The 121,896-nt window shown below is 43.1% G+C and overlaps 2 protein-coding genes across 4 annotated transcripts; one reads left to right on the forward strand and one right to left on the reverse strand.

Annotated features, from left to right (window-relative positions):
- Window positions 1-34,682: 34,682 nt before the first annotated feature.
- Window positions 34,683-39,648, forward strand: RPL10A (ribosomal protein L10a). The gene is made up of 6 exons (XM_075264355.1): window positions 34,683-34,730; window positions 35,287-35,361; window positions 36,659-36,739; window positions 37,321-37,469; window positions 38,654-38,826; window positions 39,438-39,648. Exons 1-6 carry the CDS (start codon window positions 34,726-34,728, stop codon window positions 39,606-39,608), a joined length of 654 nt encoding a protein of 217 aa, XP_075120456.1. The 5' UTR covers window positions 34,683-34,725; the 3' UTR covers window positions 39,609-39,648.
- A 16,977-nt stretch (window positions 39,649-56,625) lies between these two features.
- On the reverse strand, window positions 56,626-120,767 carry TULP1 (TUB like protein 1). 3 transcript variants are annotated; one of them, XM_075264306.1, is made up of 13 exons: window positions 120,656-120,767; window positions 107,383-107,488; window positions 103,295-103,435; window positions 100,187-100,285; window positions 94,136-94,246; window positions 87,035-87,157; window positions 70,424-70,509; window positions 69,094-69,264; window positions 66,086-66,198; window positions 65,853-65,961; window positions 63,596-63,694; window positions 57,755-57,926; window positions 56,626-56,821 (listed from the first exon to the last, which is right to left on the reverse strand). In XM_075264306.1, the coding sequence occupies exons 1-13, from the start codon at window positions 120,668-120,670 to the stop codon at window positions 56,688-56,690; spliced, it is 1,479 nt and encodes a 492-aa protein (XP_075120407.1). In that variant the 5' UTR covers window positions 120,671-120,767; the 3' UTR covers window positions 56,626-56,687. The 3 variants fall into 3 exon arrangements, with proteins under 3 accessions (XP_075120407.1, XP_075120406.1, XP_075120408.1); XM_075264305.1 differs by having other exon boundaries at window positions 87,035-87,160; XM_075264307.1 differs by lacking the exon at window positions 100,187-100,285 and having other exon boundaries at window positions 87,035-87,160.
- Window positions 120,768-121,896: the final 1,129 nt, after the last annotated feature.

Below are 121,896 nucleotides of genomic sequence, written 5' to 3' on the forward strand. Positions count from 1 at the left end.
TCAGAGCTATACACTGTAGGGACATCAGTCCAGCTTTCCCCAGACAGTGGAAAACAGGGATATACAACAGATACAACTTCATATATAGCGGAGAAACCGCTTTTATTTTTGGCTGTCCGCACACAGAATAGCCGGAATCCACAGCTGTGACTAGTTCATATAGAGCTGAAAAGAGCCTTGAGTTTTGGTGGGGCCTGAAAAATAGCCGGAATCCACAGCAGTGACTAGTTCATATAAAGCTGAAAAGAGCCTTGAGTTTTGGTGGGGCCTGAAAAATAGCAGCAATCCACTGCATTTACAAGTTCATATAGAGCTGAAAAAAAGCCTTTCAATTTGGGGTTTCTTGAAAAATAGCAACAATCCACTGCATTTACAAGTTCATTAAGCTGAAAAAAACCTTGAATTTTGGGGTGTCCTGAAAAATAGCAGCAATCCACTGCATTTACAAGTTCATATAGCTGAAAAAAAAACCTTGAATTTTGGGGTGTCCTGAAAAATAGCAGCAATCCACTGCATTTACAAGTTCATATAACTGAAAAAAAAATTGAATTTTGGGGTGTCCTGAAAAACCTCCCTACACCACTTTGGGGACTTCTCCCTAATCCTCCCCTTTTCCTGCCTCAGCTCCTTCTCCTGCCTTACCTCCTTCTCCTGTATCATCATGCGTCTCCTCAAAACAACCCACCATCTCCCAGACTTTTGAGCGCAGGCAAAAATACAGTGCTACCCACCCCCATGCACAAGCCTTAAACGTGCACATCTTCAAACTGCTGGCCCAGGAGATGTAGCCGTTCCGGCTTGTTGAAACTCAGGCCTTCCGTGACCTGATGGCAAGTGCGGCACCGTGCTAAACGTCCCTAGCTGTCACTACTTCTCCCAGTGTGCCATCCCCACCTTGCACCAGCACGTGTCACGCAACATCTGGTGGGCCCTAAGTTCCACGATTTGCACAAAGGTCCACTTGACCACCGATGCGTGGAAAAGTGCATGCGGACAGGGATGCTACATTTCACAGACGGCACACTGGGTGAATGTAGTTGAGGCTGGGAGCGGGTCACAATCTGGGGCAGTCTACCTCATTTCCCCGCCCAACATTCCTAGCAGGGGCTCAGAACCACCACCCTCCTCCTCCTTCTCCTCCACCTCCTTCGCCATCACATTGACCGCAGCTACCAGCTGGAAACGCTGCAGCACTGGCGTGGGGAGACGTCAGCAGGCCGTGCTGAAGCCCATAAACTTGGGGGACAGACAGCACACTGCCTCAGAGGTGAGGGATGCCCTCCTTGATGAGATGGCAACATGATTTTCGCCGCTGCACCTGGGCCCAGGCATGGTCGTATGTGATAACGGCCGCAACGTGGTAGTGGCTCTGGAGCTTGCCAACCTTCGACACATTCCATGCCTGGCCCATGTGTTCAATTTAGTGGTGCAAAGGTTTATGAAAACATACCTCAATGTAGCCGAGCTACTGGTGAAAGTGCGGCGCTTCTGCGCCCACTTTCGCAAATCCACAGTAGCCGCTGCTAGCCTCCGAAGCCAGAACACCGGCTGATGTGCGACGTCCTCACACGCTGGAACTTGACGTACCACATGTTGAGTAGAGTGTGTGAGCAGCAAAGACCCTTGATGCAGTACCATCTCCAAAACCCAAGGGTTCCTCAGAGTCAGCTCCGCAGTTTCTGCACCATGAGTGTCCATGGATGGCAGACTTATGCGAGATCTTGCGTGTCTTTGAGGAGTCAACCATGAGGGTCAGTAGTGACGACGCAATCGTGAGTGTCACAATCCCGCTCATGTGTGTGATGTGAGAATCCCTCATCGCCATCAGGGATAACGTATTGGACGCTGAGGAGTCGGGCATAGGAGCAGAAACATCCCAGCAGGATAGTCATGGCACACTCCTGTCCGCTTCACAGCGTATATTGAGGGAGGAGGAGGAGGACGAAGTGGCAGATCTCATTGTCACACAGGAGGCTAGAGGGAAGGTCATTGCGTCCCATTGCTACAGCGTGGTTGGGGAAAAATGGAGGAGGAAGAGGAGGAAATGGAGAGTGACCATTACGGTGGGGGAAGCCAAGTGACGCCAAGTAACACTCTCGAAGAAAACAGGGGATAAAGTGAGTATCCAAAAAATATAGGGTAGCAAATTAAAACTCAAAAGCTTTTATTAATACCTGCTAAAACATTTAATATAAAATTGCTCCCCCACAAGTGAACCACCTTCACCTATCAGAATGTAGGATAGCTAGACTACAGATAGTCGCATAGGGGGTATAGTAGCCAAAACAGGTATTCAAGCTTCTAGGATGTCAAGGGGAAAAAATAAATAAACATGGATCCTCCCCCTCCTTTCCTCAGATCCCTTCAACACCCCATATCAGATCCAATGTATAAGTTGCTTTTGGGAGATACACAGGACACTCTTATATACTATTGTTATCTCACTCCTGTGTCAGTATAAATAGCAACTAAACTAGCTGTTAACAATGTTTCTAACTATTTAAAACAGCAATGTAAAGATAGCAGAGTGCTTCCTCATATTCCACTTGCTACACTCAGTTTGTCTTTAGCTGCCTGGACTCTCACACTAATAGCTCCAGGCACTGATAACTGCCTAAATTCACAGCACTATTAGCCTTGAGTTCCTGGCCCTCATAGCCCTTGGCAATGCTAACTGCTTATGTTTTCACCAGTCTTAGCTTCACTGGTAAAAGCCTGACATGTTTCCTTACTGCTCACTGCAAGTAATTCATCAGAGGCTTCTCTAAGATAGCTTGCCACTTCCTAAAATAAGTGATTGTTTCAAAGCAAAGAGAGCCTAATCACTGCCCCGCACCCCCCTTGGCATTTTTTGCAGCCATGAGTGAGAGAGGAGACATCAGATCTTTTAAAGGAGAGGCTCTGCCCTCTCACTGGGGCTCTGGCCAATCAACATCCTGCCTCCAGAACCTATTACTCCTTCAGATCAGGCCGTGCATGCACACTAAGTTTAACCCTTGCATGCCGCCAAGGAGATTGGCTCATTTTATAAGCCAAACCTCCACCATGTAAACTATATATATCCAGGACATATATACAGGGCTAGTAAGCAGTCACTAAACGGTAGGTATACTGATGTTCCAATGCAGACAGAATACACTAGTGAGGGCAAACCTATTCCCTTACACCTTGATAACCAAGCACCCCCTATGATTTGGAGGTTTTCATAAATAAATAACACTGACCGCAGGGGTACAACAAAAGAGAATTAAACTCACTCATCCTATAAAGTTTGTGGGTTTGTGAGTTTGTGTGTTTGGATGTTTGTTCCTCAATCACGCAAAACCCGCTCGACCGATTTGGCTGAAAGTTTCCACAAACATAGTTAATACACCCGATTGCGCAATAGGCTACTTTTCGTCACAATAGCGCATATACGTTTGTGCCAGGACCCCCACAAAACCCAAACTCACACCACCATCTCTGCAATCTCACACACTTTGGACCATAGCAAGCCACAAAATTCATATTGCCCTCTACAGCCTAGCCCCTAACCCCACACAATCACATATACATACACTTTACCACTTTGCCCCTCACCTTAACGATACTCCAGGAGGCTCTCTTTAACACTCCGGAGCAGCCATGTTTGCCGACCCCCACCGCTCTGACAATCCGCGACACCGCCCACCCATGTCAATACCCCTAGGCGGTCTAATAAATGCAAAAAAAAAGTAAAAAAAATATAAAAAAAATAAAAAGGATTAAAAATTCAAATCACCCCCCTTTCCCTAGAACACATATAAAAGTAGTTAAAAACTGTGAAACGCATACATGTTAGGTATCCCCGCGTCCGAAATGGCCCGCTCTACAAAGCTATACAAATATTTTTCCTGTTCGGTAAACGCCGTAGCGGGAAAAATGGTCAAAAGTGCCAAACCGCCGTTTTTTCAATGTTTTGATTCTGATAAAAATTTTAATAAAAAGTGATCAGAGCAATAACATTTCCCGAAAATGGTAGAACTACAAAGTACACCCGGTCCCGCAAAAAAAGACGCCCTATACATCCCCGTACACGCACGTATAAAAAAAAGTTACGGCTGTCGGAATATGGCGACTTTTCAAAAAAAAAAAAAATTTTCACACAGTTTTGGATTTTTTTTAAGGGGTCAAAATGTAAATAAAACCATATAAATTTGGTATCCCTGGAGTCGTAACGAAACACAGAATACAAGGGACATGTCATTTTGGTTGCACAGTGAACGCAGTAAAACCAAAGCCTGTAAGAAAGTCGTAGAAATGCATTTTTTCTTCAAATCCACCCCATTCAGAATTTTTTCCCTGCTTCCCAGTACATTATATAGAATAAATAATGGTGGCATCATGAAGAAAAATTTGTCCCAGGAAAAATGAAGACCTCATATGGCTCTGGGAGCGGAGAAATAAAAAAGTTCTGGGGTTTAGAAGGAGGGGAGTCAAAAACGAAAAACGAAAATCAAAAAATGCCATTGGCGGGAAAGGGTTAACTTGTAATACCTCTGTCCCAAAGTAACTATGCGAAGTTTCTCACAACACCATATAGCAGCTCAAATACAAATTAACTTCAACACAAAAGTCTCACGTATTCCTTGAATTACAGCAAAAACAAGATACAAAGTTACATTTCATATCCCATACCTTATACACACTACGAAAACCTTACCCACGCGTGTATATACCCATTTCTACAATCACCGCAGACGAAGTCGTGGGTACCAGCTAGTAAGTATATATGGAGATGTTGCTTCCATGTTCCAAGTCTGACTACATAAGGGGCTAGATGGTATATAATCTCTTCCATATTCAAAGTACCACTATATAAGGGGCTAGATGGTATATAAGTAACAAGTAACACTCTGGCACACATGGCTGAATACATGTTGGAGTGCTTTGCAACTGACAAACGCATTGCCAAAATCCTGGAGAGCAACGACTACTGGATTTTTGTAATCCTCGACCCCCGGTATAAAAATTATGTTTGTTTGTAATTTTATTCCGGTAGAGGGGAGGGCCAGTCGTATGAGTGATTGCCACAAGCAACTGGTGCAGAATATGATGGAGATGTTTGCATAAACTGTCGTTGGCGGCACACAGGAGAGTTCCTCCAAAAGGCGACAAACTGTCATCCGGTCCACACCTGGCAGGGGCGCACTCTCTAAGGTCTGGGACACGTTAATGGCATCCACTTGCCAAAGTACCGCCACTGAGGGGCCTAGTGTCACCAGGAGGGATAATTATAGGCACATGTTGCGGGAGTACCTGGCCGACACCAGCCCTGTCCTCTCCGATCCCTCTGCGGCCTATACTTATTGGGTCTCCAAGTTGAATTTGTGGTTGGAACTTGCGCTGTACTCATTGGAGGTCCTCTCCTGCCCTGCCGCCAGTATGCTTTTGGAAAGGGTCTTCAGCGCTGCCAGTGGCATAATTATGGATAAGCGCAGCCGGCTCTCAGCTGACAGGGCTGACGCTCATAAAAATGAATAGCCACTGGATAGACCCATCATTTTCATGTCCACCGGTGTCAAACACCACGACATGAAGTTGCATGTGTGTGCTCATCCTCTACAATTCCTCCTCCTCCTCCACCATCAGCGCTGCACAATTCTGATCCTACTAGGATCAATCCACCCTGACTCCACCAAACTCTGCTGGTTAGAGTGTCAATCCACCCTGATTCCCCCCAACTCTGCTGGTTAGAGTCTCTACTCACTCCAAGGGCCAAAAACACTGCTTTTTAAAGGCTCTATTCACACCAAGGGACAAAAACACTGCTGGTGCAAGGCTCTACTCACTCCAAGGGCCAAGAACACTACTTTTTAAAGGCTCTACTCACTCCAAGGGCAAAAAGCACTGTATTGTAAAGGCTCTACTCACTCCAAGGACCAAAAACACTGTATTTTAAAGGCTTTACTCACGCCAAGGGCCCAAAACACTGCTTTTTAAAGGCTCTACTCACACCAAGGGCCAAAAGCACTGTATTTTAAAGGCTCTACTCACACCTAGGGACAAAAACACTGCTTTTTAAAGGCTCTACTCACTCCAAGGGCAAAAAGTACTGTATTTTAAAAGCTCTACTCATGCCAAGGGCCAAAAACACTGCTTTTTAAAGGCTCTACTCACTCCAAGGCCCAAAAACACTGCTGTTTAAAGGTTCTACTCACTCTAAGGGCCAAAAACTAAAGCTCTGTGTTTAAAGGCTCAACTCACCCAAGACCAACAAATCTCTGCTGGTTCAAGGCTTAACTAAGTTAAAGGGCCTAAAACTCTGCAGGTAAAAGGCTGAAGTCACCTAAAGGGTCTCAATCTCTGCTGGTAGCTCAGCTTAAGGGCCTGTAACTTAATTTGGAAGGGCTCACGTTAAGGGCCATAAAAGTGAATTTTGGAAGGTCTTACCACATCACACACACATCCACAATGACAGTTCAGGGTGGGTACTGATGGATTTCCCATTGCCTATTCCATCTGTGGCTGCCCACACGTAACCTCAGATTCTCCGAAGACGACCTATTCCACTCTGCTCTCTTCCGCTCCTCACACAACTGTCTCCAAGATTTCTCTCGGGCATCCCCATCCTCTGGAACTCCTTTCCAAGACACATAAGACTGACTCCCACAATCACAGGCTGTTCTGCCCTCATAGGGAAATTTATATTGTATGGTAACAGCACCATCTACTGGTCATTCACTGTAACCTCCTTTCAGTTCTAGCCCTATGCATTATGGATAGTGCCGGGTTTTTTCTACTTCCTTCCTCTCCATAGTCTGATGCATTACATAGTTCTGTTCATAGCCTGTAGAGATGAGCAAACAGTAAAATATTTGATATTCGTTTCGAATAGCTGCTCAATATTCGACTATTGGAACGAATATCGAACCCCACTATAGTCTAGGGGGAAAAATGCTTCACTACAGGGGATTCCACCATTCGACTCAGGAGAGTCACCAAGTCCACTATGACACCCCAGGAAATTATGCCAACACCTCTGCAATGCAACTGGGACAGCAGGGGAAGCATACCTGGGGGCATCAAGTACCTTTATTATGTCGGGATCCCTGTCAGCTTGCGATATGCCGGAGCTGACTTTTTCCCATAGGAATGCATTGACCAGCGTTGATTGGCCGAATGCCATACAGAGGTAGCATTCGGCCAATCAACGCTGGTCCATGCATTCCTATGCCGAGATGAAGCAGAGTAGGCAGGGCTTAGTGTGGCTGGAGAGTGTGGGCGGGGAGACGTGAGTGCATCATTCATGTCTCCCCTCCCAGTACCCGCCCACACTCTCCTAAGCCCCGCCTTCTCCATAATACTAGTCTCGGGAGGCGGGGGCAGGGCATTCTGAAGACCTGTGAATAGAGGACCGGACCAAATACAGGAGCTGGGAGCTGCAGGTAAGTGGACAACGGTGGGGGGGTTAATCACTACACAGCGTGGGGTCCAACAGTTTTTGGACTACATGCTGTGTAGTGAATAGAATCGTTTTTAAGATCGGAAATGATCGGAAATTGGGTTTTAAAAACGATCCTGAAATGTCAAGATCGGCTCAACCCTAAGTGCTGGCCGATGTAGCAGTGTCCGATGTAGCAGTCCGATGCAGCAGAGCTGGACCTGCTACACACTCAGCTCTGCTGCATCGGACTGCTACATCGGACACTGCTACATCAGCCAGCACTACTACATTGGGCCGTGCGCTCAGCTCGACTACTCCGGAGATGCAGCCAAGCAGGTTGGCTGCATCTCCGGAGTAGTTGAGCTGAGCGCACGGCCCGATGTAGCAGTGCTGGCCGATGTAGCAGTGTCCGATGTAGCAGTCCGATGCAGCAGAGCTGGACCTGCTACACACTCAGCTCTGCTGCATCGGATTGCTACATCGGACACTGCTACATCGGTAGAGCTGAGTGTGTAGCAGGTTCAGCTCTGCTTCATCTCGGCATAGGAATGCATTGACCAGCGTCAATTTTTTTCTGCGTTTGCCTTGTGGTGTTCGATTGTAATCGAATACCTCAAACAGCCTGATGTTATACCATACTTGAGATTATCTGTATATATATATGCACTGCACAGATTGTATTCCAAGTGCCATTATTTCTTCCTATAGTTTCACCTTTCCTGTCTTTCCTGTCAACTTCCAATAAAGAGGTTTACCATGTCACAAGCCTTTTTCTTAAGAAGACACCTCAGTCACATGTATGAGGACAGTATAGTGAAATGACTGGTAATGACAAGCTCACGGGATCAGTGAAACGACTGCTGATTACAAGCTGAGGAGATCCGACCAGACGGAGCCCGCCATTATCCACGCAGAGTCAGCATACGGATAGCACAGCTACCTCCTAATGGTCTCATCATGTCTCAAAGCCGAGCATCTTCAGTTAAGACAAGGTCCCTGACAAATGGCTCTAACTGGACATCTATCAGAGAAGCTGCCACCATTGCCCATGCAGAAGCGGAAGCAGCAAAAGTGAAAGCTAGCTTCACAGAACGAAAGAGATACAGTTAAGGATGGAGAATGCACGCCTCGATGCCAAGAAAGCACACGTCGATGCTGAGAAAGAGACAGCAGCCGCCTTAGCAAAGGCAGAATTCTTAGAAGCTGCAGAACTTTCAGAATCCGAGATTTGTCGCGACACTCTCCAGCCAGGACTTGAACTCCAAGATCCAGAACAACGTATTTCACAATATGTCTATCAATTTTCCAAGTCAGATGATGACTTAGATGCAGAGCGGGATACAAAGCTCTTCATTAACAGACCAAGTGAACCTGATTATACAGATCGGCAGGAAGACTACTACCACTCTGCTTACTACAAACCAGATAACGTACATCAATGCAAGACTGGCTACAACAATTCCCCCCCAGAACGGAAGATCCAAAATACTTCCCAACTTAGAGAGACACCCTTCGCTTCTGAAAGGTACTACACAGATTGGACTAAACCAGAGACATCCACCAGGTATGACTACACACCACGCAGGTACTTTGACAACATACCACCAGCTGGTTCTACTGCTGTTCCAGCCACCATGGACTTTGCCAGGTTCCTTGCTCGACGTGAGTTGGTCACCAAGGGACTTGTAAAGTTCACTGATCCTGCTGAAAACTACAGAGCCTGGCGAGCCTCTTTCCAAAATGCCACCAGAGACATAGGTGTATCATGTAGTGAGCAACTGGATCTCCTGGTAAAGTGGTTGGAAAACGAGTCTGCAGAACATGCAAAGAGAATAAGAGACAGCAATATAAATTGCCCAGATGTTGGTCTCAAAATGGTCTGGGATAGACTCAATGAGTGCTATGGCTCACCTGAGGTCATAGAAAGTGCCTTATTCAAAAGAATCGAGGACTTTCCTAAGATTGCTAACAGAGACTATCCAAAGCTTAGACAGTTAAGTGACTTGTTATCGGAGTTCCGTGTAGCAAAGACAGAAGCAGATTTGGTAGGATTGATATTTCTTGATACTGCCAGAGGTGTTAACCCTATAGTTCAGAAACTCCTGTATAATTTAAAAGAGAAGTGGCTTATACATGGTTCTCACTATAAACAGGTTCACAAAGTGCCATTTCCCCCATTTAATGAATTTGGAGATTTTGTCTCTGAACAAGCAAAAATCAGAAATGATCCAAGTTTTGATTTCATGTTGTCATGTGGTACCACTCATGTTAGTAAACCTCGTAGAGCATTGGTTGAAGTGCACAAAACTAACGTTTTGTCCGCAGGTTCAGTCCGCCAAGAGTCTAGCCCACATCTGGACAAGGACCCAAGCAGACAGTGTCCCTTACACAAGAAGCCACAATCCCTACTTAAGTGTAGAATCTTCAGGAAAAAGTCACTGAAGAACCAGAAAGCCTTCCTTAAAGAGAACAACATCTGCTTCAAATGCTGCTCTTCAACTTCACATTTCGCTAGAGACTGCAAGGTCAATCCAAAGTGTTCCAAATGTGACAGCTCAGAACATAACTCAGCTCTACACCCTGGACCACCACAGCGTACTGTTCCCCAAACCCAAGAGCATAGCGGGGAGTCAAAAGACGTTAATACGGACACTCCAGCAGTCACTTCTAAATGTACAGAGGTATGTGGAGGCCTCAGAGGAGGCATGTCCTGCTCTAAAATCTCTCTAGTGAGAGTCTACCCAGCAAGTGACCGGAACAAGGCCATCAAAGTGTACGCAATTCTGGACGATCAAAGTAATAGGTCGTTAGCTAAGTCTGCCTTCTTTGATAGCTTTAATGTTGAAGGACCCAGTGCACCCTACTCTCTAACAACATGTGCCGGTACGGTACAGACAGCTGGAAGGAGAATAAGAGACTATGTAGTAGAGTCCATAGATAGCAAGATGTGTCTGCCCCTGCCAACTATACTGGAATGTAACCAAATTCCAGACAATAGGCCTGAGATACCCACCCCTGAAGCAGCAGCGCATCAACCTCATCTGAAGCATATTGCACACCTGATTCCGAACCTTGATCCAGAGGCTCAGATAGTCTTGCTCCTTGGTAGAGATATTCTGCAAGTCCACAAGGTTAGACAACAGATCAACGGTCCCCACAACACTCCTTATGCCCAGAGACTGGACCTAGGATGGGTCATTGTAAGGGAGGTCTGTTTGGAAGGTGTTCACAAACCCACAAAGGTCAACAGCATGCTTATCAATACACTCGAGTGTGGACGTCCATCTCTTCTCCAACCATGCGAAAATCACTTCTTCATGAAGGAACTGCCATTGCGATTGCTTCAGTAGCCTATTTGAAAACAATAGACACTAGCGGACAATGCCATGTAGGGTTTGTCATGAGCAGAGCAAAGCTGACGCCGCTCCATGAACACACGATACCACATCTGGAACTTTGTGCCACTGTGTTAGCAGTAGAGTTGGCTGAATTGATCACAGCAGAGATGAATCTGGAGATTAAGGAAGCCGAGTTCTATACTGACAGCAAGATAGTTCTAGGATACATCTATAATGAAGCTAGACGCTTCTACGTGTACGTCAACAACAGAGTGCTACGGATCAGAAGGTCTACTTCTGATCCGAGCAATGGCAGTATGTCCCTACCCATTTCAGCCCAGCAGACCTAGCAACCAGATCTGTTGCTGCCAATCGCCTCAAAGACACGATGTGGTTTACTGGACCTACGTTCTTGTATAGACCAAAGTCCAGCATGACAAGAACCACCATGTTTGAGCTCGTAGACCCCCATGCTGATGTTGAGTTACGCCCTCAGGTATCTGTACTGAACACAGAGACTGTAGACTGCCAGCTAAGATCCCATCGCTTTAGTAAGTTCTCTACTTGGAGATCTCTTGTCTGTGCCATCACCTGCCTGAAGTATGTAGCACAGTCATACAAGACTACATCATTGGCTAAAGAGAAAGTCTGCACAGGCTGGCACCACTGTAAATGTGTTTACACAGCTCGTGATTTGGAGTAGTCTAAGAATGTAATTATCCAAGTCATACAGCATGAAACCTACGCTGAAGAAATCAGCTGTGTAATCAATCAGAGACCTCTGCAAAAAGGTGATGATGATGGACTGTTATGTATAGGAGGACGTCTCAAAGAAGCCAGTATAGATCTTCCAGAGAAACATCCCGTGATAGTTCCCAGACAGCATCATGTGGCCACTCTGCTTGTGCAACATTACCACGATAAAACTAAACACCAAGGTCGCTTGTTCACAGAAGGAGCCTTGCGGGCAGCTGGATTGTGGGTAAATGGCGCTAACATGCCGCAAACTTCGTGGTATGTCACCGACTCCGAAGATGGCTAACCTTCCGTATGATCGACTTAGCATGGATCCACCCTTCAGCAACGTTGGCCTAGATGTGTTCGGTCCTTGGGCTGTGGTTGTTCATAAAACCAGAGGAGGTAGTGCGAATGGAAAACGTTGGGCGGTTATGTTCACTTGTCTATCCATCAGAGCTGTCCACATAGAAGAGGTTGAGTCCATGGATACATCATGATTCATAAATGCTCTTCGACGCTTCATTTCCATCTGGGGACCCGTCAAACACATTCATTCTGACTACTGTGCCACAAACTTTGTTGGTGCAGCAAGAGAGTTACAACTCCTTTCCAACTTGGATGCTAACAACGTAGAGAGATATCTCAGTGGACAGGGATGTATTTGGACCTTTAACCCACCGCACTCCTCACACATGGGAGGTGCTTGGGAGAGGATGATAGGCATTGCAAGAAGGATCCTCGACTCAATCCTCTTACAAAAAGGATCCACAAAGTTAACTCATGAGAGCTTGACCACCTTCATGGCTGACGTGTCTGCTGTCATAAACGCCAGACCGTTGGCTCCAATTTCTAGCGATCCAGATGATCCCACCTGCCACGATGCTCACTCAGAAGACTGACACAATTTATGCTCCACCTGGGAAATTTGATATCAAAGATTGTTACAGGATTCAATGGAGACAAGTACAAAGTCTTTCACATGCCTTCTGGGACAAGTGGAAAAGGGAATACATTCCTACCCTACAACCTAGGAGAAAGTGGCAAACTGGCGAGTCTAACCTCCAGCCTGGTGATGTGGTGTTAATGAAAGATTGTCAGACACACCGTAATGAGTGGCCCCTTGGTCTTATCACCAAGACATGCAAGAGTACAGATGGAATTATACGTAAGGTAGAGGATAAAATTCGGAAACAAGGTGAGACCAAATTGTTCTTGAGACCAGTGGGAGAACTTGTTCCTTTGTTTTCATCTAACAAACCCAGTAGTGACGTCAACCGACGTAAAGCGGGGAGTGTTCTGCCCTCATAGGCAAATTTATATTGTATGGTAACAGCACCATCTACTGGTCATTCACTGTAACCTCCTTTCAGCTCTAGCCCTATGCATTATGGGTAGTGCCAGGTTTTTTCTACTTCCTTCCTCTCCAGCTACCATTTTACATCATCTCTCAGAGTTAGGAGGTCACTCCATTCCACCTGTGCCATGTATTTGCTATCTCAAGCCTGTTTCAAGCATAGTCGGTAAGAGAGTTATATTTATGTTACTATGCCTTGTTTTACTGTTTGTTTGATGCATTACATAGTTCTGTTCATAGCCTGTATTACTACCTCATGTTATACCATACTTGAGATTATCTGTATAGATAGATAGATAGATAGATAGGTAGATAGATATGCACTGTACAGATTGTATTCTAAGTGCCATTATTTCTTCCTATAGTTTCACCTTTCCTGTCAACTTCCAATACAGAGGTTTACCACGTCACAAGCCTTTTTCTTAAGAAGACAGGGGGTTTAGCTACATGTCTATTACACACCTCAGTCACGTGTATGAGGACAGTATACAGGCTTCAAGAAGGCCCTGAAGACTCACCTATTCCAGAAGTCCTACAACCTCCGACCTCACACCTTCTGTCTCTATCCCTCTCCCCTCATAGATTATAAGCAATTGCAGGCAGGGCCCTCTACCCCACTGTGCTAGTCGGTCATTGTTATATTATATTTGTTTGTATCTTTTTTGTACCATATATAAACCTTCAAATGTAAAGCACCATAGAATTAACAGGCTATATAAATAATAATAATAAAAAGGTCATTTGTTCAAATGAAGGATCAACCATGAAGAAGATTTCCCAAAAAAAGAGAAACAGTTTTATATAGCTCATCGATAGTGGTCTCTCGTATAAGAATGAAAAGTGAACAGTAGAAGATTGGAAACAGCTGATTTGGAGCAATGAGATGAAAATCAATAGACTGGGCTATGATGGGTGCAAATCAGTCTGGAAGATCCAAAGGAAAAGGGGACTAACAGATTGAGAAACTGAAGGAAATGGTGGAGGAAGCCTGATCATATGGAAATGTTTAAGAGCCAAAACCTTTGGATGCTTGACTACTATTGATGGTGGTCTAAATACTGAGCTATATGTGAGTATTCTACAAGATGAGTTACTTTGTACACTTGAGTACTATGGGTATGAAAAGAACAACATAGTGTTCCAGCAGGACAAGGACCCAAAAGCATACATCAAGATTGGCAAGAAAATGGTTTAATGACAATGAAGAAGAGGTTCTGGATTGGCTCCCACAGTCCCCAGACCTCAACCCAATTGAACACTTGTAATTTGTGTAATTAACAACACCTGTTATTTACCTGAGTCACCTAACAGGTGGTGGCAATAACTAAATCACACTTGCAGCCAGTTGAAATGGATTAAAGTTGGCTCAACCTTTGTCCTGTGTCCTTGTGTGTACCACATTGAGCATGGAGAAAAGAAAGAAGACCAAAGAACTGTCTGAGGACTTGAGAAGCAAAATTGTGAGGAAGCATGAGCAATCTCAAGGCTACAAGTCCATCTCCAAAGACTTGAATGTTCCTGTGTCTACCGTGCACAGTGTCATCAAGACGTTTAAAGCCCATGGCACTGGCTAACCTCCCTAGATGTGGACGGAAAAGAAAAATTGACAAGAGATTTAAACGCAAGATTGTGCGGATGGTGGATAAAGAACCTCGACTAACATCCAAACAAGTTCAAGCTGCCCTGCAGTCCAAGGGTACAACAGTGTCAACTCGTACTATCCGTCGGCGTCTGAATGAAAAGGGACTGTATGGTAGGATACCCAGGAAGACCCCACTTCTTACCCAGAGACATAAAACAAAGCCAGGCTGGAGTTTGCCAAAACTTACCTGAGAAAGCCAAAAACCTTTTGGAAGAATGTTCTCTGGTCAGATGAGACAAAAGTAGAGCTTTTTGGGAAAAGGCATCAACATAGAGTTTAGAGGGAAAAAAAAGAGGCCTTCAAAGAAAAGAACACAGTCCCTACAGTCAAACATGGCAGAGGTTCCCTGATGTTTTGGGGTTGCTTTGCTGCCTCTGGCACTGGACTGCTTGACCGTGTGCATGGCATTATGAAATCTGAAGACTACCAACAAATTTTGCAGCATAATGTAGGGCCCAGTGTGAGAAAGCTGGGTCTCCCTCAGAGGTCATGGGTCTTTCAGCAGGACAATGACCCAAAACACACTTCAACAAGCACTAGAAAATGGTTTGAGAGAAAGCACTGGAGACTTCTAGCAACCCTAAAAGGCTTTTTGAAACTTTTCACTCCTTACTCACACCCAAGGTGCAGACGCCATTCACAGACCTTAGTGCCGATGACCTGGCCACTTATTTCCATGATAAAATTGATAAGATCCGTCAGGAAATTACTGCCCAAGCCCCAGGTGGCATTGATTCCCACACCTACCATAGCAATGATCCCCTCACCAACCGCACTTCAGACTGTCCATTCTGATCTTTTGAACCTGTTACAGAAGAGGAAGTCTCCCAGCTACTTTCTTCATCTCGCGCTACAACCTGCAGTAGTGACCCCTTCCCCTCACACCTTCTCCAATCTCTGTCGCCTGCTGTCACGACTTAACTTACTAAAATATTTAACCTCTCTTTCTCTTCTGGAATCTTCCCATCCTCCTTCAAGCATGCTGTTATAACTCCGCTATTGAAAAAACCCTCCCGGGACCCATACTGTGCTGCTAACTATCGACCCGTCTCTAACTTCCCCTTCATCTCTAAACTCTTGGAACGCCTGGTCTATTCTCGTTTAATCCGCTATCTCTCTGCTAACTCTCTGCTTGACCCCTTACAATCTGGTTTCCGCACTCTGCACTCTACTGAAACGGCCCTCACAAAAGTCTCCAATGATCTCCTAATGGCTAAATCCAATGGTGACTTCTCTCTTCTTATTCTTCTGGACCTCTCTGCAGCTTTTGACACTGTTGACCATCAACTTCTCCTCACTATGCTCCGCTCAGTCGGCCTCAATGACACTGCACTCTCCTGGTTCTCCTCTTATCTCTCAGACCGCACTTTCAGTGTATCATTTGCAGGCTCTGTTTCCTCCCCTTTCCCTTGCTGTTAGGGTTTCTCAGGGCTCGGTGCTAGGCCCCCTGCTCTTTTCTCTCTACACAGCCCCCACTGGACAAACCATCGCCAGATTTGGCTTCAGGTACCATCTTTATGCTGATGACACCCAATTATACACATCTTCCCGTGACATCACCCCTGTACTCATACAGAACACCAGCGACTGTCTCTCTGCTGTCTCAAATATCAAGTCCTCGCCCTATCTGAAACTAAATCTCTCCAAGACTGAACTACTACTGTTTCCACCATCTAATAGATCTGTCCCTGATATATCCATTATAGTCTCAGGCCTGCTGCCTTGGGGTCATATTTGATGCAGACCTTTCCTTCACCCCTCATATTGAATCACTCGCATGTTCATGTCACCTCCACCTCAAAAACATCTACAGAATACGCCCTTTCCTTACCAGAGATACACTAAAGACACTTATTGTCTCTCTAATTCATTCTCGCCTTGACTACTGTAACTCCTTACTAATCGGTCTTCCCCTCACTAAACTCTACCTTCTACAATCTATTCTGAATGCAGCGGCCAGGCTCATCTATCAGGCGAGACGCTACAGCGATGCCTCTGGTCTGTGCCAGTCGCTACATTGGCTGCCTATTCATTATAGAATAAAATATAAAGTTATCACCCTCATCCACAAGGCTCTCCATAATGCTGCACCTCCCTACATTTCGTCCCTCATCTCTGTCTACCGCCCAACTCGTGTTCTCCGTTCACTCAATGACCTAACACTTACATCCTCTATTATCAGAACTTCCCACACTCGTATACAAGACTTCTCCCAAGCTGCACCACTTCTTTGGAATGCTCCCAAATTTAACCCTCCTCTGTCCCCACTCCCACATTTCCCCACATGATATGATGCCATCTCAGGCTAACTTTATAGGTACAAGCTCCATCCACATGTTAAAGGACACCATTAGTGATGACTCATAAAGTTTTAACCCCTTCCCGACATGCGCCGTAATAGTACGGCGCATGTCGGGTCTGTAACTATGGCGACCGCCCGGGAGCCGGGCGGCCGCCATAGCTGCCGGGTGTCTACTGCTTTAAGCAGTAGACAACCGGCTCTAATGCCGCCGATCGGTCCCCGGACCGATCGGAGGCATTAACCCCTCCGGCGCCGCGGTCAAAGGCGCCGGAGGCGCCATTTTCCCGGCGGTGCATGGGCGCCGCCATTTTGCCCGGGATCACCGGCTCCTGGAGCATGCTCCAGGGCCGACCCCCTGTTGCCATGACAGCCGGGAGCCTGAACAAGGCTCCCAGGCTTGTCTGCAAATCCTCTCTTTTGCAGGCTGGTCTATGTAGCCTGCAAAAGAAAGGATGATTTTTTTGCAATGCATTAGCATTGTTATGCATTGAATTAGTGATCAGACCCCCTTGGGTTCAACACCCCTAGGGGGTCTAATAAATGCAAAAAAAATTTTTTAAAAAAAAGTTAAAAAAAAAAATATAAAAAAATATAAAAAGTATTAAACGTTCAAATCACCCCCCTTTCCCTAGAACACATATAAAAGTAGTTAAAAACTGTGAAACATATACATGTTAGGTATCCCCACGTCCGAAATCGCCCGCTCTACAAATCTATAAAAATATTTTTCCTGTTCGGTAAACGCCGTAGCGGGAAAAATAGTCGAAAGTGCCAAACCGCTGTTTTTTCACTGTTTTGATTCTGATAAAAATTTGAATAAAAAGTGATCAAAGCAATAACATTTCCCGAAAATGGTAGAACTAAAAAGTACACCCGACCCCGCAAAAAAAAAAAACGCCCTATGCATCCCCATACACTTACGTATAAAAAAAGTTACGGCCGTCGGAATATGGCGACTTTTAGAAGAAAATTTTTTTAACACAGTTTTGGAAATTTTTTTAGGGGTCAAAATGTAAATAAAACCATATAAATTTGGTATCCCTGGAACCGTACCAAAACACAGAATATAGGAGACATGTCATTTTGGCTGCACAGTGAACGCCGTAAAACCAAAGCCCGTAAGAAAGTCGCAGAAATGAATTTTTTCTTCGAATCCACCCCATTCTGAATTTTTTTCCTGCTTCCCAGTACATTATATAGAATAATTAATGGTAGCATCATGAAGAAAAATTTGTCCCGCAAAAATTAAGACCTCATATGGCTCTGGGAGCAGAGAAATAAAAAAGTTATGGGGTTTAGAAGGAGGGGAGTCAAAAACGAAAATCAAAAAATGCCATCGGCGGGAAGGGGTTAAAGGGGCTCTATCACTGGGAAAAGCCATTTTTAACTAATCACATCATTGCATAGGCAATTTAGAAATGCTACTTCACACTTACCTTTAGTATGTAGATTGCCTCAGTGGTTTCTGAATAAGTCCGTTTTTATTCATATGCTAATGAGCTTCCAGCCAGCTCAGGAAGTTCCCAGCAGCCTCCTCTCTCCTATTATCTCTTTCTAAAGCCTATGCAAGCATGTGATTAGTTAAAAATGACTTTTCCTAGTGATAGAGCCCCTTTAAGATTGTGTAATGACAGTAACCTCTATTACAAAAGTGTCTGACCTTTGCATAAGCAAAGCCGCCCCTGCTACCTCTTGTGTCACCCCCTCTATCTCATAGATTGTAAGCTCTTGCGAGCAGGGCCCTCAGTTCCATTGTGTGAAATGACTTTCTTTGTAATGCATCTTTCTGTCTGTATTTGAACCCTACAAATTGTACAGCGCTGCAGAATATGTTGGCGATATATAAATAAAATTTATTATTATTACTTCTAAAGTGGCCAGCAATGAGTCCAGACCTGAATCCCATAGAACACCTGTGGAGAGATCTCAAAATGGCAGTTTGGAGAAGGCACCCTTCAAATCTCAGAGACCTGGAGCAGTTTGCCAAAGAAGAATGGTCTAAAATTCCAGCAGAGCATTGTAAGAAACTCATTGATGGTTACTGGAAGCGGTTGTTCGCAGATATTTTGTCTAAAGGTTGTGCTACCAAGTATTATAAAAAAAAAATAGTGTCAATACTTTTGTCCGGCCCATTTTTGGAGTTTTGTGTAAAATGATCAATGATTTGACTTTATTTTTTCATTCTCTTTTGTGTTTTTTCATTGCAAGCAAAATAAATGAAGCTAAGCACATACTTGCACAGCCTTTAGAAAGGCTATATCACACATTCCTTTTGTATGTAAATTGACTAAGGGCTCGTTCACATCTGCGCCCAGTCTCCATTCTGCAGGTTTCCGTTTCCTGTACAAAACAGAGGCAGGATACGGAAACCTGCAGAACTCTTTCTCACCCATTCATTTGAATGGGTTTTAAAGCTGTGCGGCGGTGAGCGTTTTATGCTCTCCGCCGCAAAACCATTTTTTAAAATCCGGACACAGTCTGACATGCAGTACTCTGTGTCCGGATTAAAAAAAACGATTTTGCGGCGGCGAGCATAAAACGCTCACGGCCGGACCCGGTCTGTGGTTTCCGTCTTCTTGAATGCAGAAGACGGAAACCACAGAACGGAGACCCGAACGCAGGTGTGAACCTAATGTCAGTAGTTTTTGAATAAGTCCGTTTTTATCCATATGCTAATTAGCCTTCTCCATACACTCCGGAAGTGTCTCTGTGCACTGTCTGCTCTACGTGTATGAGAGCAGAGAGGCTACTGTGTTGATGACTCACCTCTCTGCTCTCACACACATAGAGCAGACTGTGATCACAGACACAGAGAAGGCTAATTAGCATGTGAATAAAAACGGACTTATTCAAAAACTAGATGAGTCAATTTACATATAAAAGGTAGGTGTGAAATAGCCTTTCTAATGGCTATGCAAGTATGTGCTTACAGGGTCGGACTGGGGTGTCTAGGGCCCACCAGTGGAATTATTTCTAGGGGCCCACCATCAGGATCCCTGCAAACCAGCGATACCAAGACAGGGCGGCTGAAGGTAATAACATATCAGGAGCCATGCTGCTCACCCGCCATACGATGTGCAACAGACACAGGCGGGGACAAACGGGGTGCTGGGGACAAAAGCTCAATGAAAAACACTGTGGAAAAAATATATTGAGATTCACTGCAATTTTTTTCCCACAATATTTTTTTAGTTGCATCATGCTGTTGCGCCTAATCCTTAAAGAAGACCTTTCACCATCTGGGGCACATGAGGTTTAATACACTGCTAGAAAGCCAACAGTGCGCTGAATTCAGTGTACTATTGGCTTTCATGTTCTGTGCTGGTACCGTAGATCTTCATCGTCAGAAGGGCGTTATGACAGTCAGTCAGGAACGCCCTTCGTCACGGTAGTGTCTATAGCGCTGTACTATGAGAGGGGTCGCTGCTTACCAGGCAGCGATGACGCTGAGCGCACGGTACAATGCTATAGGCGCTGTTGTGAGGAAGGGCGTTCCGGACTGACTGTCAGAAACGCCCTTCTGACACTGAATAGCTACGGTACCGGCACCGATAGCTCTTCACCGGGGGCACAGAACGGGAAAGCCGAAAGTGCGCTGAATTCATCGCACTGTCAGCTCTCTAGCAGTGTATTAAATTGCATGTGTCCCAGGAGGTGAAAGGTCCTCTTTAACATCTCAATATACTGTACACCACACTATAAGGACAAGGCCTAACACAGCGTCCCACAGCCAAAAAGCGCTGCAGGAAAACCCCTGGCGCCGACACATCAGTTTTTCCTGCAGCACTTTTTGCAGAAACTCCACAGAGGTTTCCTCTGAGGACTTTCTGCTTCCATTATACCTATAGGGACACTGTAAGTGTTTCTGTAGGTATAAATGACATGCTGCGATTTCCAAAAACTGCACACAACAGTTACCTACACACTCATACATATACATATTAAAGGGGATGTCCAGGCTTAATTATTTTTATGGCGTATCCTCATGGTAGGCCATAAATACCTGATCATTAGGGGGCTGATACGCAGCCCCATCAGCTGTACGGAACCACTTCTGGCACTTGTTTTGTACACAATACAGGACTGGAAGCAGAAAGTTTCATCCACTGTTTAGTTGCCTGGCAGATTCACTGCAGCTCAGCTCCCACTGACTTCAATAAGTGCCGAGATGCAGAGAAGGTGCCGGCTGAATACAGTGGACAGAGCTTTCTGCTTCTGGCCCTGTATTGTGTACAGGACTGGTGCCAGAAGTGGCTCCATACAGCTGATCGGTCTGAGGGCTGGGTGTCGGCTCCTACAGATCAGGCATTTATAGCCTATGCTGACGATAAACCATAGAAAATTATGCCTGGACAACCCCTTTAATTTTCCCCCCGAATGCCCCACGCTTTAACCCCTTCCCGACATGCGCCGTAATAGTACGGCGCGTGTCGGGTCTGTAACTATGGCGACCGCCATTAACCCCTATTAACTATGGCATTAACCCCTCCGGCGCTGCTGTCAAAGGCGCCGGAGGCGCCATTTTCCCGGCGGCGCATGGGCGCCGCCATTTTGGCAGGGATCGCCGGCTCCTGGAGCATGCTCCAGGGCCGACCCCCCGTTGCCATGACAGCCGGGAGCCTTGTTAAAGGCTCCCGGCCGGTCTGCAAATTCTCTCTTTTGCAGGCTGGTGTATACAGCCTGCAAAAGAGATGATGATTTTTTGCAATGCATTAGCATTGTAATGCATTGCATTAGTGATCAGACCCCCTGGGGTTCAACACCCCTAGGGGGTCTAATAAATGCAAAAAAAAAAAATTAAAAAAAAAGTTAAAAAAAATATAAAAAAATATAAAAAGTATTAAAAGTTCAAATCACCCCCCTTTCCCTAGAACAAATATGAAAGTAGTTAAAAACTGTGAAACATATACATGTTAGGTATCCCCGCGTCCAAAATCGCCCGCTCTACAAATCTATAAAAATATTTTTCCTGTTCGGTAAACGCCGTAGCAGGAAAAATAGTCAAAAGTGCCAAACCGCCGTTTTTTCACTGTTTTGATTCTGATAAAAATTTGAATAAAAAGTGATCAAAGCAACAACATTTCCCGAAAATGGTCGAACTAAAAAGTACACCCGGCCCCGCAAAAAAAGACGCCCTATGCATCCCCGTACACCTATGTATAAAAAAGTTACGGCCGTCGGAATATGGCGACTTTTAGAAAAAAAAAATTTTAACACCGTTTTGGAATTTTTTTTAGGGGTCAAAATGTAAATAAAACCATATAAATTTGGTATCCCTGGAACCGTACCGAAACACAGAATACAGGTGCCATGTCATTTTGGCTGCACAGTGAACGCCGTAAAACCAAAGCCCATAAGAAAGTCGCAGAAATGCATTTTTTCTTCAAATCCACCCCATTCTGAATTTTTTTCCTGCTTCCCAGTACATTATATAGAATAATTAATGGTAGCATCATCAAGAAAAATTTGTCCCGCAAAAATTAAGACCTCATATGGCTCTGGGAGCGGAGAAATAAAAAAGTTATGGGGTTTAGAAGGAGGGGAGTCAAAAACGAAAAACGAAAATCAAAAAATGCCATCGGCGGGAAGGGGTTAAAGAGGTTGTCCAGAATAATTTTTTTTTTTTGTTTATAATTATTCCGGGGAGGTGAAAAACAAAGCACACAAAAAAAAACCCACACTCATCTGTTCCCAGTGCTCCGGTCCTGCAGTTCTGCTGGTAGTTACATTCCGGACTGGACCGCACTGGGAGACACTGGGAACAGGAGAGTATGCTTGTGTGCTTAAAAAAACATAGAAAGTGTTTTTAAGGGCTCCTTCACATCTGCGCCCCGGCTCTACACTTTCAGGTTTCCGTTTCCTGCCCGAAACTGGGCAGGAGATGGAACCTGCAGGCGTTTTTCAAACCCGTTCAAATGAAGTGTGCGTCCGTGAGCGCCTGTGAGCGTTTTGTGCTCCCTGCGGCAAAACGTTTTTGGTTTTTTTTAACCGGACACAGAGTCGGACATGCAAGACTTTGTGTCCGGTTTAAAACGGTTTTGCCGCAGAGAACATAAGATGCTCACTGGCGCTCATGGCCAGACTTAGTCCGACAGGTTTCCATCTTCTGCATGCAGAAGACGGAAACCTCAGAACGGAGACCAGACGCTGGTGTGAATCCAGCGTTAGCTGTGTTTTGCTCAGTAGGGCCTAATCCTTGAAGGGTTTGCCCAGGAATTACAGGTTTCTACAAAGAGGCCAGTGAAGGAAAAAAAATAAAACCCACACTCACCTGTCCCTGATTCTCCTACCCCTGTCCGCTCCAGCGGTGCCCCTGAGTTTTTTCAGTCCTCGCCACACGTAACTGATGAAGTCAATCATCTGCCTCAGCAGCCTAAGGAAAGAAACCGCGATATCACTCACATATGTCACCTGTGATGTCACGTGTCCTTTCCTTAGGCCGCTGATTGGCCTCAGCAGTCACGTGTGGCGATGACATCTGCCAGAACAACACTCCGGGAGCCACTGGACCAGACGGACGTGGGAGACACAGGGGACAGGCGAGTATGGGTTTTGCTTTTTTTCTTATTTGTGACCTTTCCCTTGCAGAGAACTGTAATTCCTGGATAACCCCTTTAACATCTCAATATACTGAACATCACACTATAAAATACAATTCTAGTATGCATAATGGGAGATATGTACAGAAGAAAACAGAAAGACACTCATATGCTGAATATACTTAGGCCTGGTTCACATCTGCATTCGGTATTCCTTTTTGGGAAGTCCGCTTGGGGTTCCCCCAAACAGAAACATATACGCATTAAAAAGCGGTGAGCAATGAAACCACACGGACCCCATAGACTATAATGGGGTCCATGTGTTTTCCGTGCAGTGTCCGCATGAATCGTGTGGTGAGAAAAGTGCTGCAAGTACTCCTTTTCTCTCCACGTGATTCATGTGGACACCGCACAGAAAACACAAAGACCCCATTATAGTCTATGGGGTCCGTGTGGTTTCATTGCTCACCGCTTTTTAATGCGTATAGGTTTCTGTTCGGGAGAACCCCAAGTGGACTTCCCAAAAAGGAATACTGAACGCAGGTGTGAACCAGGCCTAATACATATAACATACACTCACCGGCCACTTTATTAGGTACACCATGCTAGTAACGGGTTGGACCCCCTTTTGCCTTCAGAACTGCCTCAATTCTTCGTGGCATAGATTCAACAAGGTGCTGGAAGCATTCCTCAGAGATTTTGGTCCATATTGACATGATGGCATCACACAGTTGCCGCAGATTTGTCGGCTGCACATCCATGATGCGAATCTCCCGTTCCACCACATCCCAAAGATGCTCTATTGGATTGAGATCTGGTGACTGTGGAGGCCATTGGAGTACAGTGAACTCATTGTCATGTTCAAGAAACCAGTCTGAGATGATTCCAGCTTTATGACATCACGCATTATCCTGCTGAAAGTAGCCATCAGATGTTGGCTACATTGTGGTCATAAAGGGATGGACATGGTCAGCAACAATACTCAGGTAGGCTTTGGCGTTGCAACGATGCTCAATTGGTACCAAGGGGCCCAAAGAGTGCCAAGAAAATATTCCCCACACCATGACACCACCACCACCAGCCTGAACCGTTGATACAAGGCAGGATGGATCCATGCTTTCATGTTGTTGACGCCAAATTCTGACCCTACCATCCGAATGTCGCAGCAGAAATCGAGACTCATCAGACCAGGCAACGTTTTTCCAATCTTCAATTGTCCAATTTCGATGAGCTTGTGCAAATTGTAGCCTCAGTTTCCTGTTCTTAGCTGAAAGGAGTGGCACCCGGTGTGGTCTTCTGCTGCTGTAGCCCATCTGCCTCAAAGTTCGACGTACTGTGCGTTCAGAGATGCTCTTCTGGTTACCTTGGTTGTAACGGGTGGCTATTTGAGTCACTGTTGCCTTTCTATCAGCTCGAACCAGTCTGGCCATTCTCCTCTGACCTCTGGCATCAACAACGCATTTCCGCCCACAGAACTGCCGCTCACTGGATGTTTTTTCTTTTTCGGACCATTCTCTGTAAACCCTAGAGATGGTTGTGCGTGAAAATCCCAGTAGATCAGCAGTTTCTGAAATACTCAGACCAGCCCTTCTGGCACCAACAACCATGCCACGTTCAAAGGCACTCAAATCACCTTTCTTCCCCATACTGATGCTCGGTTTGAACTGCAGGAGATTGTCTTGACCATGTCTACATGCCTAAATGCATTGAGTTGCCGCCATATGATTGGCTGATTAGAAATTAAGTGTTAACGAGCAGTTGGACAGGTGTACCTAATAAAGTGGCCGGTGAGTGTATATTTACACACATACATTCATATACAATATACATACATACAGACACACACACCTATCTACAAACATACAGGACTCACACAGTATATCAGACACTTTACACAAATATACACACATTAAATATACATATTTTTACCCAAAAAATGTACTTACATTTGGCCTGGTGCAATGGATATGGAGGAGGCTCCTGTGCAGCTTTGTCCTGTCTGGCCTGTGGTGAAAGCTCTGCTCCATTGCAGTAACCGGCAGACTTCCCCCTGCACTCTCCGATCTGTGTGGGGGAGGGGCAGCACACGTCCTGCTACATGCGGCAGTGCACAGCGCAGGAAGGAGAAGCCCCGCGCCTGCTAATTCTCACACACTCGCAGGGAATGGTACAGGCGCCCATTTTGGGATGGTCAGGAGCCCGATCGGGCCCCTGAAGAACCCAATCGAGTCCCTGAAAGTACATTTGGAAATGAAAACTAATAGTCAGCCTCGGGGGCCCACCGCCTCGGGGGCCCACCGGGGGATTCCCCGGTTTACCGGCGGGCCAGTCCGACCCTGTGTGCTTAGATAAAAATGACTTTTCCCAATAATACTGTAGAGCCCCTTTAACGTAGATCTAATCAGTTGCAACCATTCCTACTTTCTTTTGCTCCAGTTTTAAAGGAATTCTATCATTGGTGTTAGTAGTTGTGAGAAAAAGACATTCCTGGATAGCCTTTAAAAAGGCTATTCTACTACTACCTTCTTTTTTTCAATTGTAATCCTGGTTAATTACGTTATGCAAATGAGCCCACCGAGCACCATGGCGTTCCCCAGGGCCTGCGATCACTCCCCTCCATACCCTGATTCACACCCCTCCATTGCTTGTGCCCCGTCTGACCCTCCTACCCCCTGATGTTCTTCCTGCCAGATCGCGCTGCTGCATTTGAATTCTCAGGCATGCGCAGTTTCCGCTCTGTTCAAAGCGGTATTGCGCATGTCCAAGCGCCAATTTGGTGTAGCTCGCTATAGAACATTATACTGAGCAGTATACTGAGTTCTATAGCGAGCTACACCAAAATGGCTCTTGGGCATGCACAGTACTGAATGGAGCGGAACTGCGCATGCCCGAGAATTCAAATGCAGCAGCGCGATCTGGTAGGAAGAACATCCAGAGAGGAGGAGGGTCAGATGGGGCACAAGCAATGGAGGGGCGTGAATAAAGCATACCTCCCAACTTTTGAAGAACCGAAAGAGGGACAAAACGTGCGGTGTGCTGCACGCGCCACGGCAAATTTGGCTCAACCTACTTTTATGTTGACTTTGCCCATTCTCATTCATTTTTCATGTGCCCCCACACAGTATAATCCTCCTACAGTCACCCATAAATTATGTCCCCCTCCATCTCTCCCCCAGTTTCATATACCACCTTCATCTGCCCCCAGTTTCATGTCCCCCCCCATCTCTGCCCAGTTTCATGCCCCCCATCTTTTCCCCCAGATTCATGTCTCCCATATTCATGTTCCCCCAGATTCAAGTCCCCCCATCTCTGCCCCCAGATTCATGTCCCTCATCTCTGCCCACAGTTTCATGTCCCCCATCTCTGCCCCAGATTCATGTCTCCCATATTCATGTCCCCCCAGATTCATGTCCCCCCATCTATGCTCCCAAATTCATGTCCCCCATCTCTGCCCTGATTCATGCCGTTCTCCCTCCCCCACCCTTCATCTACCGCCAGTTTCATGGGCCCCCTTCATTATGTTCCCCCTAAATGTCTAACACAAAAAAACACTTAGGCTAAGGCCCCACGGGCCGTATCCGCAGCACTTGCTGCGGGAAGAACCGCTGCGTGAACGCATTGCGGTTCTTTCCGCAGCGCTTTTAGGAGAAAGTTCACAGAGATTTCCTCTGCGGACTTTCTCTTAACATTATATCTACGGGAAAGCCGCCAGGGTTTCTGTAGAAATAATTGACATGCTGCGATTTGCAAAGCCGCAACGGCTTTGCAAATTGCAGCGTGTCCGTGCTGCGATCTTTTCCGCAAAGTGGGGATGGGATTCGCATGAATCCCATCCACTTTGCCTGCACTGTACAACGCCACAATTTTTCCCGCAGCGTCTCCGCTGCGGGCAAATCCCGGTGTTTCCTGTCTGTGTGGCCCCGGCCTTATACTCGCCTTCCAACGCCCCCTCCACAGTTTCACTAACAGAGTTGTTGGTGCGATGTGACGTCATCACATCGTGCCTACACATCCACTAGCTGGAGCACAGCGGCTAGTGGTTGCATTCAACTCACTTATGTACTCAACTCAGATCTGTGTCCTCTGGACGCAGATCTGAGGTGAAACTGGGACATACCTCCCACCGACTGGGACCCTATGACGTGGGGGAATGCTCGGTGGGCACATTTACATTAAGTAATTAACCAAGATTACAACTGAACAGCGAGGTGAATCTAAAAAAAGAAGGTAGTAGTAGAATAGCATACCTCCCAACTGTCCCGATTTCTGCAGGACATTCACGACTCCGGTGACTTGTCCCGCGATCCTGGTTAGAGGGAGGTATGTCCCGATTTCAACTCAGATCTGCGTCCAGAGAATGTAGATCTGAGTTGAACACATATGTGGTTAAAGCAAGGAGTTGTCACAGTTCAGCTCCTTGCTTCGCCGCTGCACGCCAGTGTCAGGATTTGAACCTGTGACCTGCTGTCTTGCCCAGTGTCTCCTTGCTTCCTAAGCTATTCAGTCTGTTGAATAATGGCCTGTTGGACTTCTGTGTGGAGCCTACTCCTGAGGCTCATTAGCTGTTTCTCATGATTGGACCCCCCCCTGTATTACCCTGATTGGGTTGCCTATATATAGGTGACTCTGACACTTCCTGTTGTGTTGGTATTGTGTTCTGAACTTCTGAATACAGCCTGGACACCTAGGAGACTCCTTGCTGGAAATCTTCTTTAGTTCCTCGGAACTTTACCTGCTGGCTGCCAGCTCACCGTAGCTCTAACACAGCTCCTGAACTTCGACAGACTTCTACCTGGTATTGGCTCACCTGCTCTTGGACTATTACCTCAGCCCACCTGTAGGCTCCCCACGTGCTGTCTCCAGCCTCCTCTACATTACCCGACAACTGGACTCCTGATTCTGTGCCACTAGTACCGTGACAGGATACCAACACCTACAATGGAGTCCGTTGGGAAAGAAGCTTGGGAGGTCCGCTTCAAAAAGGTAGAAGCCGCCTTGGGCGCAATGTATGCGGAGGTCCAAGATATGAAGCATCAATGGGAATCTTTTGATCAAGTGACCACTGGTAAAATCGCTATGCAAGGACAAGCTCTGCAGGAATTGCAGACATCCATGAATACAGTCACAGCTGGATGCACAAGGCCTGATTCCCACCTCTGCTCCATCCCCAAGATTGCCGCCATTTAGATTCAATGGTGACCGGGATAAATTCAGGGGATTCATGAACCAGTGCAATTTGTATTTTGATGCGCATCCAAACCAGTATCCAACTGAAAGATCAAAGGTGCTGTGTGTCATTATGCTGTTAACACACAAAGCTATTGCCTGGGCAAATGTGCTAATCGAAACCAATGATGTCTGCCTGAATAACTACAAAGACTTCATGGAAGCAATGAAAGGGATGTTTGATGACCCCAACCGAATGGTTACAGCAGAGACCACCATATTAACATTGCGGCAAGGTATACGTTCTGTTGCAGATTATGCCATGGAATTTCGGAGATGGATCGTGGACACTAGCTGGAATGACTCCACAAGACTAGCTCTTTTCAAGAGTGGACTTTCCAGTAGTATTAAAGACGAATTAGCACGAGCAAAAGCTCCTTCAATCTTTTCTGAATTTATTGATCACTGCATTCAGATTGATACTCGTCTGACAGAACATCGACAAGAGAAATGGGGCTATGCAAACTGCACGACTAGTCAATACATTACCACATCACCACTGGGTTATAAAAAGTCATCTGATCAGCAGTCCCGAGAATCCCAACCAGAATCGATGCAGATTGATGCAATTCAGAAACGGGAGAGTGCCGAGCGAAGAGAACATAGGTTTAAAGAAAATCTGTGTTTATATTGCGGAAAGTTGGGACATTTTCTTATAAACTGCCCAAGTCGCTCTGCGAATCGCCCCCGGAGAACAGTGGCCGCTGTAATGGATCCTGATGCATCCAATGAAGAATCTTCAGCTTCAGAGGGAGAACAGTCAGCTGGAGAAAGTGTCCACTATATATCATCAGTGACTTCTCAGGTTAAAAAGGAAAACAAGGATTCACATTACTTTGTCCCTCTTAAATTATTGGTCAATTCTATGTGGATATCTACATCAGCTATGGTGGATTCCGGGGCTAGAGGAAATTTCATGGCCTTTGGTTTCGCTCAGAAACATGGAATATGCTCGACTAAGAGACATTCACCTATTGTGATGGAGACTGTGGATGGGTCTCCCCTGAGTTCGGGACCTGTAGACCAGGAAACTGTACCTTTGGAGATTCACATAGAACCTCAGCATCATGAAACTCTCTCATTTTTACTAATTTCTTCTCCACACTTTCCAGTCATCTTAGGCCTACCTTGGTTACAGACACAGAATTCTTCCATCAATTGGGGAACTAAGATGCTGAGTTTTCCCCCAAAAGACAATGAGGTAAAGGATCAACCCGAACCAACCATTACAGTCTCTACTCAAAACCAAGAACAGCATCAGTTACCAACAGTATATGAGGATTTGAAGGATGTTTGTGATAAACAGGAAGCTGACAAACTACCACCTCACCGTCCTTACGACTGCCCAATAGAATTGCTTCCAGGAGCACCCATACCTTTTGGGACAATATACCCATTATCAGGACCTGAATTAAATGCCCTTAAGGACTTCATTGACGAGAACTTGAAAAAAGGGTTTATTCGGCCATCCTCTTCTCCTGCAGGGGCTCCTATATTCTTTGTTAAGAAATCGGATGGTTCATTACGGCCAGTGGTGGATTACAGAGAACTTAATAAAATTACAGTAAAAAAACGTTACCCATTGCCTCTGATTCCCGAACTGTTGGAGAAAGTTCAACGAGCAAAAGTCTTTACCAAATTGGACCTACGGGGTGCTTACAATTTAATCCGGCTAAGGCCAGGGGATGAATGGAAAACTGCTTTTTGTACTCGATATGGACACTTTGAAAGTCTAGTAATGCCATTCGGGCTCTGCAATGCTCCGGCTACCTTCCAACACCTAGCAAATGATATTTTCAGAGATTTACTAGATCAATTCATGGTGGTTTATCTAGATTATATACTAATTTTCTCTGGATCTCTAGAAGAACATCAGCAGCATGTAAGACGTGTATTGGAACGATTGCGGAAAAATTGACTTTACATCAAATTGGAAAAATGTGAGTTCCATCGGGAAGAGATTCAATTCCTAGGATACATCATCTCTCCTGAGGGATTGTGTATGGATCCCAGAAAGATTCAAGCAGTTATCGATTGGCCGACTCCCAAGACTGTAAAAGAAGTACAAAGATTTATTGGCTTTTCTAACTTTTACAGACGCTTTATTAAAAACTTCTCAGAGATTGTAGGCCCCATCACAGAGCTGACAAAGAAGAAGACCCACTTTTCCTGGACTCCACAAGCAGAGGAAGCTTTCTCTCGTTTGAAAGTTAAATTCACCACGGCTCCAGTAGTATGTCATCCTGATCCAGAACTTGCGTTTGTAGTCAAAGTAGATGCATCAGATTGTGCGGTTGGGGCCATTCTCTCTCAGAGGTCAGGTGAAAAGAAGCTATAGCATCCATGTGCATTCTTCTCTCAGCGGATGTCTTCTGCAGAGAGAAACTATGATGTGGGAAATAAAGAATTGCTTGCCATCGTCACAGCATTTAAAGAGTGGAGACACCATCTACAAGGAGCTTTGCAGCAAATTCTAGTGTTAACTGATCACCGAAACCTAGAGTTCATTAGATCAGCTAAGTGCCTCTCCCCTCGTCAGACCCGATGGAGCCTATTTTTGAATCACTTCAATTTTACAATATCATTCCGACCAGGATCTTGTAATGGAAAGGCAGACGCTCTGTCACGGATGTTTTCTAGTGATATTAATCCCTCAGCTCCACCTACTCCCATTGTCTCCAAGACAAGAATTGTAGGTATTATCCATGAAGGGGATCTGCTGGAGGACCTTAAAGCGGCCTATGACACTGATCCTTTCTTATCACACCCATCAGGGGATGTACATCTATTCTTTAGAAATGAAGTATGGACTGATGGACAGCGTCTATACATACCAGAAGCAATGCGTCTGAGGATTCTACAGTTCATACATGATTCCAGATTGGCTGGACACAAGGGAGTACAGAAGACATATGAGCTGTTATCCCGTTTCTTCTGGTGGCCCGGATGCCTAGAAGACACAAAGAAATACGTCCTTTCTTGCGATACCTGTACCAGGTATAAACCTTCACATTCTTCACCAATGGGGTTGCTGCAACCATTGTCCATTCCAGTACGACCTTGGAGTTCGATCTCAATGGACTTCATAGTGGATCTACCTAACTCCAAAGGAAAAACCTCAATATTGGTAGTGGTAGATCGACTTACAAAAGCAGCTCATTTTATCCCTTGTACCGGTCTGCCTTCAGCCAAAGAAACTGCTGATTTGATAGTCCAAAATATCTTTCGCCTTCATGGTGTGCCGGACGAGGTGGTCTTGGATCGTGGGGTGCAGTTCACGTCTAAATTCTGGAGAAGTTTCTGTACATCACTCGATATCAAGCTTCATTTGTCAACAGCCTATCATCCCCAGACTAACGGTCAGATAGAACGTACAAACCAGACGCTAGAACAATACCTGCGCTGTTACATCTGTCATTTACAGGATGACTGGGTAGACCTATTACCTTTTGCTGAATTCTCATACAACAACTCTCAAAATTCTTCAACAAAGCAAACACCATTTTTTGCAAATCTGGAATACCATCCAAGTATTCTCCCTAAAAATCCAGTGACTCCACTAATTCCAGCAGTTACAGAAAGAATCGCATCAATGCAACAAAATCTGAAAATGTTAAAAGAAACAATGGGAGCTGCTCAGGAGCGATATAAGAAGGCAGCAGATAAACATCGGAGACCAGCACCTGAATTCAAAGTAGGGGATCGAGTATGGCTTTCTACCCGGAACATTAAGCTGAAGGTCCCTGCACCCAAACTAGGACAGAAATTTATTGGACCCTATAAGATCTCTAAAATAATCAGTCCTCTGGCAGTACCTTTACAACTTCCGAAAACAATGAAGATTCATCCTGTTTTCCATGTGTTTCTACTGAAAGTTGCTACGGCCAATCCATTTCCTGAACGATCCTCTCAACCTCCAGATTCAATTGAAGTGGATGGACAAGAAGAGTTTGTCATGGAAAAGATTCTGGACTCCCATATATACAGAAATCGACTACAATACCTTATCAAATGGCAAGGGTATGGTGTGGAAGAAAACTCATGGAAACCAGTATCTAACATCAATGCTCCGCGTTTGATTAGACGTTTTCATCAGCAGTACCCGACAAAACCAGGTCCGGTGGCGCCCAGAGGTCGCCGTTAGGAGGGGAGTGATGTCAGGATTTGAACCTGTGACCTGCTGTCTTGCCCAGTGTCTCCTTGCTTCCTGAGCTATTCAGCCTGTTGAATACTGGCCTGTTGGACTTCTGTGTGGAGCCTACTCCTGAGGCTCATCAGCTGTTTCTCATGATTGGAACCCCCCTGTATTACCCTGATTGGGTTGCCTATATATAGGTGACTCTGACACTTCCTGTTGTGTTGGTATTGTGTTCTGAACTTCTGAATACAGCCTGGACACCTAGGAGACTCCTTGCTGGAAATCTTCTTTAGTTCCTCGGAACTTTACCTGCTGGCTGCCTGCCAGCTCACCGTAGCTTTAACACAGCTCCTGAACTTCGACAGACTTCTACCTGGTATTGGCTCACCTGCTCTTGGACTATTACCTCAGCCCACCTGTGGGCTCCCCACGTGCTGTCCCCAGCCTCCTTTGCATTACCCGACGACTGGACTCCTGATCCTGTGCCACTAGTACCGTGACAGCCAGCTACTGGCTGTGTAGACGCGATGTGATGATGTCACATCGCGTCTACAACTGTGTGCGAGAGAGAGAGGCACGGAGAGAGCGGCGGGGGAGTGAGGAGAAGGTAAGTGTAATGTGTACACTGAGATGGAACATGAAACTGGGGGCAGATGAAGGAGAGGACGGCATGACAATGGGGGCAGAGATGGAGGGGACATGAATCTGGGGGCAGAGATGGAGGGGACATGAATCTGGGGGCAGAGATGGAGGGGACATGAATCTGGGGGCAGAGATGGAGGGGACATATAATTTACAGGTGAATGTAGGAGGGTTATACTGTGTGCGGGCACATGAAAAAGTAATGAGAATGGGCGGAGTCAACACAAAAGTGGGTGGGGCCACATTTGCCACGACGAGAACAGCGCGCCGCACATTTTGTCCCTCTTGATTGTAAGCTGTTGTGAGCAGGGCCCTCAGTCCTATTGTGTGAAATGACGTTCTTTGTTTTGTATCTGTCTGTATCTGAACCCTACAAATTGTACAGCGCTGCGGAATATGTTGGCGCTATATAAATAAAATTTATTATTATTATTTCAGTTCTTCAAAAGTTGGGAGGTATGGAATAGCCTTTTTAAGGGTTATCCAGGAATGTCTTTATCTCAAAACCACAGACACCAGTGATAGAATCTAGAGATGAGCTAACACTGTTCGGAACAGCCGTTCCGAACAACACGCTCACAGCACGCTCCCATAGAAATGAATGGAAGCGGCCGGCACGCGAGGGGTTAAGCGGCTGGCCGCCGGCAAAGTCTGCGTGCCAGGTGCTTCCATTCATTTCTATGGGAGCGTGCTGTTCAGATCTGCTGATCCGATCAGTGTTCGCTCATCTCACATAGAATCCCTTTAATACACAGCTTGCAACATTTCTGATAACAGGTAAATGTTCTGAACACTTGCAGTGTTTCCAGCACACCCATCCAACAGCCGGAGGTGGCTCTGGGGACAGAGCAGTATTAGAGGGAAATCTTTTTTTCAGTTCACACAATGTGCTGCACTACACAAGGTAGATCCTAGAATGAGTAAAATGATGTACTGCCTGGTATGCCCTGAATAAAGTAGGTGACTCTACCTCCTGTGACTATTACTGTGACTATATACCTGCTGCTTCCATGTCATAGCAGGTAGTTTAAGGTTGTATTTGGGAGAAGCATAGTTGGCCTCTACTTCAACAGAGCTACACCAGAAAATGTCGAATCTCGCGGAGTGTTGACGGAAATACTCCCGGAGCCGAGATAGCACCGGCAACTGGATGTAAGACACACCTGGATACAGATCAGGAACTTCCTGGTATACCGTGGAGTAGACAGTAATCTCGGACTCCACAAACATGGTGGCATACAAATATCGTGATCAGGAACTTCCGAGTATGCTGTGGAGTAGACTGTAATCTCAGACTCTACAAACATGGTGGCATACAAATATCGTGAGATTACGTGCTTTTTAAGCGCATGCGCGGAAGTATTTGCCCTTTCTCGTAGCTAAGCCTTGACTGCGTCTACAATGAGGTTGGTAGCTGCTCCGCACAATCCTTTGCCATCGGCGCTCTAGGTTGCCGGCTGGTCCTAGCAAGTAGTGTAGCTTTAATAAGAATAGGGATTACTTATCTGAGGAGCTCCGTGATGCGATCTGTGAAGCAGCGGTCTGCGATTTATAAACTTAAGAGTTGATAGGCCTGTGAGTGGCCGCCATTTCCTGTTAGCAGGTTCCGTTGGCTCATGGGGCAGTAACCGGTGTTTTCGTCTCCTGGCGATATGGAGCGCACCCGCACTTTATTGTATGCATAGAGACTTGTGAGTTTAGTGCTGTAGCTTTGAGTATGCTACACTCGCGGATCTGTGTACACGGCACATGGGGGGGATACGTCGTATTAGCTGTACCTCTAGACAGCTCTGTATCATTGGTTGTATGGCCATCTAATAGGGGCCGAGGTGGGTGCATCTGTCCTCAGACTACCACTAACCTCTTATTGCTAATGTTCTAACCCAAAGGCTTCTTCAGATCAATGTAAAAATTGCCCATTTTGTCCTTTCACTGATTGTAACTTTTTTGTTGTTATTGTAGTAGTAAAGTCTCTCGCGATACACTGTATGAAGCAGTGAGGGAAGTGCTAGGTGGAGCAAAACGGAAGAAGAAAAGGTAAGTCTTATGTGGGCTTCTCATTCTGACTTGCTTTATGCAGACTCGAACAGGCGGCATCTTTTTTGTTAATATGATCTAGATATTGGGGAGAATAAACTAGCATTAGACTCTTAAATGCATCAGCAATATGGAAAACGGCACCAGGTTTTCTATTGTCACATGGGAATAGAAAATTTGATGCATGTAAAGTTGTTGGCCACTTTCAGACCAATATTGAGACAAAAGTAGTTGCTTGTGTAATATAAAGGTAATTTTACAATATAGTTTCTGCATCAATTCCTTATGGTGGTTTTTTTAGATCTTCCTTTGTTCATTAATTTTTTTTGGATGAAATTCTGATTGGTCATGTGATGCCCACAGGTGCACAGCTCATTATCAGGCAGATGTGTCATTACTGCGCTGTGACTATACTGAGCAACACCATTGTCCATCACATGATGGTCAGAATTTCATCCACTAGCGGTAAGCTTGATGAATGACAGTAAGCAGAAATCTAGAAAACCACCAGGCAAGTCGTACATGCAGGACTTTGCAAAAAAGTCCGTCTGCATACGGACACCAGCGGTTACCTTTAAAAACCCATTCAAATGAATGGGTTTTGAAGCTGACCACCAGAAAGCCATCCACTGTCTGGTTTCCCAGGGGTTTAGGAAGGAAAACCCGGCATGGATAGCGGTGGTAGTGTGAATGCTTCCTTAGACAAATTCTCGTGGCTAAGCTTTAATTTATTCCCCAACCCACTGTTTATGTAAGAGCATTCATCTTGGAAGCAGCATCTTACCATAGGAAGGACATGTGACAAGTCACTGACGTCCAAATTCACTGGGTGGGATGGCAGCTAACTACTCCACATGTTAAATGGTTAGCTGCTTTGCAAGTCTGTAAGCTTAGTTGGGTTGGCATATGTAGCTTGGGATTTATATTTGTTCAAATAAGCTTTTCATGTAGGGAAATGTGTTGATCTGCCTTATGCCATTTTCTTTGACCCAAACATGTACCGTGTAGCAGCTGGTTCATTGGCTGGGCAGCTAGAACTCTGGCCTAGTTGCTACAGCATATTCACACGTAATACTTAGAACTACTCTGAAGCCTTTAATATGCCAAAATGCGCAGTGTTCTCAATGTTAGGCTGAGTTCTTTGGTCAGGAATCCGCCTTTTTTTTTAATTTTGAGGCGTATTCCTGACCAAAAATTTGTGTGAACCCAGCCTTACAGGCTTGTCAAAGTATATTTGTCAGTACTACATGCATTGGCTACAGTGCTCATCCTGATCTATTTTCTACATTTACTTTAGGTTTCTGCAAACTGTGGAGCTCCAGATCAGCCTCAAAAACTATGACCCTCAAAAAGACAAGCGTTTCTCTGGAACAGTCAGGTTCGGACACTCCTCTCACCCAGTTTTTGCCTTGCATTTCCCTCTTAGCTAACCTTTCTTTTGGAGGGGAATAATGATGGCAAAAAAAATGGGTAGTTCAGTTATCTTGATCAAAGACTAGCTGAACGGACCCCCACCCTGGGTCTTAAAATAAGAGGGGAGGTGTGGTTTGGTCTTCTGTCCAATACCCACCGAATAATACGTCAGTATTATGCAAGGTTTGTTCCTAGGGTCATGTATTGCATCACATATTTCACTAGTACCGCTGCTTTTTAAGAACTTTTGGTTTCCTATAGTGTGTATGTATAATTGGCCATACTGTCTTCCAACTGTTAAAACATTCGTTGCTAAAATGAGATCTATTGGGTGTCCACTGTTTTTATACTGAAACCAGTGAAGAGAAAATTTGGAGGACTAGAAATACAGAGACCAGCAAATCAAGTAGTATATTGCAGTGCCTTGTTACTACAATCTGTTCAGGCTACACTACAAGGGTCCACACTTCTGACCAATCAAAAGTTCTTAAAAAGAAGGTATACGTTATACATTGTACTTCTCTAAACTTCACTTTATACCTTCAGGCTAAAGTCTACACCAAGACCCAAATTCTCAGTCTGTGTCTTGGGAGATCAGCAGCACTGTGATGAGGCAAAAGCAGTAGAATTGCCCCACATGGACATAGAAGCTCTTAAGAAGTTAAACAAAAACAAGAAGCTGGTGAAAAAGCTGGGTATGTTTGTCTTTTTATGCAGTGTAGCTTCTTTTGTGGCTTAACCTCTTCACCTATGTGGCAGCATAAGTTTATACAAGGTTCACACTAGATTCAGCCATCTGTGCCAGTCCCTAGCTAGTATAGTGGTTACATACCAAGCCCACTAGACCCCAATTGATTATGTCAATGTGTCCATTGTGAAAGTGTCAGATTAAAAAGCTGCGCTTGGCCAATTTCAGGCCAAGTATGGTATACTACATGTTTGTGTCCTAACAAAGATTCCAATGGATCCATTTTTCTTTTTAATTCTGTCTATGTAAATGGATGGCCATCTGTTTGCATGCATTTTGCATCCATTAAACTGATGTTGGGGAGGTGAGATCTGAATAGAGCCCAAGACAAAAATGTAGCCTTATGGCGAAAGTATTGGTAACCAATGCTGTTAAGAGGAATTTAATTGCCGGCAAGTGTTAATGGTGTTAAAGTTGGGTGCTCCTTAAAGGGAGTCTGTCAGCAGTAAAATGGTTAAAAACCTGATTATAGTACCTGTCAGAGGTGAGTTTTACAGTTTCAGGCTAAGGCCCCACAGGATGCCCCTCAGCCAAAAATCACAGTGAACTTTGTTTAAAGCGCTGCGCGAAAAACTGTGGCGGTAACATGTCGCAGTACTTCTAGCAGCGCTTTAAACAAAGTTCAGAGTTTTCCTCCATGGACTTTATTAAAATTATATCTATGGGGAAACGCTGGCGTTTCTGTAGACATAATTGACTTGCTGCGATTTCCAAAACTGTGCCGGTTTTGCAAATCGCGGTGTGTCCGACCTGCAGTTTTTACTGCAAAGTGGACATGGGATTCTAGCGGTTTTGCTGTAAAACGACACAATTTTTTTAAAAAATTTTTCCACTTCCCGCCGTGGAAAAAAATTGCCTTTTTATCCGATGGGGTCCTGGCCTCAAAGTGCCTCTTCTGATTTGGAGCCCCGTTTTCATGTATTACCATTTTATGTATGCAAATAGAAGAAATGGTGCTTTGGGATGTGGTTTAGGGTTCAGGTCTAGATTCCTGGGCTAAACACTTTACCAATTTTCCCTCATTTGCATATGGATAAATGGTAGAAACTCCTCTACTAGGGACTTACATTTATAATTGTTTAATATTTCTACCGCTTGTGCGGGCTTAACTTAAGATTTGTTTTTCATTAGCTAAGAAGTATGATGCGTTTTTGGCCTCTGAATCCCTAATCAAGCAAATTCCTCGTATCTTGGGACCTGGCTTGAACAAGGCTGGAAAATTTCCTTCCTTGCTAACACACAATGAGAACATGGTTTCAAAAGTTGATGAAGTGAAGTCCACAATAAAATTCCAGATGAAAAAGGTGAGTTTGGTTCGCTCGTAGGGCTTGTGGTAGTTTAGGGTTTTAAAGTCCATTGCTCAAGTTTTTGTAGGTATGTGTGTCCTCCAAAGGCTTAGACAATGCTGTTGTCACAAAGGTGTTCGCATGAACATTATAGATTGAGAAACAAAGTGAGAGTGAGCTTTGCAAAAAAAAATGTATTGTCTGACCTCAAATGTGGAAGTGACTTATTACCCTTGATTTTTATAGGGGAATGAAAATTTAGGGGAGAACAGGGAGATGCATCATGGAAATTTTTTTTTTTTTTTTTTAATAGATATATATATCTGTGATACAAGGGTTTTTTTTAAGTTAAGGCTGCACAAGGGGACAGTGAGTATTTAGTATTGCTGTAAATTTATCTACAGATGTTTTTAAGCTGTTTCATCAATGGACAAAATAGTTTCATGGCTGTCCGTGAAGAACAACTTCCAAGTATGCCTTGTTTTGGATTCCAAAATAGGCTCATTAAGGGTTATTCAATAGTTTCCATTGAATGTGCCTACTGAACATGAATTGTTTTTATTTAATTTATGGACTAGCATAGTACCTCTCGAAACTGGGGAAGGCTCTCACTCAGTTGTTTTCTCTAGGTCCTGTGTCTGGCTGTTGCAGTTGGTCATGTGAAGATGACTGAGGAGGAACTTGTCTACAATATCCACCTGGCAATTAACTTCTTGGTATCTCTATTGAAGAAGAATTGGCAGAATGTGAGAGCTTTATATATCAAGAGCACAATGGGAAAACCACAGCGCCTCTACTAATGTTTGATAATAATAAAGTGTTCTCACATTTTGGCTGACAGTTGAAGTCTGTTGTTGGTTTTTTTTTTTTGTTTTGTTTTTTTTTGGGGGGGGGGGGGCGCAAGCAAGTGCTAGTGATGACTTATCTGGTTCTTGAAGGTGTAAGAACTGCAACTGGTATTTCATAGTTTGATGTCTATCTTCCCCTTTAAGGCTATTGCTGAAATGTGATGGGCATCCCTTCCTTTTCTGCTTCATTCTCTGCCACGACCCCTTTACTGGTGTGTATATCTCCTGGTGGAGTACACCCCCTGTAGCAGAATTGCTTGTAGAGGGAGATTAGTGTTTGCTTTGGGGTAGACTGCATCTGGATCAGGTCCAGTATTTCATCATGGCTCACCCACCCCCAAAGGAAACAGTTAATTTGGCATCAGTCTTTGTTAAAGGGGTATACCCACAAACCTAACTTTTAAAATTTGTAGATATAAAAGTTGAACATTTTTGCAAATATAAGTAATTAAACTTTTTGTAGTTTTAAGGATTTTTCTCTAAATATCTAGTGGTGACAATTGTTCTCTTGATCAGTTGCCAGGGGATACGACCGTGAATGCAGGAACTTTGCAAGATCAGAAAATCAGCCATGATTTCCTTATTGTGGCCAGGATATCTTCTCATACATGTAGTGTCCCTGCCTAATGACCCAGCTACAATAAGAAAATCATGGCTGGATTCCTGACTAGTCCCAGACCATAGAAAGTTTCTGCATTTGTGGTCGTATTAACTTTTAATTATCTACAAATATAGATATGATTACAATCAAGGGAATAACCCTTTAAGCAAGGCCAGTTTTTGTTTTTTTGTTTTTTTTTTAGAAAAAGAACAACAAACCTCAGTTGATGCAGCCAGAGCTGCTATAACTTCAGATTATGCTGCAAGGGCATGTGGGTAATGCCCTGAAAGAAAGGGGATCAGTCTTCTAAAAAAAAAATAAAAATCTGTGGTGTGGGACTAGATAAGATTTTGATAGTCCAAACTAGTGCAAATGGTATATGAGCTGGCTCAAACACCGCTAGATAGCATGTGTTGTGTAATGGAAGGGGGTTAGTAGTTTCTATACATTGTAGGTTTCTATACTCTAGGTGTCTAGGCAAAAGGTAGGATTAATTTGACTTATGTTTTTATAGAGCACCGTTAATGCCATGGTGCTGTACATCTGAGGGTTTCAATATGGTATACAAAACAAACAGTACTAAGTGCTCGTTCACATCTGCGCCTGTACTCCATTGTGCAGGTTTCCATTTCCTGCGCAAAACGGGCAGGAGACAGAAACCTGCCGGCATGTTTCAAGCCCATTCATTTGAATGGGCTTAGTCTCCGGCTGTGTGCGCCGGTGAGTGTTTTATGTGCTCGGCGGCAAAACTTTTTTTTTTTTTTAACTGGACACAGAGTTGGACATGCAGTACTGTCCGGTTTAAAAAAAACAAAAATTTTCGTCATGGAGTGCATAAAACGCTCACCGGCACTCACAGCTGGACTCTGCATGCCAGGTTTCAGTCTTCTGCATGCAGAAGATGGAAACCTGAGAACGAAGATCGAACGCTGGTGTGAACCTAGTGTAACTGGCACAGTGAGATAGAGGGTCCTGCCTGCAAGGGCTTAATATCTAAGAGGGATAGAGACAGTAGGTGAGGCTAGAGGCTGTTCAAATGGTAGTGTGGTAGCAGTAGTGTTATTGGGGGTTGTAGACCTTTCTGAGTAGGTAGATCTTCAGGGCCTTCTTGAAGCTTGTGATTGGGGGGGGGGGGGGACAATCTCTTGTGTTGTGGTAGTGAGTTCCAGAGTATAGGGTATGTCAAGTGTGTGCGGGTTTTTTTTTTTTTCTAATCCAAAGATTTTATTTTTAAATGATAAACCAATCAATATGATCACATACCAACAGAGGTGTCAAAAATATATGAAAAACATAAGGTGGTATACAATTCCAAGGAACTGTATTTATGTGCCCACTAGTAAAAATAAAACATGATTTGATTTTATTTTTTGTCAACAGCCATATATGAAAAGACTAGCTGCTACCCGCGACTTCATCTGCGGTGATTGTGGAAGTGTGTAAATCGAGTCGCAGGTGAAATTTTACAATCGGGTTTACGTGGCGTTAACGCGCACTGTAAATAGTGCAGTGCAAACGCTCCCGTAACGTGGCGCTCGGCGTAAAAATCAGCACCAAATGAGCACCGCGTTACGCCGTGTGGATGGACCCTTACACGTGTATCTGTAGATGTGTATTTTCAGCAAATACTTGGGCGTTTAGTGGGTGTGAAGGAGAGCAGGGGGTGTGCTGAATAATGCAATGCCTTGCAATAGTAATGCATTGCCTAATAATGTGTGTATGCAGGCGTAATGTTTAATTCAGTTAGTAGAGTGGGGGATTTCGGAGGCGGGGATAGGGAATGTGTGTTTCACAGTATTGGTTTTTTTTTATTATTTTAATGCTAATGTGGTTTGCAGGCTGCATCCAGCAGCATGCAAAACAATACCGTTGTACACCAGCAGGGGGTGTCCTGAACAATGCAATGCATTGCAATCTAATGTATTGCATAATCTTGCCAGTGCTATTGCAGGCTACGTAGCATAGCCTGCAGCAGCCTGGACACACTGAGCTTTGTGGGAGAGCTAGCGGCTGCTACAGGACCCTTTGTGGCGGCAGCCTAGCCCAGTGTAGGTGGCGGAGATGAGCAGGAGGATGCCTCTGCGCAGTGAGGCACAGACTGGAGCCGCGGGACAGGTAAGAGAAGGCGGCGGAGGATGCAAAGTTGGCAGGAACCGGAGGCATGATGGGGTTAGCACAGTGTATGCACAATTGTGTAAGGGAAGGGCTATGGCGGGCGTACGGCTACCGGCCACCTGGCAGACGGAAAGTGCCAGCACGCGCCGTAGTACAAGGGGGTATGGCGGCCGAGAGCAGAGGCAGTGTGAGCGGTGGTGTGCAAGGAAGTGTCGGCTATGGCGGCCAGTTGCCATAGGAACATCAGTGGCATGGGCCGTAGCAAGGGGGGTGAAGTGAGGTGCAAGTGACTGTGAGGTGTGTTTGCGGAGGAGAAGTGGAAGGATAGGGCACTGAGGGAGAGGGGTAAGGTTATTATGGAGGTAATTATGTAAGGTGTTGGCACAGCGGAGTAGAGAGGGCAGAGGTCCTGGCAGTGTTAGTGGTATGTGAACTTACCAGTGTCGGGCTGGTGGATGGATCGTGCAGAGGAAACAGCAGGGAGGTGATAGCGGCGTCGGGTACCGTTGCGGGCTGGAGGCAGGATTTCGTGTGCTGCGGCCTAAGGTGGAGGTGCAAAATGGTGGCGTGCTAGTAACACGTTTGTGTGAAAAGTGCGCATGCTCCTGTGAAGCTAGTGGAGTAGTGTGATGGGCGGTGCCACGGATCCTCCCAGCGGTGGGGGTCGGCAAACATGGCTGGTCCGGAGAGTGACAGAGGTAGCCTCCTGCAGGATGGTGAGGATGAAAGTGGGAAATTATATGTGAGTGTGTGGGGTTAGGGGCTAGACTGTAGAGGGTAATGTGAAGTTTAGGGGCTTGCTATGGTCCAAAGTGTGTGAGATTGCAGAGATGGTGATGTGAGTTTGTTTTTTGTGGTGTTCGTGTGGAAAACGTATGTGTGCTATTGTGTTCAAAAGTAGCCTATTACACACTCGTGTGTATTAACTATGTTTGGAAAATTTCAGCAAAATTGGTGGAGCGGGTATTGCGTGATTGACCGCCGAACTTCCAAAGTCACAAACTCGCAAACATTTCACATTTATAATATTAAAGAGGACCTTTCACCATTTTGCACACAGGCAGTTCTATATACTGCCGGAATGCTGACAGTGCACTGAATTCAGCGCACTGTCGGCTTTCCCGATCTGTGCCCGGTGTGAAGAGCTTATGGTCCCAGTACCGTAGCTCTTCTATGGTCAGAATGGCATTTCTGACACTCAGCTAGAGACCTTCTTCACAGCACAGCCAATCGCGCTGTGCTGTGAGAGCCGGGAGGAACGCCCCCTCCCTCTGCTCGCAGTACTCGCCCATAGACGAGCATTATCGGGAGGGGGGCTTTCCTCCCGGCTCTCACAGTACAGCGCAATTGGCTGTGCTGTGAAGAAGGACGTTTCTGACCGAGTGTCAAAAATGCCCTTCTGACCATAGAAGAGCTACGGTAGCGGCACAGATCGGGAAAGCCAACAGTGCGCTGAATTCAGCGCACTGTCAGCTTTCCGGCAGTATATAGAACTGCCTGTGTGCAAAATGGTGAAAGGTCCTCTTTAATAGGATACAAACACAAATGTACAAAGGTGCAAGAAATGCATGGTAGGCCATGGAGCAGGGTGTTAAAGTAGTTTAAGCAGGAGATTATGAGGGCATGGACTAGCATCTTTGTAGTTTCAGTAGTGAGGAAGGAGTGAATTTGATGGATAGGTTGGAGTCCAAGATTATCCAAAGGCAGTGGGTCTGGGGTAAGTGGTTTCATTAACTTTTGCTAGATGGATCAAGTAGGGGTCTGTGTGAGGTGGGGCAAAGATGAACTCCATTTTTTTTTTCTTTTCCATGTGGACTTTGAGAAAGTGGGAGGAGAAAAAGGAAGGGGGGGGGGGGATAATCGTCTATGGATGAGCACTGTGAGCAGAGGGAGGGGCGTTCCTCCCCGCTCACACTGTGCAGCGCGATAGGCGCTGCTGGGCAGAAGGACGTTCCTGACAGAGTGTCAGGAACGCCCTTCTGACTGTAAAGCGCTACGGTACTGGGACCGATAGCGCTTTACCCAGGGTACAGATTGGGAAAGCAGCAGTATATAAAACTACCATTATATACTGAAACCCCTGAGATGCTGGTCATGTTTGACCGCCGGCATGTCAGGGGTTAACACCTGCGATTGGGCCCGGTTCCGACCGCGGGTGTTACAGGGCATTGTCAGCCGTAACATATGGCTAACACTCACAGGGCATGGTGCGCACACAGGTTCGGGAAGGGGTTAATAGGAAGAATAAAGTTGTCCGTATAATTCTGGGTGTGCTGTAAGATAAATTCCCAAATATTTGAGTGAGGAGTCGGTCCATGAGAATGGTATAGTGATGCTAATCCATTCTTTTTTTTGGCAAAAGCTAGTGTAATGTTTAAGACTTAAGATTTTGGAAAGTTAACATTATATCTGGACATTTTGCCATAAGTGGTTAAGAAATCGACAGTCGCTGGAAGATTGTCTGCAAGGTTTGTTATTACAAAAATAACATTATCCCCAAAAGTGGAGCAACTATGGCTGTATAAGTCTCCACACACCTGAGAAGGTGGTCTCTCCCTAAGGAAAGATGTTATCTCCACAATCTGGACTTTCAGCCTCTCACTTTAACCAAATCAATTCTCTCTAGGCTGCGCTGATGAAGTCCAAAGAGACAGAAACGGTGCCGTCCGTAGCTGAGAAATTGATTTGGTTATAACCTCGCATCATGCAGTAAAGACTTCTGGGAAGTCGGGCATGTTGTTCAGGGTGCTTGCTATAGAGGGCAGCATAACAGAGGCACTGTCTCCCTGTTTACATCTTGGGAGACAGATTTGCATATTCTTCCCATAAATCTGTTTGGAAAGCCAAATTTCTTCAGGGTGGTTCTCATGAAGACCCAGTCCACCCTATCAAAAGCTTATTCTGCATCTACCCCCAGTAGAACCAGAGAGTTTAGTCTGTCTTGCAATATTATTTTAGTGACCCCTTTAGATGCTCACCTGGAATAGTTGTGTAAAGTCATGATAACAATACATATATTAAAAACTGGCGAGGGGGGGGGGTTGGCGTTCCTCACCACTCTCATACTACAGCGCAATAGGTGCTACTGTGAAGAAGGGTGTTCCTGACTGACTGTCAGAAATGCCCTTCTGACAGTGAAGAGCTACGGTACCAGCACTGATAGCTCTTCAGCACACTGTCGGCTTTCTAGCGGTGTATTAAACCACATGTGCCCCAGATGGTGAAAGGTCCTCTTTAAAGAGGACCTTTCACCATATCCGGGCACAGGCAGTTCTATATACTGCCAGAAAGCTGACAGTGCGCTGAATTCAGCGCACTGTCGGCTTTCCCGATCTGTGCCCGGTGTGAAGAGCTTACGGCCCGGTACCGTAGCTCTTCTATGGTCAGAAGGGCGTTTCTGACCATTAGCCAGAGACGTCCTTCTGCCTCGCGGCGCCAATCGCGCTGTGCTGTGGAGCGGGGAGGAACGCCCCCTCCCTCTGCTCACACAGCTTGTCCGTAGACTAGCATTATCAGGAGAGGGAGGGGGCGTTCCTCCCGGCTCCACAGCACAGCGCGATTGGCGCCGCGAGGCAGAAGGACGTCTCTGGCTAATGGTCAGAAACGCCCTTCTGACTGTAAAGCGCTACGGTACCGGGACCGATAGCGCTTTACACCGGGCACGGATCGGGAAAGCCGACAGTGCACTGAATTCAGCGCACTGTCAGCTTTCTGGCAGTATATAACACTGCCTGTGCCCAGATATGGTGAAAGGTCCTCTTTAAGTGACTGTATTAATAACCTGTAAGTAGCGTGATATAAAGGTTGTTACTGTAGGATGAGAACGTCTTTATCCAATCCAATAGATGATAGGTAAGATGAGTGCATCCAGACAAACACTTGCATATAACCTCTAACAGCGGGTTTGTGCTTCCAAAAAAACAAACAAACCATGAACTGGCATCAACTGAGTGGAGCCATCTGAGCATGCATGACATGTTCTGTAATTGGATTCCTGCTATTACTGGAGTAGTGATGACCGTTGCAATGGTGAGTGTACAGACACAGTGCTGCTCACTATGTCAAGTCAAAAAGGCTTTATTGGTACGATCGAATATACATTTGACGTGGCCAAAGCAGAGAGTGGGTGGACATGGGGTGGGTGGTTTGGAGGTTCAGTAGTCCTTGAGGTCTCCTCGTTCTTGTTTGGGACGTGGGTATGGGTGGGCGGTTTTTGGGTGGGGTGATAAAAGGGTGTAATAGTCCTTGGGGTCTCATCTTCCTCATTTGGTGGCACATTGGGCAGCGATCTCCACAGTAGACTCCTCTTCTCCCAGCATGGCGTAGAGTTTCCTCTTATCGTCTGCAGATGTGAAGTATGGGATGTTGGTAGAGAGTCTGCAAGTAGGTGGCCCTCACAGCTAAGTATTTGGTGCAGTGTAGCATGTGTTGGCACAGTCTGTTTTCCCGTGGCTTGTACGACTGCCTGTGCCGCCCCGCTTTAATCTCTAAGCTGTGGGCGCTCAGTCTGTAACGGCTCATGGTCTGTGGTGTTAGGGGTGGGGTATTTTTTCCAGGTGAGTGGCCATGGTGTAGTTCCTTTGCAGCGACTGGTATACGTTGAGTTTCTTGGAGTTATTTATTTTGTTTCTCCATTCTTCGATGTACTGCTCTTTGCTTTTCTCTATGGCCCCCTTTATTTGGGCCTTTGGTCCGCTATGGAAGAACCACGCTCTCTGGTTTACAGAAGGGGATGATTATTATTATTTTTATTATTATTATTTATTTATATAGCACCATTAATTCCATGGTGCTTTACATTTGGGGGTTACATACAATACACAGAATATACAGGTAGATATAATAGTAACAGTGACCGACTTGCACAGTGGGGTAGAGGGCCCTGCTCGCGAGGGCTTAATCTATGGGGGAAGGGGGTAGAGACAGAAGGAGAGGGGGATGATAGACCAAGATCCGAACTCAAATACAAAAAATCTTTGTTTAGTAAAATTACAAATATGGGGAACTAGAAACAGGCATATAGTTTATAGTAAAAAAGATATATGCAGTAAATTAAAAAGATATAGATAGTAATTAGCGACCAAACTTGTGTCAATCCACATAATAATCGTCCAACTCGTGTAGAGCCCAGTAGAACACCAGGTGTAGTGTGTCAATCGCCTGGTAAATTCAATGGCCTTTGGATGTGAAAATAACAATAGTATAAAGAATTGCAACTCTGATAGAGATTGAGCCTTAGGTATATAACAATGTAAGGCTTAGTTCACTTCCGGGCAGCTGCCATAGTTAATCACCCGGCATATGCCGTACTAGTACAACGGATGTCAGAAAGGGGTTAATATATATAGAAGGGAAACAATGAACATGTAATGGGACAGATGATAATACATAAAATGAAATAATGCAAGTATGGGGTAGAGGAATTAAAATATAGCATGAACATATAATAAATGAATACATTCTCATCCTACAGTAAGAACCATTACAGTGAGTATGTACCACTATTAAGTACCATAAATTAAGGTACTAACAATATATTTTTTCATTCATTCATATGAATTCTTAAATCATAGTATTTTTTACATAATCATACTTATATTCCTTCATAAAGCTGCTACCTATTTATTTATATGAATTTCCAATCATTTTACATCTATTTATAGTGATTCATATTTACATGTTTTATTGAATCTTTTTAGCTAGTTTTTATATATTATGGGAAATTGATGGATGGAATACATAAAAATCGTCTGAAGTTACACTGTTGACCTTTGAATTTACACCCTTTGGTGAGGAGTGCAGAGCCTGGCAGTTTTTCTTGAGCTGGTTATTCAATGAGGTAGAATGAGTTCAGTGACAAGTGGGAAGAATTATCATCCTTGTTATATCTTTATGTGAGAGACTTAAAGGGGTATTCCCACGTCGCATACTCACCAGTCTTCACTGCTGTAAAATCTTCTTTCTTCCCAGTTTCTTGCGTCATTTGGTGGGTGGGATTTCATGCAACCTGCTGTTTAGCTCCGCCCCCAAATTATTGTGTAGCCCCGCCCACCACACAGCGTGATCCTATGGGGCGGCTGAAGGGCATGTGATGTCATAAAAGGTCCTCAAACAACACTATATGCACAATACTGCCTGTCTCTGCCATAATGAACACAATTGAATTAGCTAGCCTGATAAATGGGAGAACAGAAGATGAGTCCAGAAATGCAAGCAGCTCCTCTCCTCTATCTGAGAGCAGGGAGGTAGGTCAGGTGGTGTAGACACAGGAATAGCTAGATACACAGGCTGGCTCCCGTGCACTTAGCCCCTCCTCCCTCCCTCCTGAGAGCAGCAGATACATCACTTGACTTTTGAGCAGATAAGTCAGGGCTGTGTCAACAATGAATTGAATAAAGTAAGATAGTGGACAAACAAAGCAGTTTTGCTGAAGCAGTGCATTTAGGAAAAGTCTTACATCCACATTAACAAGCAGTATAGATAGGATCCTTGTGATGGGACAACCCCTTTAACAAATAACCAGAACACTGATGTCTATCTCACTGAAATGACTCAGGCAGTGGTAGTCAGAGACACTGCAAAGCTCCATCTTACAGCACACCAATGAAGGCGTGGACATCCATAAAGGTAAAACTAGTTCAAATGGGGCAAAAGGATGTAAGTTCATTAAGACAGATACAGACTGTGCAATGGCATAGATGGCATGGGGACCTGACATAAGAACTTATTTGTTGGTTAGTAATTACAGTTAATCTATAGCCAAAGGGCAGCTGGAAATAATAACGATAGATAATAATAGAGATGTGGTCAAGTTGTCTCATAGCCAACTTATGATATTTAGGAGGGGTCTATTGCTCGGGGAGAGTCCAGCATCAGCAATACTGGAGTCATGGCAATGTCTTCTAGGATGGGTATTGAATATGGGACAAGCATCAGAGAGTTATCCAGAACTGTCCACACAGCCTCCAGGTCCTGCGGGGTATGGATATTGATCCTCCTTCCATTCATCAAGAGACCAAACAGAAAGAGGCAAGCAAGATCCTCCAGCATAAGGTACACCTTGTTCAGATGGTCTGTATAGGCATCCAAGTCCCAAACTCGTGAGTTCTGTATAATTTCAACATAGGCTCCTTCCAAAGTTTTAATGCTCCATTCAACATACTGGACCTCTGATTTCAAGTTGGCTAGTTCTGTGAGTACTGGAGCAATAGCCTGTGAGGGCAGGGTCAGACTGTGGTGTCTAGGGCCCACCAGTGGACTTGATTCTAGGGGCCCACTGCCAGTACCCTGCAGATCTGCGGTACCGAAGCACGACGCTAAAGGTAACGGTCGGAAGCCATGCTGCTTACTCATTATACCATGTGCACTACCTAAACCTACTGTTACACCTTGTATGACGAGTGAACAGCGCGGCTCCTAAAAATGTTACCATTATCTGTGTGCTGCTCTGTCCTGGAAAAGCTGATCTGCAGAGGACTTGGCAGTTGTATCATCGCAGGTGTAATATCGAAAGCCTATCCTAAGGACAGGCCATCAATATTAGAAACATGGAAAAATCCTTTCAAGTGGCTGTCCAGGAATTGGAGCAACTCATGTGGTGGACGGGAGGTAAAATAATAAATAAAAAAGAATACTCATCTGTCCCCAGTGCTCCGTTGTCCACAGTCAGTGTCCGTTCAGTCTCGTGCTGGCGCCTCCTTGCTGGCAGTCCTGCACCTTATGTGACCACTGAGACTAATTAGGTACAGGATTTCCAGAAATGAGTCGCCGCCATGAGACTGAATAGACAGACAGGGGACAACAGGGTGCTGGGGACAGGTGAGTGTGTATATATATATATATATATATATATATATATATATATATATATATATATATATATATATTTTTTTTTTTTTTTTTTTTTTTTTAATACACCTCCCTGGCGGCCATCACAGAGATCACTCCATTTTATAGACAACCTCTTTTAAGGGGTTGTCTGGACCAAATTTTTTGTGGTCACTTCACTCTTCTCCCACATACAGTGTTCACTGGTCTCAAAAAATATATAGCTCTTCCTGGTTTGAAGAACAATTCACCGATTAGGAGATACTGGAAGAAAGATTCTCTAAAACTTCACTTTTAATAAATATACTTAAAAAAAATGGAACTACAGTATGTAAAAAGGGTCACAATGTAACAACACTTCTATGTGAAAAATTAGTCTTGCTTCACGTAGAAGTGACGTTACATTGTGACCCTTTTTACATAGTTTCATTTTTTTTAAGTATATTTATTAAAAGTGAAGTTTTAGAGAATCTTTTTCTTCCAGTATCTCCTAATCAGTGAATTGTCCCCCATACAATGGACTCTTCACTGGTCCCCAATAAAGTATGGGGAACAGTGATGAGGCCATTATATTGTATGGGAGCAGTAACATCCTGTGCAGAAGGGGGACGTTAAACTGTGTAATGTATATTAAAGGGGTTGTCCAGGGTTAATCTTTTTTATGGCCTATGCTCAGGATAGACCATAAATACCTCAAACCCCACATTGCAGAAACACAAATTCTTTGGCTACTACAGAAAAAAAAAAAAATATGTGTTTTACAGAACCAGCAAAGTGAATGAAATTTAATTAAATTTACCTCATCCACACATTGCAGGAAAAAAAGATGTGGAACAGCCGCAAACTCTAAAATGTGTGCACTCATGGCTGGTTACTTTCAGCTGCTCAATTGGGAGAAAGTACAGGGAAAATGCATCAAAAGCTCAGTGAGGGTCCATTCACACGGAGGAAAATGGCATTTTATTTGGCGCTGAATTTTCAGTGCTGAAAAAAAGTCTCCCATTGACTTCAATGGGTGCCGCTAGCTTTTTTTCCACTAGTGGAATTTTACACACCAAATTCTTCACCATTTTTCTCCACGTGAATGGACCCTTAAAAACACTAGAAAAAATACATTGGGATTCACCTCTGTTTTTTTCCATAGGGTTTTTTAGCTGTGTCTTGCTGTTGGGTCTAATCCTTATTGTCTCAATATATTGTACATCACACTATAAGGATAAGGGCTAACACAGCGTCCTGCAGCAACGCTGCAGTTTTTCCCACAACACTAAGGCTGAGTTCACTCTGAGTTTTTTGGACAGGAATCCGCCTCAAAATCAGCCTCAGAACTCTATTGGGAGGCTCTGTGTTAACTCAGTCTTATTGCAGGAACTCCACAGAGGTTTCCTCTGAGGACTTTCTAATTCCATTATACCTATAGGGAAACCGCCGGTGTTTCTGTAGGTATGTGACATGCTGCGATTAACAAAACTGCAACAGTTTTGGAAATTGCAGTGTGTCCGCTGTGTGTATTTTCCTGCAATGTCTGGATAGAATTGCACACACTATAAACCTACACACTCAGGCCTGGTTCACATCTGCATTCTGTAATCTGTTCGGGGAGTCTGCATGGGGACCCCTGAACAGACTACCGAACGCTTTAGGAAGCGGTGTGCGGTGAAAGCACATGGACCACATACACTATAATGGGTCCATGTGCTTTCTACGCAGTGTTCCCCCATTTGAATGGTTTGTAAAGCAAACCACTGGTGTCCGTATGCGGACTCTCCGCCTAGAAACCATTTTTTTCACGGACTATCTGGCGGGGCCAGATTTACTGTAGTTATACCATTTTGAGGAATGTCTATTGCTTAGATCTCCTTTTGTTTAAATCAGATGCGAAACAGTGAAAAAAAACAGCGGTTTGGCACTTTTGAATTTGACGTTCACCATACAGGAAAAATATTTTATAAGCAGACCGGGCATTTTTGAACACAGGGATACCTAATGTGTATGTGCATCACAGTATTTTTCTACTTTTATATGTATTCTAGGGAAAGGAGGTGATTTAGCACTTTTTTAAAATAATTTTTAAGATATTTTTTTAAAACTTTTTTTTTTTTTTTAACCCCACTAGGGGACTTGAACCTGCAATCATTTGATTGCAAGTCCCATAGACGGCAATACAATTGGATTCTGTACATTACTATTGCGGCTGGTCATAGGCCAGCCGCAATAGTAATATCGCTGATAGGCTTTCCAGAGAAGCCTTTATTAATAACACTTGGATTAAATTTACTTTGCAAGCCCTTGCCACAGCTTCTCCTGAGTTGCTTTCCTCCAGCCCTGTCTAAAAGTAAATGCACATAGAGTAGGTGCTCTTCTTTTTTAGGAATTTTTCCATATCTGCCTGGGAAGTAGGTAGTTTTAGTAGTTCAGATGTGTCACCACTCCTGTCCCTACTGATCTTGACTAGAGATGAGCGAGTAGTAGTATTCGATCGAATACCTCTCCGCCATAGGTTTCCGTTTAAGTGGTCTAACACCAAGGAGTTAAAAGCGTATCGAATACTACTCGCTCTTCTCTATTCTTGACCTTTTTCAGATAGGTAGCTTGGAGAAGAATGCGTTCACTGATCTAAATGTGATGGAGCTATAGGCCTAAGCAGCCATCACGATCAGAGGTCAGGCTCTTCCTCCGAAATAAAGCTTGTTGGTTTAAATGAGAAGCATTAGGTTTAAAGAAAGAAATTTACTGCATTCCAGAATAAAAACCTCATACAATATGTAAAAAATGCTGTTAGATTGCTGTTTTTTTCTTCTTTAACCCTTTTTCTCGCTGAGGGCCTCAGCTCTACGTCCTCCCAGGGTGGCACCACAGTAGCGGAGGACGTAGCTACTCCATCCTCCCTACTAATGCCGATATCTTTGGACTGCATGAAGGTATCGTGATGCTTTAAAATGCATTTTAAAGAGGAGAATCTCATCTTTAAAATGATACTTGGAGCGATTCACTGTTGAAAACGCTATTTGGCATTGACATCCAACTGCAGATCTCAATTCCCGACAACGTTTTAACAGGGAATAGTTTATAGCAAAACTATAAGTTTTATCATCAAGTGCTTGGTATCATTTTAAAGAGAGTTTCTCCTCTTTACAGTGCATTTTAAAGCATCAAGATATCTTCAAGCAGTCCAAAGATATAGGGCTCTAAAGTGTTCCCACGCCTGCCTAAGCAAGCAACTTACCAACTGTAAAAGGAAGAGGAGGGGGGGGGAGAGGGCTCCTGCAGCGTGCACAGAGACAGAGAAGCAATCTGATCTTTGTGCACAGCCAGTATGTGACTCCAGGAGGGGGAGAGAAGGGGATTCAGTCCCTATACCCCCCCTCCTGTCAATCAGAGAGCATTCTATACTTTTGCGCTCTGATTGTCACACGCAGGTATAATGTAATTCCCCCCTGAGCTTTACTACAGGGGTATTCTTATGTTATACCCCTTGAACATAACCAGGAATTTTATTGGCGCCATGACCCAGGCATTTACCATTGTCCAGGTCACAGCGCCAAAAAAAGAAAAAGTCGCACAGAACACTTACACAACTTATATAATATATAAAAAAACAAAAAACTTGAGAGTCTTCAGTAGATAATATCTTTTTTTAATGGCTAACTCATAATGATGACATTAAAAAAAAGGTATCATCTACTGAAGACTCTCAAGTTTTTTGTTTTTTATATTTCATACCCACTGGCTAACCTGGCACCTGTAAATATATACATGTGTGGTATGTATGAAATCCTCACAAATTGCAGTTTTTTAGAAAGTAAATTTTGTTTGCAGAGAGGGACTGCTTGAGTCACACTTTAGTGTCAAATTTGAATTTTTGTACAATTTTTGCTTGCAATCTCTGTTTGCCGAAACGTTGTATGAAGGTGGTTGTATACATGAAACATTAAGTTGTGTTTTTCTATACAGTATGCTGTGCAATCTCAAAAAAGTTAGATTTTGGTGTCACAGTCACAGTTTGCTAGGTGCAGTATAGCTTTTTAACATATTAGTAAATAACTGCAAAATCCTGTTTGTCTTCTGTATTCATGTTTTTGGGAATCCGAGCTCTTGTTGTTGATTTTTGCGGTACATATAGTATATATACACATTGTCTACACCATAAGCTATTATTTTAAATGTATTTTGTATATGAATGTGAGATTGAACATGAGTTTTAGGTGCAAATATGTGTTTTAGAACATTTTTTCAAAAAATGTTTTGTTTGTCACAAAGTTGCATGAAGGTGGATGTGGCTATCGATGACTCATTAAGACATTTGTAATCTTCAGGTCATCTACTGTAAGCTGATGGCTGGTCAGGTAATGGAGGGGGTGTACATCTCACCCAGACTACTCAGGTGGGTGAGATGAAAAAACTCCAGGAATGTTTGTTCTCAGCAGACAACTTTCGTCTGCTGAGCATTTTGGTAAATCCTCAGTATTGGGCTGGATTTTTAGGAATGACAGGTAGGTTGGTAGTGGGACATGTCATTCCACCCCCCTCCAGTCCACACTTTGGGCATATTTTGGCAGTGACTCAGCTGCAGAGAGTCTCCTCGTCAAGGAGGCTTAAGTTGCTCCAGCAGCAACACTTTGGCAGAGCTTGACTAAGAGCAAACAGAGAGGTCATATTTTTGGAGCTGTGTCCTGAATGATTCTACTGACTTTTGAATTGCTGTTATTCTAGGTGAGGTAACCTATTCTATGTTTAGTTAGAGCCTAGCCGGGAAGGTATTTATTTTTGTATTGTTTCCTTTTGTTGCTGGACTATATTTTGAATGAAAATAAAACTCCCTTTGTTTTGGACTAAAGAAACTGGACTTGTGTGTCTATGCCACCCCACCTAGCAACCCCAGACCCTGACACTACTTTCAAAAAATATATAGGATTTAGGGGTTCACTTACTTTTCATGGTTTGTAATCCCTACAATTTATAGGATGATACTTTTTTAACATTTCCAGCTTCAAAGCCGATTTTTGTTCTAACGATTTTCTGAAGACACATGTATGCGGGTGTAAGCCTTAGTGATATATATGACCTCTGCACATGTTGAACTCTTATTTTTAGGAGGTTTTGTGCATATCATTTATTGTTTGGTTTCCGCTTTTAACAACTAATATACATTTATTTGCATTTTTTCATAAAACATTCACTTTAAATCAAAATGAAGATACCTGTATACAGTACCAAGTGGCATTGAGACAATGCTGCAGGTGTCTACTTTAAGAAAATATATAGGTATGGGGGGGTTGGATGATTTTTTAATGTTGCAATTTAGGTTTGATTTATCCATCTCAAAACTGTGAAAATTGCTCTGGCTACTGGAGGTGCAAAATTTCCAGAGACCCATGGCAGTGAAAAGGTTAAACAGTGGCGTATCAGCAGGGGTATTGGCTGCCACAGGGCCTGGGACAGTAAGGGCCCGGCGACAGCCACTACCCCTGCGTTTTTTTTATTTTCTTAATAGGCCGTTACCATCTGGAGTTACTCCAGCCGGTAACGGGCCCTATTTACTTACCGATCCTGGCAGGGGGCCCCATAAGTACTATTATTATACTCAGGGGGGGGGTCTTTTCAGACTGCTGAGTATAATGATCGGAGGCCCTGGAAAGGTAAAGGAACATAATAAACATGTTACTTACCTTTCCACGCTCCTGGCAGGCTTTGGGCCTAGCTGTGTGACGTCCCTGACATCACATGACCCAGGCCTGCGTCCTGGGTCATGTGATGTCAGTACGTCATTAAAGAAGGCCCACACCACTGAAGACTTCAGCAGAGCGGGAGATAGGTAAGTATCAGTGTTTTTTTTTTATGTTTGTATCACCCCAGGTCTCCGATTATTATACTCTGGGATCTGAAAAGACCCCAGAGTATAATAATTGTTCATGTGTGTCCACAGTGGGCATAATACTGTGTGCAGGGACCACTATGGGGCATAATAGAGCGTGCAGGAATGGGGCGGTGGGCGGTCAGTCGAGGTCTTCGGTGTCGGTCAGCAAGGAGGGGGAGGGTCATGTCAAAAGTTTGCCACGGGGCCCCGCCATTCCTAGTTACGTCACTGGGGTTAAACAAACATGTCTAACATTTTTGACTCGTTTGTTTAATGTAGTTCTCTTCATCTACTTAGGACTTGTAAAAATCTGATGTAGTTTTAGGACAAATTTATGCAGAAACAGAAAGCTTTGTGGAGTTTACAAACTTCAAGCACCACTGTATAAAATAGTATTCCCCATGTTGCATGTGTATCACACTGGTTCTTTTGAATTCATTTAATATTAAACATGTATCTTAAAATATTATCTTCTAGTATTTAACTCCGATTATTTAAATATTACCTTTCTATGGCATATAGATAGAAAAAAAAAAATTACACATTTCATGTTCCTTTTTGTTTTATTAGAAATATTTATTTTCATGTATTGGGAGTAGACATATAATTAAGGAGCAAATCATTGCATATATCATTCACATGCCAATTTTCCATCAAAGCTAGACAGTGCAATTGCAAATGCTTGAACGGCACACATGGGATACTTATAGTCCATAGTGAATGCATCATCTGCTATGCGACCAAACTGCATGATGATATAATCAACTGTGAAGCAAAAAAAAAAAAAAAAAAAAAAAAAGGAAAATCAACTTGTAACCTCATATATAAATAAATATATAGTCATTAAAAATAGAAAGTCATATGTTTTGGAAGTTTACAATGCATTATTTATGTTGAACCCAAATACTGTTTGTATAATTGGGTATGTAAAAAAAGGCTGGATCCAAATTTATTATCACAATTCCATTTTATTATTGTTAAATTTATTATATTGAACTAAATCAGTATTAATTTATGAATAATTGAATTTATTATTTTCAATCATTTACTTATACAGTCTATGGTTAATTTAAATGGTTCCTCCATGTTATGACAAAAACTGGCGACTCAAGAAAGGGGGCAAGAGAGAATGTGTTAAATTGTTAAAAGAACAATTACGCCCCGTTCACAAGGGCACAGAGGGGACGGATTATGGCGCGGAATCTACGTCATAATCCGCCCCCTCACAATGGTGGTCTATGGAGACCGCTAGTGTTCTTTTTTCTGCTAGTGGAAAAAAGAAGCGACATGACCTTTCTTGAGGCGGAGTCCGCCTCAGGAAGTCAATAGAAGTGAATGGGAGGCGGAAACCGCGTTGCAGTCTTTGGCAAAAACCACAATGTGGTTTTTTTACGGTACATTCACTGACCGGGAGAGAAAAAACACCTGGCGTTTTCTGAAGTGGTTTTTACCAAAAAACACAAGGTCAAAAAACCGCTTCCTAATTAGGAAGCGTTTTTTTCCGGACCAAATTAGGCCACACGGTATTCACGTGTGAACTTAGCCTTAACAATTACTTATCTTGTAAATTCCGAGCTATTTCTGCCACATGTTGGTGCTAACTACTGGAGTTTGTTTATTTTGCTGCAGAAATGACTTGCCTATGTAACAATAATTAATACAATAAGTATATCTATAATACCCTGTCTTGTCACTTACGATCATCAGAGTGTACAATTTGAAAGTTCTTGATGGAAGGGTGTGTTACGCGCCCATGAAAGTTCAGAACATAAGACTGTGTTTCATCATTCCAGACTGGGCTCTTGTTATGTAATGCTATAACATTCTCCATGTTCTTATTCTGCCATCGTTGAAGTAATCCATCATTATCCTGTTAGGAATAGATCAATCATGAAGAAAAAAAATTGATTTAAACTTTGTCTATTTCAAATGATAATTTTAATAAATCAAAATATTAAATTGTACAATTAAATTACTATGATAGAACTACTTAAACTCAATCTAAAGTAAAGAATATTTAGAATTGTAGTTGGCTTGAAACTGGACCTCTGAACTCCCTTAGGCTAAGGCCCCACGTTGCGGAAAAGCAGCTATGTTTGTTGCAGATTTTGCTGTGGTTTTTTTGAGCCAAAGTCAGGAATGGCTACAGAATGAATGGAAATTGTAATGGAAGTACTTATGCTTTTACCTTTTGCGCAATCCACTCCTGGCTTTGGCTCAAAAAGTGCAGCAAAATCTGCAACAACAAAAAAATCTTTGTTTCTGCAACGTGGGGCCTTAACCTCATACTTGGCTTGCCTTTCCTGTAGTTCATTTGTTACCAAATTTGCTGTTAGTCCAGTTTGATCACATTAAATAGTATTGCTGAAAAAATATACCTCCATCAAGTTTAACCATGTACAGAAAAAGAGAAGGAAAATATCAGTTCTAATGAGGTCTTGCTGATTCAAAGGAAGGTAAAAAAAATATTCAAAGTATTTTGCAGATAACACAATTATATATTTGTAGAATTAGATTTTAACAGTAAACTCCGTTAATTTTTCTATATAACTGGATATCTCCAAGTGTATTCTGAATGTCATTGATTTTCTATGTACTTTTTCATGCATGAATTAATCCTTCATATCCATAAACTAGTACCCAGAACGGTTTAGATATTATTTAAATCTTTACCACTACAGCCATTTTTCTTTTTTTTTTTTAATATTTCCTGCCTTCCAAAAGCCATAACTAGAGATGAGCGAACACTAAAATGTTCGAGGTTCGAAATTCGATTCGAACAGCCGCTCACTGTTCGAGTGTTCGAACGGGTTTCGAACCCCATTATAGTCTATGGGGAACATATACTCGTTAAGGGGGAAACCCAAATCCGTGTCTGGAGGGTCACCAAGTCCACTATGACACCCCAGGAAATGATACCAACACCCTGGAATGACACTGGGACAGCAGGGGAAGCATGTCTGGGGGCATAAAAGTCACTTTATTTCATGGAAATCCCTGTCAGCCTGCGATTTTTGCAAGCTAACTTTTCCCCATAGGAATGCATTGGCCAGCGCTGATTGGCCAGAGTACGGAATTCGACCAATCAGCGCTGGCTCTGCTGGAGGAGGCGGAGTCTAAGATCGCTCCACACCAGTCTCCATTCAGGTCCGACCTTAGACTCCGCCTCCTCCGACAGAGCCAGCGCTGATTGCCCGAAGGCTGGCCAATGCATTCCTATTGGTAGCAGTGCTGAGCCAGTTCTGCTCAACTACACCGTGTGCCGGTCAGCCCATCTGATATAGCAGAGCCGAGTGTGTGAACACTGTTCGCTCATCTCTAGCCATAACGTTTTTTTAAATTTTCCTATTCACAAAGCCACATAAAGGTTTCATTTTTACAGGACAAAATGTACTTCATAGTGATATGATTTAATATTCCAAACAATGTACTGGGAAGCTGGAAAAAATTCAGAATGAAGGTCAAATTCGAGAAAATTTTACAGGCTTAATTTTTACTGCAATCAACTACAGTCTTTTCTGTGGGTCGGTACAATTACACCAACACCAATTTGTTTACTTTTTTATGTTTCCAACCCTTAAAAAAAAAAAAAAAAAAGTTTTGAAGAAAAAAAAAACATTTTTTGGAGTTGTCATATTCTAAAATCCATAACTTTTTTTTTTTTTTTTTTAATTCAAAGTTAATTGGGTTTTTCAAAATATATACAGAGTCTGCATACAGTTGAAATAACGGAAACCGGGCATACAGATGTAAATAAGTACAGAGTCCATGAAATGAAAACCACTAAGTAGAGGATTCACCCGGATATGGTTGTCAATTAGCAACATCAATAGCTGTGACGAGGACCATGACAAACACTCAATTCCGCTTACTCTAAGCATCAAGAGAGGGTGGGAATTGGGGGGAGAAAAATGATGAGAATAGGTTAGTCAGGTTAGAACAGAGAAAAATAGAAAGAAATATCAGTTCTTCAGTGAGGTGTAAACTGTAAGTTTCAGCCAAGTGGACCAGATTTCCAAATATTTGGTATGTGTACAGAGTTTCCAGCGAGTAAGTTGGCGGACCTTGTTCAGCCAAAGTTGCACAGCGGAGGTGATTGTATGGAGCCAAAATTTTTCTGGGAGAAAAAATGAAAAGCACCTCTCGCCACACCATGACCAGATTGGCCAAGGAGGGCGAGAAATGAACCCCCGTTGGGGTTCCCTGTGACTGTAAATGAAAACAGAATCGAACATGGAAAAAAAAACAAAAAACTATGTGCTAATAGATATTTAGTAAATTCCAGCACATATTTGTATATTTTCTCACAGTAAGTGCTATACTTATATAAATGATGGGCCAAAGCAGTAATCACAATATTGTGTGGTATACAAGAGTATAAAGCAGCCACATCACGTTAGCCATGAAAAATCACCTTTTCAGACTAAACTATCAAAAATAAGTAAAACCTCTTTACTATCCTTGATGAAACGAGGAACTCGAAAAACCAATGATTGTGATAAATCATCCTGCCAGCCACACAATCTCTCATTAAGAGACCCTATTCTTGAAAATATAGGGCGTAATGGAGGTGGAAATTCTGATTTGGACGGCCACAAAATATGGGAATAATTGGATGCTGTATAAGAAAATATTTTTTCAGTTGTTCAGAAATTAAACCTAAATTCACACCCTCCATCACAATCTGTTCTAGAGTGTTCGAGAACACGAGAGATCAAATTTTCTATAGGTATCCACATTACTTAACATTTTTAAACAGCTGGGTTTGTAATCATCACTACTCATTACCACTATTTATTCCCCCTTGTCCACCATTTCAATTGTAATATCATTATTAGCTCTTAAATCAAATATAGCCTTTTTTATCCAGTCTACAAACGCTGGATTCACACCAGCGTCTGGACTCCGTTATCAGGTTTCCGTCTTCTGTATGCAGAAGGCGAAAACTTGTAATGCCGAGCCCGGCCGTGCGTTCCGGTGAGCGTTTTATGCTCTCCGCGGCTAAACCGTTTTTTTTATTTAAATCGGACACAGAGTACTGCATGTCCGACTCTGTGTCCGGTTAAAAAAAAAAAAACGGTTTCGCCACGGCGTTCACGGCTGGACACTTTTCAAACCCAATCAAATGAATGGGTTTGAAAGATGCTGACAGGTTTCTGTCTGCTGCCCTGTTTTGTGCAGGAAACGGAAACCTGCAGAACTGAGTCCCAGGTGCAGATGTGAACGAGCCCTAAGATGTGTGTATTCCACTTTGTATTCCTAGACTTAAGATCTTTTAAATCATTTCCCACAGCAATCTTAAACCAGGTAATGCTTGGTTCACACATCAGTATGCCAGTTTGAGACTAAAAACGGACTGATGCACATACTGATTGTATACTGACTCCTTTTTATGCTGATAACAAATGCTGTCCGTCCCCTAGAGAACAGATAAGGGGATTAAAATTAGAAAATTGTAAACAGAGTAGAGATAAGGACATTTATGAATGAATCAAATGAATGGGTGAGAAAGACTCCTGCAGGTTTCCGTCTCCTGCTCTGTTTTATGCAGGAAACGGAAACCTGCATAACGGAGTGCCGGGCGCAGATGTGAACGAGCCCTTATCTGTCTTCTAGGGGACGGACAGCGTTTGCTATCAGCATAAAAAGGTGTCAGTATACAATCAGTATGTGCATCAGTCCGTTTTTAGTCTCAAACTGAATTCAAACGGACGGATGGCATACTGATGTGTGAACCAAGCATAAGGGCTGGAAACCTTGACTGAACTGGATAGAAAAACAGATTATTGGTTTTGGATTTCACAAAATCAAAATCCCTTCTGCTTTCTGCATTTTCATATTGCTGATCAAGAAGAGTAACCAATGAAATATGTTCCTTAAAAGATAAAGACCCACTTGGAGACACAAAGAAGGGAAACCTGAACGCTAGTGTGAACCTAGTGTAAGGCTGGGTGAGTGTACCTGGGCATCAGGGTGGCTCAGTTGAGATCTTGTGTGAAGAAGTTGTTTTTAGAAATATTAGTCTACATAATGAGATGAGAGAGGAGCAAAGGCCTAGATGATAGTTTTGAGGGAACGCCCTGAGTAGCACTTGGAGACTCATTTGAAAATGTATTTAAAAAAAAATATCATAATTTCTTAGAATTGAAACATAGGGTCAATGAAAAAGGTACGACTGGAATCTGTAACAGTTATATATGTTTAGTTTTTTAATGTCTGTGCTATCTTGTTGTCCAGGAAAAACAATATTTTTTAAATCAGCCCGGGCGCAGTGGAAAAATTTTTTAAAAATATAATACTCAGCTTTCCCCAGTGCTCCAGTGCCTCCCAGCGTGGTCCAGTCCCGGTCCATTGTCGTCTTCCAGTGGAAGTCCCTGCTACACGTGACCCTTGAGGCCAATCAGTGGCCTCAGTGAAGGGCACGTGACGTCACTACTTGTGACGTCCTGGGGTTTCTTCCTGAGGCCAATTAATGGCTTCAGCAGAAAGGATCAGATACATCACAGCTGGCAAGCAATTTCACTTTGAGAAGACACTGTAGCAGAAAGACCAGACCGCGCTAGGAAGACATTGGAACACCAGGGACAGGTGAACGTGATTTTTAAAAAAAATTTTTTCAAACAGCCTATTTAAATTTTTCTTTTTTGCCTGGACTACCTCTTTAAGAACTATTTTAGTAATTAATACTAGCCTCTGCCCGCTACTTCGTCTGCGGGTTGTTGGTGTCGATGATCGACCTATATTCAGCAAATTGCGGCCGTCGATGGTTTGCCTGCTCTGGCATTTCGGCAGCTCTCAAACTGGCCTGCCACTGAACTTGTTTCTTGCACTGTGCCTGTGATTGTTCTGGCATCTCATCAGCTCGCTGGGACGTCATATAATGAGCGTGTTGTTGGCGTTGATGCTCTGCCTGCTCCGGCATTTCAGCAGCTGTCAAGCTGGCCTGCCGCTGAACTCGTTCTTCGCGCTGTGCCAATGATTGGACCGGCATCTCAGCAGCTCGCGGGGACGCCATATAATGAGTGTGTTGTTGGCGTCGATTATCCCCCTCAACTCCACTTGAAGAGAACTCTGTTGACTTTGGGCTACCTTTATAGCTCTTGTTGTTTTTGACAAATTAGATTTTCCTTTTTCCCGACATGTTTAAAATTGGCAAACTGCCAATTTGGATGAAAGGTGTTTTCCCATCCAGTGTGTCAGCATGTTGCCTGGAGCAGATCAGATAATATGCAAATGCATGTAGACAATCCACTCAGGGTTAGCGTGTTTTTACACATAGAGATAACAGACCTGGCTGAGATAAGCTGCTGCAGGAGCAGTGTAATATACAGTAGTATGTGAACATAAATCCATAACAGTCGTGAAGCTATGTCACTTACCGGGATAAAAAGTAGCCTATGTTTTAATCAAGGTTACAATCTATGTGCCAAATTTCATTCAAATCCGTTCAGCCGTTTTTGCGTGATTGAAGAACAAACATCCAAACACGCAAACTTTCACATTTATAATATTAGTAGGATTATAATATATAATACTCACATTTCGTGGTCGGATTGGTACTCTTTCACAGTCTTCATTCATTCCTGGTATAAGCACCGTCATCCTTCGAGGACCTTTAAATCCCAAGACATTTGTTTCCTATACCAGTGACAAATTATTTTTAAATTACTTTAACTTTTTTCCACAAAGATACAATTAACTTTTAGGCTCTGTGTTTCACACACACAAAAAAACTTTTATAAATCTAGAAGGTAAAAATTTGCTGTGAACTATTATGCACCTATAATTTTTGTGCACTGGTCTAAAACTAAGCCTCTACTCTTATCAGCAATGCAAGTAAGTTCTCCTTGATGAAAAAAAGGAAAACTTGCTCTAGTGTCACAGTTTCGAAGTTAGCTCCAAACCAATGCCTGGTTTTGATGTTTGATAAGGGATTAAAGCTAAACCAAAATATCTCCTGCAGTCCCATTCGCAAACAGCCATTTTGGAATTATTGCCACCAAGATATTAAGAACTGTAGATGTCATAAATGAATGTAGAGTTATAGATATTCACTGTACAGAGAAGTGATATCAGTATAATTATATTTGCTTAGTGTATTAATGTGGTTAAGGGGATATCGTCACTCCATAGGGAGAGACAACCATATAGGTGTGTGGAGTCTTATTAAGCCATGAGCGCTCCACTGCAAAGGATAATAATAATAATAATAATACATTTTATTTATATAGCGCCAACATATTCCGCAGCACTGTACAATTTATAGGGTTCAGATACAGACATACATAACAAAGAACGTCATTTCACACAATGGGACTGAGGGCCCTGCTCAAAAGAGCTTACAATCTATGAGGTAGAGGGGGTGACACAAGAGGTAGCATTTCGCGCATTTCGGCGCTTTTTGCCTTCATCAGGCAACTTCATCCTACCCCTATGTTGAAATATCTGTTAGTAACCTCTATAGCCTCATTTATTATATCCTACTTTCATACTGGTGTGCTTTTCAACTTGGAATATATGTGTTAACAACCGTGCGACTTGGCAGTGTGATACTTTATATTTCGCATTAGGGACGATGTAGTTGCTGCAAGCGGATCTTATGTGGGAATGTTTCCTGTATTGTTTTCTCTTGTGATAGTTGTATTTAATGTATTAAATAAAAAAAAAAATATACATTTTTCTATCTGCTGAGTGTACTGTGTACCTTGTTCTTTTCTTTGTTGTATAAATTGTGAGAGGTAGGGACACACAACATAAGGGTTACAAAATAGTAACAAGAGGGTTCTTTAACGTTTCATTACTATATATCCCTCTGTGTACAATTTAGTGCTATGTTTTTGTTTCTTATTAACATTAGAATATGTAAATGTAGATTACTTCACTGGGTTTTGGAAAAAAAATTGCCAAATTACACTAGATATAAAATGTCTGCTCTTGTTCTATGACATGCTCAGTATAGATTGAATTTGCATTTTTTAACCTTGAGAATTGGATATTTGATTGACGATAATGCTGAAGCACAGAAACATTGGCACATCACGTTACTCACCCACATTGCAAGTACTGCTGGCTGGTCTAACAGTGCAGCAGAGTGGCTCAACTCTTTTTTTCTTTCTCTACCAAGTAATTAAACGGACACTTCATTTCCCTACACTGTATTGTCTCAATCTGACTATCAGAGATTCTCCCTACAAAATGAAAACTTCTCGTTCTGCCTGGCCTTTTGATACTACTAATAATTCATTAGTGACCTCTGATCTATAGTCCCTCTTGATTTGCTGTCTCTTGTCCTGGGGGCTGTTTGCAAGACATTAAGAGAAAGCTCAGCGGGTCCTAAATGTTATGTGATGTTTTTCTCTTCTTCATCCTTCCACATGGAGCCCACAATTTTAGTCAATTTTTGTAAACTGGAGAAGGTTTGGTTTCATTCAAACCCAAAGTTTTTGAAAAATTTGTGCAATATCTGGTTTGGCTAAAATGAGTTTACTCATTTCTAGTGTTAACCCACCATAGCCCTATGGAGTAAGGGCCCCTTCATATGGAATTTACGCTCCATGTATTCTGTATACGCTCGGTGTATTCTGTACATTTTACACGTGTAAAATGTAGTTAGCCATTGAGTTCAATGGCATGTTCGTACAATGCACGTTATACGAACATGCCATTGAACTCAATGGCTAACTACATTTTACACGTGTATTTTTACACGTGTAAAATGTACAGAATACACCAAGCATATACAGAATACATGGAGCATAAATTCCGTGTGAAGGGGCCCTAAGTTTTGCTTACTTACATATACAACTGCTGCAAGCTCCTGGCGTACATTGGACCAGTCTGAATTAGCTTTTTCAGGATTTGCACCATTGTCAAAAACAGTAAATTTAGTTCCCATTAGATTGGACCTGAAATGCAAGATTTTATTGTATTATTAAAAAGAATGACTAAACATATACACAAAAGACTGATAACTCACAGTTAGTTAAAATGAGTTAAAGTTTACAAATGTAGAAAATAATCTTTATTTACCTTAGTTTTCCAATGAAATTCTCTCCACCACGGGACAAATCTGTTGCATCAATAGAAATTAAGTAATTGGAGGTTTTACTCTTCTTTCGTTTTCTTCCAGCTAATAAGAAGACCTGTACAAAATAATGTTTACAGGTTCAAATTGTATGTATTATCTTATACAGAAGGACATTAACCCTCTACTGTTGCAGCCATTTTTTGATTTTGACTCTCCGTCTTCCAAAAACCATAAATGTTTTAATTTTTCCATTCACAGACCCACATGAGCACTTAATTTTTGTTGGACAAATTGTATTTTGTAATGGCACCATTTAATATTCTGTAGTGGGAAGCTGGATACAAATTCAGAATGGGGCAGAATTGGAGAAAACCTGTATTTGTGCAACTTTCTGCTTTTCAAGACAAAACAATATATTTTTTAAAATTTAATTTTTAATTATTAATATTTGCTAAATATTTACATTTTAATTGTTTACAAACTTAAATATGGTTACATTAGTTGGAAAACTTCTTTTAAGTGTGAATGCCCTACTAGACCATATAGAAATCATAGAGCAAGGTACCTGGTCCAAAATCCCCACTCCCCTTCCATAGAAAGAACAGAACAGATGTGAACAGATGGTTCACATTCATTTGGGTTCAAGTTATTCTTGTATTTCAAGGGCAGTCATTCATCTGAACTCACATCGTGGTTTCCTGAGGCTCCCAGTAGTGAGAACCAGGCCAATTTCAATTAAAGGACTTATCCAGTTTCTAAGATTGATGGCCTATTCTTAAGGTAGGCCATCAATATTAGATCGATCTATGGAGGTTCTACATTCAAACCCCCCGCATATCACCTGTACTGAGGTGGAACTGAGGCCAATGACTTCAATGGGGCAGTACTGCAGTACCTACATTCGCTGCTACATTTTGTGCAGTGAGTGAGAAGCACAGCCTCGGGACCCTGCAGATCTAATTTTGTAGGCCTATCCTAGGGACAGGTCATCAATCTTTAAAACTGGATAACCCCTTAACATAACTCACTGTCTGGCTTATGTTCAGATGTTTCCTTTATTTATTTATTTATTTATTTTAATGTAGATTGTGAGGATATAGGGATCACAAAGTACTTTTTTTTTTTTCATTTAAGTGAGTCTTTGTAGAATGAGAGGAAATCCGCACAAACATGGGGAGAACAAACAACAACCTTGCAGATGTTGTTCCTGGTGGAATTTGAACCCAGGACTTCAGCGCTGCAAGGCTGCAGTGTCAACCACTGAGCCGTGTTGCCCCTGTTTACTCCTTATTTTTAACAACTTGCCAGCTCATGTCACTTTTACCTCAAAAACAATAACAGAAACTGCATTTCTCTTACTTTGTTATCTAAAAATGGAGGGCCTTAAATCCAGGAGGATTAAATGAGCGTTTGTGATTGAGGCCACGGCCCCTTGTTGCGAAAACGTGGTGTTTTACAGTGTGTATGGAAAGTACTCAAACCCCTTTAATTTTTCACTTTGTTTTATTGCAGCCATTTGCTAAAAAAAAAATAATAATAATAATTTTATTTCTTGTTAATATACACACAGCACCCCATCCTGACAGAACAGAAATGTAGACATTTATGCTTAAGTATTCAGACCCTTTGCTATGACAGTCATATTTAAATCACATGCTGTCCATTTCCTTCAGATCTTCCTTGAGATGGTTCTACTCCTTCATTGGAGCCCAGTTGTGTGTAATAAAAATGATTGGACTTGATTAGGAAAGGCACACACCTGTCTATATAAGACCTCACAGCTCACAGTGCATGTCACAGCAAATGAGAATCATGAGGTCAAAGGAACTGCCCAAGGAGCTCAGAGGCAGAATGTAATACACGCGTATTACATTGAAAGCAATAGGGAAAAAAGCCTAACATTGATTTGAATGGGTAGCGTGCGTATGCCGGCACCCATTCAAATCAATGGGAGCTGCTTTTTACGCGCTCATTCTGAACGAATTTTACGTTCAAAATGAGTGGAGCGTAACATCGTGTGAATGCTCCCTAAGATGTCTGTGCTGCAAACAGAGACAACTCACAGCTGGAAAAAGTGGTCACGTGGTCCAGATGAAAGAGACGAAAAATGTGAATGATTAGTCAGAGACATCACCTGTAAGTCATTAAATGTTACTGCACTGTATTAATCTAAAATTATATGTAGAGCCCTGTATAGAGCTGCTATCTACCAGTATACGTTGACTGCCAACAGAAGACAGAAATCTGGCAAACCGTGAGCGCCTGTGAGTGTTTTGAGCTCTCCGAGGTGAAACCGTTTTTTTTTTAACCGGACACAAAGTCCTGCTCATCCGACTTTGTGTCCTGTTAAAATGAGTTTGCTCATTTCTAGAGTTAACCCACCATAGCCCTATGGAGTAAGGGCCCCTTCACACGGAGTGTGAAAAACGGTTTCGCCGTGGAGAGCACAAAACACTCACAGGGGCTCATGGCCGGACACTTTCCAAACCAATTCAAATGAATGGGTTTGAAAACTGACTGCAGGTTTTTGTCTCCTGTCCAGTTTTGGGCAGTAAATGTAAACCTGCAAAACGGAGACTGGGGCGCAGATGTGAACAAGCCCTGAGTGATATACCTAAGTTGGGGTTGTTGTCTGCACATCACTTGACCATGGATGGACTTTTATCCACTGGAATTAACAATGAATCACAGAAAGCAGAGATCTAGAAAACTGTGAGCAATTGATACATTAAGTAAATTGGAAAACTGAATAACTTCTCATTGTAGAAACAGTAACATTTATTTGCTGAACTCTTACTGGACCCTTTAATGATTTGCATACCCAAGTGCATTCAGCATTACATAACATTCCTAAGACAACCATTAGTAACCTCATTGATAGCATACCAAGGTGTGTAAGGGCATGTATTTCTGCACATGGAAATCATACTTGATATTGAATTGGACACAATGTTTTTGTTCATTTTGTATCATTTGCAAACCATTACTGAAGACAGTAACTATTTCTTACTTTCTTGTCATTATCAAGATGAACATAATATGTTGGGTACCATCCCCTGTCCATTCCTTTTTTATCCCTTGTGACCTTGCATTTGATGGTTACACCATGTGGAGCTGGACGCAGCACAAATTCTTCTAGATTATCCACTTCAATGACAGGTGAGGGAGGGCATTCTTCCTTCTGACAAAACAGAGAGACATTACACTTGCTTTCTCTAACAGCTCTCCCCAGTAGAGTCAACAAACCAATATCCACCTATATCAGAGGTCAGATTCATGCATTGGAATTTAACAAAGTGTTGATATAAAGTTGTTTATCACCTTTATCCTGTATTGTATTACTTACTAATTGAATTGTGTCTCAGAAAAAAGCTTTGTGAAGAAATATTGAGAAGATAGTTGCTGTTAGCAGTACTGTTTTAATGGTAAATATCAGCTGCCATTAAAAGAGTTGACTAGACTTTTTTTTTTTTTTTTTTAATCATGGTCTTCTTAGGATAGGCCATAAATATTTGACTGGTGTAGAACCAACAGCCAGCCCTGGTACAGATCAGCTGTTTGGAGCCAAGTCTGACACCTGAAATCAGGTGGATATGTGCCCTGTATAGTGTCCAAGTGCCATAATTGCAGCTAAGCAGTTACAGAACAGGAGCCACTGTCAACTCCAACCCAATCAGATATTTATATCCTATTCTGAGGACAGGCTATAAAATTGAAATTGTCAGATGAAAAAGCTGTGTGTGCAGGATTTCAGATGGACATCACGATAGAGAAACAAATATAAAATGTAGCCTTAGTCAATAGCATTAAACAGTTACAATATCAGTGACTGAATTCTCCTTAAAATTCCTTTTCCTTCATCACAAAAAAGGCCACCACAGTCTCTTGTTTTGTTTTAATATTATTTTTAGTTGGTCTGACAAAGACGTCCGATCAACGTCGAAACGTGTTGCATTTTTAAATTGTCACACTATAGAGTTTTTTTATGTGGAATAAATGGTAATTATTATTATCACTCTCTGATTTTCCTTGCAGCCCTTGCATGTAACCCCACCTTTTTTCTTTATTGTTTTATGTTTATTCCCAACGTCTGCTCGGACATGAGGTCCCAGGTCTGAGCTGCAGCTTTAATCTACATTGAGTTGTGTCCCCCACCTTTTGGCTCAGGTGACACCGCTTAGCACTACAATCCACATCTAGTTGAGGCGCCACTGTGGTCCTACCTTTTACTCCATTATTCTATTGGACATTTTAGACCTGGTGACAGGTCCTCTGTAAAATACGTGTCAAGGACAATTTAATAATAGGACTATACACACACAAACATTTTCTCTTTGTACCTTTTTGGATTTCTTCCCCTTCTTTCCCCTTTTGTTTGTGTTCTTTATGGTTTCCTCCTCTTCTTCATCATCACATTTTGAAGCTTCTACAGAATAACACATTACATAAAACTGGCTTTCTGAATTCTCACTGCAGAAGCAATCTTTAGTTTTGTCTGCTCATAAATGAAATGCATCTGTTTTTACAATTAAAATTTTTTTCCCATAAATAAGTTTTTTGTAACTGCGCAGTTGGGAGAAATGTGACATGCTGAAATTGAGTAGAAAATGTACAGCAATACGTGTTAATGTTCATTAATTTTTATGTAGATTGTGAGCCCCATACAGGGATCACAATTTATTTATTTTTTTCAATCAAGTACGTCTTTGTAGAATGGGAGGAAATCCACGCAAACATGGGGAGAACATACAAACTCTTTGCAGATGTTGTTCCTGGAGGGATTCAAACCTAGGACTCCAGTGCTGCAAGGCTGCAGTGCTAACCACTGAGCCACCGTTTTGCCCCATCAAAATGGTTGTTGACAATGAAGTTAGGTTATTTTGGCAATAAAAGACCCAACAATTTTTCTTTTCTAGAACTTCAAACCTCAAACCAGATTGTCTGTTGGAGTAAACTCTTCGAATTCATCAGCGCATAACCCTTTATTTACTAGCCTGTATTAGTCTTTGATGACCAAGCTACATTTTGTGTTATTATGTGGAACACATACCAAGCGCTATAATTTTTTTATTTTTCCATCTATGAAACTGTATGAGGGAATAATTTTTGTGGGAAAAGTGGGCATGTTTAATGGCACTTAACTTTTGATGGTTATGTTAACTTTTATTGACTCTTTCTGAGAAGCCATAGGAAAATACTGCAATTTTGCCTTTTGTCTTTTTATGCTATTGACTTTGAGACTTAAGTAACCTGATAAAATTATTCACTGGGTCGATATGATTAAAATATTGCTACATTTGTAAAGTTTTTCTTCAAGTTATATTACTTTTGCAAATTTTAATTTTTCCATTGCCACTTTTCAATACCATTAACCCCTTCCCGCCGATGGCACTTTTTGACTTCCTGACCAAGCTCGATTTTTCAAAACTGATGTGTCACTTTATGTGGCAATAACTTTGGAATACTTTAACTTACCAAAGTGATTTTGAGATTCTTTTTTTTGTAACACATTGTACTTCATGTTACTAGTAAATTTTGGTTGATATGCTTTGTGTTTAATTATGAAAAAATAGGAAATTTGGTGGAAATTTTGAAAAATATGCATTTTATAAAGTTTGAAATGATGTGCATTGCATACAGATAGTCAGACCGCCAAAATTATATCATAAATCTCATGTCCCAGATCTCTGCTTTATGTCAGCATCAAACTTTAGTCGCCCTTTTATTTTTTACGGACATTATAAGATTTACAACTGAAACAACAATATTCAAAATTTTCAAGAAATTTCTAAAACCCATTTTTAAGGGAGTAATCCAGTTATGAAGAGATTTTGAAAGACCCTTGTATTAGAAACCCCAATAAATCACCCAATTTTCAAAACTGCACCCCTTAAATAAGCCAAAATAACATATACCAAGTATTTCAACCCTATAAGTGCTTAACAGGAATTAAGACAAAATGGAGGTGAAATTTTCAAAGTTGATTTTATTTTACTATTATTTTTGTTTAGCCCTAGAATTTGCACATTCACAAGGGGTTAAAGGAGAAAACGCATCCCACAATTTGTTATGCAAGTTCTCCGGACTACCACATTACCCCACTTGTGGGTCTAAACTAATATATGGACGCACAGCGAGACGCAGAAGGGAAGGGGCTTTTAGAGGGCAGATCTGGCTGTGATCAGTTTCAGGAACCATGTCACATTTACAAAGCCATTGAGGAGTCAAAACAGTGGAAACCTCTAGAAAGTGACCCCGTTTTGAAAACCGCACCCCTCAAAAAATTTATCAAGTGATGTAGTGAGCATTAGTAACCCAGAAGTGAATATGTAAGCTGTGCGGAGTAAATTGGGTACACCAAATCCCATTATATTTTCCCACTAGCTCCTATGACACGGACGGGGAAGAGGGGCATTCTGGGGGATCAGTGCTGGTATATTCTCTCTCATAAGTTCTAAATATGGGGTGTCCCCTGAAAACGCTCACACAGCTTATACATTTCCTTCTAGTCACAGCCACTTATGTCCTAATGATTTGGCGACTTTTGGGGGTTTTGTCTTCACATTGTACAAGCTAGATTTTTATTTTTATTTTCTGGCAATGTGGCCATATGAGGGCTTGGTGTTTGCGGTATTAGATGTACTTTTCAATGCCACCATTTTGGGGTGCCTGTAACTTATTGACTATTTTATTAACTCTTTCTGGGTGGGATGTAAAAGGAAACATCAATACTGGCATTGCTTTTTAGCATTTTTTTTTTTCCCGTGCAGCGTACAGCATAGTTAACATGTTTCCTTTATTCTGTGGGTCGGTACAATTACGGCGATACCTCATTTATATTTTTTTAATGCGTTGCTATTTGTGCAGAATAAAATTCAATTTAGGGGAAAAAAATCTTTTATTTTTGCATCGCCATTTTTAATTTTATTGTTCAAGTTATTACGGACGCGATGATACCAAATATGTAACGTTTTTTTCTATTTTTCTTTATTTTACATAATAAAACATTTAATATGGGAAAATGGGATTTTGGGGGCTTTATTTAATTCTAATTTATTTTAAACTTAACCTTTTTTTATTTTTACTTTTTTATAACTTTTTTTTCTGTCCACATGGGGGATTGAAGCAGTGATCTTCTGATCTCTGCTTAACTACATGTAAGCTGCAATACGTGTGTATTGTAGTGTACAGGAAACTCTCAGCCCCATGCACACGCACAGGGCTGACAGCTTCCATTTTGGCAGGATCAACCAGGTACCTGGAGGGCGAAGTGATGGGGCAGACCCGGGGTCACTGATCAGACCCCGGGCTGCCCACTACCAACACCGGCACCCCCCGAAACCGTCGCGGCAGGTTCTGTGTGCGCACCATGCAGCCGCTGTAGTACTACGGCGGTTTGCGAGAAGTCCTTCCGGCAGCACCGTATTACAGATGTCGGGAAGGGGTATTCCCATAAACAGAGTCATATCTATATGTTACGGTTCTGTGTGTATATATATATATATATATATATATATATATATATATATAATTATTTAGACAGAACCTCTTGACTGCGGTAGTGGCTGCAGTCGAGGTCCACAAGCCCCAGAAGGGCGGCCGTCTGCCTGAGCAAATCAGCAGTATGTTCGCGTGCGGCTTAAGTGTGACCACGAACCAACGCACGTTCACCAGTTAGCTTCACTGGGTGAAGGCGTGCATGCAGCTCCACGGTGAACCGGCTACAACGGAGGAGTGCCCCAGTTGACTTCACTGGGCAGGTGTTTGTGTAGCTTTAATGGGAATATACTGCAAAGAGGCTTACACCAGTTGGCTTCAATGGGCAAGTGTTTTTTGTGCAGCTTGGATGTGAACAGGTGGCAACACGGGTTCACCAGAAACTTCCTGGGGAACTGCACCTGCGTATAGGCTGCAATCAAGGCTGCCAAGGGTTAATGTCACCCCCGGTCAGAATCACAATGGGCTCCACAACAGCTTTGGAGTTATAATAATAATGGACAGACCCCACAGGCTATAATAGTTCCCTACCGTCAGTACCCAGGAATCCTACACTAGAATACCTGCACTGGTAACCTGGCATTGACAGGAACCTAGCCCTAAACCGCTCTGTCCCAGCATATTAGTCAAAGTGTGAGCACCCGGCAGGCGTCGGCTCACACCATATAAAGGCAAGTCCCCGCCCACAGGGCAGTGGCCATATTCTCACTGGCATGCCCAGTATGAGTGGAAAGGGACTTAGCCTCAGAACGTCTCCAAAAAGTCTGAGCATGCTCAGCAGGGTGAAAATGAGACAGCCTCAGAGTGTTTCCAAAAAGTCCGAGCATGCTCAGTAGGCCAAATGCTGGACTTAGACTCCACAACCCTCACCGTCCGACGCCGAGGGCGAGAATAGGATTGACCCGCAGGTGGTGTTGTGCGCCGAAGGAAAACCTGCAGGACCCCATCCTAACACTATATTTGTAGATAATTAAACATTTTTGCAAATAAATAATTAAAAATTCTGCAGTGTTTTAAAGATTTTCTCTAACTATCTTAGTGGTGACATCTGTTTTCTTCATCAATTGTCAACGGATACCACCACAAATATAGAAACTTTCAATGGTCTGGGACTTGTCAGGAACCCAGCCATGATTTTCTTATTGTTGCTGGGTTATCAGAAGATATTCCAGCCACAATAAGGAAATCATAACTGATTTTGTGCCCTTAGAAAGGTCCTGTATTCATGGTCGTATCCACGGGCAACAGATCAAAATATCTTGTGACCACAAGATATTAAGAGAAAAGCTTTAAAACTCTGGAAAATGTTTAATTACTTACAGTCCTATGAAAAAGTTTGGGCACCCCTATTAATCTTAATCATTTTTAGTTCTAAATATTTTGGTATTTGCAACAGCCATTTCAGTTTGATATATCTAATAACTGATGGACACAGTAATATTTCAGGATTGAAATGAGGTTTATTGTACTAACAGAAAATGCGCAATATGCATTAAACCAAAATTTGACCAGTGCAAAAGTATGGGCACCTCAACAGAAAAGTGACATTAATATTTAGTAGATCCTCCTTTTGCAAAGATAACAGCCTTTAGTCGCTTCCTGTAGCTTTTAATTAGTTCCTGGATCCTGGATGAAGGTATTTTGGACCATTCCTCTTTACAAAACAATTCAAGTTCAGTTAAGTTTGATGGTCGCCGAGCATGGACAGCCCGCTTCAAATCATCCCACAGATGTTCAATGATATTCCGGTCTGGGGACTGGGATGGCCATTCCAGAACATTGTAATTGTTCCTCTGCATGAATGCCTGAGTCGATTTGGAGCGGTGTTTTGGATAATTGTCTTGCTGAAATATCCATCCCCGGCGTAACTTCAACATCGTCACTGATTCTTGAACATTATTCTCAAGAATCTGCTGATACTGAGTGGAATCCATGCGACCCTCAACTTTAACAAGATTCCCGGTGCCGGCATTGGCCATACAGCCAGAAAGCATGATGGAACCTCCACCAAATTTTACAGTGGGTAGCAAGTGTTTTTCTTGGAATGCTGTTTTTTTTGGACGCCATGCATAACGTCTTTTTGTATGACCAAACAACTCAATCAGTCCACAGGACCTTCTTCCAAAATGAAGCTGGATTGTCCAAATGTGCTTTTGCATACCTCAGGCGACTCTGTTTGTGGCGTGCTTGCAGAAACGGCTTCTTTCTCATCACTCTCCCATACAGCGTCTCCTTGTGCAAAGTGCGCTGTATTGTTGACCGATGCACAATGACACCATCTGCAGCAAGATGATGCTGCAACTCTTTGGAAGTGGTCTGTGGATTGTCCTTGACTGTTCTCACCATTCTTCTTCTCTGCCTTTCTGATATTTTTCTTGGCCTGCCACTTCTGGGCTTAACAAGAAATGTCCCTGTGGTCTTCCATTTCCTTACTATGTTCCTCACAGTGGAAACTGACAGGTTAAATCTCTGAGACAACTTTTTGTATCCTTCCCCTGAACAACTATGTTGAACAATCTTTCTTTTCAGGTCATTTGAGAGCGGGCTGTCCATGCTCGGCGACCATCAAACTTAACTGAACTTGAATTGTTTTGTAAAGAGGAATGGTCCAAAATACCTTCATCCAAGATCCAGGAACTGATTAAAAGCTACAGGAAGCAACTAGAGGCTGTTATCGTTGCAAAAGGAGGATCTACTAAATATTAATGTTACTTTTCTGTTGAGGTGCCCATACTTTTGCACCGGTCAAATTTTGGTTTAATGCATATTGCACATTTTGTGTTAGTACAATAAACCTCATTTCAATCCTGAAATATTACTGTGTCCATCAGTTATTAGATATATCAAACTGAAATGGCTGCTGCAAACACCAAAATATTTAGAACTAAAAATGATTAAGATTAATAGGGGTGCCCAAACTTTTTCATAGGACTATATATTAGCAAAAATGTTTAACTTTTAATTATCTACAAATTTAAAAATGGTTGTGATTGTGGGAATACCCCTTTAACTTAATTCTTTTAGCGGAATTTAGCAATTGTTTATTTTTTGAGGAAAGACCCATTGTGTTTATTGATTCCATTTTGGGGAATGTAACGCCTTGTGATTGCTTTTTATATTTCTCTTTGGTGGCTGACAGACCAAAAATGGCAGTACTAACATTTTTAGATTTTTTTTAATGCTGTAAAATAATATTATGGTTGCATTGCTTGGGTCCTTAAAGATGCATCAATACCTGATATGTGTTTTATTCATTTTTTATTATGTATGTAGAAAGTCTATACACCAGTCACTAATGGGATAAAGGCGGTTGTCCACCCTTTTCAAATCGATGGTTTATTAGAGACTAGCTGCTACCCGCGACTTCGTCTGTGGTGATTGTAGAAGTGTGTAAATCGAGTCATGGGTGAATTTTTACACACAACGTAAATAGCGCAATGTAAATAGCGCAGCGCAAACGCGGCGTAAACGCTCCCATAACGCGGCGCTCGGTGTAAAAATAAGCACCAAATAAGCGCCGCGTTACGCCGTGTGAATGGACCCTTACACGTGCATTTGTAGACGTGTATTTTCAGCAAATACATGGGCGTTTAGTGGGTGTGAAGGAGAGTAGGGGGTGCGCTGAATAATGCAATGCATTGCAATAGTAAAGAGTACAGTGTGAGTGTATGCAGGCGTAATGTTTAGTTCAGTTAGTAGAGTGGGGGATTTCGGAGGCGGGGATAGGTAATGTGTGTGTTTCACAGTATTTTTTTTTATTTTATTTTTAATTTTTTTATTTTTATTTTAATGCTAATGAGGTTTGCAGGCTGCATCCAGCAGCTTGCAAAACAATACCGTTGTACACCAGCAGGGGGTGTCCTGAACAATGCAATGCATTGTAATCGTAATGTATTGCTATGTATTGCATAATCATGCCAGTGCTATTGCAGGCTACGTAGCATAGCCTGCAGCAGCCTGGACACACTGAGCTGTGTGGGAGGTGTGGGAGAGCTAGCGGCTGCTATAGGAACCTTCGCGGCGGCAGCCTAGCCCAGTGTAGGTGGCGGATATAAGCAGGAGGATGCCTCCGCGCAGCGAGGGACAGACGGGAGCCATGGGACAGGTAAGAGAAGGCGGCGGAGGACGCAAAGTTGGCAGGAACCGGAGACATGACGGGGGTAGCGCAGTGTATGCGCGATTGTGTAAGGGAAGGGCTATGGCGGGCGTACGGCTACCGGCCACCTGGCAGACAGAAAGTGCTGGCATGCGCCATAGTACAAGGGGGTATGGCGGCCGAGAGCAGAAGCAGTGTGAGCGGTGGTGTGCAAGGAAGCGTCGGCTATAGCGGCTGGTTGCCATAGGAACATCACTGGCATGGGCCGTAGCAAGGGGGGTGAAGTGAGGTGCAAGTGACTGTGAGGTGTGTTTGCAGAGGAGAAGTGGAAGGATAGGGCACTGAGGGAGAGGGGTAAGGTTGTTATGGAGCATAAGGTGTTGGCAGTGGCGTAACTACCGTGGTAGCAGCAGTAGCAGCTGCCACAGGGCCCGGGCCATTAGGGGGGCCCGGTGACAGCCGCTACCGCTGCGTTTTTTAAAAAAAATAGGCTGTTACGGGCCCTATTCACTTGCCGATCCTGGCTGGGCCGGGATCGGCAAGTGACACCGCGGGCCCCACAGGGGCTATCATTATACTCGGGGGTCTTTGCAGACCCCCGAGTATAATGACCGGCGGATCGGGAGAGGTAATAAACATAAAAAACTGTTACTTACCTCTCCGCGATCCTGCCAGGCCTCCGTCCTACTGTTGTCTGACGTCTCTGACGCCTCTGATGCTTCCCGGGTCATGTGACGTCCGACGTAATTAACAAAGGACGCGAGCGGTGGTCAGCACAGGAGGACAGCACAGCACAGGAGCTGGGGAACAGGTAAGAAGCAACAGTGGTTTTTTTTTTAATGTTTTTATTCCCCGGGTCTCCGATTATTATACTCTGGGGTCTGAAAAGACCCCAGAGTATAATAATTGTTTATGGGTATCCACAGAGGGACACTATTGGGGTTAATACTGTGTGCAGGAGCCACTATTGGGGTTAATACTGTGTGCAGGGGCCACTATTGGGGTTAATACTGTGTGCAGGGGCCACTATTGGGGTTAATACTGTGTGCAGGGGCCACTATTGGGGTTAATACTGTGTGCAGGGGCCACTATTGGGGTTAATACTGTGTGCAGGGGCCACTATTGGGGTTAATACTGTGTGCAGGGTCCAGTAAGGGACATAATAGAGTGCGGAGGAGATGGGGGGGGGCATGTCAAAAGCTCGCCACGGGGCCCCGCCATTCCTAGTTACGCCACTGGGTGTTGGCACAGCGGAGTAGAGAGGGCAGAGGTCCTGGCAGTGTTAGAGTGGTATGTGAACTTACCAGTGTCGCGCTGGTGGATGGATCGTGCAGAGGAAACAGCAGGGAGGTGATAGCGGCGTCGGGTACTGTTGCGGGCTGGAGGCAGGATTTCGTGTGCTGCGGCCTAAGGTGGAGGCGCAAAATGGTGGCATGCTAGTAACACGTTGTTTATGTCTGCAAAGTGCGCATGCTCCTGTGACGCTAGTGGAGTAGTGTGGTGGGCGGTGCCGTGGATCCTCCTAGCGGTGGGTGTCAGCAAACATGGCTGGTCCGGAGAGTGACAGAGGTAGCCTCCTGCAGGATGGTGAAGGTGAGGGTGAAAGTGGGAAAGTATATGTGAATGTGAGTGTGTGGGGTTAGGGGCTAGGCTGTAGAGGGTAATGTGAAGTTTAGGGGCTTGCTATGGTCCAAAGTGTGTGAGATTGCAGAGATGGTGATGTCAGTTTATTTTTTGTGGGGTTCGTGTGGAAAACGTATGTGGGTTATAGTGTTCAAAAGTAGCCTATTGCGCAATCGTGTGTATTAACTATGTTTGTGGAAAATTTCAGTCAAATCGGTGGAGCGGGTTTTGCGTGATTGACCGCCAAACATCTGAACATCCGAAGTCACAAACCCACAAACTCACAAACATTTCACATTTATAATATTAATAGGATGAGCGAACAGTTGAAATATTCGATATTCGATTCGAATAGCCCCTCAATATTCGACTATGCAAACGAATATCGAATCCCATTATAGTCTATGTGGAAAAAATGTTCGTTTCAGGGGAAACCACTATTCGACTAAGAAGGGTCACCAAGTCCACTATGACACTTCATTAAATGATGACAACACCTCTGGAATGCACCTGGGACAGCAGGGGAAGCATGCCTGGGGGCATCTAACACTCCCAAGTCACAGTTTTACCCTACTATCACAGACCATCAACTGCACACTTTCCACACTCCATACAACCTCTATGGAAAGTGGAAAAATACCTGGAAATCTTCTTTCCTCCCCAATTGTAAACCCAAATTTTAAGCTAAAGAAACATTACCAAGCACCCCTTTAAATTACATTGCCCATGGCAACCTTAGCTATCAGTGTGTGTGTGTGTGTAGTTCATCACATGGCTGACAGATCCAACTCCAAATGCTGCAGCACAAGCAACCAGCAGTCAGCCTAAGATGGTCTCATCTTCAAGTAAGACACAAGATTCTTTGGAACCAGAACATGAAAACCCAGTGATTGCCATTGCAGCAGTGCCTGGCCATCCTTCAGAGCAGTTCATTCAGAGATTGAATTGGAGAAAAATAAGAACATTTACGGTGATCAAGTCTTCATGCACATTAGTGGGCATAGACAACCTAACGTACAAGATCCTCATGCTCAGCTGGCCTCATTACTGAATAAGATTATCCAGGATAATCAGGGCTGGAAACAGCCATCAGATCTTACCGAAAGAAGCCATCTAAACATTGCACCTTTAATTGAGTTGAGCACTGCACCAGCAGAGTGTTAGGCACTTTGGGTGAGCTGAGCCTTTAACCAGCAGAGATTTAGTTTTTGGCCCTTGGGGTGAGTTGAGCCTTGCACCAGCAGTTATTTTGGCCCTTGGGGTGAGTTGAGCCTTGCACCAGCAGTGTTTTTGGCCCTTGAGGTGAGTTGAGCCTTTAAACAGCAGAGTTTTTGGCCCTTATGGCAAGTTGAGTCTTTAACCAGCAGAGATTTAGTTTTTGGCCCTTAGGGTAAGTTGAGCCTTGCACCAGCACTGTTTTTGGCCCTTGGGGTGAGTTGAGCCTTGCACCAGCAGAGTTTTTGGCCCTTGGGGTGAGTTGAGCCTTGCACCAGCAGAGTTTTTGGCCCTTGGGGTGAGTTGAACCTTGCACCAGCAGTGTTTTTGGCCCTTGAGGTGAGTTGAACCTTTGACTAGCAGAGTTTTTGGCCCCTTTATTGAAGTGGAGCCTCTAACCAGCTTAGTTTTTGGCCCTTTTTGTGAGTGGAGCCTCTAATCAGCTTAGTTTTTGGCCCTTTTTGTGAGTGGAGCCTCTAACCAGCTTAGTTTTTGGTCTTTTTGGTGAGTGGAGCCTCTAACCAGCAAAGTTTTGGGGAATTAGGATGGATTGAGCCTCTAACCAGCAGAGTTTGGGGGAATTAGGGTGGATTGAGCCTCTAACCAGCAGAGTTTGGGGGGAATCAGGGTGGATTGAGCCTCTAACCAGCAGAGTTTGGCAGAATCAAGGTGGATTGAGCCTCTAACCAGCAGAGTTTTGGGGAATTAGGGTGGATTGAGCCTCTAACCAGCAGAGTTTTGGGGAATTAGGGTGGATTGAGCCTAGTAGGAGTAGAATTGTGCAACTCTGATGGTGGAGGAAGAGGAGGAACTGGAGAGGTTGAGCACACACATGGAACTTCATGTTATGGTGCTTGACACTGGTGGACATGTAAATGATGGGTCAATCCAGTGGCTGTTCATTTTGATGAAAGTCAGCCAGCTGTGCTTATCTGTGATGATGCCACCGGCTGCGCTGAAGACCCTTCCTGATAGCACACTGGCGGCAGGGCAGTAAAAGACCTCCAAGGCATAAAGCGCAAGTTCCAGCCACAAATCCAACTTGGAGACCCAATAATTGTAGTGCGCAGAGGGATCGGAGAGGACAGGTCTGTGGTTGGCAAGGTACTTCCGCAACATGCGCCTATACTTGTCCCTCCTGGTGACACTAGGCCTCTCACTGGCGGTAGTTTGGTGAGGGGGTGCCATTAACGTGTCCCAGACCTTGGAGATTGTTCCCCTGGTGTGTGTGGACCGGATGGCAGTTGTTAGCCTCTTGGAGGAACTCTCCTCTCTGCCGCCAACGAGAGTTGATAGAAACATTTCCATCATATTCTGCACCAGTTGCTTGTGACAATCACTAATGCGATTGGCCCTCCCCTCTACCGGAATAAAAGTTGAAATATTATTATTATACCAGGGGTCGAGGATTGCAAAAATCCAGTATTGGTTGCTCTCCAGGATTTTCATAATGCGTTTGTCACTTGAAAAGCACCCCAACATGAATTCAGCCATGTGTGCCAGAGTGTTACTTGACATGACTTCGCTGCCCCCACCAGAATGGTGAATTTCCATTTCCTCCTCTTCCTCCCTTTCACCCCATCCGCGCTGCAGCAATGGGATGCACTGAACTTCCCCGCTAGCCTCCTGTGTAACAATGAGATCATCTGCCACTTCATCATCCTCCTCTTCCTCCGTCATTATACGTTGTGAAGCGGACAGGAGTGTGCACTGACTATCCTGCTGGGATGGTTCTGCTCCTATGCCAGACTCCTCAGCGTACAATGCGTTATCCCTGATGGCGATGAGGGATTCTCATCACACACAGTAGCAGGATTGTTACACTCACTAGTGCATCATCACAGCTGACCCTCTTGGTGGACTCCTCAAAGACACGTAAGATCTCGCATAAGTCTGTCATCCATGGCCACTCATAGTGCAGAAACTGCGGAAGCTGACTTTGAAGAACCCTTGGGTTTTGGAGATGGTACTCCATCAAGGGTCTCTACTACTCACACACTCTGCTCAACATGTGGTACGTCGAGTTCCAGCATGTGGGGATGTTGCACAACAGCCGGTGTTCGGGCAGATGTAGGTGTTGCTGGAGTGTTTTGAGGCTAGCAGCGGCTACTGTAGACTTGCGAAAGTGGGCGCACAAGCGCCGCACTTTCACCAGTAGATCGGGTAAATTGGGGTACGTTTTTAAAAACCGTTGCACCACTAAATTGAAAATGTGGGCCAGGCATGGAACTTGTTGGAGGTTGGCAAGCTCCAGAGCCACTATCAGGTTGCGGCCGTTATCACACACGACCATGCCTGGGCCCTGATGCAGCGGCGATAACCATATTGACGTCTCATTGAGGAGGGCATCCCTCACCTCGGAGACAGTGTACTGTCTGTCCCCAAAGCTGATGAGCTTCAGCATGGCCTGCTGACGTCTCCCCACGCCAGTGCCCCAGTTAGTGACCCGGTCACAGCCTCAACTACATTCACCCAGTGTGCCATCAGTGAAATGTAGCAACATCTCCAGGGCCAGGAGCTTGGAGATGTGCCCGTTTAAGGTTTGTGCATATGGGTGGGTAGCGCTGTACTTTTGCCTGCGCTCAAATGTCTGTGAGATGGTGGGTTGCTGGGAAGAGGCACATGATGGTGCAGGAAAAGGAGCTGAGGCAGGAAAAGGGGAGGATGAGGGAGAAGTCCCCAAAGTGATGGAGGCAGATGTGGAGGTGGTCTGGACTGCAGCACCAGCACTGGCAACAGTGGCAGAGTCAGTGGCGGCAATGCCGGACGACGATTTTCCTGCGTTTGCCCTCTCCCACTGAGCCAAGTGCTTGCATTCCAAATGACGGTGCATGGCAGTGGTCGTAAGGTTGCTCCTTTCAGAGCCCCTACTCAGTTTCGAGTTGCAAAGTGTGCAAACCGCACTATATTTGTCCACCGCGCATACATTGAAAAATCTCCACACCACTGAAGACCGTGGCCTCGGTGGGGGAGTTTTTCTAGGCTAGCTAGAATAGGGAACATCTTGGGCCTTGCTGGCTGTGGCCTGGCTTCGGTGAAGTAGCTGTCCTCTGCCTCTGGACATGCCTCTGCCTCTAGCCACCCTCTTTGGTGCTGCACTTCCCTCCACATGTACACTGCTTTCCCCGCTTGACATCCCCCCTGTCCAGGTCGGGTCAGTGTCCTCGTCGTCCACCACCAATTCTTCCAATTCATCTCTCGGCTCCTCCTCCTGCATACCGCACAAGGCAACACGCTGCCCTGATGGCAACTGTGTCTTGTCATCGTCACAGAGGGCGGGTTGCTGGTCAACAACAACAAAATCAACAGGAGATGGCGGATGCTCCAGTGTTTGGGCATCAGGACACAGAAACTCATCTGTTAGCTCCTGGGATTTGGGAAGTGGTGGGACAGAGAGAGGGACAATGAAAGGACCCGAAAACAGCTCCTGGGAGGTGGAAAAGGGGGGATTACTTTGCTGGGAAGACTGGGCATGTTTTGAGGAAGGAGGACCAGACTGTTGGATAGGAGGAGGAGTTGAGGTAGAGGCTGACTGGCTGGTGGAGATTGTGCTGGAAGCATTATCCGCTAACCATTGTAACACCTGTTCCTGGTGCTCGGTCCTGGTTAGTGTTGTACCCTGCACCCTACTTAATGTGGCCATCAAGCTGGGGACTGTGGGGAAGCGCAATGCTTGCTGCCCCAGAGGAGTAGGCACAGGATGCGCTGTTGCTTGACTGCAACCTTGCTCCCCAGCTGCATTTCCACGCCCCTGGCCTCGTCCCTGTCCTCGTCCACATCCCTTTGCGCTAGCCTTACGCATTTTGAGATGTATATAAATACGAATTTTATGGTGTATACACGAGGATAGCTGGATTGAGCGTATATGGACTGACGAATTTTCTGTATACCACATCGGGTTTTTTTGAGGGGAAGGTATACACTGAGGAAAGCTGGATTGGGCGTATATGGCCTGACGGATTTTCTGTATACCACTTAGGTTTTTTGGGGGGTATACACAGAGGAAAGCTGGATACGCTCAGTATACGGCCTGACTGATTTTCTGTATACCACTTAGATTTTTTTGAGGGGTATACACTGAGGAAAGCTGGATTGAGCGTATATGGGATCCTATATACTGTATGTGAGTATACAGGTTTCTGCTTACCCCTATGGGACTGGTATATACTGTATACCAGTGGTTGGGAAAAAAGGGCTTTTGGGATATTTTGGCAGGTTGAGTCGATATACCGGATCTGTATATCTCCTCTCCCTGCAGTATAGCTCTGAAAAGAGCTGTTGTTGTTCAGTTTTTCCTGGCTAACAGAAGCTACAATTCTATCTGACCCTCTGCAGATCTCCATCCCTATCTCTCCAAACCGCAACTGACGAACATGGCGGCCACTATTCTTTTAAATAGGAGGTCACCTGATTTCGGCAGTCAATGGCTTTATCCTATTTTTTTTTCAATGCCTACGTTGTCGTAGTTTCTGTCCCACCTCCCCTGCCCAGTTATTGGTGCAAAAAAAGCACCAGGGAAGGTTGGAGGGGATATGAATTTTTAGTGCGTTTGTCACATGGTATTCGATTCTAATTGAATATCTCAAATAGCCTGATATTCGATCGACCGCTGTTCGCTCATCTCTATGGTTTATCACCCTGATGGCTAACCTATGATATACTGTATGTGTCATAGGTGACACACTGAGACGTTTTTGCTGACAGCATCCAGAGTTGCAGCGACTCTCCTGCTTCCCACTGAGAGTGTGCATCTCTCCAGCTTCAAAGTGTTAACGGTGGCCATTTTTCCCTCATTAGAGAAGTTGGTTTTAGGGTTTTAGGGAATTATGCAGACTTATGCAGACTTACACCCAGACAACTGGGAACACTAGAACTGTGCCTCACAGTTGCCCTGTCAGTGGCTGATGGCTGGACCAAGCTCAATTTCAGTGATTACAGGGGATAATGGGAAGAATATGCAAATCTGTCTTCCATGATGTAATTAGGAAGTCAGAAGCTGCCTCATTGTTGCAAACCAATAGAGGGCACTCACTGGAATGTGCAAGCCTGTCTTCCCTGATGTAGTTAGGATGACAGAATTCCAGTGAAATAACCCAATAAAGGCTGCTCCCTTTAGCATCATGCTCGACCTTCCAAGAGGCCTTTATTTTGCAATGACGCTGGGATTATTACCAGGTATAGTCTCTCAATCGAGGACGGCTGTTTCGATGTACTTGCATCTCATCAGCTCGATGTAGAGAGGACTATAACCTGGTAGAGGTGAGAGGCTTAGACAGGGTTAAGGGTATATTGTCACTCCTTAGGGAGAGACCACCATATAGGTGTGTGGAGATTTATTAAGCCTTTAGCACTCCACTTCGCAAGGAGTCAATGGGAAGAATATGCAAATCTGTACAGGGGATAAGAGAGTCATCTCAGGAGTGTGTGCTCCTTACACCCTGGCCAAAAAAAGCACTACTAAAATCTCACCCTGCTTCCAGTGTACCCCAAAACAGTTATCGCTTCAAAAAACTGGGGAAAGAGAACCCCATCAGACACTGTTAACCCTGCTGCTGTACCCCAATTTAGTTAGCAAGTCTGGAGGAAGGGTAGTAAGTAGATTCTACTTAAATAGTATTAAAACCAATAAAAGAAACCGACTGACAGATGTAGTTAGGGTATATTCAGACGATGGAATCCTTTTCCTCTATGTGGCTTTTTTGTGCGGATACCTGTGACGGGATGCTGATGCAATGAAAACAGAAAATGTGTCTGGTCCTGAACCAGAAATTGGCCTAGTACTGAAGTGGTTAATAAATACAGTACATATATTAAAAATATTACTTTTTGTTATTAGAGCTACAAATATCACAAAATTATAGATTTATCTCGAAGTGACACACCACATGAGTTTGTGCCCATTTTTTTTTTTTTTTTTTAACAAATATTGACACACTGAGCTCAAAAGGTTGGCCATCATTGGTCCATCACCAAGATAGGTCATCAATCAGTTGTTTACATGAGCATGAGAGTGGGTATGAGAACTGCAATGGTGTCCCATAGACTTAATGGTGTTTTCTGTTTAATTTTTTAATTATTTAATACTTCTGCTAGTAGGGCCATAAACATAACAAACCAGTAATTACTAAAATTGCGTTGAGAGACTAGAGTGCTGCCCACTTGTGTAATCAGCTGATCTGCATGGGTTCTGACAATCAAATCCAATCTATGAAACCAATCCCTTAATAAACAGAAGCTGAACTGGTTTTCTCCTTATTTTTTGGGTCTGACCTCTCTAACACCTGACTATTAGCATTTATTGCTGAGGAAAGCTTAATAGATTTGCTAATTGGATAATATATATATATATATATATATATATATATATATATGTTATTATAAACTCCGCAGGTGTCTGCGGGTAGCTGACCGAAGAATGGAGAGCCCAGCGCAATTGGGAACATAGCCTCACAATTTTCTATGAGCATAAGAACATATAATAAATTAGTTTTCATGCAGTAATTCATCTTTAATGCTATACCTTTTTTCTTCTCTTTTACATCCTTATGTGTTTCACCTTTAGATTGAAACATAGTAGCTGCCTTTTTCTGTGATGATTTTATAGCCTTTGAACAGGAGTCAGATTCTTTATTACTATTTTCTGCTGCTGGATAAGGTAAAAAAAAGTGTCATTGGAAACTGTTCATTACAGAATAAGTAACAAAATAATTTAAAGGATATGTACATTTGCAACAGATTTTCTATAGCATCTAAACTAATAAATAAAGCAAAACTACAATTAGCATAACTTTCCACTGACAATTATTTTAGAACATAAATTTTACTGAATCATTAAAAACAACGTCATTAGAAACAACATTAGTGTCAATTGGAGATATATAGGCACAGAGAGATGGAAACCCTAAAAAAGTATAAAAAGAAGGCCAAGTAGTCGTCACTGTTAATTGATATTCATAGTTTATCCACCAGAACAATAGTATAAATAATCCAAAGGACAATTGTAGATCTCCAAAACCAATGTTATGCCCAAAAATGAAATATTTCCCTAGAAATCCCTACTAGATATGCAGAGTAGCTTCCTTCTCAGGCAATCAGTGAAGACACTACTTTTGATGTGACCGCAAAAAGGTTAAGTAGTAGCCTCATCTAGAAGTAAATATAATAAAATGTCTGTACTATGTGCAACATACAGGAGTACCATATACACTGGTGAGCAAAAGGGCAACAATATTTTGAACTTTTTACTTTCAGGCTCGTAATCCGGGACCACCCCAGCAAACCCCTACGTTCAACTCATCCCCACACCTGGCATCAGAACAACGAACCCCTCAAATCTTGAACCTATCTCACTCACTCCTGCCTTTCCCTCCGGTGCACTATGGAATGCTTGCTCCTCACACAATAAACTTGCGTACATCCACAACCTTTTCATCTCAAATTAATTTACATTTCTCAGCATCACAGAAACATGGCTGACACCCTCAGACACTGCCTCCCCTACTGCCCTCTCCAATGGGGGTCTGCACTTCTCACACACTCCCCGCCCCCACAATAAACCTGGTGGAGGTGTAGGCGTCCTCCTGTCAGACAACTGCTCATTCACCCCAATCCAGCTACCACCTGCCCTCACCCCCCCTCCTTTGAAGTGCACTCGGTTCGTATCTACTCACCCTCCAACTGGCCATCATATTCCGACCGCCTGGACCCACCGCTGCCTTCATCGACCATTTCGCCACCTGGCCCACGCTCTCAGACTCTCTCCTACCACTCGCTAACATATCCTCACTCCAGGACACAGATGCCGCTGCTGCCTTCTATAACACCACCATCACCTCAGCCCTTGACTCTGTGGCCCTTCACAACCACTAGAGCCCGACCTATCAATAGGCAGCCCCGGCACACTGACCTAACTAAAAATCTGAGACATGCCGCAAGGGTTGCAGAGCGCCTCTGGAAGAAAAGCCACTCCCAGGAGGACTTCCTCAGTTAAAAAGAGGCAGTTCTCGCATTTAAGAACGCACTCTCCTTCAGAAAGCAGAACTACTTCACCACACTCATAACTGCATTCTCTCACAATCCCAATCAGCTATTCACAACCTTCAACTCCCTCCTCCGTCCTCCTGTGCCCCTCCTACACCACTTATCTCAGCTGACGACTTTGCCTCTTACTTCAAAACTAAAATCGACACCATCAGAGACAGTCTCGCCCTACTCCCTCGACAACCCCTCTACCCAACTACTTGCTGCTCCTCATCCCTGACCTGTTTCTCCACCATCACTGACGAAAAACTCTCCTCCCTAATCTCTAAATCCCACTTCACCTCCTGCGCACTTGACCCGATCCAGTCACATCTCATCCCCAAACTCACTGAAGTCATTACTCCGGCCCTAACCCATCTCTACAACCTATCCCTAGCCAATGGATCCTTCCCCTCCCGCTTCAAACATGCCACAGTCACACCCATACTTAAGAAATTATCCCTCGACCGGTCCTCTCCAGCCAACTATCGTCCCATCTCACTGCTCCTGTACGCCTCAAAACTGCTTTAGCAGCACGTCCACTCAGAACTCTCCTCCTATCTCTCGTCCAACCTGCTCTTTGACAGACTACAGTCAGCCTTCAGACCCCCTCACTCCACTGAAACTGCCCTAACAAAAGTCACTAATGACCTGCTAACCACTGGTGTCCGAGTGATAGATTGTGAATGTGCGGTTGGTGAGGTATGAGAAGGGCCAGGTCTGAGATACCAAGGGATGAGAGAATTTCTAACAGGAGGGAGTGGTCGACTGTGTCAAAGGCAGAGGAGAGGCCAAGGAGGAGGAGGACAGAGTAATGGCGCTTGGCTATGGCGGTTAGATGGTCATTAGTGACTTTTGTTAGGGCAGTTTCAGTGGAATGAAGAGGTCTGAAGCCTGACTGTAGTCTGTCAAAGAGCAGGTTCTCCATCTACACCCTTGGCCTGGGCCAACTCATAGAATCTCATGGTTTCCAGTACCATTGCTATGCTGATGACACCCAAATATACATCTCTGAACCAGACATTACCTCTCTGATAGCCAGATTTCTCAGTCAGAGACGTCCTTCTTCACAGCACAGCCAATCGCGCTGTGCTGTGAGAGCTGGGAGGAACGCCCCCTCCATCTGCTCGCAGTACTCGTCCATAGACGAGCATTATCAGGGAGGGAGGAGGGAGTTCCTCCCGGCTCTCACAGTACAGCGCGATTGGCTGTGCTGTGAAGAAGGACGTCTCTGACTGAGTGTCAGAAACGCCCTTCTGACCATAGAAGAGCTACGGTACTGGGACCGTAAGCTCTTCACACTGGGCCCACATCAGGAAAGCCGACAGTGTGCTGAACTCAGCGCACTGTCAGCTTTCTGGCAGTATATAGAATTGCCTGTGGGCAAAATGGTGAAAGGTCCTCTTTAATGCAACCCCTAAGGTACGCCTTAGTGGTCTCCCATAAAAGAGGAGGGGAAGCATCAGAGGAGTTAACCGCCAAAAATATGAAAATGAAATTTCCCCAATGTGGGACTATTAAAGGAATATCTTATCTTACAGTCCTATGAAAAAGTTTGGGCACCCCTATTAATCTTAATCATTTTTAGTTCTAAATATTTTGGTATTTGCAACAGCCATTTCAGTTTGATATATCTAATAACTGATGGACACAGTAATATTTCTGGATTGAAATGAGGTTTATTGTACTAACAGAAAATGGGCAATATGCATTAAACCAAAATTTGACTGGTGCAAAAGTATGGGCACCTCAACAGAAAAGTGACATTAATATTTAGTAGATCCTCCTTTTGCACAGATAACAGCCTCTAGTCGCTTCCTGTAGCTTTTAATCAGTTCCTGGATCCTGGATGAAGGTATTTTGGACCATTCCTCTTTACAAAACAATTCAAGTTCAGTTAAGTTTGATGGTCGCCGAGCATCAAATCATCCCCCAGATGTTCAATGATATTCAGGTCTGGGGACTGGGATGGCCATTCCAGAACATTGTAATTGTTCCTCTGCATGAATGCCTGAGTCGATTTGGAGCAGTGTTTGGACATTGTAACTTCAACTTCGTCACTGATTCTTGAACATTATTCTCAGGAATCTGCTGATACTGAGTGGAATCCATGCGACCCTCAACTTTAACAAGATTCCCGGTGCCGGCATTGGCCATAAAGCCCCAAAGCATGATGTAACCTCCACCAAATTTTACAGTGTGTAGCAAGTGTTTTTCTTGGAATGCTGTTTTTTTTGGACACCATGCATAACGCCTTTTTGTATGACCAAACAACTCAATCTTTGTTTCATCAGTCCACAGGACCTTCTTCCAAAATGAAGCTGGCTTGTCCAAATGTGCTTTTTCATACCTCAGGCGACTCTGTTTGTGGTGTGCTTGCAGAAACGGCTTCTTTCTCATCACTCTCCCATACTGCTTCTCCTTGTGCAAAGTGCGCTGTATTGTTGACCGATGCACAGTGACACCATCTGCAGCAAGATGATGCTGCAGCTCTTTGGAGGTGGTCTGTGGATTGTCCTTGACTCTTCTCACCATTCTTCTTCTCTGCCTTTCTGATATTTTTTTTGGCCTGCCACTTCTGGGCTTAACAAGAACTGTCCCTGTGGTCTTCCATTTCCTTACTATGTTCCTCACAGTGGAAACTGACAGGTTAAATCTCTGAGACAACTTTTTGTATCCTTACCCTGAACAACTATGTTGAACAATCTTTGTTTTCAGATCATTTGAGAGCGGGCTGTCCATGCTCGGCGACCATCAGACTTAACTGAACTTGAATTATTTTGTAAAGAGGAATGGTCCAAAATACCTTAATCCAGGATCCAGGAACTGATTAAAAGCTACAGGAAGTGACTAGAGGCTGTTATCTTTGCAAAAGCAGGATCTACTAAATATTAATGTCACTTGTCTGTTGAGGTGCCCATACTTTTGCACTGGTCAAATTTTGGTTTAATGCATATTGCACATTTTCTGTTAGTACAATAAACCTCATTTCAATCCTGAAATATTACTGTGTCCATCAGTTATTAGATATATTAAACTGAAATGACTGCTGCAAACACCAAAATATTTAGAACTAAAAATGATTAAGATTAATAGGGGTGCCCAAACTTTTTCATAGGACTGTATCTTATACTGGTCAGGGATCCGATCATTTGGTTGAAATAATTTGAAGGGATGTATATGGTAATTGCGACTCAATCTAACAGTGTCACCATGGGTCAGCTCTATCAATAGGGGGAGTGGTCAGAAATCGCCCTGGGTAAGTAAGAGGCCGAGTGCAAAATGGAACATGCTTTAACGTTCCCAAAGGCGTAATCAATACAGGACAGGGCGTGTCTATGGGCAGAGTGACAGGAGAAAAACCTAGAATCAGGAAACAATATCCTCCGAAGATCCTGCCACCCCAGTTCCAAAACCAACCTGGCCATAGAAGTGGGGCGGGAGGGAGGCGGGGAATCTGAAACAGTATAAAACCGGTCCAGAGCATTGTTCATTACTTTATTGAGGTCCCCCATACAAAACACCACTGCCTCGGGAAATCTAGATAAAACTGCGCCACCTTCAGGAGAACAGAGAGGTCAGACGCAGGGGGCAAGTACACACCTAGTATCACATATAAGATTGAATCAATCCACAACTGCACAAAAACATAACGCCCCTCAGGGTCCTTCTCAACCACCCCAGGCTCCCACCTAAGGCTACGATGTATTAAAACAGATACCCCTCTGGAGAAGGTAGTATGAGTAGAGTGGGAGACCCACTGAACCCACGGTTTCTGTAACCACTTTAAATTTTCAGACACCAAGTGGGTCTCCGGGAGACACACAATAGAAGGATTCACCTGCCTAATCTGGGAAAAAAATAGAGTAATGCTTACGCAGATTACCCATACCCCTCACATTCCAGGAAAGGACTTTAACGCCATAGCGGTCTATGTTCCAATGAACACAAGCCTGAAGTATCAGGGCATAGAGGCATGATGACGCGTGGCAGATCAAAAAGCAATCAGAAACACAAACAAAACAAAACCGTACACCCGCAAGAGGTGTAAAAGACTGTGTAAACGGTCCTAGAATACTGGGCATGCCAGTACCGTGGCTACTAATAACGGGGGAGAAAGCGCACCTAAAATCGATCTTGATCTAGGCACTCTCTCAAAAAATTAGCGCAGAGAAGAGAGACAGCCAGTTCTCAGCGTCCTTGAGGGTAGTGAAAAATAAAGAGCGGTCGCCATGAATGACCCGAAGCCTGGCAGGGTAGACCATAGAATACTTTATAGCCTTTTCACGGAGCCATCTTTTAACCGCCACAAAGAAAACTCTGGTCTTTTGGAGGGCAGCCGAGAAATCAGGAAAAATCGCCACAGTAGCACCATTATACTTGATCTCCCCAGCCTGGTGTGCAACCCAAAGAGCAGCATCTTGGTCAATACTATTAATCAGACGGGCCAGCAAAGGACATGGAGGAGCCCCTTGAGGGGGAAGTTTAGCAGGGACCCTGTGAGCCCGTTCAATTGCAAATATTGAGGAGAAGTGCGCCTCTGGGAGGGTGTCACGAAGCCACTGTTCAACAAAGAAGCGAGGGTCAGCACCCTCAGCCCGCTCTGAGAGCCCTATGATCTGTAGATTGTTGCGGCGTAATCTGTTCTCCAAATCATCAGCTCTTTGTGTCCAGAGGCTCGCCACCCGCTCCAACTCTCGGATTTTAGCAGGAAGAGGTTGGACGGAGTCCTCCACTTGTGAAACGCGGTCCTCCACCTCCCCCACTCTGCCCCGCAAAGTTTGAAAGTCCTGACGAAGTAAGCCAAGGTCAATCTTAACCTCCTCGAATTTACCAGTTAAGGAGGAAGTGCCAGCCTGGATCGCTTCCAGCAATTGAGCCGTAACCTGTTTCAGAGTAGGTTCGGCCTCAGCCATAGATGGGCCAGGAGGGGAGGCAGCAGGCGAGGTGGGAGCAGGGGGAGTAACAGACCTGGCAAACCCCCGGAGGCGCTCAGAGGCGGGGATCGACTGCGGGCGACTCATCTGAGAGGGCCTGCTACCTCCCTTTTTTACAGGTTGCGGAGGTAGGTATGGTGGCAGATTCAGGAGGCCCAGGCCACAAGGGCAGATGTCAACAGTTCCAGTAGTACGAACACGGAGCACAAAATGGGGGGAGGTAAGCGTCACACTCTGGAAGGGCCCAGGACACCAGGGAACAGCATTACATCAGGATACTAAGGCCGGCTCAGGACGGAGCTCTCACAGCATGCGACCGTTCAGCTTCGCGTGCTAGCCAAGCCCCGTTATTTTAGTGTTTATTACATAACATACTATAGAAAGATAATTGCTGGCTGCTACTTACCCTCTCAATTCCTATAAAAGCAGTAAGGATGTGCTTTAGTTTTTCCCGCACTCCTTCTGCATTTTGGTTTAGTATTCGTTAAATAAAGTACAGTGTAATTTGTCATGGAATACCATAAAGTTGATAGAAGGCTTTGTTTTTATCAAGATTCTATGTTTCTGCATTTTCTAATTTTACTCTTCTACACTCTACAAAAATATTTTGAAATTCATGTAGCATGGGATCCTTTAAAAATTCTCTACTAAAATGAACAACCCACCTTTCTTTTTGCCTTTTTCTTTTTTCCCACCATTTGTTTGGAGCATGCCTCCAGAATCTTTCTGCTTGGTTTTGGCTCCACTACTTTTTGATGGAAGGTCACTTTTAACTCCTAGAGGATACAAACAGTTTATTGCTCTATGACAATGATTCCCAACTACTGGCTTAGAATCTTGCAACACCCTGCATGGTTTTGCATCATAAGAGCTCTTTATTGTTACCATTTACACTAGTTATGAAAATATAAAACTGCTGTAAATGACTATGTTCTAGAGACGTGCTTAAAATTTATTTTTGTTTCTGATTTTGCCAATTAACATCTGTGATAATCAAATCTCCATTTTTGTTTGTTACCATAGCCAAGACTGGGGCAGACATACCAATGGTACAAACTTTGCAGCTGCACAGTTCTCACTGTCTATTAGACTGAAGGTAAGGAACCTGAGCAGAGACATAAACATAGTAGGGGGTCAGCACGTTCAAGTGGGCCCCAAACTCATGTATGCCAATATCATCACAATACACTGACCGTATAGTGATAAGTACCGGCTCTACAGATAATATAGGTGAATACAGCACATGAAACATTTCATGACTGACCAGTCACATCTCTGTCTCACATTTTCTGTCTCTATCTGCACTGGGCTACCATGACCACTTCATCCAGCTGTGTCTTGTCTCTGTAAAGTTTGCAGCACAGTTATCTTTGGCTCCTTTTCCAATAAAAAAAAAAAATATATATAAAAAAAAAATCAGTGGAGTTCTGCCACTTGAGACCCTGGCTGTTAAGTTGCTTCTGTTTTAAGGAGACAACAGCACTTATGCAAGTGCCATGACCCCTTATCTGTTTACACTGTATCGTTTATTTCATAGTGGCAATTTAATGTAATGTAAGCAGAGGCTTGACAAAGAACATAAGCACAGACAGGATGTCTGTATCTTAGTGCAGGATGTGCCATACTAGGACATCATAGCATTGCGACTGTCTGTGCCAGGGGACATCTTGTCTGTGGTCCCAGTGCTCTGTAAGCCAGTAACCTTGAAGTGGATTGTGGCTTACAGATGGCAGAGCTAAAGCTGAATGCTTCCTGCTCAACCATGCATTTCATCTATATCAGTGATTTTCAGTTACTGATGTAGTTGAAATAATTGCATGTGTTTATGTCTAACCCCAGGGTCTGGCCTGGGCTAAAGAATTTCATAGCTTGCATTCTGTCAGCAATTTTTGATGAACTAAGGCTCATATTAAGGAAAAAATTATAGTTAAGGAATTTCCAGATGAGCAATTCCCCAGTAACTGCTGCTGGAGCCTGGAAGGAAGGGGGATGACAAAGACTGAGTCATAATACTAAACCCAGTCCCTGCCTATTTGTCTCAACCACCATAGGCGGTAGAGGACAACTGGGCAACAGTCCCTTCCTTTGATGTGAATGAGAACACAGAACACAGAAAAGACAAACAACAACAAACGGATGGTCAGGCTAGCCAAGAGGGTTGGAACCAGTCAAGCAGCAAAGTACAGAATCAAAATCCAAGAGAGTAGTCACAAGAAAAAGCCAAGGGTCAGAAATATAAATAATAACAGCAAATATGATAGAGCAAGCATGCACAGAAAGACAATAGCAAGCATTAAGGAGTGGGCTGGAAAGGTATATGAAGGAATCTACCCTAGACTTGATTGGCCAGGAAGAATGTCATTCAATATCTATTAAGTTAACGCCAAATATATATACAGTGGTGTAACTACCGCCATAGCAGCGGAGGCAGCTGCCACAGGGCCCAGGACATTGGGGGCCCGGTGACAGCCGCTACTGCTGCTATCATTATACTCGGGGGTCTTTTCGGACCCCCGAGTATAATGATTGGTGGACCAGGAGAGGTAAGAAACATAAAAAACATGTTACTTACCTCTCCACAATCCTGCCAGGCCTCCTTCCTGACGTCTCTGACGTCACATGAACCCGGCCTGCGTCCCGGGTCATGTGACGTCATTGAACAAGGACAGCAGCGCAGAAGGCAGCGGAGAAGACAGCGTAGGAGCCGGGAACAGGTAAGTAACAGTAGTTTTTTTATGTTTTTCTTCCCCCGGGTCTCCGATTATTATACTCTGGGGTCTGAAAAGACCCCAGAGTATAATAATTATTTATGGGTGTCCACAGTGGGACATAGTACTGTGTGCAGGGGCAACTATGGGGGATAATACTGTGTGCAGGGGCCACTATGGGGGATAATACTGTGTGCAGGGGCCACTATGGGAGATAATACTGTGTTAAGGGGCCACTATGGGGCATAATAGAATGCGCAGAAATGCATAGGAGGAGTCGGTCGAGATCTTCGGCGTCAGTGTCAAAAGTTCGCCATGGGGCCCCGCTATTCCTAGTTACATATATATATATATATATATATATATATATATATATATATATATACTATCTGGTACCCGCGACTTCGTCTGCGGTGATTGTAGAAGTGGGTATATACAGGGGTGGGTAAGGTTTTCGTACTGTGTATAAGGTATGGGATATGAAATGTAACTTTGTATCTTGTTTTTGCTGTAATTCAGACAATACATGAGACTTTTGTGTTGGATGTAATTTGTATTTGAGCTGCTATACGGTGTTGTGAGAAACTTTACATAGTGACTTTGGGACAGAGGTATTTGAAGTTCCCGCCGATGGCATTTTTTGATTTTCGTTTTTGACTCCCCTCCCTCTAAACCCCATAACTTTTTTATTTCTCCGCTCCCATAGTCATATGAGGTCTTAATTTTTCCTGGGACAAATTTTTCTTCATGATGCCGCCATTATTTATTCTATATAAGGTACTGGGAAGCAGGGAAAAAATTCAGAATGGGGTGGATTTGAAGAAAAAATGCATTTCTGTGACTTTCTTACGGGCTTTGGTTTTACGGCGTTCACTGTGCAGCCACAATGACATGTCCCCTGTATTCTGTGTTTCCTTACGATTCTGGGGATACCAAATTTATATGGTTTTATTTACATTTTGACCCCTTAAAAAAAATCCAAAACTGTGTTTGAAATTTTTTTTTTGAAAAGTCGCCATATTCCGACAGCCGTAACTTTTTTATACGTGCGTGTACGGGGATGTATAGGGCGTCTTTTTTTGCGGGGCCGGGTGTACTTTTTAGTTCTACCATTTTCGGGAAATGTTATTGCTTTGATCACTTTTTATTCAAATTTTTATCAGAATCAAAACAGTGAAAAAACAGCGGTTTGGCACTTTTGACCATTTTTCCCGCTACAGTGTTTACCGAACAGGAAAAATATTTGTATAGCTTTGTAGAGCGGGCGATTTCGGACGTGGGGATACCTAACATGTATGTGTTTCACAGTTTTTAAGTACTTTTATATGTGTTCTAGGGAAAAGGGGGTGATTTGAATTTTTAATCCTTTTTATTTTTTTTTTATATTTTTTTTTACTTTTTTTACATTTTTTTTTTTTTTTGCATTTTTTAGACTGCCTAGGGGTATTGACATGGGTGGGGGGTGTCGCGGATTGTCAGAGCGGTGGGGGTCGGCAAACATGGCTGCTCTGGAGCGTTAAAGAGAGCCTCCTGGAGTATCGTTAAGGTGAGGGTCAAAGTGGTAAAGTATATGTATATGTGATTGTGTGGGGTTAGGGGCGAGACTGTAGAGGGCAATAGGAATTTTGTGGCTTGCTATGGTCCAAAGTGTGTGAGATTGCAGAGATGGTGGTGTGAGTTTGGGTTTTGTGGGGGTCCTGGCACAAACGTATGTGCGCTATTGTGATGAAAAGTAGCCTATTGTTTAATCGGGTGTATTAACTATGTTTGTGGAAAATTTCAGCCGAATCGGTCGAGCAGTTTTTCCGTGATTGAGGAACAAACATCCGAACATGCAAACATCCAAACACACAAACCCACAAACTCACAAACTTTCACATTTCTAATATTAATAGGATATATATATATATATACATATATATAAATATATAGTTTGGGGCTGTTTAAGCCTAAATTGAAACAAATACCACCCAATAAAAGAAATGTCAATCAGAAATATATAAAACTAGCAAAAGAAAAAAAAAATTTATAATTAGGAATGAGATTATTCCTACTGTTGGGTCCCTATGGAAATATACTATTTAGCACCATGCTACAATTCTCAGAGCCTCTGTCCAACCATCTGTTTGGAACATGGCTCTGGAAACTTTCTGCTTGGGTTTAGTTTCTTTTTTTTTTAATGTAGATTGTGAGCCCCACATAGAGCTCACAATGTACATTTTTCCATATCAGTATGTCTTTTTTTGGAATATGGGATGGAAATCCATGCGAACACGGGGAGAACATACAAACTCCTTGCAGATGTTTTTTTGCCCTTGGCAGGATTTGAACACCAGGACTCCAGCGCTGCAAGGCTGCAGTGCTAACCACTGAGCCACCATGTGGCCCCCTGGGTTTAGCTTCTTCTACAAACATTTTATTGCTCTAAGACAATGATTCCTAACCCCTGTCTCAAGCTTCGTTGACATCTGTGTTCGGCAAATCTGTTTGAAATCAGTATTTGACATCTTCAAAAACTGCTTTCAAACAGTCCAGATTAAAACTGTGTCAGTATGTAATCAGTTTTTGACCAATCAGTTTTTTTTTTTTGTTTCCCCCTTCTTCATTCTGAGCATGTGTAAAAGGACATAAACTGATTGCTGTCAGTATGTGAGGGCTTGTTCACATCTGTGCCCTGGGTCTCCATTATGCAGGTTTACGTTTCCTGCCCGAAACTATACAGGAGGCAGAAACCTGCAGTCAGTTTTCAAACCCATTCATTTGAATGGGTTTGGAAACTGTCCGGCCGTGAGCGGCGGTGAGCGTTTTGTGCTCTCCGCGGCAAAATCGCTTTTTCTTAACTGGACACAAAGTCCTGCATGTCTGACTTTGTGTCCGGTTAAATAAAAAACGGTTCCGCCGCGGAGAGCACAAAACGCTCACCGGCACTCACGGCCAGACCACGGTCTGCCAGGTTTCCATCTTCTGTCGGCAGAAGACCGAAACCTGAAAACGTAGATCGAGTGCTGGTGTGAACCCAGTGTAATCAGTATGTAAACCGTTTAGACCTTAATGTTAAAACAAAATGTATTGGGTGCTGTCTGTCTGGAATCCTTATTTTTAGTACAGAGTCAAAGTCCTGCAAGTTCTGCTTTTCTCTCTGTGCAAAAAAACTGAAACCAGACAGAAATAAAGGGGCTGTCACACCTACACTCGTTCTCGGTTTGTGCTTGCTGCCAGGTTTCTGTCTTCAGCCCCGGCAAAACTGGACAGGGGACGGAAACCCAGCGGTCAGCTTTAAAACCCATTCACATGGTCTGTGTGCACCTTCTGCCTGTCCATGGGGAAACCATTTTTTTTTTAGCTGGACACAAAGTCAGACATGTAAAACAACTGATTTCAAACAGATTTGCCAAATGCAGATGTGTACTGGGCCTCAGAACAGGTAGCTCGCAACACCCTGCATTATGTTGCATCATAAGAGCTCTTTGTTGTGGCCATATACACTGGTTACAATATGACATTCATACAAACAATATTGGAGACACATCCATGTTTACTCCAGAAGTATCAGATTTCACACTATGAAAATTTCATTACATTTAACTTTTTTTTATTTCTTTTTTTTTTTTTTTTTTTTTTTTTTAACATTGCTACCTACCATTTAAAGGGATTCTCTGGGATTAGGCAAAAAATTATAATATGAAAAAGAATTGCCAAGGTACCTGCTCTGAAACCTACCTGCATCCTCATAGATACAGGATCTTGTTTTGTCTCTAGGTGTGTGATTGTGAAAAAGAATGACCGCTACTGCTCTTCTCTATGTAAAACCTGTTCAGGCTGTGTACAAGCCTGACTCAATTTCTTAAGGTTCCCTCAGCTGCACTAATACCAGAATGGTAGATTAGCATAAACTCTCTTTTCAGTTCTTCCACCATCCTCCTGTATTACTGCAGCCATGGTCACTGCCACTTTTGATGCCATGATTGTTCACTTGTGTTTCGCATGTTATAATAAAAAATAACCAACCTTTTTGTTTCTTCTCCGTGTTATCAGAATCTGTCCTATTTGTTTCCTTCTTTTTTGGCTTTTTTGTGGTCTTCTCATCCTCGGAATCCTTTTCGGATCCTAAGTATAATTTAAAACAGCCATAAAGGACCATGTACTAGAGAAATGCTTAAAATTTGTTTCTGATTTTGTCAATAACCTAAGATTACAGTATGAATATATAAAATGACCGTAAATGACTGGTTAGGAGCCCTCACAGTATAGTTGTACAGTGTATTCCATCAGAACTTCTGGTCCAGCTTGTACAAGATCCAACTAGAGGGGATGCTCTGATGGATGTGGTCATTTCTATGAAGGTGAGACTTGTGAAATGTCACTGTTAGCAAAAACCTTGGTAAAAGTGACCATAATCTAAATCAGATTCCGCTTAAATTACAAAAAAAAACAAAGGTTGGGAGAGAAAAATCCCTAAATTTTAAAAAGACCAGTTTTCCCAGGTTAACGGCTGCACTTCAGGATATAGACTGGGAGCAGCTATTGTTAAATAGTGATGCAAAAGTTAAGTGGGAGACATTTAAATCTACACTGAGCAATGTATTTAGCAAAATGTATATATAGGGATCAAATAGAAAAGCCTTAAATTAAACCACCCATGGCTTACAGCTATGGTGAAAAGGGCAATAAATAATAAAATGCTACATATGATCTGTAAAAGGGAAATAAAAACTGCTAAAATACAAAATGCAGGTGGCTAAGGAAAGCAAGACAAACCCCCTTAAATTCCTTAATATATATAATTGCAAAAAAAAGAAGAAGCCAAGATCAGAACAGAAAGGTCTTCTAATGGTAATGGAGAATTGGTCACTGGGGATGATGAAAAAGCAGAGCTACTAAGTCAGTTCTTTAGCTCTCTGCCCCCTCTGCCTGGAGAGAAAAGGCTTAATCTCAAGAGCCGACAAGGCCTCTTCACTGTAAGGACTGTGAACCTGTGGAATAGATGCCTTTTTAGAGAAAAATAGCATTGATGGTTTTGGAAATGTAAAGAATGTCATGCCATTTCCAATTTCTTGGTTGAACTTGATGGACATAAGTCTTTTTTTGAGCTGTAATAATTATGTAACTATATGAAATGTTCTCTGGAAAGCAGAAGAAATAGAAGTGACTGATAGGAAAGTGCAACAGGTGCGGCCAAGGAGTCGAGTAGCACTCCGTTCTTCTGTTGTGGCCTCATGCCAACTGTCATTCACTTCTTGTTACTGACAGATCAGCATAGCAGGGGTTAATTCCCTTGCAGCCTATGGGCGTGGTCAGTCTTCTGACTGACAGTGGTGTCAGCCTATGAGCACCTGGCTTGGGCACCTGGGCTTGCTGTTCAGGCCCACCTTCCTTCCATTTAAGGAGGCAGGTTTGTCAGCCCAGGGCTCTAGCCTCATTACTGATTTTTGCACGCCAGTGCAACATTAGTTTGGGCAGCAAACTGCCTTGGTACAGGGTCATTAGGAACCCTCCCTGACTAAGTTACTGCTTTCTATTTAGTTAAGTAGGAATTGTATATTCCTGGCGGAACTCTTACCTCAATCTGTCAGCTTCCTGGCTGTGCTGCAATAGCAGGTAGCTGTAGTGGGTGCGGCCCAGAAAGCTACTGGGAGCACACAGTCATAGTCTGTGTTAGTCTAGCAGTGAAGCAACTGCTAGACTCTGTATTCATTTGCAGCTGCTCTGTGCTGCAGTGGCAGCTTCCCTGTAAGGTAACAGGGAGCACTCAGTTGGTGGTGTAACCTGGCAGTGAAGTTAACTGTCAGGCCTCATTCACACCAGGGTGCCCTGCAGTTCAGAGCCCAGTTGGGCTCCGCAGGCTATTGTTTACTTTTTTTTTTTTTAAAGTTAGCCTGCTGACCGTAACAGTGACCTTATAAATTTTTAACTTTATATACGTGGTTGGTAACCAAGTGATTGGTAACCAAGGCAATAGTTCATATATAATTTTGATGTAATTTTATATAACATATGTATTAAGCAATTTAATATACATTATCTAAAACGTATGTTTTATTTAAATTTAGCATGGAAAGGACACTCCCCAGAGGTACTTTGAACCCTACCAGTGTGTTTCTCAGCCCTGTGGCGCCGTTAGAGTAAGAAAGAATTAGTTCGGGCAAAAACCCAAACATTGTCTGTGGTGAACAGAGCTCTCTGCTGATGTCCTCTCTCCAATAGGACAGTGTTAAGTAATTCCACTTGTGGAGCTCAGAGACAGCATTCTAAAAGCAAGGGGGGAAGTTTAAGAGGTATATCAATTCTAGTGTTTTCCTATTTTTATTCCCAAATATATAATGTGATGGAAGGCTATAGATCTTATGGTAGAGAAATGTGAGGGAAGAGTAGATTGGTCTGTAAACTGTAACCACATATCTTCAGTCTTTGTGGCATTCAATTTGAAACCTGACTATTTCTGGAAAGATATCAGAATGTTGAGGATCTTAGGGAAATGTTTATATAGCTGTGCAAAATACAGAAGTATGTTGCCCAAATAGAGGACATATCTGTTCAAGTTGTTCCTCATCCTCATTGCCTCAAAATCTGTGGGGTTCCTCAAAGGCGACATGGCAGAGACTCCAAATATGTAAAGAGGCTCCATATATTTAAAGGTTTACGAAAGAAAATCATGACTTTTGTTATCTTCTCAGTTGTTTTGACCCAAGTACCTTACTTACCCACATCTTTTGTATATGTCTACAGTTTGCCTCCGCTAGGTGTGTTTTGCAAAGCATCACAAAATCAGTTGGTGCAAATGCAGAAAAATCATATTGTGCTCATGAGGTAAGGCACATAACAGTATATGTAACCCTCCTCTATTGGTCAGAGAAGAAAGCTCCTGCTGTGTTATCTACCAAATCTGCTTTTTCTTCTCTCTCTGTCTCCTCCCTCATAGGCACATAAATGTCTTTGGCCAGCTTCTACCTCCTCATCAAACTGATCATTTGTAAATTCATACTGAAACTACTATATATATATATATATATATATATATATATATATATATATATATATACCAAATGACCCTGACATTGTTAAATAAAAGAAGAATCATATTTATGCACCTTCATTCAGAATACAGTTTTGGCTCACCTGGTTTCTCTCTGGATGCTTTAGTGGCACTGAAGTGTAATAATGTTGTCTCCTTTTTTGTATCAGTAGACTCCTTGGACTTTTTTTTCACTACCTTTTCTTCACTGTTTTCTCCTTTTTTCTTTTTTACTTTTTTAGCAACTGTGAAATGAAGAAGCAACACAATGCAAAACATTTTTGTTCATCTGAAAAACCCTAATTTGTGATTTGTCATACTTATTTTTTTTTTACTTTCTCTGAAAGAACAGGCTGTATATTTCTCTCATATATATTCTCTATATCTATATCATATACTAGGGCATCTCAATAAATTAGAATATCAACCAAAAAGTAATTTTTTTTAGTGATTCAATTGAAAAAATGAAACATTTAATATATTGAGTCATTACAAATGGAGTGAACTTTTTCAAGTGTTTATTTCTATTAACATTGATGATTATGGCTTACAGCCAAGAAAAACCCAAAAGTCATCTCAGAAAATTAGAATAATTACATAAGACCTGGTTCACATCTGTGTCCGGTATTCTGTTTGAGGAGTCCTCATGGGGACCTCCTGAACAGAATACCGAATGCATTGACAAGGGGTGGGCACTGAAAGCATACAGACCCCATAGACTATAATGGGCTCTGTGTGTTTTCCGCCTAGTCTCTTCACAAGTCATGCAGAGAGGAAAGTACTTCATGAAGTACTTTTCTCTCTGCATGACTCGTGCGGAGACAGGGCAGGAAAACATACAGACCATATTATAGTCTATAGGGTCTGTGTGCTTTCATAAGCTCACTGCTTGTCAATGTGTTCCGTATTCCGTTTAAGGGGAACCACACACTATTATGCCCCATAGTGGCCCCTACCCACCGTATTATGCCCCGTAGTGGCCCCTGCACACAGTATTATGCGCCATAGTGGCCCCTACATGCAGTATTATGCTCCATTTTGGACCACCATAAACAATTATTATACTCTGGAACTTTTCAGTTCCCAGAGTACAATGATCGGAGACCCAGGGAAGGATACAAACATAAAAAAAACAATGCTACTTACCTCTCCCTGTCTCTGGCGCACTCCCCATTGATTTCAGTCATCTTCAATGTTGCACCAGAAGTCACCTGACCCAGGCCAGCGTTGTGACACATAATGACACTGACCTGGGTCATGCGATGTCTAACGTCACCAAACAGGCTCAAAGCCTGTTGGAGACCAGGAGACGTAACTAAGTGTTTTTTATGTTGTCTCACTTCCCCTAGCCCAATGATTATTATACTCCAGGGTCTGAAAAGACCCCGGAGTATAATGATAGCAGTGTTTGTGAGATTTGTGCAGGCCCACGGCCTCACTTTACCGATCCTTGCTCCTGCTCACAGCAGTCTCTGCAGAAGGGGAAGTGCTGGTGGCTGTGAGCAGGAGTGAGGATCGGTAAGTGCTCACGGCCGCCAGCACTTCCCCCTCTGCAGAGACGGCTGTGAGCAGGAGCAAAGATCGGTAAAGTGAGGCCATGGGCCAGCACAAATCTCACAAATACTACTATCATTATACTACTTTAATACTTTATAAAAAAATAAAATAAAAAACACATCAGGGGCCTGCTGAGCCACTACCCCGATAGTTACACTCCTGACCTTATAACCAGAAACTGATGCTGGGTTCACACTAGCGCCCGGACTCCGTTTTGAGCTTTCCGTCTTCTGCATGCAGAAGATGGAAAGCTGTTAGACCGGGTCCGGCCGTGAGCGCTGGTGAGCGTTTTATGCTCTCCGCGGCGAAACTGTTTTTTTAAAACCAGACACAGAGTACTGCATGTCCAACACTTTGTCCGTTTAAAAAAGAAAAAACAGTTTCGCCGCGGAGAGCATAAAACACTCACCGGCACTCATGGCCGGACACCTTTCAAACCCATTCAAATGAATGGGTTTGAAAGAGTGTTGCAGCTTTCCGTCTCCTGTATGAACGCAGACCGGGTACAGATGTGAGCGAGCCTTGATATGTATTTTATTGCGATTTTAAGTTATAGATAAACTCAAAATAGCACATAATTGTTTGGCGGAACAAAAATGATACAGGGTTTTCAAAATTTTTAGCAAAATAAAAATCTGTAAAGTGTGACGTACAAAAGTAATCACCCCCTGTGATATCCCTAAATAAAATCCAGTGCAATTAATTGCCTTCCGAAGTAACTTAATTAGTTAATAGAGTCCAGCTGTATGCAATTTAGTCTCAGTATAAATACACCTGTTCTGTAAAGACCTCAGTGGTTTGTTAGAGAACACTAGTGAACAAACAGCAGCATGAAGACCAAGGAATTCACCAGACAGGTGAGAGATAAAGGTATGGAGAAGGTTAAAGCAGGGCTAGGTTATAAAAACATATCCCAAGCTTTGAGCATCCCAAAGAGCACTGTTCAATCCATCATCCAAAAATGAAAAATTAATCTACAACAGCAAACATACCAAAACATGGACATCCACCTAAACTGACATATGGAGCAACAAGAGCACTGGTCAGAGAAGCAGCCAAGAGGCCCATCACTGTGGAGGAGCTGTAGAAATCCACTGCCCAGATGGGACAACTATAAGTTGTGTACTCCACAAATCTGGCCTTCATGGAAGAGTGGAAAAAAGCAAACCATTGTTGAAAGAAAGACATAAGAAGTGCCATTTGCAGTTTGCCACAAGTCATGTAAGAGACACAGCAAACATGATATTAGGTGCTCTCGTCAGATGAAACCGAAGTTTTTGGCCTAAATGCAAAGCACTATGTGTGGCGGAAAAGTGACACTGCTCATCACCCTGAATACACCATCCTTTTCTGCAGCAGGAACAGGAAAGCTGAACAAAGTTGATGGGAAGATGGATGGAGCTAAATACAGGACAATCCTGGAGCAAACCTGTTAGAGGCTGCAAAAGACTTGAGACTGGGAAGGAAATTCACTTTCCTTAAACATACAGCCAGAGCTACAGTTGAATGGTTTAGATAAAAGAATATTCATGTGTTAGAATTGCCCAGTCAAAGTCCAGACCTAAATCCCATAGAAAGTCTGTGGCAAGACGTGAAAATTGCTGTTCACAGACACTCTCCATCCAAAAATCTCAGTCTCTAGATGTGCTAAACTGTGCTAAACTGAGACACACCCCGAAAGACATGCAGATGTATTGCAGTGAAAGGTGGCTCTACAAAGTATTGAGTAGGGGGGCTAAATACTTTTCCACATCACACTTTTCAGATTTTGTTTAAAATTTTGAAAATCATGTATCATTTTCATTCCATTTCACAATTATATACTACTGTGTTGGTCTATCATGTATCTCAATCTCAATAAAATACATTTAAGCTTCTGGATGTAAGTTGACAAAATGTGAAAAAGCACAAGGGGAATACTTTTGCAAGGTACTGCAGTATATCCAGTGTGCTAACCCAGTGCTAAAGAGAAAATTAATATATGGAGATCCCTAACCCTTTAGATAAAGTCCTAATGCTAATAATGCTGTTAGGGGCAATAAGTGGGCAATAAAAGAGTCCTTCAGATCCCGTAACAGCCGTGTAGTGCTTCTATTTCTTAAAACCTTTCATCTATCTATCTATCTACAGGTCTGTAACTAGGAAAGATTTGGTCCAATACAGAACTTTTGACTAGAGCGAGCTGCCACTCAGCCCTAACACAGTATAATGTTCCTATACTGTTGCTTTCATGGTATAACATCCTCCTTACTGGTATAGGAGGATGTTATTCCTAGCCCCCATATGATATAAAGAACCCTTTATTGGCCCCATACAGTATATTGTCTCATTCTTGATCTCATACAATATACTGCCATTTTTACTAGCTTATACACAAGAATTGACCCGGTTACTGTCCCCCACACAGAGTATACTGCACCTTTATTGGCCCCCCATGCAGTTATTACCCCTCTTCCTCAGCCTACATGGGGCCCCATAGTTCCAAAGTGTTGAGCCACTTCAACGTTTGTTTATGATGTGTGGAGCATAGGGCCTACTGGATGCTGAAAGGTGAAAAGATGTCAAGGAGGCCATGGGTAGGATCGGTAAGTGAATAGCAGCTGCTACCTTTTACCTGAGTAATATTCTATCTTACCTTGAGATTGTGGCTCACGATCTTTAACATTTTCTTGTTTTCCTTTCGACTTCTTGCTTTCTGTTTGATTTTTTGACTGTTTGGTTTCTAATTTCTGCTTTGTTGCCTATTTAGAAACAAATACATTATCAGAATCCCCATATATAAATAATTGTTGATTCAGCAAACAATGTAAGGGGAAAAGTAGCTCCTGTACCCTGTATCTAGTCCCCAAAGTTTTCATGCAACATATCTTAATGAAGGGAGAGGACTCTCCTTAGGCTTTTGCTGCAGAGATGATTAAAGAGTTTTTTTCACCCATACTTCCTATTTTGTGGTTGATAGTAGAGATTAACGAACATCTTATTTCATGTTTGGGTGATTCAGTCCAAAGATTTGCTTTGGTTCAAATAAGTTCAGAATAAACCACAGCTTAAATTTGCTTAAAACAGTGTATCTTAGTGTACACTCCTAGGCACCTATCTTTCCAATTTCTAGCGCTCTCAGGCAAATACAGCCAAAGTTATGTCAAAGTGAACTGACATATATGCATATATGTCTATGGAAAAACAGTTGGTAAGCAGTCGATGCAAACTTCAAGTTTCACCCCTTCCCACTCTACGCCATACTATTACTTAACACCTGACTTCCTGACTGCCTAAGCAGATTACCCATTGATAACTTATGTGCAATTTTCTGCAATAATATGTATTGTAATACAGTGCACTGGGGATCAGAGATCCCAGGTTCAAGTCCCCTTGTGGGTAAGTTAAAAAAAAATGTTCTCAAAGTTTAAAGTATAAAAATAAATACAGATGAGCGAACGGCATTCGATCGAATTGATATTCGATCGAATATCAGGCCAGTCGAGGTATTCAATTCCAATCGAAGGTAGCAAACTCACAAAAAATTTGATTCACCTTCCCTGGCGCGTTTTTTTGCACCAATAACAGCGCAGGGGAGGTGGGACAGGAAATACGACAACGTAGGCAGTGGGGAAAAAAAATAAAATAATAATAATCGGAAAAAGGAATTGGTGGCCGAAAACAGATAACCTCCAATTTAGACGAATGGTGGATTTACCATTCGACTAATTTGGGACTGTGAACTATATGAATGTGAGACAGGGAAAGATCTACAGGCAGGGTTAGCTAGGGATAACCATTACTTAGGGGGGAATGTCACTCACCTAGCTCTTTGGGGCTCTATCTTGTCGGGATCCCTGTCAGCTTGCGATATGCGCAAGCTGACTTTTTCCCATAGAAATGCATTGACCAGCGTTGATTGGCCGAATGCCCGTACACTGGCCAATCAATGCTGGTCAATGCATTTCTATAGCGAGATATAGCAGAGCCCATGCGGTTGGCCTGGCTACTCCAGACACCGGAGATGAAAGAGCTCTGCACTACACCCAACCATCCCTCCAGCTACTCCTCCTGTACTGACACGACTAGCTCAGCATGGCTATTCCTTAGTACTACTAACACGCTCAGCTTGGCTATTCCTTAGTGTAATAGCCGAGCTGAGCGTGTTAGTAGTACTAAGGAATAGCCAAGCTGAGCGTGTTAGTCTGCTGCATATCTGCCAGCTCTCCTACATCTCCTACACACTCAGCTGGCTATTCCTTCATACTACTAACATGCTCAGCTCGGCTATTCCTTAGTGTAATAGCCCAGCTGAGCGTGTTAGTAGTACTAAGGAATAGCCAAGCTGAGCGTGTTAGTAGTACTAAGGAATAGCCAAGCTGAGCGTGTTAGTCTGCTGCATATCTGCCAGCTCTCCTACATCTCCTACACATTCAGCTGGCTATTCCTTAGTACTACTAACACGCTCAGCTCGGCTATTCCTTAGAGTAATAGCCCAGTTGAGCGTGTTAGTAGTACTAAGGAATAGCCAAGCTGAGCGTGTTAGTACTACAAACCCCAAACTCCAACCTCTCCCCAAACTGGGAGAGGAGACTCCCAGTACTGGAGGAGAGTACTGGGTGGGGAGACTCCCCGCCCACACTCTAAGCCCCGTCCCTCTCCAGACTAGTATTATAGAGAAGGCGGGAATTAGGAGGGTGTGGGCGGGGAGTCTCCCCACCCAGTACCCGCCCACACTCTCCTAAGCCCCGCCTTCTCTATAATACTAGTCAGGGAGAGGGGGACAGGGTGCTCTGAAACCCGGACCATGGACCGAAGTGGACCAAGAACAGGGAGCTGCAGGTAAGCGGACACCGGGGAGGGGTTGGGATTTGTAGTACTAACACGCTCAGCTTGGCTATTCCCTCACGTCTCCCCACCAATGTTCGGGGACGTGATTTGCATCAGGTAAATCAATTTATATTAATAGCGCACTGATGCATAAAACTTAACATTTATTCACTCTATTAAAATACTAGTGCTTACAAACAATAACCATAAAAATTATCCCTTTTTGGAGATAACACACTGTCAAATAGTATATGCTCATGTGTCCTAATGAGCCCATAACCATTAGAATAGAGATATCTTACCGGCAATGTCACTTTAAGCTGTAAACATAAAGCATACTGACCACAAGCTGTTCCTTATAGTCTGCCTGATAAGATGAAGACATAAAAAATGAACGGTCTTACTGTATATCAGGAGTGGGAGCCACACTCAGAACCAGGCCCATCACAGGAGGACATTCAATCCCTGTTGTTTACCTGCCGATGCGCCCTAGCCCCCATTGACTCCCGCCCTGACCAGGGCAGTTCCAATCTAGCCCTCAAGCAAGACCCTAATTGTCCCTACGCGTTTCACAGCGCAGTAACGCACCGCTCATCAGGGGACCTTGTTCTAAACTGCTATCCGCAGACTCCTCTCATCTCAAGCTCACATGCCCACAGTGGTAGGACATCTCACAAAGGGTTCTATCTCCTGGCACTAGCTAAGTGTAGTGACACTGGCAGCTCCTCCCCTCACCTGCATTGCCAGGGGGCTGATGGATACCATTCCAAACGATTTTGGCGCCATACCGCGCATATTCATGACGTCATACGTTCTGACGTATTCCCAGTATTCTCTCCTTCATGTCCGTACTCCCGCGGGATCGTGCTTCCGATCCCGCGCATGTGCAGTTGTTTGCCGCATGTCGGAAGTGTACGGAGCTTCTCTGCCCAAACGGGCACCTGAATGAGGGAATAGGGGTTGCACCGATACATTCAGTGCAATACAGCGTCCCCATATGGTTTTTTAGAAATAGACACATCATCCCCTAATTTACACAATCTCCTCTACCTAACCCCTATTATTTCATAGAAAAGGTAAGTATATTGTGAAACTACCCTCATTTTTCAATACTAGATTCCATCCCTATTTTTTGGTCTGTCCTCATAGCATAAGGACTAAAAGGTAAAAAGTGAAGAATTTTTTTATATACAGTCCTATGAAAAAGTTTGGGCACCCCTATTAATCTTAATCATTTTTTGTTCTAAATATTTTGGTGTTTGCAACAGCCATTTCAGTTTGATATATCTAATAACTGATGGACACAGTAATATTTCAGGATTGAAATGAGGTTTATTGTACTAACAGAAAATGCGCAATATGCATTAAACCAAAATTTGACCGGTGCAAAAGTATGGGCACCCTTATCATTTTATTGATTTGAATTCCCCTAACTACTTTTTACTGACTTACTGAAGCACAAAATTGGTTTTGTAACCTCAGTGAGCTTTGAACTTCATAGCCAGATGTATCCAATCATAAGAAAAGGTATTTAAGGTGGCCAATTGCAAGTTGATCTCCTATTTGAATCTCCTCTGAAGAGTGGCATCATGGGCTACTCAAAACAACTCTCAAATGATCTGAAAACAAAGATTGTTCAACATAGTTGTTCAGGGGAAGGATACAAAAAGTTGTCTCAGAGATTTAACCTGTCAGTTTCCACTGTGAGGAACATAGTAAGGAAATGGAAGACCACAGGGACAGTTCTTGTTAAGCCCAGAAGTGGCAGGCCAAGAAAAATATCAGAAAGGCAGAGAAGAAGAATGGTGAGAACAGTCAAGGACAATCCACAGACCACCTCCAAAGAGCTGCAGCATCATCTTGCTGCAGATGGTGTCACTGTGCATCGGTCAACTATACAGCGCACTTTGCACAAATAGAAGCTGTATGGGAGAGTGATGAGAAAGAAGCCGTTTCTGCACGTACGCCACAAATAGAGTTGCCTGAGGTATGAAAAAGCACATTTGGACAAGGCAGCTTCATTTTGGAAACAAAAATTGAGTTGTTTGGTTATAAAAAAAGGCGTTATGCATGGCGTCCAAAAAGAAACAGCATTCCAAGAAAAACACATGCTACCCACTGTAAAATTTGGTGGAGGTTCCATCATGCTTTGGGGCTGTGTGGCCAATGCCGGCATCGGGAATCTTGTTAAAGTTGAGGGTCGCATGGATTCCACTCAGTATCAGCAGATTCTTGAGAATAATGTTCAAGAATCAGTGACGAAGTTGAAGTTACGCCGGGGATGGATATTTCAGCAAGACAATGATCCAAAACACCGCTCCAAATCCTCAGGCATTCATGCAGAGGAACAATTACAATGTTCTGGAATGGCCATCCCAGTCCCCAGACCTGAATATCATTGAACATCTGTGGGATGATTTGAAGCGGGCTGTCCATGCTCGGCGACCATCTAACTTAACTGAACTTGAATTGTTTGTCCAAAATACCTTTATCCAGGATCCAGGAACTGATTAAAAGCTACAGGAAGCGACTAGAGGCTGTTATCTTTGCAAAAGGAGGATGTACTAAATATTAATGTCACTTTTCTGTTGAGGTGCCCATACTTTTGCACCGGTCAAATTTTGGTTTAATGCATATTGCGCATTTTCTGTTAGTACAATAAACCTCATTTCAATCCTGAAATATTACTGTGTCCATCAGTTATTAGATATATCAAACTGAAATGGCTGTTATAAACACCAAAATATTTAGAACTAAAAATGATTAAGATTAATAGGGGTGCCCAAACTTTTTCATAGGACTGTATACATATTGTTCTTTTTGACAGAAATAAGAACTATTGTGCCTAATCATCATGTTTTTTTTTTTTTAATTTTTATGGTCCCTACATCCTCAGATTACCCAGGGACCGCCTAAATTAATCAACAATAATTTAATTGCTCATTCAAACCCCGGGGAGATTCCGTTTTTAATCTAAATATCCATTTGGCTTCTCGTTGCAATGTCATTCTCGACCAATCCCCTCCCTTTGATGTGGCTTAACTAAATCAATACCCATAAATCGTAGACAGTTTGAATCACCCCCGTGACAGGAGTTTACGTGTCTCGCAACCGGTGTGTCCCTCTGGTTCCGTATGTCCCCCAGATGCTCACCAATTCTTCTTCTAAGCTCTCTATTTGTTTTGCCTATGTATTCTAACTTACATTCTCAGGTGATCTTTTAGATCACCCCTCTTGATCTATATGAGATAAAATGTCTAATTTCAAAGATTTTTTTTAGAACCTCAGAAAAAAAAACTGTTTTCCTGTCTCCAGGTTTTTATAGGTAGAGCATCCGGATAACGCGCATTATACGATCGTAATTCCCATTGAAATCAATGGGATCTTTTTTGAGAGCGCAAACTCTGACACGCGTATACGTGCCAAATTGCGCGCCAGTTTACTCCGTGTGAACTGCCCCTTACACGTGCCTCTGCCCTCAGGTCCCTCTCAAGATCACAGGATTTCGTCTACACTACGTTTGTCTTCCCAACTTTCAAGCTGCATCCTATTCTAAGACTTTCTGTGTGGCAAATGTCCACTGTACAGCAAAGTTCAGGCCAGATAAGTCATCTTAGGAATCTGACCTTCTGGCATTCTATTGTTTTGTGTCCCAGCTGGATGTGTTGGACATAGGTGCACAAACATTCTGTACAGGTTCGGACTGGTTCAAGGGTGAATCCTTGGAGGGTCCATGAGCTAAGTGGGCCCCCAGCTCACACTATTATGAGACATTACACTCATCTTTACTTTATACCGATACCTAGTTTAATTTTAAATACTGTAGACACATTGGGCATCTGAGATGACATCTAGATGCAATGTCAAACCAGCCAGTATCCTTCTGTCCTGGGCACCATCTTTTCAATCAAAAGGCAGGGACTCCAGTCACCAATAATAATGAGAATTCCCTAATTCAAGGCAAGAGTCAGGCAACAGACTAATGACAGGACCCAAGGATAGAAACTATCAGAGGCAAGGGAGAGGCAGCAAACTACTACTGAAAAATAAATGGATGTTGAGAACATTTTAGGAATTAGTAATATTAGTAATAATAGAAATAGAGAATAGTAATAGTAATATAGAAATAATAGAGATAGTAATCTTAGTAATATTTGGATGTAACTGTGTAGTTGGTCCCCAGAATGAATTGTACTGGTGGGTCCTATGCACTCCAAAATTGATTCTGTATAAAGTATACTGATATGTGTAGTATTAGTGAAGATACTATATATTGTAGGGGGTCCAGCTCACACGGTGGGGAATGGCAATGACACAGTTCACACAGGCAGTAGGGCATGTTTTATTCAGTTGCTTCTGCACAAATCACCATGCAAACAAACCAAAGAAAACCTAAGCATGTCTGTCTCTAACTATACATTAGCATGCCTTACTAACGTAGAGCAGGTCAAACAAACACGTCACCAAAAGTAGCAGCAAAACGGTTCAAACCGTCCCAGGGGTGCTTTGTCCCTCTCACGGGCTGCAAATCTGCCAGCCCTTCTTTTACCAGGCTTCCTTCCCCAGTAATCTACCGTAGGAAGCAACTGCGAGCACCTGCAACTAGGGAAAACCCCATAGTGGACTAAGGGTGCATTCACACAGAGTTTTGTGGCGCTGTTTTCTTGCCACAAAACTTGTGTAAAGAAGCAGCACTGTAAAACAGAATCCCATTGAGTTCAATGGGTTCCGTCTTACGTGCACTACACATTGAACTCAATGGGAGGCTTTTTTACCCATTGATTTCAATGTGTTGCACATAACAAACAAGCTGTTTGATGTTGGGTCGCATATCCACTCTGGTGGCTCTCCAATGGACATATGATAGCCCAAATATCCATATCAAGCGAGGGAAGGGGGAACCTGAGAAAAACAGTCAAAAGCACATGTGAAACTACAAAAACACAAACAGTGATAACACTAGTCAGGTAGCACTTCCATGATAAAATAAATATACATAGGTGTAAGCTACTATAGCTGTACTATAGAATTCTGTATAGCACGCTAAGACAGGAAGGTTCAAACTCTTTTGACTTGCCTGTGGAAACCAGTAAAGCACACATACAGTGCAGTACACTACAGCACACATAGTACTCAAAGTAACTACAATTACCACATTGCAAAACAAAATTCCCAAGCAGAAAACACTTCCCAGAGAAGTCAAATAACACAATACAGCATGAAATAATTCTTCAAATGTGCAAATACCAAATTCCAGCAGCACATCTCACCCAGTGCCAAACAAATGCCACTGTGAATCACAAACTGGATATTGTGGTAAAGTGGTGGCAAAGTGGTGTGGCAAAGTGGTATATCTCACCTAGTTTCTTCAGCCAGGCAAGATAACGGAAATCCTGAAGGATAAATGCTGCTCTAGCAGAATGTAGTCTGCTGAGGCTATTTATTTAAGTCACATAGTCTGGATTTTTTGGACTGGAGGACAGGTTGGCAATGGGAGGAACGCGAGGTGTTAGAGTGTTAGAGGGTTAGAGTTTCGGGGCATGCAGCAGTGTTGCATGCGTCAGAAAGTCAGCAAGTATTCATGTTTGCGCCTCAGCAAGTGGTTGGGTAACGATTTGATGGCTACTACGTTTTGGGAGCTAGTGCGGGATATCAAGCATAATTTACTGCGCTTGTGGGTGGTTTTTCCTTACGCGATTGTTGTATGGTCGCACATAATTCAGTGGCGAGCCTGGCAAGAGGCAAGATTAGTTGAACAGCTTAACAAAGCATGTTCGGATGTTAATCAGATAGCTGACACTTTTGTGGTTCGCAATGGAGGGGATTGTGTTCAGCATCATGACTTAGAAGAAGTTCACGGAGGCATTTGGTTGGCAGTGTCCACCTTGATGCAGTGCAGTGGGGATCGATATGTGGGCTTTGGACAGCCAAAGAGCTATTGAGCAAGCCCTGCCTTTGGTGGAGGGTTTGCATACTTGAGGTGTTCAAGGATTGCTCTCAGTGATAGGGTGGGAAAGGTTGTTAGAGTTGGTTAAAAAATTATGGGAGGGGGGACATTGTGGTTAGTTAGTCACAATTTATGGTATTTGGTCTGGATGGTTTTGGTCTCCTGCTGTGTGGTGTCCCAGGGAGTGGTTTTTAATTTGGTGTGTACTAGCCATCTGTATTCTATGGTGCCTTTGAGCCTGTGGTTTGCAGCTGGGGCAATCAGTGTGGTAGACAGATTGGCAGCCAGATCTATGTAGCTCCAAGGACCTCCTTCCCATTCAATAATTCTCAGTTTTAGTAAGGTTTTATTTTTGTATATTTATAGTTATTTAGGTAAATACGTAGATTTGAGCTTTTAATAAGCACAGTTGTGACCTCAATGTTTCTCTATGGGAAAACAGGTAAAGGGCAATCTTGTGACCATTGCTAAAATTCGAACCTGGAAAGACTTTTAATGAACCCTGGCGAGGATGCTGAGGACTGTCAGAAGACCAGGAGAAGTGAATTTAAGTATTTCTTACTTTTAGTCACCACCACTGGGCAGGCATCTTTTGGAAATGGACCCCTTGACAGGGCAGGCCCTTTTCCATTAACAATATATATAGTGGTTGAGGAACCAGCCTTTCCCCCACCACTATCATGGTGGTTCGGGGCCCTAGCCATCTCTAGCTGGCAGCAGGCCCAATGACCCCCTGTGACAGCCTTCGTTACCACTAGAAGTACTTATACTTCTATTTTCTGCTAAATCCACTCCTGACTTTGTCTCAAAAAACCACAGAAAAATCTGGAATTGAAACAACTGCCTTTCCACAATGTGAGGCCTCGATCTAAGAAATACATTTCACATTATTAAGCAAGCCACAAGTTTTAAGCAAGATGGGAAAGAAAAAAATCTCTGCTGCCGAAAGTTGTCAATGCTTTGGTGTGAAAACATGAAAGGTATGAAAATATTATTTGTCTCACTAAAACTTAAACATAATCAATGTTCTGTCAAGCGATTTGTGCCTGATTCAGAGCACAGATGGGAAGTACAGATAATGAGGAAGGTTTCTGACAGACAAATTCAGCGGATTAAGTCAGCAGCTGCTAAAATGCTATTAAAAAGAAGCAAATAGGTATTTGAAGCTTTGAAGCAGTTGTACATAAACCTACACTTCGGCACCCCTAAACTGTGCTCTCTTGCAGTGCTCTCATTTTGAAACCATCTTGTTTATTAATGAGTACCGTGCAACCCTGGATGGTCCAGATGGATGGTGGATGGCAACCATGTGCCAGTAAGGCTGTGACACGAACAAGGAGGTGGCAGGGTCATGTTTTGGTCCAGAATCAAGGTGCAAGCTCTAGTAGACCCCTTTAGGGTCCCTGAAGGTGTGAAAACGACCTCTGCAGAGTATACAGGGTTTCTAACTGACTACTTTCTTCCATGGTTCAAAAAGAAGAACTGTGCCTTTTGCAATAAAATCATTTTCTTGCATGAAAATACACCATCTCATGCAGCAAAGAATACCTATGAGTCAGTGTCTGAAATAGGCATAAAAGGAGATGAAGTGATTCACTGCTCTCTGGAGGTGCTGAGTTCTCCAGATTGAGCTTGCTTTCAAAGCTGTTGTCTGTAACTCTGCCTGCAGAACAATCAGTTCAACTAACTGCAGTTTTCTGATAAAAGCTCAGCAATGTCTGTTATTTCTCTATATAAACATGCAGATAACATTGAGCTGACTGCAAGTCTGTGGTCTGGGAGCATGTAAGTGTTCTTTCCAGGTGATCTAAAGATCATTCGTTCAAGCCCCCATGTGGGGCTAAGAAAAAAAAAAAAAAATTAACAAACCTAAAAGTTTAAATCACCCCCTTTTCCCTACATCACATATAAATATAAATAAATAAATAAGGGGCAACATGGAGGCTCAGTGGTTAGCACTGCAGCCTTGCAGCGCTGGAGTCCTGGGTTTGAATTGGAAAATTGTATATCTTTTTATTGTACATTTGTTTGTCAATATTGGTCTGAAAGTGGCCAACCCCTTTAAGCATTCCCAATTCCAAAAATGCCCAAACTATTAAAATATAAAAACATTTGTCCCATAATGTAAACGCTGTAAAAGGAAAAATGGCCATTAAAATGGCTGATTTGGCGTATTTTCACCAAACTAGCATCCTAAAAAAATGGAAAAAAAAGTGAATAAAACATGGTATCAATAAAAACTATGTAATGTCCTGCAAAAAGTGACACCTAACACAGCTCTTGTATGCTGAAATATAGAAAAGTAACAGGTGTCAGACTATGGCAGTGATGGCGAACCTGTGGCACACGTGCCAGAGAGGGCACGCAGAGACCTCCATGCTGGCAAACATGCGGTCGCCTGGGTCGCTCACTAACGGGGAATCCGGTATAGGATTCCCCGTTGATGAGTGATCTCTGCCTTCAGTTGTATGTGCAAATGCACATACAGCTGAAAGCTGTCAGTGTAGGCCGCAGATTGCACAACCGTGGCCTACACTGACTGCAGAGTTTGACCTCTGTCCCGAAGCAGGGGTGATGACATGAGTTATCAGCACCCGCAGTCAAAAGGAGGTGGACGCCGGTGGCTCTTCATGGGTGAGTATAGGATTGAGTGTGAGTGTCAGTCATACTTAAGAGCATATACTGGGGGGATGTGTACTGAGGAACATACAATACTAAAGAGCATATAATACTGGGGGGGGGCGTACTAAAGAGCATATAATACTGGGGGGGCGTACTAAAGAGCATATAATACTGGGGGGGTGTACTAAAGAGCATATAATACTGGGGGGCATACTAAAGAGCATATAATATTGAGGGGATATGTACTGAGAAGCATATCACACACAGGGAGGATGTGTATTGAGGAGCATATAATACTGTGTGTGGGAGGGAGCACTGAAGAGCATATAATACTGGGGGGATGCGTATTGAGGAGCATATAATACTGTGTGGGGGTGTATTGAGGAGCATATAGTACTGGAGGGGATGCGTACTGAGGAGCATATAATACTGTGGGGGGTACAGAGGAGCATATAATACTGGGGGGGCATACTAAAGAGCATATAATACAGGGGGGCATACTAAAGAGCATATAATACTGAGGGGATATGTACTGAGAACCATATAACACAGGGAGGATGTGTATTGAGGAGCATATAATACTGTGTGTGGGAGGGAGCACTGAAGAGCATATAATACTGGGGGGATGCGTATTGAGGAGCATATAATACTGTGGGAGGGGGGTACTGAGGAGCATATAATAATGGGGGGATGCATACTGAGGAGCATATAATACTGTGGGGGGTACTGAGGAGCATATAATACTGGGGGGCATATTGATAAGCATATAATACTATGTGTGGGTGCCACTGTGGAGCATATAATCCTGTGGGGGGCTACTATGGAGCGTATAATACTGTGTGGTGGGCCTACTGCGGAGCATATAATACTGTCTGGGGTCACCTCACTATTTATATCACACAGTATCTGTTTTATAGCAGATGTGATATTAGTACAGGATGTAAGAACATTGCATGGTCACTATAAAACAGATCCTTTGCGATGTATATAGTGAACATTAATTGTTCAAGGTACTAAATGCAGATAGCTTTACATTTCAGTACAAAGTTGTTTGTATTATTGAAAACTCTGTAACTGTCCGCAGTTGTGGATCCGTACAGTATTAAGTTTAAATTGCCGTGTTGCCGTGCACTTCACGATAATTTAGTGGGTTTTGGGTTGCAGTTTGGGCACTCTGTCTTTAAAAGATTCGCCATCACTGGACTATGGTGATTCAAATAATTATTTTTTCTTCAAAATTTTGAATTTTTGTAAAGTTATTAAAACATGAAAAAACTATATAAACTTGGTATCACCATGGTCGTACTGACCTGCAGAAAAAAAGTTAAAGAAAAACCTGTCATACAAAAATCAAGCCTTCATATGACTATGTAAACAGAAAAATGAGAACGTTATGGCATTTGGAATGTAGGAAGTAAAAAACATACACAAAAATGAAAAATAATTGTGTCACATAAGGGTTAATAGTAAAAATCTGCAAAACAGGTTTTTTTTTAACCTTTGATTTTACCTTAGGCTGAGGTTGCATATAAGATAGCTATTAATCGAAAGTTTCTTTAGCCAACAATTCTAAATTCCAAATCTCATATACAGATGCACTCTTGGTTTGATTGAGAAGGACATATGTACTGATCAGGAGAGGGTAGAAAGCTTGCTGTGGACAAAATATTCGAACGGTCGAAATTCCTTTCGGCTGGAACTAATTCCATCTACATATTGTACAAATATTGCAATTTCAAAAAAAGCTAGCATTTTTGTAAATCTCAGCATGTCAATTATATCTACGAAAAAGCTGAGGAAAACTTTGCCGACTTCTGATGAAAAACACTGTGGAATAAAGTGCGTTTCCACCACAACCTTTTTTGCAGTGTTTTTCAGCTGCGGCTCACTATGTAAGGCCTTGGCCTGAAATTTGCCACAATGCGACCCCATACACATTATATTTTGGGCCAAACTCTTTGAAATCATCAGGTTTGGATGGTGAGCATGGACTGCTTTTTGCATATTATTTTATACAGGTTATTACAATACAGAAAACAGTTGAGCTTAAAACCATAAATAACGTAAGTGGTATTCTAACTAGTATTTCTTCTTGATGCTGAAATAACAAATATATCAGGCCTCTAATATAAATAATACTAAAATATTAGTGTTATCTTCATTCAGACAGTTAGGCAGACCATTGCTGTGTACACTCAACTACTTAAGTGAATGGGAAAGTAATTGCAATATAAAGATGTGCTTGAGTAAGAAAAATGAAAACAATGAACTATGAAAACAATTTAAAAAGTATAATATAGGGAACTAATGCATAACATTTCTAAATCTAGAAAACATCACATTTTTAATTGATATAGAAAATAAACGTTATTATGATGGATTAGAAAGAGGGGGTCATTCATACTTCCATTGTCAAAAATAATACAGAAATATTTACAGGTTGCTGGCTGAAACTTGGAACCAAGTAGCAAACATTAACCATTAACATTAAAAACTCTTGTTCATGCAATGGGGGCTAATTATGTCTCACCTTGTTAGTAGACATATTTGCTTGTGTCTTGGGTCTGTTATGACATGATGACCTGTACCTTCATACCCTGGTATGACTGTCACTTACAGAACACAATCTGACCTCATTCATGCCAACATGCTAATTACAGATTATCCTAGGTCACTAATCTTACTTTAACCATCTGTCACTGGCACTGTCCCACAAGAAAACAGAGGGGGAAGGTGGAAGACATTATTGAGATCTATTAATAGAAAATGTTATGCTATCTTCATATCTTTACATAGCTATTAGAACTATTAACCCCTTAAGAACACCGCCCAAAAGTGAGTTAAGGACCTGGCCTGATTTTTCAAAACTGACATTTGTCACTTTATATGCCAAACACTGAGATGCTTTAACTTACACAAGTGATTTTGAAATTGTTTTTCTCTGACATGTTGTACTTCAGGTTATATTTTTGTATTTACATACACAGATCTGGGATTACCATAAACTGAATATAGTCACTGAAGGGGTATTCCCCAAACTAATAGATAAGTATTATAAAATCTAACTTTTATTGAAACCAGTTAAAATTGGAAACTAGCTCTAGCCCCTCTGTATATCAGTAAAAACTAAAACCCTCACTTGCTCTTTACTAAAGTTGTCAGTATAACGTGGGTAAACCTAATCCGTATCAGGGTCGCTACAATGTATACGATAGACCGCCCATAGATCTAGGCTCCCACTACTGAAACATTAAATATTCTGGAATTGGTTTAAAGGTAGCAGCCACTGTTTAGCTGATCGCTGGCCACCTTCAAAAGTACTGCTCCGTTACTATAAATGAACAGCAGTGTCTAGATTATACTAGCCCTACTAATAAAAGTAGCCACTATTGACCATTGACATGCAGTCTACATTCCTGTCCAGATAGTCACAGTGGTGAGCAGTAAAGATAATAGCGCTGAACGCTCTGATGTCGCGTCCACATTAGTTAATTAGTCTCAACGCGTTTCTTTCTTTGTAAAGTCATCAGGAGACAATTCAAAGATTACTACATGATGGGGCCACACGGTGGCTCAGTGGTTAGCACTGCAGCCTTGCAGCGCTGGAGTCCTGGTGTTCAAATCCCGCCAAGGGCATAAAACCATCTGCAAGGAGTTTGTATGTTATCCCCGTGTTTGCATGGATTTCCATCCCATATTCCAAAGAAGACATACTGATAGGAAAAAATGTACATTGTGAGCTCTATAGGGAACAAATGCATTGTGGGGCTC

Source organism: Leptodactylus fuscus, chromosome 2 (assembly GCF_031893055.1).
Source record: "Leptodactylus fuscus isolate aLepFus1 chromosome 2, aLepFus1.hap2, whole genome shotgun sequence".
NCBI lineage: Eukaryota > Metazoa > Chordata > Amphibia > Anura > Leptodactylidae > Leptodactylus > Leptodactylus fuscus.

Coding starts and splice junctions, on each gene's coding strand:
- RPL10A (XM_075264355.1), top strand. Junction 36,740..37,320: donor CGTTTCTCTGGAACAGTCAG/GTTCGGACACTC, acceptor TTATACCTTCAG/GCTAAAGTCTACACCAAGAC. Junction 38,827..39,437: donor TAAAATTCCAGATGAAAAAG/GTGAGTTTGGTT, acceptor TGTTTTCTCTAG/GTCCTGTGTCTGGCTGTTGC.
- TULP1 (XM_075264305.1), bottom strand. Junction 103,436..107,382: donor TCGTGAGCCACAATCTCAAG/GTAAGATAGAAT, acceptor TTCATTTCACAG/TTGCTAAAAAAGTAAAAAAG. Junction 69,265..70,423: donor AGGGGAAGAAATCCAAAAAG/GTACAAAGAGAA, acceptor CTGTTTTGTCAG/AAGGAAGAATGCCCTCCCTC.